Here is a 144,179-nt window from a genome sequence, read left to right on the forward strand (position 1 = left end):
GAGTAGGAAGTCTTAGGAAGGGCTTTCTAGGATAAGAGCAGCTAAAGCTGGATTCACGGGCTGAATAAAGTACTGCAGGAGGAAGGGGCCGGCAGAGAATGAAGCCTAAAGCAGCAGGCCAGTTGGTGATGTGGTAAAAGTCCACCCCAGGTACCAGGAAATGGCAGGAAATGAAGCAAGCAGGCAGATGTTGGCATCTAGCATTGGATCAGAATGGCAGGGAGGCAGGCAGGCATCAGGAACCTAACTGGAAAGTAGGTCTACACTAACAACAAAACCAGAAGACACAGACCCACTCCTTGATGCTAGACTAAGAAAGCAAGGTGGCCTAGTGACAAAAATGTGGGTTCTGGGGTGCCTGGGTGGCTTAGCCAGTTAAGTCTGTCTTGGGCTCAGATCATGATCCCAGAATCCTGGAATTTAGCCCCATATCCAGCTCCCTGCTCAGCAGGGACTCTGCTTCTCCCTCTCCCTCTCCCCTCCTTCCCCTGCTCACCTTCTCTCTCACTCTCTCTCTCAAATACATACATAAAATAAAACAAAACAAAATAAAATGTGGGTTCTGAAGCCAGACTGTCTGGCTTTGAATCCCAGACCTACTCACTGGTGGTATGAGCTTGGATTAGTTAACTACTTCATGCCTATTTCCCCATCTGTATGCTAGGTTAGCTATGATGATGATGATGATGATGATGATGATGATGATGCAGCAGCACCACAATTCCAGAAACAAAAGAGAGGTAGAGGTTACCTCAAAGGTTCTAGATGTCAGAACTGCAACTCAGGGCTAAAGGACATGTGAACATGGCTGTTAAAGTCCAATGAAGTTAATTCCCTCAACACACAGGACCTAGAGCAAAGTATACACCTTCTGAGAGCATTAAACAGGATGCTGATGCTGAATCATATTACCTACTAATTATCAAGCCCCTGCTGATGCCAGAAACTGTGCTCACTGCCCAACATGCACAGCTTTCCTAGAGTCCCCACGGGGATCCCATGAGGAAAAGAATATCTAATCCCATTAAACAGGTGAAGAAACAGAGCCTCAGTTTAAGCTGTATGTTCAAGGTCACACAGCAGGCAAGGAGTGAAGCTAGATTAAACCCAGAGCTCAAATATTCCCACGACACCTCACCAATAAGATACAAGCAACTCTTTGGACTGGTGTTTGGTAGAATCATCTGATACCGGCCAGCAGGAGCAGGGAGCAGAGAGTGGAGCATTATGGCAAAAAGAGGTGAGAAGGGGCAAGAACTGGAGACCCTGCCTCGAGCCCAAATAATACATTCAAACTTCTTTCTCTGGCTAAGCTACGCCTTTCCCAACCCACTCCACATGACTCTCTCCACTCCGCAATTTCCACTAATTCTTGTAGTAACAACAGGGCCAGGTAAGGACACTGTCTTCCACCAGATCAGAGGACCCCAAAGAGCCCCTATCACCAGGGCAGGGATTTACACCCTGGATGTGCTGCTACACATCTTCATATTTCAGGTAGAGCTTATTTCCGCCAATTAGCGTTAATGCATTTGAGACTGCAAGACCACTCATACTACCCCTCTGCTTGGCCTTTGCGGCCTTTCTCTCATAATTTAAGCCCTGGCTCCAGGTGCAATGAAGACACATGGCTTGTAAAACACTGGATGGAAGAATCTGTTTCACTCTTTCATCCAGAATCCAGAATCTGTCCCAGAATCCAGAATCTGTTATGATACTATACTCTAGAAAGGGAAGGAGAGAGGGAAAGGAAGGGAAATGTTCTGTCCACAAATTGTCATTTAATAGATGGAAAAGGGATGACAGAGTTAGAAATAACCATTCATTCAGGCAAGAATCATCAAGTGGTACTAAAACCAGTGCCTACATGTTTGTTAGCAAAGAGGCTACCTGCATTGTCTCAAAGTATCTCCCCACAGGTAACATTACTTACTCAGGGGGAAAGGTAACTTTCTAGCGGAAAATTGGGGGAAACAACCTTAACCAAATGCTCAAGATTAACATCACCAGTAACAGGGACAATCAGCAATCCTCCCCCCTAAGACCGCACTGAGGACACAGCACCACTTACATAGTATTCCCGTCAACATGAACAACCTGAGTCCAACCCCGAGGCAATGATCAGACGATCCCTAACAGAGCAACATTCTGCAAAACAAAACACATGGCCAGTTTGCTTCAAAATGTGAATGTTATGGAAGATGAAGAAAGGCTAAGAAACTGCTTCACATTAAAGGAGATCAATGAGACATGATCACTCAATGTAATGTGTGCTTCAGGAATGGGTCCTGGGCCAGAAGGAAAGATTGCCATTAAAGACATTACGGGAACATTTGGTGAAACTAGAATATGGGCTGAATATAGTATTATGTAATAATTGTATTATATTAATGCTAAGCCGCCTTAGTTTGAGTATTCTACTGTGGCCATGCAAGAAAATGGTCTCATTCCACAGAAATCCAAGTTGAAGCTGACAGATCATGATGTCTCCAACTTCGGGCCAAGAAATTCAGGAAAAAAAGGTAGATTATGATATAAGATGAGATGACATGGGATAGATATTCGACAGCAAGTAAGCAAATGTGACTCTAGGTAGAGGTTAGACAGATCTTCATTTTACTAGTCTGCAACTTTTCTGGAGGTTTAAAAACTTTTGAAATAGGTTTTAAAAAATAAAAATGCAAAGTCATTTTTTAAATATCAGGACTTGTGGACTGGCTTAGAGCTAGACACGATAGTTTTTTGTTCATTGCTAACCTTGTAAACTTAACCACCATGGAAACCCAACCCTAATATGACTAGTCACAGTCAAGGACAGAATAATCAGCCAAGTATTAGAGAAACACATAATTTAATACATATAATTCAAACCCCCTTCATATACCCTTCTCTAATTCTAAATCTGGACCATTTTCAAAGAATGAAAATGATGAACACATCAAAGTTTGAGACCCATAATCCAAGACTGTTACTTGACTCACATCTTCCTGTTTTTGACTTTGCAGACAGTGTTCAAGTCACACTCTTGGGCAATTTGCAATGTGCCTGCCTCCAACTACTTGAGCTATATCACCGAAGCCAGAATTATCACCTCTTCCAAAGGAGGACAAGTATGTCTGCAGCTCTTGTTCAAATAACAATCCTTCCCCAACTAAGCTGACCCCCAGGGTCTCGAGGTAATTTATTGTAGTAAATTCACTTCTGGCTGCACTTCTGTTAAGTAATCAATAAGTGGGGAGCAGCTAGGTTATAGTTATGGGGCTGTCTAGTCAATAACCATTAGCTACCACTGCATTTAGAAGTAATAAAAAAAATGGTCTCAGTTCCAATCCATGTGGAAAAACATATTTTCACGGGTTTCTTCCCCAAATTGTCCATATACATCCTCCAGGCACCTTCAGTGTTTACAACCCATGCTCCTCTCTAGCTCCTTTTTTCCATCTCTGCTGAAGGTCAGAAACCTTTGTTTTGATGCTCTGTGTGTAGGGGACTGAGGCATGGAAATGTAATTCCTAGTTCTGTAACTTAATGGATAATGCAATCTTCTTTCTGTTTCCCTGAAGATTTTATAAGAGATCCAAAGATCTGTGCCTATGGAATAAAACTGAACCTTATACCCACGGTAAACCTACCATACTTGGTTCCTACTTTACCTTTCCAATACTGCCTCCCTCTTATATGCCTTACACACAAATCCAGTTCCTTCAGCCTATCTTCCTGCCTCCAAACCTTGGCTCACACTGCTCCTTTTGCTTCTCTTTCATGGACACCATGATCCAAGGTGGCCTGTTTCATGGTTACACCAAGTGCCATCATATTCATTAATCAATGTGAGGACCAGGGGGTGCCCCATGTGGCTCCATTGCACAGCACAGAATGTAAGTGTAGAGTGAGCACTTGAATGGGAAGATAGCATCTGGTATTAGAAAGTTTCTATTAAGAAGGAAACTCCTCCTTCCCTGCTACAAGGGCAGAACCCCTGCCCTAATGCTGTAAGTAGGGAAAAAAAATTTCTGTAGAGTAAAATGCAGGGTCATGTTATTATGATATAATAATATAACCAAGAGCTCCCACTGCAGAGGAGAGGGACCAACAACGAATCAAGTGATATCCTATTTGCATTATCACTGGACACAGTTTTAAAGGGCTTTGCTTTATTTTTATTCGGGTACTTTAATTTTACTGCAAAAAAAAATACAGTAAAGTCATTCATGACAGAAAGTTTATAAGAAATAACATATGGTGCTTTTGAGATATTTCCCAGTGTAGGGTCCCATATCAGTAGGCCAATCTGTCTCTTTACCTCATCTACCATTAAGCCTAAGCCTAAGACCTCGTATTGGGGAGGAGGAGGATATAAAGTAGGAGAAGTGGAAAGCCAGGGTCCAGCTTTTCTGACTCAGAGGATTACAGGGAGAAGGGAAACCAGAGCAGAAGAGAAGCACGGGTAAGAGCTGTATGTCTTCTTCTCTCTCTGGAAAGACATCCTCCCACAAACCAGAAGGTCCACATCCAAGTACACTCAGTGGCCAGTAACATTAGGTAGTAGGAGGTTAGGTTTTAGCTTTCCCAAGTTGTCTCTTGGGTTCTGTGAGGTTTGGCCAGGCCCCAGATGTTCCCATGAGCTCCTAAGGCTAAACCTCAGAAATAACCTGGGACTGAGACTGGAGAGTTGACCATAAGGCTGTCATGGAGACAAAGCAGCCAAGGGCAGGAATCTGGACCAACTGATCAGAAGTATATTAAAATCATAACCAGAAAGCAATGGGTCTCAAAGCACTGCCAGAGGAGAGTTGCGGGTGGGGAGGCCTTTCTTCATTTGAGACAGAACATCAAGGATTCCCTGCACACTTCAGGTCTCTGGGTGGCCTAAGGCAGAAGTTCCTGTTGCTAATCAGGAAGCACAGGAGGTTGGTCCACACATCACACTGGCAGGGAAATAGAGGTTCCAAGAGTGTCCCAACCCCGCCCCCCACCTGACAGTACTGAAGCTGCTTGATACTCCCTGTAGGGTTATTTAAGGATGAGTCACTTACACTTTGTACAATGTGCTTCTAGGAGTTATTCTGAGGGGTATACATTGTGGTGCTGAGGATGCCTCAGGTGAAGTCCCTTTCTGTGCTTGGAAGTCTGGATTCCCCAATAGTCCAGTGAGAATGTGTCTGGTCTGAAGAAGGATGTACTCTCTGGGGGAACTTAGCCCTGGAGACAAGTCCACTGGCTGGAACTGGAGTATGTCCATAAACAAATCGTCTACATGATGTTCAACATTTTTCAGCATTTCTCTTGGACAACAGAAACAGATGTATTTTGGGTATGGTTTAAAATTCTCCCCTCTCTTTATGTTATAGTTTCTCTAGTGAATCCAAATGTTTCACAAAGTCTTTTGTAGGCAATAAAAGTATAAGATACTAAAGAAATAAAGAAAATTGTGGCCTGCCCCATATTTACCCCAGGACTAGAGCCCATGAGGAAGGCACAGCATCAACTACAAAATGTTAAATTAAATAGAGGGACTGACCCAGGATCTTGAGGCCAGTAGCCTTGGATCTGAGCCTGCAGCACAGAGCTGGCAGTGGTAAGCCAGCAGAGGATCACAGTGAGACAGGGGACCGTGTTAACCCAGGTCTTCTGAGAAGTAGATACCAAGACAGGATTAGACCTGCAAGAAATATATCGGGGAACATCTGTAAGAGAACAGGGGGAAGAAGCCAGGGAGGCTGGCAGACTTGGGATGCAGGTCTGACTCCCAGTGAAGGAGAAAAGAAAGGAAGGTTGAATGGAAATATCTTAGACTACAGGACAGTTCCAAAGAAAGTTCAGCAAGGCCAGCATGGAGTCTTCAAACCAATGTCACCATTAGAGAATTCCCATGTCTCCCAGGAATGGCCAGTCTTAGCATCTCTGATGCTCTCAGTCACTGGCTGAGAGTACCCTTGGGAAACACAGGCTCAGCCATCACCAAAACAAATTTTCTCACAGAGAAGCTTGGGCCTTGGGCTAAGTACACTCCTTGTGCTTGGAGATGTGAAAGGTGCATTCACATGGCTGCCACAAAGATAGATCCCCTCTTTCCCAAAATACCATGAAAGGACCAGGAAGAATACAAGAGGAATAGTGTCTGCATGCTCCATGCTTTGTTAATTTCCAACACTAAAAAAATCTGTCCATAAAAACTTATTTACCAAAAAGAAGCCTAAATATTTCCCTAATGGGAAGCCATCTTTGCAATAGAAATTCCTCTGAATTTAAAAAAAAAAAAAAAAAAAAAGCCTTCTAAATTCATTCTTTCCTTTTTTCCCCTTAACGAACTCAAGGAAGACTCTACAATTAGGATTAGCAAAGACCAGAAGGGGAAAATGTCAACTCCAGGGAGGCAGCACGAAGTCAGGGAAGTAGGTGTCCCCAAAAGTCCCAGTGGGTGACCAACATACCGTGATAGAGAAAGATGTGTGACCAGACTTCCCATGAGCTAATTGGGAATTTTAACCCATGACTCATCCTGGGGTGGGGTCCGAAGCTGCAGGGGCCGCCGCCCCACGCCACGCCGTATCATCAGCCAGATTGCACATTTCCTGAAAGTAATCAAGTCAGAAACTGGCTTCTTGGCAGTAGCCCCTAGTGGAAAAATGACTGCCAAAAACCAAAATGAGGATGAGTTCAACGATTTAATTCTGCATGGAAAACACAATCCGTTAAATGGGATCTGACAAGGCCTTAATCTCATCCATAGCTGAGGGCGTTGGCTCAATGCAGTTCTACTCTCTGGAACATATTCTTAGTAAGCTATGTATAGAATCGGGAACTCTTTTGCCAAAGCCCAAATAAGTCCATTCTCAGTGGGAAGAGAAGCTCATCAAAACCCCAGTGATTCTCTGGGGACCAAGCATGCTATTCTTCCAAATGCAAAATTATCAAAACTTGGTAACTCAACCCATGTTGAGAGTCACGTGGCTCAAGGGAAGTAACCGAGATGGCCCATGCCCTGGATGGCTTCAGAATCTCTGCCAGCATCTAAAGAGGTCAGGCTGGGACAGCCTTGCACAGAAAGCACCCACAGGGCTCCTGTTCCCAGCCTGCGGTTCATTGCACAACCCATGCACGTAAAGAGGGGTCAAGGTGTGGAGGGTTTTGAAAACTGGGAAAGAAGGAATTCATGGCTATCACATTCATTAGCCCTCTTAATCCCAGCAACAGTCCCCAAGGCCTGTGTTGTTATTTCGGTCTCCATTTGTAAAATGAGGAAACTGAGACTCAAATCACATGGGTTAGAAGAGCATTTGCGGGGCGCCTGGGTGGCTCAGTTGGTTAAGCGACTGCCTTCAGCTCAGGTCATGACCCTGAAGTCCCGGGATTGAGTCCCACATCGGGCTCCCAGCTCCATGGGGAGTCTGCTCCTCCCTCTGACCCTCTCCCTTCTCACGCTCTCTCTCACTCTCTCTCAAATAAGTAAATAAAATTTAAAAAAAAAAAAAAAAGGGCATTTGCAAACTGGTATCTGTGACAGTCCAAAGCCCAGTCCCTTCCACTCAGAGGGTGGTCCTCAGAGCCTCCCATCATTTGAGAGTTTGTTTGAAGTACACATTCCCAGGCTGCAACCCAGACCTACTGAATCCAGATCTGCATTTAACAGAATCCCTGAAGGAATTCATTCATAAAGTTTGAGAAGCGCTGCCTTTAAAGGGGCCCTATCCAAAAGCAGGGGCGGCTTAAAAACATAAATCTGAACTAGAGAAAGGATTTAGCACAAAATAACAGGGTAGGTCTCACAGGAGAAGCATCAAACTATATATCCCAATCACCACATCCAAATTAGTAGAACCGATCACACTGTCTTACTCACCAATGACAGACCCAGAAGCAGGTGATGCAGTAGAGAAGTCATAGCTCTGGAGCCAGGTGGACCAGGCTGAAATTCCTAGCTCTACTACCTGCTGACTGACTCTGGGTAGACTGTTTGATCTCTCTGAACCTCAGTTTCCTGACCTGTACAACTGGGATTACGATACTCACCTTGCCCTGGTTTGGAGAGATTAAAGGAGCAAATGAATGTCCAGTCCCTGGCCATAGCAGATGTTCAATAAACATTGGTTTCTTTGCCTCCCAGTGCAACTTGGACTGGGTCTCATCTTTGCAACTGTGCGCACTAGAGGCTGTGGAAAGAAAGGGATGCTGGCAGCCAGCTCTTTCCCGTTCTCTGGGCCCTCGGAGTCCTGTCACTAATCAGACTGGTGGGGCTTGTCTCTCTTCCTCAAGCTCCAGGTTCAGTTTTCTCTCTCATCTCTTTTAAGAAAAACTTGAGCAGAACAACAAGCTCAAAGAGACAGGTCATGAGGAAGAAGGAAACAGGCATCGGAGTGTATAATTCCCAGGAGTGTCTACTTTCTGGACAATGATGCTTTCTTTTTTTTCTTTTTTTTAGTTACAGTTCCTACCTTCTTCTTTTCCAAAGTCTCAGGTCTTAAAAGCAGATTCTTCATGCCGGAAGCTTAGCAAACTCTCAGAGCCCATAATGTCTGCCTCTGGAGCCACAAAACCCAAGTCTGATCCTATTTACTCCATGTGTATAACGCTCAAAGGCATAGAAGTTTTCCAGTGAGAGCTGAATAGAAAGAGATTAGTATCCAGATGCCACATACTGTGCATATGCTTGTCTTTCATTTATATTACCTCCTTTAAAGCCTCCCACCAATCCTGGGAAGTGGGCACCTTTATCCCTATTTCAAAGATGAAGAAACTGAGGCCAGATGAGATCACTGACCTGCTCCAACTAATACAGCAAAATATTTCAGAGTTCCAAGGAATATTCAGTATCATCTGGTTCAATGATTCTCTAAACATGTTCCCTGGACCAGCAGCATCAGCACTACCTTGTTAGAAAGGCACATTCTAGGACCCCACCCAGACGTGGGGGGACTTCAACGATCTGTTTTCACAACCCGGCAAGTGACTGTGATGCACGCCCATGTTTGAGACCCACTGCCCTTGTCTGCCCTCGGATATGACAGTTAAGACAATGGAGGTTCAAAGAGATGAAGCAATTTGTCTTGGTAACCGAATCAAGACTAAAGCCCAGTACAGGGCGCCGGGCTGGCTCAGTGGGTTAAGCCTCTGCCTTCAGCTCAGGTCATGATCTCAGGGTCCTGGGATCAAGTCCCGAACCGGATTCTCTGCTCAGCTGGGAGCCTGCCTCCCCCTCTCTCTCTGCCTGCTGCTCTGCCTACTTGTGATCTCTCTTTCTCTCTGTCAAACAAATAAATAAAGTCTTTTTTTAAAGATTTTATTTATTTAGTTGACAGACAGCAATTACAAGTACGCAGAGAGGCAGGCAGAGAGAGAGAGAGGAGGAAGCAGACTTCCCGCTGAGCAGAGAGCTCGATGCGGGGCTCAATCCCAGGACCCTAGGATCATGACCCGAGCTGAAGGCAGAGGCTTTAACCCACTGAGCCACCCAGGTGCCCCAAACAAATAAAATCTTAAAAAAAGGAAAAAATAAAGCCCAGTACAGCCACTTTCAGGAGCTGAATTTTCCTGGGTAGCTTAGAATACCCCTTTCATGAGGACTAAAGACTAAAGTCCATAGTACAACCACACAAAACTGTTAGCTGCCAGGGTTACTGGGTGGGATTTGAACCTGGACTGTAATGAGGAGCCCCTTCCCTTCATGCACTGGTCTTCCTCTCAAGACTCTGCTGAACTGTCTGCCCTGAGACATGGGACCTTTGCCTCCTCACCGCTGCCCAGCAAAGAGGAGGACTGGCAGGGAGCGTGCCAGGGAACGCATTCAGAATTGAGATGGCATTTGCACACACCTCAACTGTTGACTTACAAGCCTTGGGGGATTGAGGCGGTGCCTCTCATTTTCTAAAATCGTTATTTCTAAATCTGTGTGTCAAGTTCTCAGTTTCTGCTACACCCCCTTGCATTATTGCTAACTGACATAAACAGAGTGTTGGCCGCCAGTGGCTGTTTGGTTAGGAGTGTCCTGAAGCCACATTTGCATCACAATCATTTTTTTAAGAAGTTTATATACTTATTTTTTAAGTAACCTGTACGACCAACATGGAGCTCCAACTGATAACCCCAAGGTCAAGAGCTGCATGCTCTTCTGACTGAGCCAGCCAGGTACCCCCACAGGCCTGCCTTTTATGTGAGTTTATAGATGATACGTTTATTTGGGGTGGGATTCCAGGGGCTGCTAAAGCCTAAGTAAGACCTAAAGCCTACCCAAGCTACGCCTTGCTTCTGCTTCATTGATGACTGGCAATTAGCAAGCAACTGTCCTTATTAGCTTGTGCTTGAACTCAATCAGAACTATGGGCTCTACTTTTCTGGGCCAATTTCTCCATTTCTAAAATGGGCATCATCTCTGGGTTGTTAGGGTCATGCCTGGCAATATAAGAAGCCTACCATTATTGTTGTTGCAATATGGAGCCTGGGGGGGGACACTGAAACATACAAACTCTTGAAGCTTTTTTGAAAGACACCTACCATTTTTAAATTTATAAACACTTCCTATCTTTGGAAATAGTGAATAGAATCTATCTTTAGGGCAGGCTGTCTCTTTGATCGAGAAGGAATTACTTGAATGGAAATATTATACAAACATAAATACAAGTATGCATTCCTTTGTCCTGGGAGTGGCTTGTATGTAATTTTCTCCACATACTTGCAGAGAGCTAGAAAAGATTTCTAGGGAAAGTGATATGAAACAACTGACCCCTTCCTTCTAAGGATCAACATCATTAGCATACGTCTGAGAAACTGTGATGGTGCTGAGATCATGTGTCAGGAAAAGATAACAAAAGCCAGCTGGAGGAGACATCACAAGAAAGAAGAGATCTGGACTGGACACAGACTTAGAACTTCACTGAGATCCAAAAGTCCACCCTCAATGTGAGACCCCATTGCCCTGGCTGGTGGCAGGAGGCAGAGCAAGCTAAGGGCTGAGTCTGTAACCAATGTTAGTAAGCCTGAAGTCCCTGGATACAGTTAGGGAGACAAACCCCCAAGAAAAGACTAGACTTCCTGATAATCTGGCACATTGGGCTTACTGCAGTGTAGATCTTATTTGATAATAAAAGCTGATGACCCTATTTCATGACCCAGGATTCCTAATGGCTCCCCAAGTGGAAACAAGGAGAAAGAGAAGGGAGTATGCCATGTTGCCACTGTGTTGCTCAGTGGTAACAATCTTACAGAGTAGCTATGAGGACAGACAATGCGAATTGATGAGAACCATGGGCTCCTCTTCAGCAAAGAAGACCCTCCATAATTGAGAAAGACAGGATATTAAAAATCACATACCCAGATGCCTTAACTGTGTATACAGGTGTGCATAAATGTGTTTATATGCACCCACGCACACACACACGCGTGCACACATACACACACTTACAGGGGTTGAGCAGCTCTGACTTTTCAGAGTCAGAAAGAAGAGCCCAACATTTCAACCTCGGTAGAGGTAAGACTGTACTGCTTAGTAAAAGGAGTTATCTCAGGGACCAAGAGCACTGATCACTGATGCACTCTTGAAATTTAAAAATGTGCAGGTATAACAAACCATTCGTCCTAGATTTCCCAGAGTCACTGGCATTAAGAAGTCAGCAAGTCTCACGTTTTTTTTCACTCGAGTGAAATGTGAAATGGGGGAGTGGGGAGGCAAGAGAGAACACATAAGTGATACATTCCTATCAGCCTTATTTAAAATCCAGTGACCACTCATTTCTTTGCAATCCAAAAAGCACACAGAAAACAAGCAGCACTATTACATGGGTAACCTTGATTCTGATCTAATATATTTCTTGATAAATAAACTGTTCCCACATGTCAGTACTTTGCTTATGATAATTTATGTACAACAAATCCCACAACTGATGTGACCAACACAGTTAAGGAAAATGACATTAGAGGATATTTACCCTCTAACATTGCCATGGAAAACACTTATCTTCTTCAGAAGAAAGAATGGTGCCAGAAAAACACACAGCTGTATTAAGGAGACAAATAAATGAATAATAAATGCCAATGGATTTCTAGCTTCAATTGCTGAAGGGTTGGTATATTTACACCTGCCACATTTTTCTTACTGCACCAAGTCTTACAAGGCACCGAAAGTAAGTCCCAACCTTAACAAACATAACTGAATCTTTTTTCTGGAACCCAGACATTGATACATAACGCAACCAGCAGATCAAATGAAGTTCTTGGCCATCACTACATTTTCTCTATTAAAGAGCACTGAAGGCCATGAGGAGAGATGCTGGTAATAAATACTGGCAAGCAAATGAGATGTTCTTTTCATGAGAATGTCTCTTTAGCTGTTCATTGAAGAGGACAATGGGCTGGAAGGAGTAGCTATAGAAGACCCCAGGTGAAGGGCTGAACTCCACCAGAGACACTCCAAAAGGAGAACACATGGCCCAAGAAAGCCTTTCGCCCTTCGCTCTCCCACCACAGTCACGTGCCGAGAGTCACAGGTTCATGGAAGTTACTTCTCTCTACCTGAGTCGGTTTTATTTTACGTAAAACCTCACAATGCAGTAACCAAACCTTTAGTAAGAAAAAGAAGAGCATTTGCTTTGCGATTCTTGCCCCATCACTGCATCAGTCACATTACATAAGGAAATCCGAATACCTTTTCATCCCTGCTTTTCAGAGCTCATCTATAATTCAGTCTACACTAAGAAGCTTCACACAATGAAATGGCTTTTACTGAGCTATTACACACATCACCTGGATGCCAGAGAGAGCACATTTTTCACGGATGCCAAGAGTTGTCTGAGTTGTTTATGGGAGGAGAAAAAGCGAGCTTTCTATGTTCTGCTAGCCGTGTGAAGAGTATGAAAGCCTTCTATAATGGAAATAAAAGTGAAAGACATAAAACTAGGGTAACAAGGAGGAAAGAGGGGAGGAAGGCAGGCTGCCAAAAAAAAAAAAAAATCAGCCTTAATTTCCGATACCAGCCCGGCTGTGTATTTCAAAAGTGAACTTGAAAGACCCATTCAGTGGAAGAAATTACTTTTATCCACCACATCCCATACTCAGATTGATTTTTCTTTGACATGGTGGAAAGGTAAATGCCAGAGTCATGAGGAAGTAGAGTCCAGTATAGGAAGAAAACGCAAGAGGTCCCTACGTTAGACGGAAAAGGAAAAGATGAACAAGAACAGAGTCAGCAGTCTCTGCAGATCATTTCAGGAAGCAGCAGCTCTGACGTGTCTTACGACGAGAAACCCTCCCCCAGCCAGAGAATGTAAAAGCATGGCGCTGAATTCATTCCCACACATGCTTCTCTGTGCACTTATCTCCATCCGTCATCCTCCTTTGAAGCAAAAGACTCATTAATCCAATTCAAATTGCCAGCATCAGTAAATCCTTTGCCTCAGCATTTAAATGCTAATACCAATTAAATACCGACAGCAACTTAACTACTGATAGCATCTTCACTACATTCAGGAAATCCAGCCAGAAGTCCAGCTAGCATTAATTCCAACACTCCTTCATCAATTCTAATTTACTCAGTGCAGAGAAATGAGGTAATTTGCTGGCCACGCTAACGACGCACCCAGCTGGATTGAAATAACTCTGCAGCAAATAAGAAGGAACAAATTGACTGCAAGCCACCAAACCTGAAGGATGTCTTCACCAAGGCTTCTGGGCTATCGAGCTGAGGCAATTCATCAGCTAGGATCTCTTCTGGTGGTCGGGGGTCATGGACAATCGTTGGCCGTGGCTTTTCCTTGGCATTCCCTGTGAGCCCGTCGATGAGGGAGTTCCACAGACAGTTCTGCGACTTAGACCCTGAGGTGTGAGGGGAGAGAGGTGTGCCGTCAATTACCAACCAACAACATGTCCTGCCTTGCCCAACTCGGGATTTTCAAAAGCAAAGCAGGGAAACGTATATTTCTCCTGATCTCCAGCATCATCTGAGGGTTCCAAAAGATACTGGTCAGGCAACTTATGGAGCTACCAGGAAGTTTTAAATTTAAATGCTAACATCCTGAATATTTTGACCCATAGCTAAGTATTAAGGAAATCAATCTTGTCTCGTTTCAGGGACGATCAATTCCAACTCCTGGTAGAGCTGTAGACATTTACATACATATTTATTGAACAACTGGAGGTATACAAAGATTACCATTTTAGAGAAGAGTAAGGCTGTACAGACACAAGTGTCCCTTATGAAATCAGCATGTGCAAGGACCAAGCTTCAAGACTCCATTCTGTAGAGACACCCACTTCAAACAGGGCCCCACCTCTAAAACCCAGAGCTCACTCTAGGCAGTTTAGAAGATCAAGACCCAAGGAAATTACACTGCATGTTTACTGATGTTCTACCCAACAAACACTTCAAATATATGAGACGAACATTAAAGGCAAACATGAAGTGGTAATAGTGTCACAAAATAGGGCCTGATCAGCCAGGCAATCAAGGGCAACATCGACAGGGACAAGTTACACTGAAATCATGTACCCTTGATAGGAGGTGATGAGACTGGCACATCACCTCTATGGTCTTTCTTCCCAAAACATATAGGCCCAGGGTATTAAGCATATTCCTAGCTTCTGTCAACCTGATGTTTTAACATCAGTCCTATGTGCATATCCCAGACATGCCTTGCTCTGGACAACCCAATAATGCATCTGAGTCACCTTGCTTTTCAAATACAAACCAACCAAACCAGAGTCCACCACCACAATACCTCCCTTACTAGCTTTTGCACTCTGGTCCACCATTTACTTGTCCCGCTCACCCCAGAGCAACTAGGGACAGCTCCTATGCTCTACAGTCCACTGAAATTATTCAAATTAGCCAGTCCTAAGCCTGCTTACCCTGCCTTGCCCATTACTCCCTACAGAAGCCACAATAAAGTCACTTGCCCACAGTTTCCTCCACCCCAGCTCTGACTTATAACTTATCTCAGTGCCCCTCTGCACGGCCTCCGTGGTGAGACATGTACCCCCTCTTTGGGGATCTCCAAGTATCACAAAACTATCTTTTCAATGACAGTCATCTCCAAATCTGTTGGCCCTACCATACCTAAATAATAATAAAAATCTATCCAAATACCCAGTCTAGTCATGGGGAAAACATCAGACAAACCCCAAATGAAGGACATTCTCTGTGAACACCTGACCAATACCCCTCAAAACTGCTGAGGTTATCAAAGAACAATGAAAGTTTGAGAAACTATCACAGTCCAGAGGAGTCTAAGAAGACATGATGACTAAATGGAATGTGGTGTCCTAATGGGATCATGAAATGTAAAAGGACATTAGGTAAAAACTAAGGAAATCTGAATGAAGTAGGTGCTTTAGTTAATAATAATTCATCACTATTAGTTCATTAATTATGACAAATACCTATTAATATGAGATAAGTAATAGGGGACATGGGAATGGGGTATCTGGGAACTCTCAATCCTACCTTTGCAAAATTTCCGCAAACCTAAAGCTGTTCTAAAATAAAAAGTTATTTGGGGCATCTGGGTGGTTCAGTCATTAAGAGTCTGCCTTCAGTTCAGGTCATGATCCCAAGGGCATGGAATTGAGCCCCACATCGGACTCCCTGCTCAGTGGGGAGTCTGCTTCTCTCTCTCCCTCTGCCTGTTGCTCTGCCTGTTTGTGCTCTCTCTCTCTCTGATAAATAAATAAAATCTATAAAAAAATAAAAATAAATTTTATTTATTTAATATAAATTAAATATTAAAAATATGTAAATATAAAAAATATATAAAAATATAAAAATAAAATTATTATAAAAATACAAATAAATACTATAAAAATAGCTATTATAAAGAAGTCTCTGAGCAAAAAAAAAATTTGTAAGTGGAGCCTGAGAGTATTACTATTGCTATTATCCGATTACCATTGGCTTGTGCTTGTTATCCTCTTCCCAAAGGAAAGAAAGCTTTTATCCTTGCACAAAGATACCAATGGGTTGTCGAGACATGCACCCATGGAGCTGTGTCCATCCAGAAGGGGTTCTTTTTCTACCTCACTGGTGCAAAGGGAGAACCTTTTTCTAATTCACGTAAAGGCTCTTTATGGGGTTTGAGGGGGTGTGCACAGAGGCGTAACAACCACTCCCAGTTAATGCATATGTATGTGATAGGTGGGCAGAGAATAAACCCATATGCACTTGGGGATGCCTCCCCAGGACCCTAACCAGCTACCTGCAGCCTACAACAGAAGAAATCACCCGAAGGACAGCTTTGTCACTAAGGTCAAAAGAACTTCATACACAAAGGGGAGTATCTCATAAAGATCTCTGAACCTTCACTAAGGACACATATGGGTCAGCAAACAACTCTGTCAAGGACCATGGCTATGACTGCTCCCCTTGGGATATCCCATATCCAAACTGCCTTTGTATTAATCAAGAGAAAATTAAACCACACTAGTGCCAGGCAACAGATGCCTCCGAGTCCTGAAATGCAGTACAGCATTTCTAAAGTCCCAAACAGATATCCTAATAAGATCTGGTCCTATTAATGAAGGTCTGGTTCTATGTCAATAAAGGTCTGTTCTATGTTAACTGAGGTCTGGTTCTAGTAGGAAGAACAACAGAGGCAGCCTGTTTTCTTAAATTTGATATAAATGAAGACCTTACAATAAACTCCCTGCCCATTTCCCTTCATTCTTTTATTTATTCATTCGATATAGACATATTTAATTCCTTCAATATGCCAGGTCCCATTCTGGCCCACAGAAATAGAAAGATGAACCCATAAGCAATCACAATGCGCCATAACTAAGGGCAAATGAAGTGCTCTAGGAGACAGAGGAGTGCTCACCCACTCTGCTTCAGGGCTCGGGGGAAAGCTACACAGAGAACATCACATCTGATATGGATCTAAAGCAGAAACAGATCTTCAGTAGGTGAAAAAACAGAGAACAGAACACTCCCAGTGCAAATAGTATGTGCAAAGGCTCAGAGGATAACAAAGTAACTTGTAAAGGCTGGAGCAAAGTGAGAGAGGACAGTGACCAGTGACCAGTGACCTTTGACCAGAGAAAAGGTCAAAGGCTGGTTGGACAAGTTGTAAAGTACCTTGAATAAAATGCTAGTCATTTATAAAGTCTTCTTTAGACAAAAAAGAACTAAGGCTCTATCCGTGTTTGAGAAAGGAGGCTGGCATGCTACAAAGCAGTGAATTTGTGAGGAATAGCGTGGTAATATGAAAGGGTCCATGAATCCGTCTTATTTACAGATGAAGTAAAGTCTTACACATATTTATGACTAATTTTTAAGTATATATAGATGTGATTAATAAATTACAAATTCATGTAAAAGCACTAACAAATTCATAATAACTTTTTCACCATTTTCTCAGTGAGTGAATCAGAAGGGTCATGGGACCTAAGCTCTCTCTCCATTAGGAGTCTCAAATGGATACTGTTCTTGGTCTCTGGTTTAATTCCACTGTGGTCTGAGAATAGACACTGCATGATTTCTATTCCTTTTAATTTTTGTTAAGATGTGTTTTATGACCTAGAATGTGGTGTATCCCACTGTTGTTGGAGGAAACAGACTACAGATATTGATTATATCCAGTTGATTGATGGTGCAGGCTTCTTTCTCTTTTTAAATAAATTTTATTTCATTCATTAAAACAGCATCTATATACATAAAGAGTGCTATATATATACAAGAGTTAGTATATATTCAGTATACAGATCACTCTTGATGCACATAAGGAATCCCATACCCCTTGCTATATATAACTTTATGGTATATTCCCTCTCACTATCCAATCCCAGAGATAGGGAAGTCCTTCTAAAGATTTATGATGATAACGTCAGAAAAAATATTTCCACCTTTTTTTCCTAATTAGCATCTGAAGAACTATCCATTAATAACTCTTCCTATTAAAATTGATTTGTGATGAAAACTTTAGACTGTAAAAAGACCTGATTTTTATTTATAGTAACTTTTTGATAAATAAATCTTTGTGTTTGTTTCTGAGGGGAGGTTTCAGATTTTTTATTAGATTTTCAAAGGGGTCCATAACTCAATACAAAAAGATAAATGTCCCTGATTTAGAGACAGATTTTCAGTTCCACCAAATTGATGGTGTGGTGAGTCCAACTACATTTTTGGTGATTTTCTGTCTGCTGACTCTGTCCATTTCTGAGAGAAGGGTGTTGAAGTCTTCATCTATGATAGTGAATTCACCTCCTATTTCTTTATGCAATTCTATGAGTTTTTGCCTCACATAGTTTGACACTCTGTTGTTAGGCACATACACATTAAGGATTGTTAGGTCTTCTTGGAGAATTAACCCCTCTATCATTAGCAATTCCCTTTTATCCCTGATAGTTTTCCTTGTCTGAAGTCTGCTCTGTTTGAAATTAATATAGTTATTACTACTGCATATTCTTCTCCACCAATTTACTTTTAATCTATATGAGTTTTTATATTTTTAAATTTTATTTTATTTTTTCAGTGTTCCAAGGTTCATTGTTTAGGCACCACACTCAGTGCTCCATGCAATACATGCCCTCCTTAACACCAACTACCAGGCTCACCCTCCTCCCCTCCAAAACCCTCAGTTTTTTTGTCAGAGTCCACAGTCTTTCACGCTTCATCTCCCCCTCCAATTTACCCCAATTCACTTTCCCTTTCTTTCTCTTAATGTCCTCCATGTTATTCCTTATGCTCCACAAGTAAGTGAAACCATATGATAATTGACTTTCTCTGCTTTACTTATTTCACTTAGCATAATCTCCTCCAGTCCCATCCATGTCGATGCAAAGTTGGGTATTCATCCTTTCTGATGGCTACGTAATATTCCACTGTATATATGAACCATACCTTCTTTATCCATTCATCTGTTGAAGGGCATCTTGGCTCTTTCCACAGTTTGGTGATTGTGGCCATTGCTGCTATGAACATTAGGGTACATATGGCCCTTCTTTTCACTACATCTGTATCTTTGGGGTAAATACCCAGTCGTGCAATTCCAGGGTCATAGCGCAGCTCTGCTTTTAATTTCTTAAGGAATTTCCACACTGTTTTCCAAAGTGGCTGTACCAACTTGCATTCCCACCAACAGTGTAAGAGGGTTCCCCTTTCTCCACATCCTTTCCAAAACTTTTTGTTTCCTGTTCTATTAATTTTGGCCATTCTAACTGGTATAAGGTGGTATCTCAATCTGGTTTTGATTTGAATTTCCCTGGTGGCTAATGACGATGAACATTTTTTCAGTATCTGTTAGCCATTTGTATGTCTTCTTTGGAGTAGCGTCTGTTCATGTCTTCTGCCCATTTTTTGACATGATTCTCTGTTTTTTAGGTGTTGAGTTTGAGGACTTCTTTATAGATCTTGGATATCAACCCTTTGTTTGTAGTGTCATTTGCAAATATCTTCTTCCATTCTGTGGGCTGCCTCTTTGTTTTGTTGACTTGTCTTCTCTGCTGTGCAGAAGTTTTTTATCTTGATGAAGTCCTAAAAGTTCATTTTCCCTTTTGTTTCCTTTGACTTTGGAGATATTTTTATATTTAAAGTGGGTTTCTTATAGGCAATTATAGTTGGTTCTTATTTTCTGATCTACTCTGACAATCTCTGTCTTTTAACTCGTGCATTCAGACCCTTGACATTCAAATGATTATTGACACAATTGGATTAATATCTGCCATCTTCATTACTGCTTTTTATTTGTTGCTCTTTTTTGTTGTTGTTCCTATTTTTGTCTTTCATGATTTTTCTGCCTTGTGTCATTTTAACTGAGCATCTTACGTGATTCCATTTTCTCCTTCTTAGCATAATGGTTATAGTTCTTTTCTTATTTTTATTTTTATTTTTTGGTGGTCTCCCTAGATTCACAACATACATTTACAGTTAATCCAAGTCCACTTCCAAATACCACCATACCATTTCATGTATAGTGTTAGTACCTTATAATAATAAAATAATCCTAACTCCTCCCTCCTACTCCTTGTACCCTAGCTGTCAAATCTTCAGAAGAGCTGTGAGTGATGCTCAGAATTATCCTCCTGAGGAAAGGAAGAAGGAACATTTATATGCAAGCTCTATTCCCAGGGACAAGCAAAACACCACAGGATATTAATTCCCTAGGCTTTCTGGGTCGACTATGCATGACTGTGGGACAATTCCCACATCATCAGAGAATCCCCAGGACATAAATAAAGAGAAAACAGTACAGCTAGAGCTTAAAAAGTGGGCCAAGAGGATGTGAAGCTGGGTTCAAGAGGTACCCAAAGCATAGAATTCCCACACAGTTTTTGTATCCTAGAAAATACAATCAGAAACCCAGCTGCTACTTTTTCCTGCCTTAGAAGGATCACAACAGCCCCTTGCCATGGTTCTTCCCAAGGCAATATGATGTGGGCCTTTTGGAATTGAACTCTGAGAGCAGGAAAGAACTCTTCCTCTGAGTCTCCACAAATACGGGCAGAGCATCCTTGAGGGGCACTGGAATGGTCTGCTCTGACAAAATGAAAAATAAAAATTCCCCTGCTCTGATTTATTTTAAGCTGATTTTGAAGGCATGAAATGTTCCTGACTAAATAGAAGAAAAATATGGAAACAGATAAAAGTCACACAGGTCTCTCTCAATAATATCAAAAACCCCATGAGGGAAATCTTAGATAAACTAAGCCTTTGGGGTACCAAAAATAATGTGGCTCAGGTGCAGGAGATGAGCAACTCCATTCAGCCCACTCCATGTCATCCGCTTTTGCCTTCTCCCCTCCCTTCCCCACCCCGGCTTTCCTGTCTCCCTTGACTTGTTCCTGACTCTCATTTGAAGCTTATTACATTCTCCTTTTCTGTTATTTCCCCTCTGTCTCTGCGATAAATCCTCTCCCTTCTCCTTACAGAGACAACTTTTTGTGTACCCCAGGAAACGTCTAGATTGATTATAAATCTTCCAGACTCATAAACTCTGGTGGCAGCATCTGTACCATGGAGATTATCAAGAGAACAAGATGTAACAAACACTGTTCAGCAGTTGCTATGTGCTAGACATTGTAAAGAGGGATTCACCTGTGTTACCTTATTCAATCGTCAAATCAACCCTTGGAAGTAAATATTACTGAAATATTATTGAACACTAGGACATTAAGACTCCAAGAGACCAAATAGCCTAGACCACAGAGTTAGAAAACCCAGATTGCTTCTTCGACCCAAAATTCTCCTTCTCCTAATCCAGGGCTCCAGGTGATCTATCACCCTGTTTCTAATTTATTTATGAGCAAATAAACAGATGCATAATGTAGATCAAGCAGAAGAGTCCACATTTGCTATTATGAAACAAACATTCTTTTACAAAAGAAATAAGATACACTCTATCTGCAGCTAGGAAGAAACTTGAGGTTGCTTAGTCTCTTCATGAAGCCATGTGCAGCTTCCTTTAAAGAAGGAAGTTTGGGCTGCAGGGGGAGATGAATAATGCAAGGTGAGTTTAATGGGTTGAGAAAAGACTTCTTAAGAAAGCAAGAAAATGAGATGAGAAGGATCTAAATCAGAAATAGCTACAGATTCATTCTGAAGTGTGTCTAATGGCAACAGTCTGATGAAGTGCTAGCAGGAGGAGCCCAAGGTGATGTGGTTGGTAATCCTATTTAAATCTGACAAGTGACTTATCAACTCAGTTCCTGATTTAAAAAAAAAAAAATACACAAAGATTATGCTGGCAAAAAGCTGAGACATTAGAGTCCTGCAAAAGCACAGAGGAAAGAGTGTTAAGTCTCCAAAAAGGTGAAAAAAATTTCTTAGAAACCATCAATGATTCTCAAAATATCTGTGACGTGGTTTCATAGGTATCCTTTCCCTCTGAGAGGATAAGGGTCCTGAAATTCCCACTGGGTAGGAAAACGGGCTGGAGCACAGAGGTCAGGAATGAACTTAATGAAACCCAGATGAGAAGTTTTATGCTCACTAAAAACAATGACAGTGCAAAAAATAAGGCATCGATAAAGACTTGAATATCTTTAAATCAGTCACAGAGGCACTGTTCTGTTACTTTTAACATACTAATTCTTGATTTTGAAAATATTTCAGAGATTTTTTTTCTCCTGCAGTTTTAAAAAGTTTTTAAATTTAACTCTATTTCTAATATCATACACACCAGGGTGAGAAATTCTCCTCTATCAAAATGTAAGAATACAACTTCACTTGTAATGACATATTCTAAATTCTCAAATATGTTAGGGTTTATTTCTGAGTTATACCATTAGATTAACCTGTTTTCTTAATGAGTGGATCACATTACTTTACTTGGTATAACTTCACAGTATCTATTAATATCCGATAGTGCAAGACCTCCTCCTTTCTCTTTTTTGGCTATTCTTAATCGCTTATGTCTCTAAGAAAACTTCAGTTAAAATCACATTGTCGATTTCTAAAGAGAACTCTCCCTTTTGAGTGTATACTGAGGTGGTACTTAAGAATACTATAATTAATTACTCAAGGAAAAGAATAATCATCTTAATAATATAGCACGCTCTCATCCAGGTAGATGAGTAGTCTTTCCTGTACGGAATACCTGTTGTATTTATTTACCCAAGTACATTTTCCTCCCTTACTGTAACAGCCCCTCTCATTTTATTTTGAGAATATTCCCTCCCACATTACTCATTCCATATGACTCTTACCGGCTTTTGGCTATGTTACTCCACTGGCTTCAGTGATTAGTCAGGGAGTGGGTATACGACCCAAGCTTGGATAATCACAGCTCTTCCCTGGTATTTTCCACACTGAAACTAAAAGGAAGTACCTTTTCTTTCTTAGTAGGTTGCTAGTGCAAGCCACCACATCCCAATAACTAAATAAGCCTAAGAAAATGAAGCTACTACCCTAAGGAAATCCGGAAAAAAGAATCCTGAGAGGGGCATGTCCCTGGTTGTAATCCCTCCTATCTGCAGACTTCACAGCTCTTCACCGGTCTGTGAACTACTACAGTATCCTTCCAACACACCCTACTCTGAGCTTAAGATAGCTTGTATCAGGTTCCAGTCACCCGCCAACAAGGTTGGCATGTACTCAAGGTTTTTAGTTCCATCAGTAAAGTTTAGTTTTCCTTGATTCTGGAAATTCATAGTAGTTGTTTTGTTTTGGTTTGGTTTTCTTTGTTTTTCTGGACAGTGTATATGGTTGCCCACTCCTGTCCAGAGAGTACATTTTTAGATTACAGTTTCTAAATTGCTTTTGCTGGGATATAAGATAGCTATTTATTTATTGTATTTATTGTATTTACTTAACAATGTCTCTCCTCACTAAACTCGCACTCTTTCTAAGGATTTTTTTGGCTTCATTGTTTTTGTTTTCCTAAGCACATATACCATCTACAATAGTTTTCCCTTCTTTTTAATCGTTATGCCTCTTATTTCCATTTTGTCTTACCGCATCAGCTAAAACTTTCAGAAGAATTTTGAACCATCCTGGCAATAGCAAACAATCTTATGAGTCTGCTAGCTTCACTTAATTTTCCATTTATGAAATGTCTATAAAATTTTCTGTTGTAGTCTTATTATAAATTTCCCTTTTATTATTGAGTTTGTAAATGTCTATCCCAAAAAATAAAAAAATCAGTGATAATGGCTTTATCATCTATTGAGATGATCAAGTATTACTTCCCTCCCTCCGTCCCTCTCTCTCTCTCTCTCTTTCTCTTTCCCTCTCCTTTTGACCTATTGATGTGTTGTATTGATAGCGAAATACAAAAACAAACAAACTTATTTTCCAGATGGAATCAAATTTCCTCTGAGGAACTTTGTTGGAAAAATAATTTCATAAAACAAGGGGTTGGGGGGAGAGTAGGTGAAAAGCCCTAAAGGTATGAATTGAAAAGAGACAACAAAGAAAGAGTTACACTATTTTGCCTATAAAACGAAGAGAATTTTTTTTTTTAGATTTTTATTTATTCATGGACAGAGAGAGGTCACAAGTAGGCAGAGAAGCAGGCAGAGAGAGCGAAGTGGGGGGAAGCAGGGTCCCCGCTGAGCAGAGAGCCCGATGCGGGACTTGATCCCAGGACCCTGAGATCATGACCTGAGCCGAAGGCAGAGGCTTAACCCACTGAGCCACCCAGGCATCCCAAAACGAAGAGAATTTAGAGGTGAGAAGAAGAGAACAGATAAGAAGGAAAGAGAAGAAGAAAAAAGAACAGAAAAGAAGGGGAAAAAAGGAGGGGAGGAGGGGGAGGCAGGGGAAACAGTACACAATCATCTCAATGGATGATAAAGCCATCATCACTGATTTATTTGCATTTTGGGGGATAGACATTCACAAACTCAATTACAAACGGGAAATTTATAATAAGACTACAACAGAAACTTTCCAGCAGGATGGCTCCAAGCTGGAACCATAGCTGACAGCAATAACGGCAGAATCTTCAAAGAACATCTAAATCTGATGTCCACATTTAAGTTAAATGCTGGGTGGAAGTGCAACATAACCATCTCTCCAAAACAGTAAAAAAGTCTTACCCACTTGTTGCTGTATGAAAGTGATATTGGGGAGAGGATTTGAAAATCATGAAGACTAGGCTGTGTCTCATCTTTTGTTTGTTGTCTGGGGAAAAAAAGGTACATCAACATCTACAAAACACAAAGTGCACCAAAAAATTCAACAGACCCAGAAAATGATGCTGACAAGTAAGGAGAAGAAACCTGGAGAACCCCTGAAAAATTCACTGACTGAATTTTAGTAATTAAAACTGGATGTGGGATGGAGCTTAAATGTCTGAAAGACCATGTCTGTACGACATCTGGATTATACATTAAAACACTTGATAATAGTAAAGCCACCTTGCAGTACTCAAATAAATTCTATTTGGTCATGTTGTATATTTATACATTTGCATTGCTAGAATTCTATTTTAAGCTTTTTGCAATTATCTTCATAAAGATTAGCCTTTACTTTCTTCTGTGTAGCTGTCATCACAGGAATAACCTATTCCCTGATATTTGAATATAATTGCCTATAAAACTCTTGAGATCCAAAGTATTTTTAGCAAAGTAATTACTTCACAATTTTTTCAATGCCATCACATGCTATTGCTGAATTCCATATATCTATTTTTTTTGGAGTATTTTCCTTTAAAAACTGCCATTCTTTAGAGAAATTCAAATTCCTTAGCATAGATTTCTATGCATTTTCTATTTTATTCTTCATCTATACAGTAAGAGTTTGAGTATTTGTTTTCTTCTCTGATTACTTCCTAGGGCTATGCTATCCAATAGAGTAGTCATTAGTCTATGTAGCAATTTAAATTTAAATTAGTTAAAAAGAAGACTTGCAAATGGTCTACAGGTACATGCAAAGATGCTCAACATCACTAATCATCAATGAAATAGAAATGAAAACTGCAATGAGATATCACCTCACACATGTCACTGTCAAAAAGGTAAGAGATAACAAGTGTTGGCAAGGATGTGGAGAAAAGAGAACGCTTGTGCACTGTTGGTGGGAATGTACATTGGTGCAGCCACTGTGGAAAACAGTATGGAGGTTCCTCAAAATATTAAAAATACAGCTATCATATAATCCAGCAATTTCACTTCTAGGCATTTGTCTGAAGAAAATGATGACAATAATTTGAAAAGATATACACACCCCACATTTTCTTTAAGTCAATAAATCCAAAATATTTTCATTTTAACATGTAATCAATATAAAAATATTAATGAAGTTTTGTATTATTCTTTTTTTCCCCAAAGTCCAGTGGATATTTTATACTTACATCCTATCTCAGTAAACACTAGCCACATTTCGGGGTACCTGGGTGGCTCAGTGGGTTGAGGCCTCTGCCTTCAGCTCGGGTCATGTTCCCAAGGTCCTGGGATCGAACCCCACATTGGGCTCTCTGCTCAGCAGGGAGCCTGCTTCCCTCTCTCTCTGCCTGCCTCTCTGCCTACTTGTGATCTCTCTCTCTGTCAAATAAATAAGTAAAATCTTAGGGGGAAAAAAAACAACAACAACATTAGCCACATTTCAAGTGCTCCAGAATTACATTGCATGGGACAGTCAGTTCTATTTTGTTCATGTTTCAATTGCTTGAAGTATACCCTCAAATAATTCTTTCCCAGAATGAATGGTTAATGAAGTAGATACACATGAGCAACAACTTAAGTACAGATTCACTGAATTTAGATTAAACTCAACATATTTCTTAATTATCTTCTGCTGTTTATGCACTATAGAAGAGAATTAGGAGCCAAGTCTGATAGTTTTTCTTTCTTTTGTATGCAAACATTTTTTTTCATCTTCGTATTCCAAATATTTTGCCAGCATATTTAGAATTGTGAGTTGTTTTTACTGATTTTTAAATTTATTTTTCTGGAATACAATGAGCCCTTTCAACATAGAAACTTGAGCCCTTTCTTCCACTCAGGGAAGTTGCCTTCAACTTTAACTTTGATTACTACTTCTGTTCCAATTATTTTGTTTAGCTTTAGTCTCAGAATATCAATGATTCATCTACATGTGTTGGTTCTTCTCTGACTTCCTATTATCTTTGTCTCATTTTCAATTGCTTATCATTTTCATCTACAGTGTAAGACACTGTTTCTCAAGTTTGTCTTCCAATCCTTAATTAAATTTTTCAGTGTCATTTCTATATTTCAACGTGAATTTTAATTCCTAGCTTGCATATTTACTTTCTTTTCATCTTTACTCAAAATCAACCTGCTTCTTTTCTTATGGCTTTCTGCTCCTATCTTAGAAGGGCTATGTCTTCCTGCTTCTTATGGAGAATGCGAAGTAGCACTTACATGTTTCCTTTTGACTTCTACATTAAATCATTTTTCAGAAGGTTACTTCTTCCCAACGTCTTTACGATGATGTTTCACTTCCCTAGTTCTTCATATTTGGTTTAGAGTTTTATTTTGGACTTAACCCTACTTTGGTCATTCAGGAATGCAAAAAGACTCATACAGAGATTATTGTTTTCCAAAAGGCAATGAATGTAGGTCACTCTGGGTTTCACTCGCTGTCTCCTTGGGCTTCCAAATAAATTCAGCAGAAAGAACCAAGAGTAAGACTGACATTTCTATCCAAACAGTTATCATAATAAGCAATGCATAACCCAAGCCAAAAGAGTGAGCACAAAAAATTGTGTCCAACCTGCTTCAGAGTAAAGCCTGGCATCTGTCTTTACCCAATTGATGGGCAAAGCTCCCACATAATTTTCAAAGTCTACTTAGAGATTCATATGGTGCAGTAGATCACTATATAGTGAGACCATCAATTCCAAGAGGAAAAGTCTCAATTACTCTTTGTCATACGTCAGAAGAATGAGTCTGTTCAGCAGAGTAATGATGTAGACAAGATTAAAGGGAGGCTGTTTTCAAGAACCCTGACAGTACTCATTTAGTACACTAATTAAAAGAGAAGTTTATCTATTGAGAGTGAAATCTACTTGACAGAGACTTTGTTAATGGTCAGTGTAAGTTAGGTACTTGAGAGTTAAAAGACAGCACTTTTTAAAGTTTGCGATAATTTAGACATTCACTAATTCAGACACCACCACCCTCATAATTAAGTGAAAATTTTTCAATGCATAACTACCTTGAAATATGCTAATGTCTGCAAAGCATGCAAAAATCCAAGTTTTACCATCTGCTGGATGATTCATTTGTAAATCTGCCTAGTATTCCTCTGGGAGGTTCCAGCACGGATTTTTAACCTCATTATAAAAACTTGGTAGTAGGAATGAATTCAGTGATATAGTATGTATGAAAGTGCTCTAAGCACTTGGAAGAATGTGCCACATTCATTCTAGACATGTTGAAATGGTATGTGTACTGTGATCAAAAATAAAGTGTTTGAAAGTAATTGCTTGGAGATTTGGTGTTTTAACAAGAGTTCCAGAAAAACAGAGACTTTGGGGTAATGTATTAGTCACAGAGAAGAGCTCTTTCACATTCTGGCCCAAACTAGCCATTCCTGGTAACAAAATAAAGACAATAGATCATTTGTTGGTGATAAGCTCCTTTAGGGAAAGAACTGTGACTTACTCATTTTTATACTCGTGTACCCAAAATGTTCTTTCAAAATTAATTTTTTCATATGTTTCTAAGATAACTGCTTCTGAGGCTTTAGAAACCACATTAAGAAACTTCAATAAACTTCTCAGTGTTTTCTTCCTTCCATGGGCATCAATTGTATTGTGCATGAGTTTTCTTCAGTTTCTCACACAAGTAGCTTCATGCCTTGACCTCTCTTCCAATGTTGCCCAACGGGACTGGGAACCTGGCTTCACAAAATTTACTGGCCTGGAAACTAGGCAATTCTTTTATAAGTTCCAAGAACTGCAGCTCTAAACAGGAGAATTTCCCCAGGACTTCATAACTGCAGGAGAGATGTTCATAGCTTCATCGGCAGGATGATGACCTCTATAGTTGTACATTTTACAGCCTACAAAACGAGATGTGTCCACCCTGGGCTTCAACCCAAGGCTTAGCCAAGGCCAGGAACCATTCATCTCCTTAGTCTACCTGCCTATGGGAAGTTGGGGGAGACGGACAGGACATAGTGGTTGGCCACAGTAGGCCTCCATAGTTGTTGAAAAGAAAGTATCACGAGGGGCGCCTGGGTGGCTCAGTGGGTTAAAGCCTCTGCCTTCGGCTCAGGTCGTGATCCCGGAGTCCTGGGATCGAGCCCCGTGTCGGGCTCTCTGCTCGGCGGGGAGCCTGCTTCCCTTCCTCCTTCTCTTTGCCTGCCTCTCTGCCTACTTGTGATCTCTGTCCGTCAGGTAAATAAATAAAATCTTTAAAAAAAAAAAAAAAAAGAAAGAAAGTATCACGGGAAGTTGAGACTGGAAGCTCATGGAAGTCCCATTAGTTAAAATGCATCTGACTTCTTTTCTAGTAAGGTAATTGAGTATGAATCTCTAAGAACTGTCCCAGTGATAAGTGGTTTTATCCCCTTGTTTGAAATTGCTACAGATCTGGAACAGTTCTAGTCACTCTGCTTTCAACCCAATTGAACAACCATCTATTGAACACTTACTGTGTACTGACTGGCAAGACACAGTTTCTGTTTTCAAGGTACTCAAAAATCTAGTAGGGAGACAGTCATTAAAGAGCTTATTTATAATACAGCTAAACAAAGCAGGGAATGATAATTTTGTTCCAGGGGTCAGGCTAGACTTTACAGAAAAGGTGGTCTATTACAGAGTTTTAAGAGATGAATGGGTTGGCTTGGGGATCAACAGAGAGAGAGAACATTTTAGGCAGAGGGAACCACAGGTACAAAGGCATGGAGGAGTGAAACTTCATGAGAGGACAACTAATTTCATTTTTCTGAGGCTGAAATGATGAGTTAGGGCTTAACAGGAGAAGTCGTCTCGGACCATCTCTCAAAGGGCCTGGTGTGACATGTCAAAGATTTTGATTGAATTCTGTAGGCTATGAAAAGTCATCTTAAAAGCGCTTTTTTATTTTAATTAAACTTTTGACTCCCAGAAATTATAAATTCAAATGCACTTGCAAGAGATAATACAAAGATCCCATGTACCCTTTACCCAGTTCCCCCCAGTGGTGACATTTTGTAACATTATAGTACAGCATCACAGCCAGGGTGGTGACGCTGAGTCAGAACACAGCAGCCAGGAGAGCCTTCCTGTTATCTGCCTATAGCCACGCCCACTTTCCTCTCAGCCCCGTCCCTCCTTAACTGGTCACAACCACTAGCCTGCTCTCCATTTCTGTAATTCTGTCATCTCAGTAACACTGTGTACGTGGAATCATACAGTATATGTATGACCTTTTGGGATTGGCTTTTCCACTCAGCATAATTCTCTGGAGATTCATCCAGGCTGTTGCATGTACCGGTAGCTTGTTCTCTTCATTGCTGAGCAGTATACCATGAATAGAACCATACACTGGATAAATAAATCTGGATTGTTTCCAGTTTGTGGCTATTATGAATAAAACTTCTGTAATGATTCACATGTGGGGCTTTCTAAACTGTAGTAAAAGATGTGTGAGGGGACGCCTGGATGGCTCAGTGGGTTAAAGCCTCTGCCTTCAGCTCAGGTCATGATCCCAGGGTTCTGGGATCGAGCCCTGCATCAGGCTCTCTGCTCAGCGGGGAGCCTGCTTCCCTCTGTCTCTCTGCCTGCCTCTCTGCCTACTTGTGATCTCTGTCAAATAAATAAATAAAATCTTTAAAAAAAAAAAAAAAAGATGCGTGAGATGAAATTTACCATCTTGGGGCACTTGGGTGGCTCAGTGGGTTAAAGCCTCTGCCTTCTGCTCAGGTCATGATCCCAGGGTTCTGGGATCGAGCCCCGCATCGGGCTCTTTGCTCAGCAGGGAGCCTGCTTCCTCCTCTCTCTCTGCCTGCTTCTCTGCCTACTTGTGATCTCTGTCTGTCATATAAATAAATAAAAAATCTTTAAAAAAAAAATAAAGAAAGAAAGAAAGAAAAGAAATTTACCATCTTCACCATTTTTCTGTGTAACCAAGTTCCGTGGCATTAAATACATTCACATTGTATCCACCTCCAGAACTCTCTGCATCTTGCCAAACTGAGCTGTGTACCCATGAAAGTCATTGCCTCCTCCTCTCAGTCCCTGCCATTGTTGTGATTCTACTTTCTGATTCCATGAATTTGGCTACACTAAGAACCTCATGAAAGTAGAATCATACAGTATCCTTCTGTGGCTGGCGTATTTCACTTAGCACAATGTCCTTAAGACGCACCCATGTTGTAGCTTGCATCAGAATTTCCTTCCTTTTTGAGGTGGAATAACATTCTATTGTACGGACATTTTAATCTGGAGGCATTTTGTTTATATGTTCATCTACTGATGGACACTTGGATCGCTTCCACCTACACTGTAACTAATGCTGCTAGGAGCAAGACTGTACAAATATCTGTTCAAACTCCTATTTTCAACTCTTTGGGGTATATACCCAGAAGCAGAATTGTTGGCTCATATGGTAATTCTATTTTTAATTTTTTGAGGAACCGCCATACTGTTTTCCATAGCGGCTGCACCACTTTGCGCTCCCGACAGTAGTGTACAAGGGTTCCAATTTCTCCACATTCTTGCCAACACTTTTGGGTTTCTTTCTTTTATACTAACTGTCCTAATAGGTGTGAGATCACATGTACAGGTTTTTGTGTGAATGTAAGTCTTCATTTCTCTGGAATAAATGCCCAGAAGTGCTATTCCAGGACCATATGGTACTTGGGTGTTTACTTTTTTTTAAAAAACAGCCAAACTTTTTTAAAGTGGCCTAGGCAGCAATCCATAAATAATGCAGTTCTCAAGATTTGGTGTTGTCACTATTTTTTAATTTTAGCCATTCTGGTAGATGGGTAGTGGTATCTCATTGTGGTTTTAATTTGCATTTCCCTATTGACCAATAAAGTTGAACAACTTTTCAAGTACTTGTCATCTGTTGTACCTTCCTTGGTAAAATGTCTCTTCCTGCCTTTTCGCATACTCTGAATGGGTTGTCTTCTTTTTTTTACTTTTGAGTTTTGAGAATTCTTTATATATTATAATGCTAGGGCACCTGGGTGGCCCAGTCGGTTAAGTGTCTGCCTTAGCTCAGGTCATGATCCCAGGGTCATGGGATTGAGTCCTGCATCAGGCTCCCTGCTCAGGGAGGAGTCTGCTTCTCCCGCTGCTCCCCCGCCATTTGCGCCCCTCCCTCTCTCTCTGTCTCAAAAAAATAAATATATATATATGTATATATAGTAATGATAGAACTTTGTTGGATAGCAACATTGTTTGCAAATAATTTTCTCCCATTTTGTAGCCTGTCTTTTCAACATCTTGAAAGGGCCTTTTGCAGAACAAAGGTTTCTAATATTGGTGAATCCAATTTATCAATTTTTTTCCTTTTATGGATCATGCCCTTGGTGACAGGTCTTTCTCTCCTAGTGCTATAATCCCTATAATCCCATGATTTTTTTTTTCTGCTTCTTTTTCTAAATGTTTCACAGCATCATGTTTTATGTTTAAGCCCATAATCCATTTCAAGTGAATTTTTATATATAGTTTGAGACTTAGGTGAAGGTTTGTATTTTTGCCTGTGGATGTCCAAATACACCAGCACCATTTGTTGAAAGGCTATATTAGCTCTATTAAACTGCTTTTGTGCCTTTGTCAAAAATCAGTTGGGCATATTTGTATGAATCTATTTCTGACTTCTCTACTGTATCCCATTGACCTATGAAATCTATCTTTTGACCAGTACTACCTGGTCTTTATTTCTGTAGTTGTACATTAAGCTCTGAAATCAAATAGATTGATCCTTGTACCTCATTCTTCTTTTCTAAAATTGTTTTAGCTATTCTAGTTCCTTTGAATTTCCATATAAATTTTAAAATAATCTTGTCTATGTCTATGGAACCCTCATCAGGATTTTCATAGGAATTTGTTAAATCTGTTTATCTATTTAGGGGTAATTGACACTTCACTACATTGAGTTTTCCAACCCATGAATGTATTTCTTTCCATTTATTTAGATTTTCTTTGACTTCTTTCATCACCATTGTGTAGTTTTCCTCATATAAGTCTTACACATGCTTTGTTAGATTTACATCTACACATTTCACATTTTTTTTCCATTTTAGAGAGAGAGAGAAGGGGAAGAAGCAAAGCCAGAGGGAGAGAAATCTTAAGCAAGCTCCGTGCCCACTGTGAAGCCTGAAAAGGGGCTCAGTCTCACATCCCTGAGAGCATGACCTGACATGACATCAAGAGTCAGCTGCTTAACCAGCTGAGCCACCCAGGCACCCCTACACATTTCTTTTTTTTTTTTTTTTTTTTTTGAGCAATTGAAAACACTACTGTATTTTTAATTTTGATTTTCTTTATATTTATCTTATATCCTATAACCTTGCTGAACTCACTTTTCTAGGTTTTGATTTGGTTTGGTTTTTTAAAGATTTTATCTATTTATTTGACAGAGAGAGAGCACAAGCAGGAGGAGCAGCAGAGGAGAGGGAGAAGCAGGCTCCTCGCTGAGCAGGGCTCTATCCCAGGATCCTGGGATCATGACCTCAGCTGAAGGCAGATGCTTAATTGACTGAGCCACCCAGGCACCCCAGTTCTAGAAGGTTTTTTATAAATTCCTGACAGTTTTCTACATAGATAATCATGTCTTCTGCAATAGAGACAATTTGATTTCTTCGTTTCTGATCTGTATGCATTTTATTTCATTCTCTTCCCTTATTGCACTGCTAGAACTTTCAACACAATGTTGAATAAAAGAATGTGAGCAGATATCCTCATCTTGTTCCCAGTTTTAGGGGAAAAGCATCAGTCTACCATTAGCTGTGGGTTTCTTATAGATCCTCTTTAAAAAATTGAGGACATTCCCCTATATTCCTATTTCCCTGAGAGTTTTTATCATGAATGCCAAATGTTGTCAAATGTTTTTTCTGCATCAATTGATATGATCATATTATTTTTCTTCTTTAGCTCGCTATGGTGAATTATATTAATTTCCATTACAGAAATTTTCATACCCACTTGGTATGGTATGTAATTCTTTTTACATATTGTGGAATTGTTTTGCTAATATTATGTTAAAAACTTTACATCTACATTCATGAGGATATTGGTCTGCCGTCTTTCTCTGGTTTTGCTATGCGGGTACTACTAACTTCGTAAAATGAATTGGGAAATGTTTCCTCTTCCTTGTTTTCTGGAAGAGATTATATAGAATTGGTGTTAAGTTTTCTTTAAAAATTTGGTAGAACTTTCTAGCTAAACTTACTGGGTCTGGGATTTCTATTGGGGCATTTTTAATTATTAAGTCAATTTTCTTAATAGTTATAAAGCTATTAGCTACTTCATAATTGGTGAGTTGTAGTAGTCTCTGTTTTTCAAGAAAGTAGTCCATTCCATCCAAGTTTTAAGAGTCCAAGTTCAGGCAGAAGTCTCAGATCCAACTCCTCACCCTGCACAGCCCAAGGCCTGAAATCTTTACCCCATGTACCAGATCCCGTGGCCTTGGCAACAACACTCTCACACCGCATACCTACAGAATCAGCAGGCATGTTTACAGCTTGCTGTACTAATATTAAATTCCTCATTCATTTCCACCTGCAGAGTTCCCTTTCTTTATTGCAAGCTTAACTATGCATTTAAAAATATTTTTAAAAATATTTCACTCAGCGTTTCTACATGCTCATGAAAAATAGAGGATTTCAGGCTATCCTAGTCTACCTTTTGCTGGAACCAGAAACTTCATCCTAACTTTATTCAAAAGAGCATACACTGAAAAAGGAAAAGAGGAGGTGCTTGGCACGCAGGAGTCAACCTATGTCTTCCTTGCCCTCCCTGAGGGTACATTATACACAAAAAATTTCTATTCAGATTTTCAAATTGTGTAAGCTTGTACACATGTAGGAAGGAGTGAATATTTGTTACTATCTCAACAAGCTGAACTATAATTCCCACGAAGGAAAAAGAAATTAGTCTGCATGTAGGAAAAAAAAATAAGTCAAGACTCCTGGGGGCTCAGATGGTTAAGCCTCTGCCTTCAGCTCAGGTCCTGATCTCAGGGTCCTGGGATCGAGCCCTGCATCAGGCTCTCTGCTCAGTGGAGAGCCTGCTTCTCCCTCTCCCTCTGCCTGCCACTCTGCCTACTTGTGCTCTCTATCTCCCTGTCAGATAAGTAAATAAAATCTTAAAAAATAATAATAATAAGTCAAAAGGAGTAGAGGTGAGGTGCTGAGGGCAGAGGTGTCAGCAGATACCAACACAACTAATGTGATGATCAAGCTGCTGTGTGTGAGAGACTGGGAGGAGTATCTCTCAGTTCCCAGGAGGGAAATGGAAATACAGGGCAAAAAGTGGAGGAGGGTAGCCACAGAAGGACTGAGGGGCAGCAGACCAGCAGCTACATGGGCAAAGTGGTCTTTAACGAAATTACTGGTGGTGAGATGGATGAAAGGGCTGTGAGAACAGAACTATGAATTGAAGTTGTCTTCACACAATTGGATATTGTAATCTCTCTTGTGGATTTCTCATCTTCACTCAAGTTCTGCTTTGACCAACAGCCGTTGGTTACTCCAAAAGAAGAAAAGGGGCTTTGTTTCCCATCTGAGCCTATCTCAGAGCAGGTAAGAAGACAGCCAGAGGCATGTGGAAGGAAACAAAAGAGGTAGGAAATCAGGGCAAGGAGAATATTAGGCCATCCCCAGTATTCACAGAAAACACCGAGGAGTGCTCTGAACTTCCAAAGGGCACACAGTAGCAGTCTGAGCCTATTTCCCTGGATCTCAATGGACCAGGAGCTTCCAGCTGACACCTGGGTTACAAATCACCCACAAGCTCCTAGAGGTTACTTATAGTATCACCATATAGTCCACCAGTGAACCAATGGCTAACATAGTGGGGACGAAGTAACATAGCGGATATATTCAAAGACCCAATCCCATACGTTCAAAAAGAGAAAATCAAAGTGAGTCTCAGTTCCCTAAACACACATACATATTCCAGGCCTTCACTACGACCATGACCTTCAATCCTTTCCAGGCCAAGCTGAGTTTTCCCCACTAGATGGGTTCTTGTGGAGAGCTCATGACCCCCTGACAAGGATGCCATAAAGAGGATTTGAATTTTACATGGATGGTGAGCTTTGGACTGGATCAGCTGTAAGTTCTAGTCTAACTTGAAAATGTTCAAATGTAAGATAATGGGTTGGTATGTCTATTGTCATAAACACAAACAGGTTTGTTTGGCTGATAACAACTGGATTTGATGAAAGGGAAAGAGACAAGGAGTACAATAGAATGTGGAACCCACTGTGGTCAGGCAGACATATCTTGGGTGAACAAAAGTTGGGGAGTTAACTGTCTGCAGTTCTGAAACACAAACATGTCATGACAAAAATGGGAGTTTGAGGATGATGGCTCAGGTGATTGGAGGTGTAAGCAGGAGGCAAGTGGGCCAGCCAACAAGCTCTTACAATGATGTTGCTGTGAAGGGGGAAAGGCCAAGAGTAGGCAGGAGATGACCTCAGAAAGAGAAAAGAGAATTAGATTCAAGAGAGGACGCGGAGAGTGCCAGGTCTAAGGGTTGAGTAGGGGTATCTTTAGACTCTCTTCCCGTAATCACCTTCAGGCCTCCCCCACAATCCCTCCCCATAAAAATAAAATAATAAAACACTATTCTTGGGGTGCCTGGGTGGCTCAGTGGGTTAAAGCCTCTGCCTTCAGCTCAGGTCATGATCCCAGGGTCCTGGGATTGAGCCCTGCATCAGGCTCTCTGCTCAGCAGGGAGCCTGCATCCCCCCCACTCTCTCTGCCTGCCTCTCTGCCTACTTGTGATCTCTGTCTGTCAAATAAATAAATAAAATCTTTTTTAAAAATTGAAAAAATAAAAATAAAACTATTCTTTGATGAGAGTAATTAACATTTGCTCTGTCGTGTGTTTATGTAACTACAAGCGGCTATAGAAAAATGCTAATTCTATTACTCCATGATCTATAAACAAAAACACTGTGCTGCTCTGCACCCTGGCTTCTGCCTCTACCCCCCTCATCACCATCACAGCTGAAGTGGTGGTTTGGAAACTGGCGTACATTAGAATCACCAATAGCTTTTGCTGGGACCCACCCCGAGTTTCTGCTTCAGCAGACCTGGTAAGGGGTCCAAGTACTTGTCTTTCTCACAAGGACCCCACTTTGAGGACAACTGACCTAGATTGCTACCCCTATATCCCTCGTGCATAGACATTCTAGAGCTTCCACTGTTGAAGATAAAGTTCCAGTTTCTGCTGGAACAAGTGGGAAATGAAGATGTTCAGTCATTAAATGCTGCTGGGGTAAGACCTAGAGCTTCCATACAGGGTCTGAACTTTTTAGAAATAGTTAGGGCTGTTGAAGACAAATGAGACAATCTCCAGATCTAGTTCCTGCCCTATTCTGGTTCCTTTAAATGGCTCTGATTCATCCACAGTCCCTGCCCCCAAACCACTGAGCACCCAGCCACCAGCCACAGCCCATTGCCTATGGCATCTCTCAGCCCTTCCTCCCACCCACTTTCTCTTCTCCTTGTTCTCATCACCATGTTTCCATACCCCATCCAACTCCAACTCAAGCTCCTAATGCTTACAACAGAAAGTTCTCTGGCCAGACTCCAGCACTCTGTGGGATATGATTTTGAGTTTGCCCTGGGGATCCACAATGGGTATCATCCTGTACGAGGTGCTGGCTCCTCTCCATCCCAACCCCAGAGCTCGCCCTCAGTGTACACCCTGATCTGCCCCAGCCCATTCTCTATGCAGGGAAAGGGATCATTCACCCTGATTACACATCCAGTACAAAAACAGCAAGTGATCTTCCTTTTGCTTTAACATCCATCCCCTCAGACTACTCAGCTCTTCAATATGATGATCTGTTTTCAACACTATCTGGCTTTTTACCTCCAGAAGCAGAAGTCAAATGAGGCTCCACTGCCTTACTGCTTTTGATCCCACTATTTTCTCTTCAACCACAGCTCAACTCAGGGGAGAAAGCGAAGCAGGAAAAACTCCACAGTGCAGCTGCCCAGCTACACAAGCTTTGGGGCCAGACCTCCCACTGCACAGGCTCTTTCAAACCCCTGGCTGCCTCCCTGAAAGTCCGGGGCACTGGATGCCTGCCTCCTTCAAGACTCCTTGCACACCAAATTCTGGGCTTCTGCTGCCACACTGTGGCCATATCTGAGCACTGCATGCAGCCTTTAGTCCCTGAAAAGTTGTATTGCCCTTTTTATTTATTTATTTTTTTTAAGAAGTTATCTTCTCTCCCTATTAACTTCCACTCCCTCCCTAAATCTCAGGTAATACTTGTCTCCCCCAGGAGGACTCCCTTGAATCCACTCCCGCTCCAGGTTGGATGAGGTCTCCCCATCTGGTTCACATAGCTCCTGGTACCAATCTCTAGGGTTTCCCTCCACATGCTGCATTGGAACCATTTACTCCTGCATCGTCTGATCAGACTATGGGCTCTCTGAAGACAAACTCACTCCTGTGTGTATCTCTAGGGCTTGCCATAGACAAGTCCTCAATAAATATATGTGAAAAGAAGGAGGGAGGAAGGGAGGGAGGGAATGAACGAGAGGAGGGAGGAGAGAAGGGGACAGAAAGGATGGTAATATACACAGTGACAATCTCCCATACTTACCGGGCACTGAGTGTGCAGATGTTGTGCTTCGTATTATTTATCCCAGGCTATCAGGGCAACATCCGCCTCAGCAGCCCCAGTGTCAGCCAGTAACCAGTCCACCAGGGGCCTCCTGGTAGCCGTGTCAGCCACTTAGAGACACGGATTCCAAGAAGAAACCCCAGCGTGGGCTGTGTTGCAGAAGCGACCAAATGAGGCATACAAGGCTGGTAGACCAGCTGGCCAGAGCAGGATCAGAAACCTGGGCTCAGAAAAGCTAGATGTTTTCATGATTCCTACCCTCTACTTCCCCCGGTTCTCCTTTAGGATTTCTTAATAGAATCAACACAGCTCATCTCTTGCAATGTAGGAAAGCTAAGAAGAGTATATTGATTCAAGCACAGGCAAAATCTATACAGAAATGAGCCGCATATTCCAGGGGCATCAGGAATCAGGATGTGAGGCCTCCAACCCCCAGGGGAATGAAAACCTTGGGACGACTTGGGAGGGCCCAGGGCCAGCTCCTTCCTTCCAGCCCAGAGCTCTCTTCTGCAGACCACCACTCCCCCACCTCAGCGGGTCCAGCTTTCAAAGCATTTCCAGCCTGTGTTCTGTGTTCTGTGTTCTGTGTTCAGACAATACTACGTTAAGAATTATTTTTTCCTGCACGGGGTTCTAGGTTCAATCCCCAGTTCCTCCACCAAAAAAAAGAAAAGTACATATTTTTTTCTTCCTAAAGGCCACCTGATTTTCTTCCTCTATTATCTGCTATGAAAAGATTTAGGAACTAATGATACCATCTGATCCCCCCCAACCCCCAGAACATGGCATAGTCCGGAAGTTTTTTTTTGGTTTTTTTTTTTTTTTTGGTTCCAGAAACAGCCCAACTTGACTGGTTTGCCACTAATTACTTTTTGCCTATATATTTTGCTTCTCTCATGTCCTCACTTATCTTCTATGAATAAGCTTTCAAGTGACATATCATCCTTCCAACCCAGACACACAATTCAGAAGTGGTGGAAGCTATTTACAAGCAAAGTCACTGTCTTCTGTCTGGGAAGGGACCAGCTGCTCCAGCTGTCATTCTGGCTTCACGGTGATAGGACCCTGGTCCATCCCCTTCCTAGTCATAGTGAGCATCAAAGCGCTAGGCAGGAGCACCTGGGCAGCTCGTTGGTTAAGTCTCTGCCTTCCGCTAAGGTCATGATCTCGGAGTCCTGGGATCAAGTTCCCTGCTCTGCTGGAAGTCTGCTTCTCCCTCTGCCCTTCCCGACTCCCCACTTGTGCTCTATGCTCTCTCTTGCACTCTCTCTATCAAATAAATAAATAAATAAAATCTTTTTTAAAAAATCATTTAAAAAAAAAAAAAGCTCCAGGCACCACAAGGCACGCAGAGTGGCTGGATTACAATTTCGGCTTATTAATTTGCCTGACTACTGCTCGGGAGATAAGGAAAGGGACTAAAAGCATATTCATCATTCTCGTTGAGTTGTGGGATGAGGTACTTATTTTGGGAAGTAAGGTTCCAGGTAGGAGGGCAGTGAGAAACGAGTGTTTTATTTCACAGCTTCTAAAATGTGAGCACTTAATGCTCTAGCATTATCGTGTATTATTACAGTTCTATAAAAACCATTTCTAGGAATCAGTCTCAAAAGTTTTGAAGCCTCCCCAGCAGAGCTGGAAGGCAGAATTTAGAAGAAGGCCCTGTAGATAGAGAAATAATACTTTCATTTCTAGGCATTGAGGCTTACTCTGGTGGTATCCACACTCACGACTTGATCTGCTTTATGCAAACTATGCAGTGACGGGGAATTTGTGTGCCATGACTTCAAAAGTAGGTAACCTTTTTATAAAGGAGAGAAGATGGGTATGAGTTTTCTGGTTTCCAGATGGGAAAACTGAGGCCCAGAAAGTAGCCGTGAAATTACTTTAAGCAAAAGCCAGCAAGTAGTGATGGTGCTGAAAAGAAAAATCCATCCATTTCGATGGACAGCCCCACCATTTCTCTGCTCCGGGCCTTGGGGAGCACCTCCACCCAGCCCTGCTCAACCTCTGGTATTTCTGCTCCCTTGTTGGGATCTGGGTTTTCATTCCAGAGACAGCATTAATTGGCTGTGTGATTTGCTGATCACACTAGCACAGAAAATACTGAGAAGCGTTTGACTCCTGTTCTCCCACTATGATCAAGACCTGGAGACAGAAGAGTCGAAAGAAATTGACGGGGAGCTCCAAGATCCTTATGGGATCCCAAGGAAAACCATTCAATCTATCTGAGCTTCAAAAATGTCACCTAAAGGAGGGAAACCCCGTGGAGGCAGCCCCTAAATCACTTTGGGTGGTGATGACGGTTTCACACATGTGTGGGCCTTGGCAATTAAGTGCATTTCACATACTCTTCCTCACTCTATCCTCATAAAAAGCCCACCTCCACTGCAGGGACTCCCAATGGGCAGTTCTCAAACTCAAACCTGCACAGAAATCACCTAGGGGTTTGTTACATTCAAATTCTGATTCCTTGGGCCTGGAGCTCTGCATTTCTAAAAATCCCCAGGCATACTAGTTCCTTTTTTTTTTTTTTTAATTTATTTATTTATTTGACAGACAAAGATCACAAGTAGGCAGATAGGTAGGCAGAGAGAGAGAGAGGAGGGAGCAGGCTCCCCACTGAGCAGAGAGCCCAAAGCGGAACTTGGTCCCAGGACCCTGCTATCCTGACCAGCCGAAGGCAGAGGCTTAACCCACTGAGCCACCCAGGCGCCCTCCAGGCATGTTAGTTCTGTGGCTCCCAGGACCCCACTTGGTATAGCAAAACACTAGAGCACAGTTTGATAAACCACACACAGTTCTAAGGATTGAAAAGGCAAGAGCAATGAATAGCTCACCCGAGGTGGGGCTCAAATGAAATATTAACCCGCTGAAGATATTTTTTATATGACTCTTATATTGACAGTGTTTTACTGACACCTGGCAGGATTAGAGCGGTGGAGCGTGCAGGTAAAAAAGGCCTCTGAAGGAGGCCAGGAAAGGAGTGAAACAAGATCTACTCACGGGAGAAGCGGGCGAGGGGTCTGGCGGTCTTGTCTCCAGCTTCATTTGCAACTGGAGAAAAAAAAAAGGCAGATAATGCAATAAGAATAAGGCACATAGTCCACAGAATACGCCCAACTTACAGCTAACTCTCTGGATGATTTGACATTAAACTATGTTTGAGGATCTTTGTAATACAGACAATAAAAGCAACTTCACTTCTCTTTCTCTCATTTCCGGGGCTGCTCTCAATGTCTAAATGAGGATAAATGTCTTAATCATTTTGATGAGTGCATTTGAATAAAGCTGGAGAGGACCTAAACAGTATCTCGTGTATCATAGTTTACTGTGCCTCGAGGAGGTAAGCGACTTGCCCCCATGTGGTAAGAGGCGAGAATGCCTGAGTTCCAAGCTGGTTCGAGCTTCCTCTTATCAGACTGTCTTGAAACACATAAATGCAAGCACCCCATAAATCCAATCTGCTCAGCATACAGGGGCAAAGCCAAGACAGGATTTCAGAAGGTAACAACAAGATTAGTTTTTATTAGGAAGGCTATTTAAATTTAGATGCTTACAAACAGAGACGTTTAAAAGGGGCGATGGGAGTGGAATTGTTCAGAGAACTGCTCTAGAAAAACCTTATGCTTAAAGCTCCTCAGCAAGGCATTTCGCCCTCCTCTGAAAAGTCTCTTTATAATTTATCATGTGGATAGAGTCATAATGAAAATCCCCTATTTATGAACACCACCTTTGTGATTAAAAACAGAGATCGATCATCAAGTAGAAACACAAGTATCACTCACATTAAATATCACTTTAATGCCCATAAGGATTACAGCTTGGTTGTTTTATATACTCATAGTAAACAGGCACAGATACTTGTGGTCAACTTGAACAGAGCACCCAAAGCAATTAACTGGAAAAACCTGTTCATTTTAGCTTACAAAAAAAAAAAAAAAACCACTCAGTAAGTGGCAGAATAGAAGGGACTGCTGTAATCATGAATGCATGCAAAGCTGCAGTAGCCACACAAAAGAAATAACCGCTTCGTAAACATTACACCAATGTGCAAAGAATGGAAGGAGTGAAAAAAAAAAAATCCTTTCACCCTCTCACAAAGGTAAAGATTTCACAATGTACTACGTGTGGACAAATTTTAAAAGTTAATGGATCCAATCTGGGTCTACTTTTCTGTCATTTGCACGGCCCATTGTCTGCACTGGCTTTGTAGATTACCAACAAGACATTACACAAAACGACCAGCAGGGGGCGATGACATTGCAGCCTGCTCCCACTACCTCCCAGCATTTCAAAAAGAAAGAGGGCCGAGTGAAATAAGTCAAACAGAGAAAGTCAAGTATCATATGGTTTCACTTATTGGTGGAGCATAACAAATAATATAGAGGACAAGGGTAGATGGAGAGGAGAAGGGAGTTGAGGGAAATTGGAAGGGGAGGTGAACCATGAGAGACTATGGACTCTGAAAAACAACCTGAGGGTTTTGAAGGGGCGGGGTGGGAGGGTGGGGGAACCAGGTGGTGGGTATTAGGGAGGGCACAGATTGCATGGAGCACTGGGTGTGGTGAAAAAACAATGAATACTGTTACGCTGAAAATAAATAAAAAATTGGAAGGAAAAAAAAAAAAAAAGAAAGAGGGCCGAGAGAGGGAGGGAGAAGCGAGCCCTAGTAAGGTATAGACATGAGTTTCCCTGGCCTTGAGTTCAAATGGTTTCCTCTTTAAACACCATAGAACGCTAAGGAAAGAAAACAGAGCAAGGGTTTTTTTCCCAAAAATATTTGCTGCAGAAATTGATGAGCTGCTTTTAAAGTAAGAAAACAAAGACCACTGCCATTGCTGAAAACACTAGCACCCACTAAAATGTTCAGCTTGGAGAATGAGCATTTTCCCTGTGGGAAGCAAGGGGACACAGTGACATATGACAATTGCAGTCACAATTTCACATGCAGCAATGACTGTTTCCTCATGCAAGAGCTTTTCCCTCCTCTCCCCACTACCCCATCCAGGATGGGAATTGCTGACCCAGATCCAAATCACACCAGGAGAGGCAGGAATCCAGATCTAGGCCGGCGAAGTATCAAGAGGGTTGTCTCTACTCAGAAAGAAACATGCCAGTGGTATTACTTTCCTAAATGCAGACCCAGTGCCACATTCCCTTACTCCAAGGTCTCCAATGATTGTCCCAATACTTACAGGACACAATCCAGCTATTCTTCTCAGCTCATTCTATTTGCCAGAGAATCCTTCAGTCACATGCTCTAAACTGACAATTCCCAAACACACCCTACACACACTCTCTCCTCCTCACTCTTGTTCCTTTTGCTCCCTCCTCTCCCCAGTGCCTCACCTGCCAACTTCTACTCATCCTTTAAGATTCAGGTGGAGTCATTTATTTCTGAAAAGCTTCCCTGACTCTCATCACAACTTCTCCAACCCACAGATCTCTGTCCATACACTTAACCCCTTCCCAGACCAGTGGTTCTCAAACGTCAGCAAGGAGTCAGAACCATCAGGAAGGTATGTTTAAAAAAAAAAAAAAAAAGATTGCAGCATTTGCTAAAATGCAAATTCTGATTCTGTGAATCTGGGGTGGGGCCTGAGAATGTGCATTTCTGACAAGTTCCCAGGTGATACTGAGGAACTGGCCTGGCGACCATATTTTGAGAATAGCTCCTCTCAACTAGCTACTCCACCCAAGACGAGGAGCATAATTTTCATCTTTGTATTTCTAGTCTTTTGAACACTGAGCAAGTGCCACACAGAATAACACATAGGTCAGTATTTTTAGAACTAAATCAAGTAGACTAAATCTATACCACTGCCACAGATGGCTTAGTAGCCCAAGAACCTAAGACTGGCTCCCAGAGGACTATAAAAAGTCCCAGGTGTATTGTTTGGTCCCACAGTGTTTTTAAACAATTAGTAGTCTACATTTAAAAAGCAAGAGATTTCAGGGGCACCGGGGTGGCTCAGTTGGTTAAGCATCCAAATCTATATTTTGGCTCAGGTCATGATCTCGGGGCATGAGATTGAGCCCCACTTCGGGCTCTGTGCTGGGCATGGACCCTACTTAAGTTTCTCTCTCCCTCTGCCCCTACACCCTCCTCCCCCCAAAAAAGGCAAGCCAACAGATTTCAAATAAAAATTTAGCTTGTTGTCTTTTCTCAATAACTGAATAGCTATCCAGTCCAAGGGCCAGCAATGGATCACCGCTGAGATGCCCCCTCCAGGGGGTTCTGCCTCCTGCATGTTCAGGAGGCAACTCTTTGTCGACTGGCACTTGTCAACGTTCTCTATTCTCGGCATGGTCCACAAAGCAAATGAAAACAAAAACTGTTTAAAAGCCTGAATAATGAAACTAAAACTCAATAGAGACTAACACTACAAGAAGTGGTTGTGGCCAAACTTACTGAGCCCTCTGTGCCCAGCCCACAGACTGCTCAGACATATCCGGGCTTCTCGACCAACACAGGAGCCCTCTACCTCTGCTGTTTGCCCTTTATTTTAAATATATATATACAGCAAGTCTTTTTTTTTTTTAACAGAGAGAGATCACAAGTAGGCAGAGAGGCGGGCAGAGAGAAGGGGAAGCAGTCTCCCTGCTGAGCAGAGAGCCTGATGCAGGCCTCGATCCCAGAACCCTGAGATCATGACCCGAGCCAAAGGCAGAGGCTTAACCCACTGAGCCCCAGGCGCCCCTATACAGCAAGTCTTAACAGCAAAGTAGATGTTCCATTCATCAGACCCAATGAGAGCTTGCATTTGGCAAAAATCTCATAAAAGTGATTATGAGGATTTAAGGAAAGTTATCCATATCATACTATTGGGCAAAACACCCAGACCTGTATATATCATTGATTCCATTGACATTGAATTGTAGGTCTAGGCTGCATGTCTCTACAGGCAAAGAGAAACAAGTGGAAAGATGTGTACGAGATATATTAATAGTTATTTCTTCTGTATGCTGACATTTGGGGAGATTTTTAACCTATTTTATACTTTTCTGCATAAACCTAATAGTTTATGATAGTCGTGTACCATGTTTATAATCAGGAAAAATGTTTTATTAAAGGGATAGAAAACCAGGGCGCCTGGGTGGCTCAGTGGGTTAAGCCACTGCCTTCAGCTCAGGTCATGATCTCAGGGTCCTGGGATCAAATCCCGCATCAGGCTTTCTGCTCAGCAGGGAGCCTGCTTCCCTCTCTCTCTCTGCCTGACTCTCTGCCTACTTGTGATCTCTCTCTGTCAAATAAATAAATTTAAAAAAAATTTTTTTTTAATCTAAAAAAAAGGGATAGAAAATAACTATTGTTTGATATACATTAACATTTAAGATATTGTATGTGTATGTCTATTTATTCATACTAATTATGTTTTAGATTCAGTTTCCAGAGTAGTCTTGGATCACAAAATCCAGGGGCCTTTCCATCTCTAGTCCAAGAGGACTCCCTCTAAGATTCAAGAGACAAGTCTCCCACTCTCCTCTACAAGAAGTTCCACACTTTCTAGGTCAGGGATTTGCAGCCCTGGCCACACATGAGAATTTCCTAGGGAACTTCTTAAAATCCTGATGCCTAGGCCACACCCTGGCCCAATGAAACAGAGCCTTGGGGATGGGACCCAAGCTTCATACCTGTTAAAGGGCCCCCTGATCCCCCTGAGCAGCTGAGAGGCACTGATAGTGTAACTTCACACATCGTTACCAAAGCAACATTCGGGAAGGAAGGTGTGGCTCAAATTCCTTCAAAAATAATCACCCCTACTCAGTTCTTCTTTTCAGGATATTTTTGTTTTGTCATCAAAAGCCTGAACAGAGATAAGCCTCTGCATTAAGAAAAAAATCAACTGTTCAGACTGCAAACATAATTGTGGGGACCCATTTGTGAGCAACTCTTCACATTGAGAAGGGTTTCTTATAAAACGATTTAGGGACGCCTGAGTGGCTCAGTGGGTTAAGCCTCTGCTTTTGGCTCAGGTCATGATCTCAGGGTCCTGGGATTGAGCCCCACATCGGGCTCTCTGCTCAGCAGGGAGTCTGTTTCTCTCTCTCTCTCTCTCTCTCTCTGCTGCTCTGCCTACTTGTGATCTCTCTCTCTCTCTGTGTCAAATAAATAAATAAAATCTTAAAAAAAAAAAAAAAGATTGCCTCCAACTTCCACCCGTGTCCTGAGCATCAACTATAAGCCCAGCACTAGGCAAAGCTCTGGGGGGACTACCATAGTGGATTTCACTCCATCCTGAAATACAAATAAGTTAGGGGGAAAGGGATGCCTTTCAGTCTGGGCCGATTCCAGCCTGATGAGCTTGGGAACTGACTTAAAAATGATAATGATGATGCTGATGATGCAGATTCCTTGGTCCCAACCCAGAAACCCTGAATCAGAATCCCTCCAAGGGGACAGGAGTCTGGGTTTTAATCAATTTCCTCAGAAGCTACACTCCTATGAGAAAAGCAGCACTGTAAATGAAGTACGCCCTTGGTATGTCTGTTATGGCGCACAGTCCCCGTCCCCTCAAAAAAAAACAAAATGGCCAGAAGCAAATCTGAAAGGAAAGGCTTGCCATGGAGACCGTTGAGAGAGAGGCAGGAGAGACAGGAAGTTAACTCAGAACAATGAGCACCCCAGCCCCTGGCCATGAGGGTGCACTGATGTCCCAGCTCAGCTGCAAACAATCCAGGCCATCAGAACAGGAGGGAGGGTGGTCCAAACAGTTGTGGTGTTGGCCTGGGCAGGTGCACACTGCTTTGTAACCAAAAGTAGCCCCCAAAACACCACCACCCTTGTTTTGGAAGCTCCGGCACCTGGGCGAGTATAAACGCAGCTGGGGTACTGGGTGCGACGGCCAAAGCACGGTTAGCAAGCAAGCCGGGAACAGAGTCTGGCTTCCTGAAAGGAAATCTGCCCAGTGCATTGCTTGTCTGCTGCTTTGCCACAGTCTCTGAGGCCAGCCAGGGAACCTCTCGAGGGGAGGTGCTTTGGGAGGCCTGGTGGGCCAGAAAGCCAGGCACAAGGGACTCCAGAGAAGAGAGCCTAAGAATGAGGTTCTAGACATCTTCCTAAGTTACTATAAAAGACGAAGCTCAGAACTGCTCACATTGCCTTCAGCTTGCAAAAACCCAAGCAACGGCAAGGAAAAGTGGCTTGATGCTGGGGAGAAAGAGACTTGGCCCAAGATCATCACATCTGCTTAGTTGTCCCCTTCTAAGTAAGGCCTGCCATGATCACATTACTAAGATCACAACTCCCAACTGCCCCTCTTCCCCTGCGTCCACTCCCCTTCCCTGCTCTACTCCTCCCCGCAGCACTGTTGCCTTTTCATACGCTCTGTACTACCTTCATGGGGCGTTTATGCCTTCTTCCTGCCACTACAATGGATTCTCCGGACCAGCACCAGGGAAGAATGCCATGATCATGATCCCATGGTCATGGTGATGGGAGCCAAACTCAGAGCATGGATTCTCTACCCCCCCCCCAATGCCTAAACGCCTGGCACGTAATATTTATCATACAAGCTGATGACCAACCTTCTACCAACCTACCGCCCGGAGTACAATGGGTGCCAAGAATTGGAAGAAGTGGGGGAGGAAGGGGGAAGGACGCTAGCACGCGGTGAGCACTTCCATGAGCTGCAGGTCTCAATTCAGCCCTCAGAAATATTGGGCAATATTTATCAAGCCCTGACTCAACTGTAGGTCCCAGGTAAGGCTGTGAACAACCAGTCCCGGCCCCTGCCTTCACACTGAGACTGCGATTCCCATGTGAAACGTACTCAGGCCACTGGAATTCAGAAAGGTCAGGTAACTTTTCTAAGAACCTGCAGTTGTGTGGCAGAACTCCAATCCAAAGCCGGGTGTACCTGGCTCCAAAGTCCATGTTCTTTCCATTTAGCTTCTCTGCTTTCCAAGAGGGGCAGGCACACTGGAGCCATGCTCCGGAGAGGGCTACACCTGGAGAAACGTCTTACTGAGGCCTGCCCCTCTCCCTCAAGCCCCTAGCCCCCCCCCCCCCCGAGAGCCACCTACGGGCCTCCAGAGAGTGGAGGAGGTCACATTCCCGGAACCTCCTACCTGGCACAAGCCCAGAGACCATCAGGAGAGAGGGGTCCTTCTGCGAGGTGGGTGTGGGTGCCAGGACTCACAGCAGTGGCATCCAGAAGAGGGAGATGCCAGACACAAAGGAAGGACCTTCACTGCCTTGTTCGTGTAAGAGCCCCAGCTACCAGCTGACTCCCCAACCCTCTTCTATCCTCCCTAGGGAGAAAATAGGGACAAGGGAATAGGAACAAGAATCAAATTCATGTTGGCATGAGAAGCACTACAGCTCACAAATATGGCCCCTGGAGGCCTGTTCTCTTTAACGGGGGAAGCAACTGACATTCCAAGGGATCAAGTGACTTGTCCAAGATCAGACCAGAGCCAAGGAGCGGAGTCGGAAACATATCCGTGTCTCCGGTGCCGAGCCCAGCATTCTCAGGGAAAGGGATGTAGTCAGTCTCTTTAACTCCCACATGGTGGTGTGTTCGAGAGGGAAGTAAAGGGTCGGGCTTCCTTTTCCCGCCTGCTGGGTTTGGTAAATATCAATGCCTGACAACCCCATGATCCATCTTAAGCACAGAAATGTAAAAGTGCTGTGTCAAGGAGGCTTCTGAAGCCCAGTCTGATGTATCACCAAAGCCTGCGATGGGTGGGACGGGGGAGGCTGGAGGGGAAGGGCAGACGGGTACATGGGAAAGTCCGTCAGCTTACATGGCACATCAAAGAATAGGACCACAACATGCCTAATTCACAAAGATAACGGAGTTAAACACTTATATAAAATACGTTATTGGGGTTGCTTAAAATGAGAAATGCTAGCTGTGTAATAACTAAGGACCAGACGAAGTTCTGCTCATTCATTACCTAATTTCATCTTCACAGCAACTCTCTGAGGTTATTGCTACTATTTTCCCATTTTCCAGATGCGGAAACTGAGTCTTTGAGAACTTGAGTAAATTGCCTGAGATGAAACTAGTGAGTGGCAGATCTGGAAACTGAATCCAGCGCTCTGTTACTCCAGACCCTGTGCTCCTGATCCCTGTGCTGCTTGCCACATCTCAGCACCTGAGTGTTACCACTGTTTGCTGAGCCCGACTACCACCCAGACCTGGTAGCAGAGGCCTTTGTCTCCTCCCCACTTAGCCTCAAGTTAGGAGCTCACAGAGGAATGCTCCCTGCTCTCCTGTTCCTTACACAGAACAGAGCTCTGCAATCCAGCTGGAATTGGTGCCCAAATGACATAAAAGACATCACCACCCCTCAGCCTGTTCCTTCCCCCCTTCTATATTCAGAGATGCTCGGCATCGCCTCATTATACCTTCCGGGCCAATTTGGCTGTCAAATCGACTTTGAATCAAGCTCTTGCACAAAAGAAAATAAAACCAATTTGTAGTGATGACTCATCAGGGCTGATAATTTGAGAGTGGCAGGGATGGTGCACCTTCCAGGCCTTTCTCTCCTAGGGTAATGGGCAAATCCTTACAGAGGGCAAGGCTTGCTTGCCAGAGGGCAGAACGGCTCACTGGTTCACTCAGCCTGGCGTGCAGTGAAACACAGACAGAAGGAAAATTATACAAGCTTTTGCCAACCTGAGAAGACTGCTTGGGAAACATTTTTCCTTTACTTTCTTTTTTTTAATTTGGAGGAATTGGGGTCATATAGGAAGACTCGTGAAATATATTTCTTTCTTCCCTGGCCCTGATACAAATAAACATTTGTTTATTTACCTATATCCTATCTCGTTATATTTTATTTCTATTTTGCTGTATGCACCAATCCTTTATGGAACAAAACAGATATTGAGAAAAAGTGAAATTGATTTATTTCAATCACTTCCTTGCTTCCTTTTCCTGATCCCTCTTTCCAAGTTGTTGGGTTTCAAACTGACTTTTCAGGGTTTCCTGTGACTTAGATCAAACAACTGATTAACCTCTGTTGAGTCCCCCACGAGCCCTCCCTTCCCTTTTGCTATGCAAAAGGATGGACATCCTTTTCCATGCAAGGATGGACATTACTGGCCCATGGATGGCCAGGAGTCCAGCCGAGACCCAAAGGTCGGGCATGGAGTTTCCTGACATGGATTACTGGAGTTGTTACAAAATAAATGTATCACGGTGCTGGTATTTCTGTGGAAACCACCTGGTCAAGGTACTAGACCCTAACCTCACAGAGCCTGAGGCCAAGTTGGGGAAACATAATATTAATACATGACCTGATCCAAATTCTGCCAAATGCTAAATGAAAGGTCCTTGTTAACAGAAGAACAAGAATCAGAACTGTATGAGATTAAAACCCAATATCAGGCTGGCTGTCCAAACTGCTCACTAACTATAGCTCACTCCAGACAAAGCAAAGTATAGAGAAGAAGAGCAGGGATGCGAAATGTTTCACACCCCCACGCCATGCCAGGCGCTGGAAGGAACTTTATGTCCATAATTTTCATTAATGTTCACACGAGCCCATGAGGTGAGTATTATTATCCCTATGTTCAGATGGGGGGACTGAGGCTTAGGAAAGGTAAGTAACTTGTCCAAATCAGGGCTAGTAAATGGGAAAGGTGGGCTTGAAACTGAGTTCTGTGAGCCATTCTTCTCCTTCCTCTGTAGTTACCACAGCTGGAATGAGTGTTAAAAGGCGTCCGATTCAACTCCACATGTCCTGCTTGGATCCTCTAAAATATCCCAGACAAGAGGATGGCAAGCTCATGCCTGAATCACCCCTAGGGATGGGAGTACACCCCCTCTGGAGATAGGCTCCTTCACCTTTAACCCGCTATACAATATTAGAGGGCTCTTCGTTATGATGAAACATTCGATGACAACTGTCTTGACCTCAGCCACTTAAGTCCTCTCATCCCCAGACTGACACACCCAGTCCCCCCTCATTTGACAAAAATAACGGGAGGCCTTCACCCACAAAAGTCAAGTCACTTAAATCATTGCCAAAAGAAGTGAATATATGTGTGTCTTTTTTTTGAAGATTTTATTTATTTGAGAAAGGGGGAGCACAAGCAGGGCAGAAGGGCAGAGGGAGAGCAACAAGCATTCTCTCCGCTGAACAGGGAGCCCAATGCGGGCCTCCATTTCAGGACCCTGGGATCATGACCTGAGCCGAAGGCAGAGGCTTAACCGACTGAGCCACCCAGGTGCCCCTATACGTGTTATTTTAAGTAAGCCTCAGCCACCCATTGCTGGAACAACATTCGCCTTCAGGTGAACAACATTCACCTTCCCAGTGATCTTCAGGCTAAACCAGATCCCCATCTTCTCAGGAGACAAAGGGCATCTGGAAACCATCTCCTGGATTATATAATCAGGAGCTGTCCAAGACTGAGTATTTTCCAGAAGGCCGCTGTCTGAAGCACCTCACCTCAGACTCTACTGTGCATAAAAATCACTCGAGGATCTTATCAAAATGCAGATTAAAAAGAAGTGGGGCCTGAGACTCTGCATTTCAAACAAGCTCCCAGGTGATGCCGATGGTGTGGGTCCCGGAACCGCACCCTGAATAGGGAGGTGTTAAAGGACATAACCCGCTTGGAAAAGGAACAGCCAAGCACACTTTCTAAGAGAAAGCGCCAGTACGGTTTTGAAAACGTACACTACGGAATCTAACATCCAATTCCCTGGGTTTCTTTCAGCAGTTTTGCGAGAAAGAACTGTTCACAGCATGACTTTGAAACCTACTGAAGGACAGATGCTGGGTGTATGCGTGTGAGAAGCGGGTCCAAGCAGAGAGGGAGATGGAAGCTCAGACCCCTCCATGGGCCTGACAAAGAACAGAGCTGAACCAGAAAACCACTCCCCATCCCGAGCATGCCGCCAGCAGGGTGCAAAGCCCAAAATGAGCCAAGAGCTCCCCAGTTCCCAGGTAAGAAGTCCACGTCCAGGCGGCACTCGCTGGAGCTGCTCCGTCTTCATGCATGCTCCTTGCAGGACCTTGAGCCTGGAAGGGCTGGCGTGCACACTCAGCTCCCGGAGCTTGGCTCAGGCATGTGCTGCCGGCACTCTTCTGTCCAGCAGCATAGATCATCACATCGTTACTGACCAGCTGCAGGCTGAGCCGATCAAAGGCATCGAACAAATAAAACTAGTCACAGGTCACTGTACCCTTGGACAGGAACTCAGATGCCCACTGGGCTGAGCTCCCCACAGTGGAGGCCATATCTACCCAGGCAATTTCTCTCCAGCCTCGTACAGGGCCTGCTGCACACATGGCGGCTGAGTGAAGGGCTGGAGAAGGAGCGCAGGAAGCCAGGTCCAGCCATGAAGCCACAAAAGCCCTGGGACAGAGACCGGCAGGCTGCCAGGACCTCTCCTCCTCTGCAGACGCCAAAGAGCCCCACTTCCAACCCGTAAAAGGCTCCTGGCTTGGCAATTTATCTTCTTGACCGGATGGAAGTTTGGGAACCCTTTGGGGTAGGGAGAGTCACAAATTGGAGGCAGGTGTATTGAGTTTGGCAAGCAAGTGTTCAAAAGTAAAAGCTCTAAATTCCCTTGGGAACAGTCGGCCACCGCAGCATGAATCCCAGCCGCTCACACCAGCTGGGCTGCGTCCCAGCTGCCTACCTGAGACACGTGCATTAGGACTCTCAGACGGCACATGGCCAAAGAGGACTGCGTTTCTCCCAGAAATCTTGCTCTTCCTAGTTTTTCCCAGGCTTTCTCAGTTCAGTAAATGCCACCACCACCCCCCGACCCTCTTTTCCCCACCATAGTTGATCAGGACAAAAATGTGTGAAGTTACATAATTTCCATTCCTTCCATCATACCCATAGCCCTTCTGCCAATAAGGCCTATAGCTCTTACCTCTAAAATATCTCCTAACTCCTACCACTCCTTCCAGCCCCTCTCCTAAAACTGGGGCCCAAGCACCCAAGGTCCTTTGTTTAGATGACCCCAGCATCATGCCGGGCTCTCCCGCTCTACTCTCGCCCCTTCTCCGTCTGCCACCAGTCCATCAGACTGCATGGCTTCCCTGCTTACATCCCTCCAGCACTTCTCACTGTGTTCAAATCACTGCCTACACATCCTTCCCTGATCTAACCCCATCTCCTCTCATCTGCTACTTGACCACGTTGCTGTAGCCTCCTTTCTCCCTCCCAAAGCCACCAAACCTACTCCCACGTCAGTGCCTTCTCACCTGCTCCTCCTGCTTGGAATGCTGTGCTACAGGTAACAAGGATTCCAATAGCGTTGGCGCCCCTTCTAGGACCTTCCATGCCCAGGGGCCAGTCTAAACATTTTACAGGTGCTAACTCATGTGGTTCTCTTCAAGACCCTAAGGGGTAGTGCTGTTGTTATCTCTACTTAACAGAAGAGGTACCTGAGGCACAGGGAGGTTAGGTGACCTCCCTAAGGCCATACAGCTTGTAAGTGGCAGAACCAGATTCATTACTGTGCAGTCTAGTTCCAGGGCCTTGCTCTGGGCTACCTCATACCCTGCCTCTTACAGATCTCATCCTTTGCACAGCAGCCCCTCACCTTTCAGGTCTCCACCCCAATGGCAGGGCCCCAGAGCCTTCTCAGACCCTCACCCTCTCTCAAGCACCTGTCGGTATCTAGAGTTAAAACACTTCTCCGTCACGTACACAGACACAAGAGGGTATAAGCTCCTGGAAGGAAGCCTCCAGCACCTTTATGTTCTGTACCCCCAGAACTCAGAATTGTGCCTGGCCCAAAGCCCCCTCAGGAATAATGAACCAGCCCACTGCCTGGCTTGTTACCGCCTGGCCTCTGAAGGCCTCTGAGTTTTCAATCCTCCATCCTGTCGTATCTTATGTATTATCTCTAGTCTCCCCATGGCCTGCTCCACAGGACAGAGTCCAACCCCGGGTGCCAAGGTCCCGCACACTGTGGCCCCAGCCCCCTGCTCTGGCCTCAGACCCCACCATTTCCCACATCCTGAGTTCTCTACCTGGGGTCCCACTCTGGACATTTTTCTACCCCAGGCCTTTATTCATGCCCTCCCTCGACTTTCATGTCCTTCTCCCCTTTCTCCAACTAACGGATGCCCATTCACGCATCACGAGCCAAATGCAACTGCCCCGAAAGAACAAATCGCTCTGTGATCCAGCTCCTGTCCTCCTGACACCAACTTCCTGTCATGACAGGTGGAGAGACTGCAAGCTTTTCAGTCAGACGGACCTCCTCTGGAATGCTGGCCCCTCTGCTGTGTTACCAAACCTCTCCAAGTCATTTTCCTCACGTGCACTTTTAAGTCACAACACTTACCTCTCAAGGTTGTCCAGGTGAAAGCTGAAATGTGGGAAACACTCAGCACCACCTTAGCCCACGTCATGGTGAGACGCCCAATGAAAGGCAGATGATGGGGTCAGTGTTATTTCTTTAAGGCCTACCTTTTAAACAATATGTGTGCTCTATGAAAGTAGGGACATACTCTTAATCCTCTTCCTATCTTCACAGCTAAGTGCACACATGACACATGAATCTCAGTAACCATCTTCTGCAGAAATGCAGGAATGGTATCTTGGGATTCTGGTTCCAGATAACTCTGGGATCACAGGAGGTCAAAACCTTGCTCTGGTCCTTTTGTTTTAGTACTGATAAGGAAAAAACTGAGAGGTGTACAAAAACTGTGCATATAGGATCTTATGTTAGAACTGACTTAGAAAAGGAGGCGAGGAGGACCCAGTTGTGGTCTCTGGGGGCAGGTAGAAGAGGACAAGCTGGAGATGAAGAGCATTCCCAGGGAGCTGGCCGGTGGTGGCCAGCTTTATTAATTAAGAAAAAAAAAACTATTAAACCATACTACAGTCTACTGGTGAATGAACAAGAAATGAGGCATTAAGGGCAAACCGATCATTACTCGTTTTCAGAGAAGGTGGTTGCTCAGCATGTCACAGCCGCCTGGCTGGATGAAACTTCCATAGCATCCCCACTAAGAGGACATACTGCAGTAAGGGGAGGAAAGGCAGCCGCTGTGCTTCTAGAACGCACATTACAAACCTTCAAGGGACAAGCCTGATGTGTTTTCCTCTGTGTCTCCCTTTGTAGTTTCTACAGAATTCCTTTTTTTTTTTTAAATTTAAATTCCATTTAGTTAACATATACTGGATTATTAGTTTCAGGGGTAGAACTGAGTGATTCATCAGTTACATACAACACCCAGTGCTCATAACATCAAGTGCCCTCCTTAATGCCCATCACCCCATCCCCCACCCACCGCTCTTCCAGCAGCCCTCAATTTGTTCCCTGTACAATTCCCTCTTACTCTTCCCAGCACACACACTGAGCTCACATCCCCCGACTGCCTGCTGGACTGTGGCAGTTTTCACCTTCTTCCTCTCAAGGTTTTTCTGCTAATGAGCTTGGAGTCTAGTTAAGGATTGGAATGAGTGCTGTGACAGAAAAGTCCAGGGTACTCTCAAGAGAGAGGAAGGTTGTAGGGGTGCATATTTTAGATTGGGGGAGCAGAGTAGAGCTCTCTGATGAAATTAAATATAAGCTCGTGGTGAGATTTGAAAAAATACACTGCATTAGTCTCTCCCCATTCCTCAGCTAGCCTCTGCACAGCCCTGCAAAAGGGAACCTAGAAAGAAAGGACAAAGGGAATGGGAACAGCCAATGGCAACAGTTGTGTCATTGGCAACTTCTTTTGGGAAGGGTGTTAGCAAAGCTGTGTCATGAGAGTCATTTTCATAGGACTGCAGACCCTGATGGCCACTGTAGTTTATCACTGATAACACGGTACAGAGACAAAGCTCCGGATTCAGGATTCCAGGGCTCGATGTGAATGCCAGCCTCTCTCTGCCTTGTCCTGACTCCCTCATTCAGCCTCTAAGGGCCAGAGCTGCTTCTAGAAAACAGCTTTTTTTTTTTTTAATTTTATTTATTTATTTGAGAGAGAATGAGTGAGAGAGAGCATGAGAGAGGAGAAGATCAGAGGGAGAAGCAGACTCCCAAAGAGCTGGGAGCTCAATGCGGGACTCGATCCTGGAAGTCCGGGATCATGACCTGAGCCGAAGGCAGTCGCCCAACCAACCGAGCCACCCAGGCACCCTAGAAAACAGCTTTAAAGGCAGGATACATGTCCCACGTTCCTCATGTTGTTTTAAGAAAGGGCTAAATGAGCTACCTCATAAGAAAACACTCTGTAGGTGCAACCACTCTGGAAAACAGCATGGAGGTTCCTCAAAAAGTTGAAAACAGAGCTACCCTACAACCCAGCAATTGCACTACTGGGTATTTACCCTAAAGATACAAATGTAGTGATCCGAAGGGGCACGTGCACCCAAATGTTTATAGCAGCAATGTCCACAATAGCCAAACTATGGAAAGAACCTAGATGTCCATCAACAGATGAATGGATAAAGAAGATGTGGTGTATATATATACGTACGATGGAATACTATGCAGCCATCAAAAGAAATGAAATCTTGCCATTTGCAATGACATGGATGGAACTAGAGGGTATTATGCTTAGCGAAGTAAGTCAATCAGAGAAAGACAACTATCATATGATCTCCCTGATATGAGGAAGTGGAAATGCAACATGGAGGGCTTGGGGGGTAGGAAAACAATAAATGAAACAAGATGGGATCTGGAGGGAGAGAAACCATAAGATACTCTTAATCTCACAAAACATACTGAGGGTTGTGGAGGGGGGAGGGAGAGGGTGGTGGGGTTATGGACATTGGGGAAGGTATGTGCTATGAAGTGTGTAAACCTGGCGATTCACAGACCTGTACCCCTGGGGCTAATAATACATTATACGTTAATTAAAAAATTAAAAATTAAAAAAAAAAGAAAAAGAAAACACTCTGTAAATTATAAAGGGATGAGGCTTTCAACACAATTTCTGTTCCCACTATGAAATTTTATATTTCAACTAATACAGAGAATTCTAATGTTTTACTCCCCTGGACAAACATTGTGACCCCTTTATTTATCTCTCTATGTGCCATTAACTGAATGTTTGTGTCTCCCAAAAATTCATACACTGAAGCCCTAACATAGAGGTGGGGTCTTTGGGAGGTGAATGGGTCATGAGGGTAGAGCCCCCATGATGGGATTAGTGACCTTATAAGAAAAGGAAGAGAGATCACCCCCTCTCTTTCTTGGCTGTGTGAGGATACAACAAGTAGGCAGCTGTCTACTAATCAGGAACTGGGTCCCTCCCAAGAACTGAACCCATTGGTGCCTTGATCTTGGACTCCCAGAAAAGCGCAGTTCTCCAGAACTGTGAGAAATAAATGCTTGTTGTTTAAACCCCGCCAGGCTATGGTGTTTTTGTTATAGAAACCCAAGCAGACTAAGACTAAGAGTTTGTATTTTTTTAAGATTTATTTATTTATTTTTAGAAAGAGAGAGCATGAGTGGGGGAAGGAATCAAGGGGGAGAGAATTTCAAGCAGACTCCCTGCTAGGCCTAGAGCCCTAATGTGGGGTTTGATGCCAGGACCCTGAGATCATGATCTGAGGTGAAACCAAGAGTCGGATTCCTAACCCACTGAGCCACCCAGGTTCCCCCCAGTCCATATTTAAAATAAGTAGATAAGATTAGTACAATAAAGGTTAGAAATGCAGCCAGGTGAGAAGATGAAGGGGGCCTGATGATGAAGGGGGCTGAGAAAATGAAAGGTGCACCTTGAGACATGATGGTCAGGTAGGGCCTCTGATGAGGAGGAAATCTGAGCAGGCACCCACAGGAGGTGGGGATGTCCAGAGAGAAACACAGCAGGCAGCAGATGCAAAGGCCCTGAGGTGCAACGTGATGGCGAGAATGCACATTGCCATGCCCAGCACATAATAAGCACGCAACAAGCAGGAGCTCTGTGATAATGACTATGCTTCTCACTGCTGCCAAAACAGCCAGTTTCCATTGATGGATGAGCTGAAGAAGCCAAGGAAACCCAATGCACCACAGCAGATGCTAGTTAGGCCCCATCGGATCATAGCCTCCAAGTCAGAATTCAACACTGGGGGCTCTTTCCAGGCTGCTCCTGAAAACAGCCACAAGGGGGCAGAGGCCATTAAAGGGTAGTACCTGCACAGGAGGGCAGCAGATTCGCTCTATTTCATCCTCAGTTGGATCCTACCTCTTCCACACTTGCCCTCTTCCACACTTGCCCTTTCCCTGGCCCCAAACACAGCCTCTGAGGAGAAGAGGTCTCTGCAGGCATCAGATCGTGCAGTCACTCAGTTCACACGTGCTGAACCCCTAGTGTGTGTTGAGCTCTGGGTCAGGCACCGGGGACACGGAGCTGCATCAAGGTGACATCTTTGCTCCTGAGGAGCTCACTATTTGCTGGGGAACAAGGGGTGGAGAAAAAAACTGAAGCAGCACCAGGGTGGACCTCAGTGCAAAGTGCCCCAGAAACACAGAGGGGGGGACATTCTCAGAGACAACCACCTTCCATCCCTGCCCCAGGCTACATGAGCCCCGTGTCAGATGTTCTCATTAAACTCCGTTCCTTTCCTTCTTTTCTTTTACAGCGTTTATGAAAACTGTAATGGAATCATGATTTGGGGGATTAATATCTATCTTCCTTGTTAGACTGTGGGTCCCATGAGGCAGGGACCTTGTCTGTCCTGTTCACAGCCACATTCCCAGCACCTAACACAGGGCTGGCATGTGGCTGGAGCACAGAAAGACACCATAAATAAATGAATGCTGCTGAACACCAAAACACTTCATTCTGTTGTGGAAACACTCTATCAGCCTCCAAGATGGTTCCCCTGAGCCTTGTCTCCTTGTGCTCACACCCTTGTGTGTTCTCATCCCACAGAGCATCAGGACAGACCACACGATGAACAGATTACTGTAAATGGGTGCTGTGTGACTTCCAAGTATTGGCCATAAAACATCGCTACTCACACCTTGCTTTGTCATGGATCCCTTGCTCTGGGGGAGCCAGATAGTCAAGCGGTGAGGATCCTCAGGCGGCCCTGTGGAGAGCACCCCACGGTGGAGAACTAAAGCCTCTCACCAAAAGCCAACATGAACTGGCCAGTCATGTGAGTGAGCCACAAGGAAACAGGTCCTCCAGCCCAGCGAAGGCTTCAGAGAACTATAATCCCAGCTGACGTCTTGAATGTGGCCTCATAAGAGACTGTGGACCAAAACCCACCAAGCCAAGCTGCTCTCTTCGTCTTCTTAGGACACTAATCCAATCATGGGGTCTACACTCTCATGACCTGATTACCTCCCAAAGACACACTTCCAAATACCATCACTTCGGGCTTCAGCATATGAATTGTGGGAGGACAAAAGTGGCAGTTCTCAAATTCAAAGCAGGAGGAATTAACACCAGAGCTGGCACTCTTCCCAACACCTCTGTTAGGAGAAATCCATGACTTCTCAACCAGGCACCACAGCGGCCACCATCCCAGCTCCCGACTCAGTGGGTGGCCCAGTGCTTCTGCCCTGCCTGCCAGGAGGAACAGGAGGAGGCATGAACAGCCTCTGTCTCTCCATCTCCAGGGCTACCCTCAGCCAGGGGAAATTCCTCAAGGTCTGTGCCATTCTTCCTTTCTGGCCTCGGCTCTCTTGAGCCTCCCCACTGCCTCGCAACAGTGACGCTACTCTGTGCCTAGGTGATCACCCTGCCACTGGGGGCCCCCCTTCCCTCCTGCAGGGCAAACAGAGGCGGCATCCCAAGGCATCCTGGAAAGAACACCCAAGACAGCACAGAATCTGAGGCAAACTGAAAGATGTGATTCCAAGCTCCAAACCCACCTTGGAAACACTAGGCTGCTCTTTTGGAAGGGGGTGGTGCCTTGGGCCCTAAAGCTCACATCTCAGGAAGACTGTTCCTGGAAAAATAAAAAGGAAATTTATACTTCCGGGGCAACTACTCTGTATGAGCTGTGGGCATTTTACACATATGTCTACCCGCACCATCATCCTATAAGATAGGCATCACTATCCTCTTTTTTCAGATGAGTAAACAGAGGTCCAAAGAGGTTAAATAAATTGCCCCAGGACACAGACAACAGCAGTGTATAGCTGGACAGGATGTGCACTGCATAATTCTAGGGAGTGGAAAAAAGTGACTTCAGAAGTGGTATAGTTTTCTAACTCATACAAAGGCATATATGGTTCTACTAGATAACCACCAACCTCCTGGTCAGTAGTGGTTTGATCCTACATCTATCTGACTCCAAAACCCTTGCTCTTTCCACCAGACTTCTACACCTTCCTTGGGATAGCTTCAAGCACTTCCATATCAAGTTCTTCACAGTTCAACCGGCAAAGATGGCACACAGACCTCTAGACCATCCCTGCTGGAAAAGATGTTGGTAATCAATAACCTACCTCAAGAACTTCCCTCTGTATTGGAAGAATACAAGGCCCAGAGAGGAGAAGCGAACTCCCCAAGATTATAGAGCTGGGTGTAGCATAGCTGGGACTTGCATCCATGCAGCTGAAGGTAGGTCTGGCCCCACTGGAAAGCTGTTCTAAGAACAACCATAGAGAATCAGAGATATATTATCTAAGCTAGTCATCTCAACTCTTTTTTCAATCAGTATCACTTTTTTGGCTGTAGGTAGAGGCAGAGAGTGAAGGATCTCAAGGAAGCGTCCCTCACCAGACAATTTTCTGAACCCCAAGCTTAAAAGAGGGTTGGAAGGAAGTAGGAACTGAAAGGGCCAGAGCTCAGAAGTTTCTCCAGAATAAGCATGAAGTGCATTCCTCTGCAGGCCTTTCAGGTCCTGGGAGGGAAAGTGTTGCTAAGTGGAAGCTTCTAGGTGCTCCCCAGTGGCCCTCCAGGCAGTTGGCAACCACCTTGAAGGGAGAGCTCAGATTCTGCACAGGCCTCACTGGGAGCCCATGAACACCACGGCGATGGCCCCCAGGCAGCAACCCAGTTCTGCCCGGGCTCCAGCCAGGGTGACAGGAGGAGTCAAGGGAGAAAGAATACAGGGAGGAAATCCGAGCACTCAATTTGCTGTTCTGTGGAAGATGCCAATTAAAGTGTTTCACCCTTTGGGGCTGCTGTTCGGCCCTGCTCCTGTTGGGCTGCCTCATGAATGGTCCTTTCTTACCACCTCCCACCCTGACAAGGCCTCCCAGTTTCCTTTCCAGACAATGGAGCCCAAGTTGGGCTCAAAGGCATGATGGCCTTGAAGACCTCTAGAGTCACAGAGATCCCCACTTTGATACCAGAGTTCAGGGAGACAGGATGACTGCCTAAAATCACTTTGCTGGTCTGTCCTGGCTCAACCACATTCATGAGATGACATTTTAAATATCCCTGAAAATGGTCCTTCCCACCTTATGTGAACCTGGTCCACATACTTTGCTATACGAGTCCCTGAGACTTCTCCCGTACACAGCTGGTTCGGAACCATGCAGGAGGAGGACCCAAGACTCCAGGCTCCCAGGTTCCATACCCTGTGCAGCCCAGGAAAGAACAGACTATTGAATTACCTGCAAACTGATACTGGGAGCTGTCACACAACATCTGTACAAGGGCTCTAGTGACCGCTAACAGATGTCTCTGCACAGCTATCTTCTAGTTTGACCTCTTCCTTCACACTTAGAGTCCAATTTTTGTAAAGTAAAAACCAACCTACCATTTCACAGGAGCTAAGCAAATCTTAAAGCTGGCAGGGGGAAATATTTATTTAAAAGAGGAAGAGAATGGGAAAAAAGAATATTTCCATGATGTTACTAACACGAACATGGACATGGGTGAAATAATAGTAAATAAACACCAGACCCAAACCAGTTAGAAAACTGAAAGCAAAAATGTCCTTTTTATATAAAGCTTAAATAAATTATGCTTATCAAAGAACTGTAAGAATAATACCAGAGAATCTACTCATCTCATAATCTCTCTCTTTTAGAATATTAGGAGATTATATAAGAAAACAAAAATATCAAAAAAAAAAAAGAAAAGAAAAGAAAACAAAAATATCATCTCAACAGATGAAGGGAAAGACTTTGAAAAAAATTCAAGGCTTACTTATGATTAAAAGAAAACATATAAAAATAAAACAAAAAGGATGAGTATGTAAGTAAGATGGAAGAAGCCCACCCTCCAGCCCACCTTTCCCACTGGAGGCAGCTACGAAACCTGGGTAACATGCATGGAGCCCCTAACTGAGAATGCTGAAAGTAAACCATAGCAGGCAAATTAAAAGAAACAATTCAAAGCACCACCAAACCAGTGGTAAGTTTTCTTGGTTTTCTTCTATTTTTCTTCCATTGTCCTCTGGCCGTTCCTCAAGGCAGTTAAGTGGATATCAAAATGAATACAGAGTAGACATCACCATGAAAAAAGAGAACTCCAGGTGACTACTTCCAGGACTAGAACAGGATTGGAAAATGAGTCTTCTAATAGTCTGAGTAGGGGAAAATCCACATATCTTTTTTCTTATTTTGTGTATGCTATTGTATGTCAGACCCTAGACACCCATAAGCCCTTACAACTCTAAAAGGGGAGTATCTACCTCTCTGATCAAAGGATCTGTGGTCCCAAGAGAGTCATAAAATCCCCAGTGCATTATTTTTCTCCCTCCACCTTCCTGCCCACCCCTTGGCCTGGGATTCAGGTACAATCATGGGATGTGAGAACTAGAGAAACTTAAATAAAGTTCCAGCTTTCTCGCCAGAGACCTAAAAGGGGAGCCTAAAGAAGCCATAAAGTATGAGAGGAGCTGTGGAGAAGTTCAGGAAAACAAACCAGTGAAAGCTGTACAAGCTTCCAGGCTCACTTCTGAGCAGTACATGTATGAATCTGACTGTTTTTTTTTCTAAGATTTTATTTATTTTTTTGACAGAGAGAGATCATGAGTAGGCAGAGAGGCAGACAGAGAAAGAGAGAGAGTCGGAAGCAGGCTCCCTGCTGAGCAGAGAGCCGGATACAGGACTCGATCCCAGGACCTTGAGATCATGACCTGAGCCAAAGGCAGAGGCTTAACCCACTGAGCCACCCAGGTGCCCATGAATCTGACTCTTAACAGAGTCAGATATAGACCTTAAAAGCTAAACCAATAGACCAGTACCTACCCAGACTGACTCCTGAGTGGTACACATAGGACAGATCCGAGTAACACTGTCAAGGCTTGGAAACAGAGCTGATACTCTAATCACAACCCACAGAAGACAAGTCAGAACTTTAAGTCTGAGCACACCTTGGCTCCATCTGCCAAAACAAAAATATCTAAAGTATCCCTATGATTTAAATAAGACCCAAAGTCTCATCACAGAATATTCTAATGTTTGGGATAAAATCCAAAAATTTTTCTGGATATGATGATAAACATGAGTAAAAACAGTTAACAGATATCAATGTTGCAATGATAAGTTGTTGGAATTATCTGGCAAAAATTTTAAAGCAGCTATTATGAAAATTCTCCAACAAGGAAGGGCAACTACTCTTGAAATAATGGAAAGATAGACAGTCTCAGTAAAACAGTGTAGAGGAAACAAAATGAGAGACTAAAAAATGTTCAAATAACCCAAAAGTAAGCAAAAAACAGAAAGCAAAAAAGAAAAACAAACCAAAGAAATAATAAAATAGATTTAAACTCAAACATATCAATAATATATTAAATGCAAAATATCTAAATACACTAATTTAAAAAGATCATTAGAATGGACTTTTTAAAATATTTTTTTTACTTATTTTAGAGAAAGAGAGTGAGAGAGCACCAGTGAAGAGAGGGACAGAGGAAGAGGGAGAATCCCAAGCAGACTCCAACGCCCTGCACAGAGCCCAACATGGGCCTCAATCTCAGGACCCCGAGATCATGACCAGAGACAAAACCAAGAATTGGGTACTTGACCAACTGAACCACCCAGGTGCCCCAGAATGGATTTTTAAAAGAGTTCAACTACATGAGGTCTACAAGAAACTTATTTTAAATGTAATACTACAGAAAGGCTAAAATCAAAAGAGTGAGAAAAGATATACCATGAAAAAACTCATTAAATTTTAAAAGGAGTGGTTGTATTAGTCAGACAAAACAGACTTCATAAAAAGAAAATGACCAGAGATAAAGAAGAACATTAGCATAAAGACAAACAAGAAGAATGCACAAATGGAACAGAATGGTAAACCCAGAAATAAACCCATGAATATACAATCAACTGATCTTTGACAAGAGTGCCAAGCATATGCAATAGAAAAATGATAGCCTTTTCAATAAATGGGGAGGGGAAAACTAGAAATCTATAGGCAAAGAATGAAATTAGATCCTTATCTTATACCATGCACAAAAATCAACACATAAGGAATTAAAGATTCATAAGTAAAACCTGAAACCATGAAACACCTAGCAGAAATCATAGGGGAAAATCTTCTTAAAATTGGTCTTGGCAATGATTTCTTGATATGACACCAAAAGTACAGGGGCACCTGGGTGTCTCAGTCAGTGAAGTGTCCAACTCTTGATTTTGGCTCAGGTCATGATCTCAGGGTCCTGGGATCCAGCCTTGCATTGGGCTCCTCACTCAAAAGGGAGTCTGCTTGACATTCTCTCCCTCCCCCTCTATCCTTTCCCCTACTCACACATTCTCTTCTCTCTCTCAAATAAATCAACAAACCTTTAAAAATTTTTTAACTTTTTTTTTAAAAGGAAATATTTGCAAATGACACATCCCCCAAAAAAACTTGTATTCAGAATATATTAAAAAACTCTCAAAACTGAGTAGTAAGTTGTTGATGGGAATGCAAAATGGTACAGTCACTAAGGAAAAGTTTGGAGGTTCCTCATAGAGTTGAACATGGAATTACCATATGACCCAGTAATTCCACTCCAAGATATATACCTAAAAGAACTTAAAGCAGGGACTCAAGATACTTGTACACCAGTGTTCATAGTAACATTATTCCCAATAGCCAAAAGATGGAAACAACACAATTATTCATCTGTTGATGATCAACAGAATGTGGACAATGCATACAATGGAAAATTACTCATTCATAAAAAGCAGTGACATTCTGATCCAGGGTTGAACATGTATATACCTTAAAAACTATATACCTTGAAAATTATGCTAGGTAATAAACCCAGAAACAAAAGTGTATAATTCCACAAATATGAGGAACCTAGAATAGGTAAATTCATAAAGATAGGAAGGAGAATAAAGGTTACTCAGTGCTGGGGGGAGCAGGGAATGGGGAGTTGTTATTTAAAGATTTTATTTATTTATGTGTCAGAGAGAGAGAGTGAGCACAAACAGGGGCAGCGGCGGGCAGAGGGAGAAACGGGCTCCCTATGGAGCAAAGAGCCTGATGGGGACTCGAACCCAGGACCCTGGGATTATGGCCTGAGCCAAAGGCAGACACTTAAATGACTAAGCGTTCCAGAGAGTTATTATTTAATGAATAAAATTCCTGTTGGGGATGATGTAAAAGTTCTGAAAATGATAAAATGGAAAATTTTACCACAATTTAAAAAATTCAATAGTAAGAAAAGAAACAACACAAAAATTTGGGCAAGAGTTAGACATTTCACTGAAAACAATATATAGCAAGCTTACAAAGCACACAGAAAAGATGGTCAGCCTCATTAGCCACCAGGGAAATGCAATTAAAACCATTATGAGATACCACTACACACCTCTTAGGATGAGTAAAATGGCTAAAATTTTTTTTAAAATTCACATACCACATGCTAGTGAGGATGCAGAACACTGAAACTCTCAAACATTGCTGGTGAGAACACAAAATGGTTCTGGAGAACATTCTGGCAGTTTCTTACAAAGCTATATATACACTTACTAGAATAGGTATTTAGCCTAAAGGAACAACAATTTACATCACACAAAAACCTGTATACAAATGTTTATAGCAGCTCCATTCATAATCATCAAACACCAGAAACAACCCAAATGCCCCTCAGTGAGTAAATGGGCAGAGTGTTAGGACCATACAACAGAAATACTGCTCAACCACACAAAGCAGCAAGCAACTGATACACGCAACTTTGATACAATTCACATGCCTTCCGCTGAGTGAAAAAAGCTAGGCTCAACAGGATACATACTACATGATTCTATTTGTGTAGCATCCTTGAAAAGAATTAAATTACAAGACAGAGAAGAGATCAGTGGTTGCCAGAGGTGAGGGTTAGAAAGAAGGTTTAACTATAAAAGGATAGCTGAAGGATTTGGGGGGTAATAGAACTGTTTGATACCTTTACTGTAGCAGTGTTTACACAAATCTAAGCATGTGTTAAAATACCTAGAACTATACACTAGGAAATATTCTGTGCTAATTTCAAAAATAAAATTCAAAACAAAAAACAAAAATTTCTCCGCAAACTAAAATTGAAGGAAACTTACATAACTGGTAAAGCAAATCTACCAGACACCGACAGCAAACATTCTTCTCAATGGTGAAGAGTAAGGAGTCTCTTGAAAGTCAGGAATGAGGGGGCACCTGGGTGGCTCAGAGGGTTAAGCCTCTGCCTTCAGCTCAGGTCATGATCTCAGGGTCCTGGAATCAAGCCTGGCATCGGGATCGGGCTCTCTGCTCAGCAGGGAGCCTGCTTCGCCCTCTCTTCTGCCTGCCTCTCTGCCTACTTGATCTCTGTCAAATAAATAAATAAAATCTTTAAAAAAAAAAAAGAAAAGAAAAGAAAGAAAGAAAGTCAGGAATGAGATAAGCATACCCACTATCGCCACGTCTGCTCAATTAGAATTCCTACCAGCACAGGTTATAATTTTCACGTAGGAAATCCTAGAAAATTCACAGACAAATAATTAGAACTAGTAAGAGAGTTGAGTAAACTTGCTGGATTTAAGGTTAACAATAAGAATCTATATTGAATTCCTTTACACCAGCCATGGACAATTAGGAAGTGTAACTTTTCAAATGGTATATTCTATCACAGCACTAAAAATTTACAAGGTGCCAAGGACTAAATCTAGTTGAAACATCAAGACCATTATGGAGAAAATTACAAAATTTTATTAAAAGAGATTTAAGAAAGCCAGATCTTTGCCATGTTCATGAATGGGAAAACTCAGCACCATAAAGATATCTGTTCTCTCCAAATAAAAGTATACATTTTAACTGAATAAGTATTTGCAAAGCATTTAGAACAGTGCCTGGCATAGAGTAAGTGATACATAATTGTTGTTGAACAAATAAATCAAAATTCCAAAAAGGTTTTTCATAGACCTTGACAAGCATGTTCGAAAATTTTTTAAACAGAACGGCCCAAAAACAGCCAAAGCAATCTTGAAGAACAGAGGTGGGAGGAAAGATAATTCTCATTCTACCAGATATTAGAACTTAATTATGAAACCATTAAGAATGTTTTATAAGCCCAAGAGGAGACACAAAGAATAGAATAGAATAAAGAGTCCTGAAATATTTGCTATATGGAAAATTGACATATGACAGACAGAAAAGGCATTGCAAATTAGTAGGTGCTGAAACTGTTTATTATCTATACTGGAGAAAAGTAAGTCTTATTCATACCATCTACAACTCTCATCTCCAGGTAAATAAAGCCCTATACATGAAAAGCAAAACTTTCAAAAGAAAATGTTTTTTCTTCAGAGTAGGAAAGGATTTCTTTTTTTTTTTTAAGATTTTATTTATTTATTTGACAGAGATCACAAGTAGGCAGAGAGGCAGGCAGAGAGAGAGAGGGGAAGGGAAGCAGGCTCCCTGCTGAGCAGAGAGCCTGATGCGGGGCTCGATCCCAGGACCCTGGGATCATGACCTGAGCCGAAGGCAGAGGCTTTAACCCACTGAGCCACCCAGGCGCCCCTAGGAAAGGATTTCTTAAGTGAGATGCAAAAAGCACAAACCATAAAAGAAAAGAGTTTTTAAAATAATAAAGCATTTTGAAACTACAGTGTTTCAAAGATTCTATAAATAAAGTGCAATATAAGCCATCAAGCAAAGTGCTAGTCTCCAAACTACACAAAGAACTCTAGTAAAACAATACAAAAGCAACAAATAACATAATAATTCTTTAAATTAGTAAAGTCAAATAAACAGGCAACTCACAAAAGAGGAAACCAAAATGGTTAATAAACACAAAAAGATGCTCAATCTCACTAATAATCAGGGAAACGAAAATTAACACCACAATGAAATACCACCAAACTAAGTATTGTGATGTTTTCTAGAGATAGGGAAAAAATGGGGCCAGGAAGTGGTTCACAGAGAGCTTTAACAAAATGTGTAACTGACAGTCACTAGGCCTACTCACAAATATTTCAGTTCCCCTCCCTTAAGTGCATGGCCCCACTCTGTTAAGCTAGGCAGGTATGTGTGATTTGCTTCTGCCAAGCAAATGTATACAGAAGTGCCACTTGTAGGTGGCAGCCTTTGAGTAAAATTGTGCTTGGTCCTCTTTCTCTCCCTTTGCATGACTGACAACAATACCCACAGTCTGGATCCTGGACGGGGCCTCTGTCCCCCATGTATGGACGTGAAGCATGAATGAGAGGTAAAACCTGTTGTTTGTTTCTTTGTCTTAAGCCACTTAGATCTGAGAACCGTTTGGTATAGCAACCTAAACTCGCCCATCCCAACAGAGTAGCATTTTATTCCTTCAATTTGACGGTGGGCATACAGATGCTCATTATATTATTCACCATACATTGTAGGCCTAAAATATTCCATAATTTTTAAAGAATGTGTGATGGTAATGAGTCATTATCTAAGTTAAGGATAGAAGATGCCTGCCCTCATTCTACAAATATCAACTGAGGGCTGACTATGTACCAGGCACTGCTCCAGGGGCTCAGGATTCAACAGCAAACAAACAAAAAAAAAAGTCAAAGCTCTTGTGGAGCTTCAGCGAGGGAAAGCAGAAAACAAACTAATACATATTTAATAAATCAGATGGCATTATTTGCTATAATGAAAAACAAAACAGTTAAAGGGATAGAAATAGAAACAGTGCTATTTGAAATAGCATGGTCAGGAGAGTCTCGGATAAAGGAGCATCTGAGCAGAGATCCATAACACGGAGACTTGCAGTGGGTCGGGGCAGAGGTGGAAGAGAAGGGAAAGTGAGGGGAGAAAAAGAGCAAGGAAACCCCTTTGTCTGGAACTGAATGAGAGATCTGGGAGCAAGACCTTCCAGACCATGGAAGGCCATCAGGTAGCCTTGAGCAAGAGAAGGATGTGCTCTGACACATGTCTCAAAAGGATCAAAAGTCTGCTTTTCCCTCTCTCTCTCTGCCCCTGCTCCTGTGCTCGCTCTCTCTCAAATAAAATCTTTAAAACACACACACACACACACACACACACACACACATACACACACACATTCATGCACACAAAGCCAGGTGGAGGAGATTTTTAAGAAGGAGGGAGTGGGCAACTATGTCAAATGCTGCTGAGGATCAAATATGATGGTGGCCGGATTTGGCCAATGTGGAGGTCAATGTGGAAGTGATGACCTTAACAAAAGCAGTGTCACTGTAGTTGTGGTGGAGTGCGGGTTTGGCACAGACTGAGAAGCAAAAACTAAGTCCTCATGTGTAAAAATTATATTGAGAAATCTTCCTATCAAGGAGATCCAAGAAATGGGGTGATTACTGGAGGAGAACATTATGTCCATACAGGATTTTTTTTTTTTTTTAAGATAGAAGCTACTAAAGCATGTTGGCATGCGAGTGAAAATGATCCGGAAGAAAAAGAAAAATTGGTGATGCTGTGGAGGGGGGATAATTGCAAGCAAAGTTCTTGAGAAGGTAGAGAGAATATAGGATCCATTGCACTGTAGAGATAGTGGCCTTAGACACAGTCCATCCACTGTATCAGAACAGTGCGTTCAGGGAGAAACAGCAAGTGTAAAGTATGAATGCAGGGTATGCAAGTACCGATGCAAGAAAGGTTGAAGATGTGGCAATGGGACCATGTGGAAGTTCTCTTCTGACTGTTTCTGTTTTCTCAGAGAAATAAGAAGCAAGGTCATCAGCAGAGAATGAGGAGGTGGTAAGATTTGCAAAAATTTTGAGAAGTCGTGAGAGGATATACAACAGTTGTCTCTCAAAGGGAAGATAAGCACTAAGATTTGCCAGGTAGGATAAGGGTCCAATATGAGATTCACATGGTCATGAATTTTTATTTTTATATAGTTGTTTAAAGATTTTATTTATTTGAGAGAAAGAGAGCATGAGCAGGGGGGAGGGTTAGAGGGAAAGGGAAAAGCAGGCTCCCCACTGAGCAGGGAGCCCCATGCGGGGCTCAATCCCAGGACTCTGGGATCATGACCTGAGCCAAAGGCAGATGCTTAACTGACTGAGCCACCCAGGTGCCCCAGTCATGAATTTTTAAATAAGATAGTCAGCATGGTTATGTTTTCTCAGCCACATTCCACAGCCAGGGAGTAGGCGGACTTAGTGGATTATGTGGCTACGTGGTGTTGCCAAACAAGTGAAATAGAGGCTGAGTACAAAGGGGTGATTACAATGGTGGCCCACGGAAACAAGATGAGTAAGAAGGGGACAGAGGACCTGACAAGGTGCTGGTCAGTGAAAAGGAAGGGTCAATAGTTTGGAGTTCCCAAAGGCTTGAATAATGTTGAAGATGGGCTTGCTCCTAGAAATGGTCTGGAAAGAAAAAAGAATTAGTCAGCAAGTAGGATGTTGTTAATGGGGTATGGAGGGAGGGGTGATATACAGTGATCAGTAATGACAAAGCCTAGGGTATGCCTATGAGAGTGAGTATATAAAAGTCTTCAAGAAAATAAAAAATAATAATTTTTTTAAAAAGAAGAATAACAGAATTTGTAGATCCAATATTCACAGAAAAATATTCCTCTATTATATTTGCCAAAAAATAATGAAGAATTAGGGGATCATCCTGGACTTGGGGTTACAAATAGTTTGTCAGATTATCAGAAATAACATGATGCTATTCAATAAATAGTAACTCAAGTAATGGCATGGCAACTAAGACAGATCTAAACCTGTGATTTTCAAAAATCTCTTCCTTAAGAAGATTTTCTCAGTGCATACACCTCTCCCACCCACCCCCTATCGCAGCTTTTATCCACAATGAACAGAAAAAATGCAGAAGGAAGACAAGTATTTATTTCAAGGACTCTGGGTTTCACTTATGTTTAGTAGTGAGGGAACATGGATGAATAAAACATGAGGCATTCACCTTACTGGAAGAGCCCGTGGGTCTCATAAGGCACACTGGCTCTTCAAACAGAAGGCTTGAATTTGAAGTACCACTATTTGACTATTTCTGTAATCTGCTGTGAACCATTTTCTCTCAGTATCTTTGCTTTTAAATAGTAAACTAGGAGTCCCCACCTAGAGGGCTCTGATAAGGACTGAGACACAACATGAAGGTTTTATAAGCTGTGAAATGCAAAGTGAAATGAATATCCAACTGTTCTCTAAAAAAACATCTTCAAGGAATGACTGGAGATGGTTTACCCAAGATTATAACAAGGAGTCGTGGGTAGTACAGACTGAGGCAGGAGCTCCCCAAGACCTGGTGGCTTTTCAGGGGGAGGCAAGAACAGTGGCCTGAAGCAGCGATGAGGAGGAAGAAGTTCACGTACACACCTCTGGGCCTGGTGGGGCATGGGAGAATAAAACACCCCATGGAAGCTGTGTCCTCTGAAAACAGCTCAGTTCTAGAAGGAGCAAAGAGGCAAAGCAGCCAGCCATTCAGAGAAAAGTGAGGACACGGGGGATTTTTACAAATAGGAGAATGGGGGTTCCACTGGGCCCTGTGGAAGGTTGAAGGGAACAGGGAGAAGAGAGACACTGGTTCAGTTAAAGGATACAAGAGCCATATGGAGATGAGTGTCTGGAAGATGGTGATGGATGACTTGGGATCTTGGCTTTCCAAAGTGCCTGTCACCAATGAGTTACTCCTGGTGGACAAGTGTGGAGAGACCATCTATCTCTTGGGCAACTGAGGTGGAAAGGAAGAATGTTAGGAGGAGGAAGAATGAGGCCTACCTGGATCACACAGGTATTACACACTTGCACAAAGAACATATGCATGATGTATTTCTTAGAGAAATGACTCTGAGATAAAGAGCTTCCTACAGTGAACATGGGAAGGGGTGGCCCCACACGCTGGCAGTGCTGGTCTTCCTCTGCTGATATACACACATGGCCCACAAGGCAGGGAGCATGGGGAACACTCGGATTAGTCCTTTGAGCCCTCATAGTTCACCTGTTTGGGGTGACATTTTTGAGCAGGAGGAAGCTGGTGACACTAGTTTAAAATGGGATATAGAAATTATCTATGGGTGTTCAAGATCCACACCTTCCTTGACCCACATGTCATGGGAAATGGTGCTGGTGGACTTAAAATGGTTTAAAGTGCACACTAGAAATACCAAAATAGAGTCCCCCATCCATCACACAGATCTGAAGGAAACTGGGGTCTTCAAGAACATCGCAGTTGAGGTGGGAGGTGGTGATAGTGGGGCCTGGAAGAGTCTTTCTAAGGATCAAACAGCTGGAGATAAGAGTCAGCAGGTTCAAATCCTGCCTCTATCCTGGGGGATGTCATCTATCTAATTTTAGTTCCTCTTCATGGACACATGGGGGACGATGATACCAGCTTTTGAGAGTAATTGTGAAGAGCAAAGTCTATGGAGCTTTTAGGACTAAATCCGCGGTAGTCTTCTTGATCATCTTCTTTCCCAAAGAGAAACCATGAAATCTGGGGCCTACGACCTGACAAAGAGGACAAGAAAGTCTCAGTATTCCTGATCAGGAAGGACAGACATAAGAGTTTCGGAAATGGTGAAAGAATGAAGCATGTCTCAAAAGCCTTTCAAGAGGAGGATTTATGTGTCAGTGGGTTTCCAAGGAAACAGATTTTACAAAAGTTACTATGAGACACACTTCCTTTACAAAAACAAGATAACATCACGCTCCCACTCTCAGCAAGCTCCTTCTGCCTTCTGACAAATGATGGAAATGTAGGAGGAAGAGGCCTAAAGCAGGGTACGAAGGCAGAACCCCCACAATTTGTGGAATGAATGAGTGCTGTGTTTTTCCTTTGTGCAGAGATGGGGGAAGAGAAAGGACAATGACATGGAAAAGTGGCCATGTAAGGCCCAAGGAGGGAGCACAGAGGCAGCCGGGGACCCAGTCCCTGGACCTGGGACAAGCCGTAGTGCTAGATTACAAGAAACAGGGCAAGAGCCCAGGCTGGTCTTAACGCTTTCAGTACACCTGAAGGCCATGAAGCCCCACTCACACATGAAACCTGCCCTCCAGAGCTCTCTCATTATTCCAGAACCATCTGCCCTGGTCTGGCTGGTCCTGAACTGAAGCAGCATTCTGAGAGCAGGTGCCTGTGAACCCTGATACTGAACGTGGAAAATGGAATCCACTTTAGTTCCTTTTTCGTTTGTGGGTATTTAGTATTTTCACCTATCATCAGCTCCCTCAGTCTGAAGCACTGTTTTCTCTCTCTTTTTTTTTTATCAACATATAATGTATTATTAGCCCCAGGGGTACAAGTCTGTGAATCGCCAGGTTTACACACTTCACAGCACTCACCATAGCACATACCTTCCCCAATGTCCATAACCCAACCACCCTCTCCCTCCCACCCCCAGCAACCCTCAGCTTGTTTTGTGAGATTAAGAGTCTCTTATGGTTTCTCTCCCTCCCGATCCCATCTTGTTTCCTTTATTCCTTTCCTACCCCTCAAGCCCCCCACGTTGCCTCTCTACTTCCTCATATCAGGGAGATCATATGATAGTTGTCTTTCTCTGATTGACTTATTTCTCTCAACATAATACCCTCTAGTTCCATCCACATCACCGCAAATGACAAGATTTCATTTTTTGATGGCTGCATAATATTCCATTGTATATATATACCACATCTTCTTTATCCATTCATCTGTTGATGGACATCTAGGTTCTTTCCATAGTCTGGCTGTTGTGGACATTGCTGCTATAAACATTTGGGTGCACATGCCCCTTCGGACCACTACATTTGTATCTTTAGGGTAAATACCCAGTAGTGCGATTGCTGGGTTGTAGGGTAGCTCCATTTTCAACTTTTTGAGGAACCTCCATGCTGTTTTCCAGAGTGGCTGCACCAGCTTGCATTCCCACCAACAGTGTAGGAGGATTCCCCTTTCTCTGCATCCTTGCCAGCATCTGTCGTTTCCTGACTTGTTAATTTTAGCCATTCTGACTGGTGTGAGGTGGTATCTCATTGTGGTTTTATTTGTGTTTCCCCGATGCCAAGTGATGTGGAGCACGTTTTCATGTGTCTGTTGGCCATCTGGATGTCTTTCTTGAAGCACTGTTTTCTAATAGACATTCTATGGAGTAGCAGCAAGGTAGTCCATATAGGAAAGTGCTTTGCCAGATAATGCTGGCTAACCCTGCAAACAGCCTTCCCGTCCCAGAGACATGCAGGGCACATCGGCATACGAAAGCCTCAAGATGTTCTGCTGTACAGAAACCCGTTAACTATGGTGTTTCTAAAATGTACATGACTAGAAAACTCTTTTCGCATCCATACATGAAACACAGCCCCTAGAAGTGGTGTTTTCCTGGGGATCCTCGAAGACGGGACTCTCACAGTTTCATTGCCCAGTCACCCACTAAACAGACCTAAGCTAAAGACTTGGACTCCTCAAAAGGGAAGAGATGTGGCATTCTTTCATCCTACAAATACACATGGAGAATGTAATGATTTTTTTTTTAAAAGATGTTGGCATCATGAAAGAGGTACAAACAAGATGATATAGGACTTCGGAAGAGAGGAAGCTTGATAATAGTGCTAAACCAAAAACTGTTCTTTTTAAAGATGTTTTTATTTACTTTAGAGAGAGGGAGAGAGAGCTTGCACAGTGGGGAAGGACAGTGGGGAGAGAGTCTGAAACAGACTCCACGCTGAGCTTGGAGCCCGAGGAAGAGCTCGATCACCACCCTGAAATCATGACCTGAGCCGAAACCAAGAGCCGGACGCTTAACCAACTGCACCACCCAGGCAGTCCACTAAACCTTTTAGAAAGAGGCGTCATGAAGATCATGTCAATTTTAAGTTCCTCTCTGACTGTCACATGAATATCTAAAACCATTAACCACCATCTGAGACTATCTTAGACCTTACTGTGAGTATAGGTATTTTATACCTAGTTCTCCAAAGCAAACATTTGTTTCCATAAATCTGCGGATTAAGAAATGTCACATGAATTAGAAGACTCTGTGGATAAAAATATTGTAAATGGGAGCAGGCAAATATTTCTCAGTGTATCATCATTCCACTTCCTGCATTGAAATCACCCAAGAAGCTTGCATATTCCCAGATCGACCCAGACATTCTGGATTGGGATTTTCGGGGAATGGGGGTCCCAAGAATCTGTATTTTTTTTTAAGATTTTATTTATTTATTTGAGAGAGAGACAGAGACAGAGAAAGCACAAGCAGGGTGGGGCAGAAGGAGAAGGAGATTCCCAGCTGTTCAGGAAGCTGGATGCAGGACTCGTTCCAGGACCCCAAGATCATGACCCAAGCTGAAGGCAGCTGCTCAACCAACCGAGCGACCCCAACCCCAACAAGATTCTGATCCATGCTTATGTCTGAAAAACACTGAACCCAGGATTTCCAAAATTATTAAGAGTTCACAGATGGCTTTTGGGAAAGACATGACTTGAAGAAACCAAGAGTGGAGATTGATAGCACTGAGCTCATGGCAAATAGCCAAAAAGAAAACCCAAGAAAAGGAATGTGTGAATTACGTGGTAGTAGTGCAGGCCTCCAGGGAGGCATGACAGCAGGGACAGAGAAGAGGGAATGGATTTCACGGACATTTCCAAAGTTGAACTGAGTCAGTTCAAAAACTGAATATATGATGTGGGCACGGGCAAGCACTGGCTATTGAAGTAAGACAGGCTGCCATTCGGAGCAGGCTTGGGTGGCCCAGGTGAGGGAGTAAAAGGTAATTAGTTAGGACTGTACATGTTGTATCTGAGATTCAATTGGCAATGGGACATAGGAGTCTGGAGTTTGCTATAGATAATAAAGAACTCCACACAGAAACCACTGCTCAGAACAAATGACTGAGGTCCCCGAGGGAGAGAATTTAGTATTAAAGGAAAGACCAAATCGTTCTCAAATCCATATCATATCAATGAACACCAAAAACGTGAAAAATCACTGGACTAGAAATACTTACACGCACAAGCCCGAGTCCTGGCCTTAACTGAGCTTACAGTGTAGTGGGGGAGTTGAGAAATAAATGTATGGAGAATGAAAACATGTAAAACCAAAACAACAGCTTGGTTCAGCCCCAGAAGGGATTTTTTAGAACCTGGAGAAAAGCCTACCTAGTGAATTACAAACATAAAAAGCCAGAGGACACAACAGACTGACAGAAGACCTCTGGAGAAGGTAAGCTCTACCAAGACCTGAAGGACAGATAAGACGTACAAGGGGAAAAATGCAACCCTTGCAAACAACCTGTACTACCTCTCATCAAACAGACACGCCAGGACCCTCTGCTGCAGCCAGTACTCTGACCCAGGGGTTCCACCATCATTAACTTTGAACCACACCAATGGGCCGAATGTCACCAGCCCTTGGAAAATACAATACCTGGAGAAAAAAGACTTTATGAAAAGCTTCCTTTTGTACCTAACTGCTACTGCGTCATGTGAAGAACAGACATGAGACATGTTAGGTGGGAGTCTCCGCAGAGTGGTTTATGGTAAAGAAGGGAAGCATCCATAGTCTTTCAATATATGCGGCTGTCATACAGAAGAGGGGTTGAGTATATGTTCTGAGTGCTAATGCATGAGAGCCCGTTGGGAGTCAAATGTTTTATAAAACATTATTAAAAAAAAAAAAAAAGATGTCCAATCATCAAAGATATCTGGAAGGAGGTGGCTGCCATGGGGGACAGCTAAGTTCCCCTTCATCACTGGAAGTATCTAACCTGGGTCTGAATAGACTCGTACCAGGGAGGTTATGGCACAGAATTGACTATGGTACAGAAAATCCCAGTTTCTTGGAGTTGCTCTTAAAGAGCCATCCCACCACTCTGGTGATTATTTCTGTCAATTCTACTTCGGAGTAATTTAAAACTTTTTCTTTTTAAGAACTAAGTACCTTTCACAACCGCTCTCTCATGTATCCACCCAACAATCCATGAGATTATTTCCATTTTGCAGATAAAAAAAAAAGAAGTCAAAGACACAAAAATAAGTCAATCATTGCATCTTAAGATAGTAGTGGAGTCACACCTTCTGTGGGGGTGAGGCTCTAAAGTTAGCTCAGAAAGCAAAGATCACATGTGCTCAAGGATTGCCTTTGAAAATCCCTTAAGTCAACTGTAAAGTACAGTCTCTTTGGTCTTCTCTAGACCGTCCTAAACAATGTGCAAGGTAAATGCACGCAGTAAGGCAGTGTTTAATAAAGAATGCACTTGCAAAATATAAGCTTGGAGAATTTTAAATTACATAAGAGAGAGGGGGAAATTAAGGTATACATAAGTCAAATGCGCCTTTGCTACCACTCCACCACACGCCCAGCATCTTCAACTCTGCAACATTGTCGTAAGACACACGAGCCTCCCTAGGTCAGCTGGCCTAGCAGAAGCTGAATAATGGCCCAATAGCTCCCATTTACTGGCACTCACCTGCCAATGTCCGCGTTCAGTACTTCACTGAATCCTCTCAACTATTGATTTTTGGGGTAAGTCACTGCTACTGTTCCCATTCTACGGATGAAGGCTGAGAGTGAGTGGTAACCCTGGGTCACACACACAGCCAAGAAGGAGCAGGGCTGGAGCCGGGGTCTGTCTGACTCAAACACATGGGCTTTTTGGAGTGATTCTCCAGTTCTCTGTGTGTCAGAAACAACTGTTAAAAGTAAAGTTTCCGTGGTCCATCTCAGACCAGCCAACTCAGAATCCCACCCCCCCTTCCCAGTTGATGCTGGTATGGATGGTCCACAGACCACACTTTGAGAAACCCTGCCAGAGTCTTATCACCTCTGCTTGATGCACTTCCTGCTAAACCATGTCCATGCTCCCTGCCCAGTGCGGCGAGGGCTATTAACAAAATGCTGGAGGATGATGACTACGCCTGATAATGCTGTAGCCACATCCTCTTACGACTCATCTCCAAAGCGGCATGACCCACGTCCCTCCCTAAGCACACCCAGCTGCCTGGGGTTTGTCGTGACGATTCGGGGCAGAGTACAGCCCCTAAAACTGCTGAGACCTTTTCCCGCATGAAATCTGTTTCAAAGTTAATCCAAATAAGCTTTTTACTTAAAAAATACCTCAAAGGCTGATTACAAGTTCTTGGCTGTAACGCACCACGAAGGCGTCTGGTCATGGACTTGCATTTCTGAATGGCATCCTTCCGCCCCTTTTGATTGAAAAGGCACATGATCTAGTGCCAGATGGTGACATTTGTATAAGTCAAGCCGGATTAAGTCAAGTGCTTTAGTGAAGCATGATGCAGATAAAGAAAATGACGGATTATCAGCGCACACACACACACATGCACACACACAAACACACACACAGCTAATGCTAAATTCTTTAAATTGTAGTAGCAGATTCCCCAGCAGCCTATTTCTGCTCCGTGGCTTCTGTCGTTCCTAGCCTCTCACAGCTGGAGAGAGCTGGCATTCACCCACCTGCAGCTGGCACATCCACAGTCCAGGCAGACCCAGGCCTCAGTCAGGGCAGCCCGGGACTACGCCCCGTAGGCCCTCTTTCAACCCACCCACCTCTGGCTGCACCTCTGAAGCTGGGTTGGCCCAATCTAAACATAGCAAAAGCAGCCTGAAACTTCAGCTCAGGAGAAAGCTGACTCATCTACCTGGTTTTCCAGGCCGGGCACCTGGTCACCATCATCCTTCCTTCCTTTTCCCTCACCTTCTACAACAAATCCATCGCCAAATGCTGTCGGTTCTACCTGTCATCTGCCTGCCTCTTCCCAGCCCACCACTGCCAGCATGCTCCTGGTTTCCTATTCCAATGCCATGCTCCTTCTTGGGACCACTGAAGCAGGCTCCTAACTGCTCTCCAGCCTCAAGATTCTTCCTTGTCAGTGAATTGCTCTCTCCCCAGTACCTGCACAGAGGAGCTGCCTGGCTCAGAGGAGGATAATATACACACTAAACCATCCACCCATGAATAAGAAAGGCATAATTAAAATATTTATAACCTCTTGCCCTTTCTCCATTCTCTGTTCCCTACCCCACGCCCCTTAAAATTTTGCAGCTCCCCTTGCTATTACAATAGAGTCCAGAGTCCTTGGGATTGCTCTCGAAGGTTGGTCCTGGTCATCTCTCCAGGTGTGTCACCTGCTGCTTCCCTCATCCCTCCCTCTCTGCACTCCAGCCAAGGTGAAGTTTTTTGTTGTTGTTTTTTTAAGATTTTATTTATTTATTTGACAGACAGAGATCACAAGTAGGCACAGAGGCAGGCAGAGAGAGAGAGAGAGGAGGAAGCAGGCTCCCCGCTGAGCAGAGAGCCCAATGCAGGGCTCGATCCCAGGACCCTGGGATCATGACCTGAACCAAAGGCAAAGGCTTTAACCCACTGAGCCACCCAGGTGCCCCAAGGTGAAGTTCTTTTAGTTGAGACTGCATCTGATTGATGTAATCAGCCCCAGGGTTGGAAAGACAACGCAGCTGATGGCTAATGTCTCCAGAGAGGATTCCATTTTGTATTTCCCCATATAGCGGACACTTAGGGATTATGAATCTTTTAGGTAACTGCCAATTATTCGGGGGTGACCATCTAATTCTATGTTAAACAAATCATCACCTGTGTCCCCTCCTGTCCAACTTACCTACTTAGGCAACTCCTCTCTTGTTTTAAAATCATGCTAATACAATCATATAAATCGTGTAGCAAGGACATTTCCCCATTGATTCTTCATCTGTGCGGGGCACTGTGCAATATCTCACAATTACAGGGCACAAACCATGAAACAGGCACAGCTCCTTCCCTCATGGAACATATTCTCCTGGAAAAACGGGCTTTAAGCAACAAAGTGTATGATTATTTGATGATGGTTTTGTAAAGTACTAAGAAGAATCAGGGGCAATGAGAGCATATGACTAGTTAGTCTGGGAGGAAAAAGAAAAAAGACTTCTTTGGAAAATTGTGAGTGGAGGACAAGCAGAAATTAAATCCATTGCGAGGACAGGCAGAGAAGAGGCATTCTAAGCAGGGGGAACAGTGCTTGCAAAGCTCCACATGGAGGGAAAATGCATATGGGGAGGATGCGAGCGGACGGAAAACCAAATCTAGAGAGGCAGGCAGGGCCTGAGGCTTCAGGCCTAGCAGGCCAGTGCTGTTCAAATTATTTCCAGTATGTCATGTGCTGATACTTTTGTTAAAACCAATAAAAGTTTACTACCAGAAAATTAACAATTGAAAGACATACAAAATGCAAGCCCCATTTTTTTCACGACCAAACAGACACAAAATAATTCTGCCAGTTACTATAAAAGATTTTAAATGCCTGCTCTCAATTTGTGTCACTTGTCATGACTTACTGATAACAAACAGGCTCCCGTCCAGGGACCACACTTTGAATAGCAATGCTGGATGGGAAGCCATCAGAGGACTTTAAGAATGGGTAAGGCACATTCAGAATTGAGTTCTTCAAACATCATCCTGGTGGCTGAAAGGGGAATAGGTTTGGGTGGAAGGGGCAACCGGGGCTACTGCAGGCATCTTGGTATGAGATGATACACCTTAGAGAAAATGATACTTAATGTTTGCAACAATCTATAAACAGGTTGTTCAGTGAGATCTAAGGTCATCTTTGGAAGTAGGATTCACACTTCCAAAAACCTAGTAAGTCCAGACTCTCCAAAATCTTATTTAAATACAATCCTTGGGGCCATCTTATTGGTGACCTTATAACAAGACCCTTTTTTACTATTTCTGTAAATAGCCTTTCTATGCCATCCACAGCCAAAGTGGCCTTTATTGAAACCCCATGATGACTGATCAGTGTTACCCAGACTGCCAGAGAACACAGCTGCCATTCTTCATGCAAATGCTCTGTAATGAATGAAACCCCAGACTTGGAATGAGAATCTGCTTATAATGGGCTGTTGTTTTAGTATTTTCTCATCTCTCTTAAAATGACGGATTTCCAAGGGGTCCTGATGACTTCTAAAAGACAACTGAGTTTATGCAGCTGAGGAAGGAAAGGGCTCAAGGAAGGCCAGGAGGCAGCTCAGCTCAGGAGTGAGAATGGAGGCCTTTGCCATCAGGCAGGAAATACCTGTGACCCACCTGCATCACGTATCAGCTAGAAGACCCAGGGTTTATCAAGCCATCTCTCTAAACCTGAGTTTCCACATTTACAAAATGGAGCCAATAATTTCTCCTCTGGCTCACTTGCAGGACTGAGGGAAAGTTGGTTTCGATGTCATTCAGACAAACATTTCTGGCACAAGCAATGGGCCAGGTGTTGAGCTGCACACTGAGGTCACAGACATGGGAGATGAAGTGTAAGTGACTAAAGGCAATGCTGCATGGTAAACACAATGCTGCACAGACACACACACACACACACACACACACACACACAACACACACATACACAGAGACACACACACATATACACAGGAGCACCCAGAAGAGGCATTGTCAGCTCTGGGAGCAGGGGGTCAGTGAGTCAGAGAAGGATTCTTGGATGAGGTGGTAGCTGGTCTTTGAAAACAGATGAAAAAAATTCCCAAGCATACAAGTCTAAGAATACCATCATACTGACAGGAATTATCATGATGCCTTTGGAAACCACAGGTAGCTTAGAAAAAAAGAAAAAGAAGGGCAAGGGTATAAGGCAGGACAGGAATAGGGGAACCCCAGAGGGCCTTGTGCACCAGTGAAACAAGGAAATGAGACCATATCTGAGGATCTGAGCTGGACTCAACTCCAAGAACACATGTGAATGTGAGCCACAGTTGTCATGACTATACGAAAACAAAAAAATTATTGCATACACCTGACACTCTTTCATGGATATCTCCAGAAGCAACAGTGAGAGTCTCAGGAGGCTGGAAGTCCTATGTTACGTAGGTGGGGACAAAAGTCGGTGACATTTGCGACTGCAATCTCACTTGTACTGACAAGTCCGGGAAACAGGGCTTCTGCATATATTCACGAGAAGACACTTTAAAATGAAACCAGGATGTCCAATGGCTTCCTTCACTGGTATCACCATAGGCCAAAAGCAATAAATAAATGCTATTTTCTAGGCAGATGACGAAGAGAAAGATCCTGACTTTGCTCTACTATTCATCGGAGACAGCACCAACTTGGGCAAATCCATCCAGACTGGGCAAATGTGGTGTGTGAGTGTGTTGTGCACGTGTGTGTATGCACATGTGAACAGGTACCTATGCACATGTGTATGTATGCAAATGCACACATGAGCAAGAGGAAGACAGAAGAGACCTCAGAAACCCCCGCTAAAAGGAGTTACCTACTTCTAAGAAGGTCTTGTCCTAGAGAGGGCTCTGGGGCCCTGCAATCAATTCTATGCTTCCAAGAAGGACTTTCCTGCCAAGGAAATTCTCTCAGGAGATCATGGCTGCCCCACAAAGTCAAAGGCACATCCTAAAATCTGACCAGGAAAAAAAATCAAAGAAACAACTCCCCTTTCTCCTCAGGACTCTACTGAAAGCAGCCAGTCTAAAGTGGCCGAAACACTGAATCTTTTCCCATTGCCAAACTATTCCCAGAAGAGCTATGAAACCCAAGGCTCTCTGCTTTGGAAATCATCCACCTTGATAACAAGAGGTACCAGAGGTTGGCAAGGGCCCAGAGCATGACCCCATGGTGGCTGACGTCACCTCACAAAGCTGTTAAGAGCACGAATGAGTTCATGGGTTCAAGGCCAATCAGATGGAAGACACCAGAATAAACTGCCCAGATTTATTTCTGTGTCTGGGTGTCTGGCACCACACCCTTCCCCCTTCTCACTAAGGAAGCAGGAGAATGAGAACAGGCCTTGGAGAGGCCTGGAGTAAAGCTTAGTTTGAATACAGCTAGACCATACTCAAAGTTCTTAAACTTGAGTGTGCATCAGAACTACCTGGAGAACTTATTGCAAGGTAATTCCTAGGCCTCCTGTGCAGTTTCTGATTCATTGAGTCTGGTGCATACCTACGAATCTGCATTTTGCCCAAGCTTCCAGGTGAGGCCAATGCATCCAGACTATGAACCCTGGGCCACCATATACTAGCTCTGTGACCTCTGCCAAATTATCTAACCTCCCTGGGCCTCAGTTTCTTCATCTTTCCAATGAGAATAATACCTGTCCCCTAAAGTCACCATGGGCAGTGTTCGAGAGAACCTGTTTTTCAGTGACTGGCACATAAGGAATAAAAACGAAATCTGGAGCTTTGCACTAAGAGAGCCATGAGCTCCCAAGACAGTAAAACAAGTAGAATCCCAGGGTCCTGAAACCCAAATCTCAGAAAGTATCACATGCACACATGCAGGCACATGCACACACCACACACACACACATACACACAGAGGCATGCACACCTTCCTCTACTGAAATATTCTCAGTTCTCTGGGTTCCTTGACGTTTCACTGCCCTTGAGAAGAAGGAAAGAGAACGCAGCTGTAGGGGGCTGCCCTACTGGCCTCCAGCTTCACGGTCATCAGTTATGAAACATCATCAGACGGAGCTGTGGTTTGTGCTGGCTGGGGACTGAGCTGAACAGGACCTCTCTCCTGCCCCTGAGAAAATCCAGGGAGCCAGACACAAGCAAATGACTAAAATGTATTATTTTAAATATAACACTGGAAATATTATGAATGCTATGGAAATGGAGGAGGGAAGGATGTTTGTCCTGCCTGCCAGGAGGTAAAAGGTATGAAAAGCTTCACTGAGGATGGTACATTTGCAGTGAGCCCTGAAGGATACAGAGAAAGAGGACAGGGGACATCCCCACAGAAACAAGAACATGGACGCAGGACAATGGATGGCAAGTTTGGGAGAGACGTGGCTCATAGTGCTGTGGGCCCAGAGTTAGGTACACATGGACGGGAGAGGAGAGGCCAAAGGGGCCTGGTAGGCTATGGTGAGCAATCTTTCATGAGGGACATAAGGCAACAGAAAACGCTGAAACAGAGACGGGACACAGTCATCTCTCTGCTTTGGACAGAGCACTGTGGCAGTTGTGGAAGGATGGGAGGACTAGGCTTAGAAGAAAGAAAACCATTCAGGAGGCAAAAGCTGGTAAAAGTCTGACCCAGAGTGATTCGCAAGGAAGAAGATGAGGGAAAGACATCAAAAGGCATTTCACAAGAATTGCCCAGCCTAGTTCCAACGTGTTTTGCCACTTGACATGAGGTAGGGTTCCCAGCAAGAATCCAGCTCAGAGACCTGAGCATCTGAACTTGAATAACCAGACATCTCCCGGCTTTCACTCAAGTGGAAATAAGGTATAAGCACTTGTTTAATGGAGTTTTCCCAAAGCTCAGTATAGACATCCTGTTTGGAGTTATAGAGAAGGGGCTCCCACCATGGCCAGACAGTCTGACTGTCCTGCCAGGTGTTGGAGCGGAAGGCCCAGGAGAGGGACAGCAGAGCACACCGTCTGGAGGAAAAGCCCTGGACATCCACATCCCAGCTTCCCTTTCTCCAGAGCATGAGCCCTGGGGCTAACGGCAGCCAGCTCACCAGGGGCTATATTTCTCCCACAAGTAGTCAGTTCTCTCTGCCAACATCTCTACCAGCCTTGCCAAGGAATTCCTGTTCCCCACTCGGGCTCAGCTGGCTTCAGGCACTGCTCAGAGGCTCAGCTGGCTCCCCTGCCCTACTTTGGGTCAGTCCCATGGAGCAGTGAAAGAACCACTGAATACACAGTAATGTGACCTTGGGCAAGTCACTGTTCCCCCTGGTCTCAGTTTCCTCATCTGTACAATGGAACTAACAGCATCTGCTCTACCTCTAGTATGTGCTATTGTGAGAATTAAATATGACAATGTATATAAGCTGCAAATGTATTTTTTAAAGATTTTATTTATTTATTTGACAGAGAGAGACATAGCGAGAGAGGGAACACAAGCAAGGAGACTAGGAGAGGGAAAGCAGGCTTCCCATTGAGTAGGGAGTCCCAGGACGCTGGGATCATGACCTGAGCCGAAGGCAGACGTCCAATGACTGAGCCACCCAGGTGCCCCTAAACTGAAAATTTATGAACTGCAAATCAGTAAGTGCTGCCATTCTTGCCAATTTCAGCCCAGTCTCTGACTTCAGTGTCTTGCTTTGTCTCTACCTTCTTTTAGCCAGTCCCCATCCCCTCCCTCACCCAGGAAAGGTCATTTTGAAGTTGCTCACTGAATAGCAGGGCTGAAATTCATCAGTCCATCTGTCCATCCATCCACCTCTCCGCTCCACAAGCATATTTTATGCATTGGGCTTCATGCTGCTGCTGGGATTATCAGGCATACTGTTCCTGACTTCCAAGAACTCACACACAAGCCACCCCAACCCAAGTTTGATGGCGGGCTACCCTGTGCCAATGCAGAACTGAGGCAAGAACGAGGACCCAGAAACAGTAAAGATAAGAATTTAGGGAAGTTAGAGAAAAGGCAGGTCACGGAGGAAAACAAACAAATTAGAAAGAGGAACAGCACTACCACCACCTGCTGTGTCTGTCTGTGTCTGCTTTGCCTCTATTCTGGGCCTGGTCAGGTGCCTGAAAGACAGTGGCTCAATGAAGACTTAGAGCCACCTCAATGATATGCCAAAAACCAACTCCCTAAACTCAAATCCCAGCTCCCTCATCTACTGTGTGATCGTGGACAAATGATGTGACATCTCTGTGCCTCAGTACTCTCATCTACAAAAGAGATCAAAATTGTACCCACTTTAAAGTGTTGTTGTGAGAATTAATATGAGTTAATATTTCTAAGATGCTTAGAACAGTGCTTGGCACCTTGTCATCATTCTATGAGTGGTTTTTATTATTGTTACCACCATTACTACTATCATTACTATTATTACCAATTCATAACATTATGAATTGGTAATCATGACATCATGACATAGAAGAGGTCATGGCTCTCTGCTGGGCAGCAGGACAGACAATCTCACTCAAGTTCACATGTCATTCCATTGCCCAAGCCCAGCATAGGCTCCTGATGAGGCTGGAGCCCCAGCATGGCAGCTGCTCCTGGCCTTCAACTCACCAGCAAAGCTCTGTCTGGTGCCCTCTGACTTTGCTTGGCCACCTCCTATGTCTGAGAGTGGAACCAAATAGCCTCACTGCATCCTGACATCACCTCTGTGAGGGACAGGCAGAGACCAGCTCTCACCGGGGCTGTTGCACAGTCATGGGGATGGATACATGCTGCCCATTCCATCTACCTGCTCGGGCAAGTTGGATGATCTCCAAGGAGCCAGATGGGCAAATTCAAAGACACCAGGCCCCTGAGCAGAGTTTCCAGAGGCAGCAGATGAACTAATGAATGCCTCAAAGATACAGGACAAATGCCTCTGAATTCAAATTTGCTATCTGTCTCCTACCAGCTGGCGGACCTCAGTAAAGTTCCCTAACCACTTAAAATCTGTGTTCCTCTTCTATATAATGGGATAATAAAACCTAATTCTCAGAATTGCTAGCACAAGCGCCGACCCATCACAGTCATTCCAAACTGGATGCAACGGAGTCTACATTGAATCTGGGATCAATATCAGCCCTTGTCTTGTCTGGTAACCTGCCTCTTCAAGACACAAAGCCTGACAATCAGTTTCTCAACAACACATTTTCCACGTGCTTCCCTTCTCACCCATGAGAGCTGGGCTCCCACATGTGGCATGACCTGGGGATGGCTGGTGTGCAGAGGGATGAGGGCAAGGGCATGCCCCTAGCGAATTCTCAATTAACAAGTTGTGTGCCCAGCACGCCCTGTGCCAGCAAGGGAATTTAAGACTCTGGGGTCCCTGAGGAACCATGATGTTTGAAAAAAAAAAAAAAGGTAGCCAGGTCAGTGCCTCAATTTGGGGACTGGCTCACACATAGAAGCTCCAGGAAGCCCAGTGGACAAGGCAGCCAACTTTCTGAAACTTTATTTTGGACAAGCTTGCAGCCTTCTGTGGTTTTTTTTTCAGTCAAGCCAAAGAACATCTGTCCTCAAGCTCTTAAGAATCCTTCAAAAGGCTCAGCTCCTTCCAGAAACAGCTTTTGCTCTTGCTTTTTGAAAAGCCTAGTAGGCCCAAGTCAGTTACCCCCTTGGAGCCTCAGTCTACACATCGGTGAATTGGAAACAATAGGATCTACTGCTTGGAGCCACTCTGAGGGCTGAGAAGGTGACATCATCCATGCCCCCAGCAAGTGGCGGGCTCTGCAGGTTTCATCCATCTCACTCCACAGTTTGGACCTTGATGGATCACTGCACATGGTAGGCAGTCAGTAAAATTTATCAAGAGGAAAAAGATATTTTTGAAGTCCTAAAATTTTTTTTATTAACATGTAATGTATCATTTGTCCCACGGGTACAGGTCTGTGAATCGTCAAGCCTACACACTTCACAGCACTCACCATAGCACATACCCTCCCCAGTGTCTATCACCCAACCACCCTCTCCATACGAAGTCCTGAATTTGTAACATTTCATATGGTATGTGTTTCCTAACTCCCTGGGCCCAGAGATGCTATCAGCAATTTTCTCCTCCAAAGAGAAGTTTTGATAAACTGTTTTCCCACATTCTAAGAGGGGAGGAAGAGAGGGCTAAGGCTGGTGCGGGGCAGCACTGAGACCCCAAGTCACTGCCTTCATCAGTGTTTCATTAAATTCTACCTGCATCCTAGCACAGGTGAGCATAGCTGGACAATGCCCCAAAGGTACAGGACAAATGCTTCATGTGCTCGGGGCCTGGCCAAGTCTCCACTCTAGACAGGACACTACCTTGGAGTCAGAACAAGTGGATTCAACTTGAACTCTACCTCTCAACAGTTGGGGAACCTTGGACAAGCTCCCAAAATTCTACGTGTCCTCATAGGGGTGCTGAGGCTTTCCTGGACTTGAATCTGGATCTGACTTTAAATGGTTTTCTCACTACTCTTGGGCTGAAACTTTTAAAAGCAAAGCAAACAAACAAAAACACTGCTCTTAAAGAACTTTATTTGTTCTCTCATCCACCCCAAGGGAAATTCCTGTAGCAAATATCACCACATTTCCACCCTGTGATCTTGCTACAGTAGCCTAGGTAGATCCAATTAATCTAGAGAAAGAGAACACTGTCAACAGAGGCTACTTGTCACCATAACAAGCTCCTCCAGCCTGCATGAAGAGGGTGAGTCCATTTATCCCACATGCTTTCTTCTCAACAACCTTCATTACACACGTCTGTCAATGTCACTGCATAAACACACAACACAAACCACAGCATGGCCCAGCTTCCACCCAGCCAGAAATTCTTTGTTCCACCTAAATACTGGGCTAGTCCCCCAAAAAAGTGTCATCAGACCCTGAGGACTAGACCTAACCCATCTTCCTGTTTCCAGGCCCACTGATAATGGTCATCTCACCAGAGAAGACTTCAGTGGTTAGGACTTTGGCTTTGAGTCTGGCCCAAAGCAGGAAGCCTGTGACAATCAGAGTCAGGGTCGGGGAGGGAGGCAGTGAAGGGAAGGAGAGTAACTGAACAAAGCAAACAGCAGTGGAAAAGTTGGTGTTTCTTTCTTACGGCCTCACATTTGGAGGCACACAATGTCCATCTGTCTCTCAGAGGTCATTTTAACTTTGGTCACTTGGTCAAAGGTAATGTCCTATTTTTCTCAATATCGCTACTGTTTTATTTCCTTCCTTGCAAGAAGTTTGAGGACCAGGCAAATATCCTGCTCTTCCTCAAAATTCTACCCACCCTCTAGATTTAGTATCCACCAATCATTTTTGACTGATCCAAACTTTACTGTGATGTTTGCAAAGTGATGATTGTAAATGGCCCCAAGATCGCTAGGATACCTTTACACTCCAAACAATTGAGAACCACTGAATAGAGAATCCCCAAAACACTGACAGGTATTGAAGATTTAGTGTGCAAATGACAGGGGTTATTTAAGATGTTCATGTTTATCAAATAAGGAAAAGAAGCCAACATTCATCAAGCCCCTACTATCTTCAAGCCCTTTATATACAGTACCTCAATGACCCTTCATGACCAACTTCTTTCACAGATTAACACACTGAGCCTCAAAGGGATTAGCTAACACACCCAAAGTCAAATAGTTACTAAATGACTGCACTGAGAATGTAGGTCCATCTGACTCAAAAACTCTTGCATTTTATACACAGCTACTTTCAAACCTTGTTTCTGATTTCCTCAAAAATGGATCCAAGCTGTCAGGTCTCTCATCACATGGTGCCCGCTGGGGAGGGAGATCTCATTCAGTGCCTACGTTGATCCTATCCTCCTTCTAGCTGTCCTAAAGTTGATGAAGCAGAGTGGGCCTAACATGGAGCTAGAAAAAAAACAACCATACAGTTCTAACTAACATTCTGCCTAGAAGCCTTTCTCACTTCTCCCTTCCTTTTCAAGTAGGCTTTTCCAAAATGCCCAAACAGATGCTTTTTTGTTCTGCCAGCTCACACTACAATATCCCCTATTGTTCTTTAATCCAAATTACATTTCCCTTTGGAATCTGGGATGGCTTTGCCAAGAAGCAAGGGCAATAGTCCAGTTTATGAAGAACTCATTCAGATACACAAAATTAAGAGTGGTAATGGATGTTGTATACCCAAAGCTAATATAATGTTATGTCGAGTATATCTCAATAAAAAATTAATTTTAAAAAAATTCTAACAGTAATAATGGAATTAAGCAGTTAACAAAACAGAAAAGATGGACCACTCCAGGGAGGCCAAGATTAGCAAGGAAGAAATAAGAAAGAAGGGAACTCATTTCATCAGTACCTTGTTCTGTCTCACTGCCCTTTTGCCCAGATAATTACATTGCTGCTAATAGTTAATGAGCAAGTCACTGAACTCCTCTCAGTTGCTGAGGCCTGAATGAATCTGGTCCCATCCTTCAGCTCTAGGGGTGGTAACCTGATTTAAGCCTGGCCAACCAGTGTATCCAAATGTTTCCCAGACAGAGGACATTGAGATATGGGCACATGATCCAATTCAAGCCAAGAAAATTCTATCATAGAGAAACAATATCATAGGGTATAGGCCTGAAATAAGAGGGAAAGAGAAGAATGTTCTTTCTCTTTTGTTTTAATGATAATGTAACTGAAAGCCACCACCAAGACAGAGTTAGCCTAAGAGTAAAGCCAATGCACAGGAAAGTAGAGCCAAGAGATGGAAAGAGACAGAGGCAGAGACCAAGCACAAGGACGTAATTTGAGCCATGGACTCCAGCTGTGCCTAAATCTAGGTTACTCTTTGGTGTTTTCTTTTTTGTGAGGCCCTATGTAAAGTTTTTCACTGACGTCAGTTAAATTGAGTCACTTACCACTAAAGGAATCCTGACTAGCAGAGATAGATACATACCCAAATAACTGAAAAATGGGTCAGAATGATACTGTCAGAAATTAAGAACATACAGTGTTATGTGTGTTCCCAGAAAAAAGATATCATGTCTAATGGAACAATCGGGGAAGGCTGCATGAAAGAGGTGGTATTTGAGCAAGCTCCTAAAAGATATGTAGGAATATCTGGAGAACCTCCTCTCCAAGGGGAGGAGGGAAACGGCAAGAGAGAAAGGAGATATTACCAAGCCAGAAGAACAAAAGAAACAAAAGCATACATTATGTTGAAGCCAACTGCAGACATCATTTCATGAATGAAATCTTCAATACCTATCTATAATAGATAAAAACTTTTTTAAACATAACTATACCAGCATTGTTATACACAAGAAAATTAATAATTCCTTAATAATATCTAATACCCAGTATGTGCTCAATTGTCAGTTATATCCGAAGTGCTTTTTTTTTTTAAACTGGAAAGAATCATTACTTATTGTATATAAAACTAAATAAACATATTAAGAAATATAAACTTCAGCTGTAAAATAAATAAATCACAGGGAAGAAAAGCACAATCTCAAGAATATAGCTGTCAACACTGTAATAAGTTTGTACAATAACAGGGGGCAAACACATCTATTACAGCAAGCATTGTGCAATGTGCAGAATTGTCAAATCGTTATGTTATATAACTAAAACCAATACAATACTGTGTATCAACTATACCCAAACAACAAATACCTAAGTAAACATAAAATTAAGGGTTGTAAATGAAAAGAGCTCAACCATTGAATATATTACTATGTTTTTATTTTCAAGTTTTGTGTGTAGGTAAAAATTTTATGTATTTTTATACATGTGGCCTCAAATATTAAGCCAATATGTTGCACATTATGGCAATTAAAACATTGCTATCCTTGATAATTGAGTTTCATGAATTTGACATTAAATAATTTATTAAGAGAGTAATCTTAGGAGAATATACTATATTTTTCAACAAAATTTAGAAAGAATCCCAAAGTGTCTTCTTATATTTGTTTTGTTCAAATCAGGATCTAAGCCAGGCAACAAAGGGCTTGACCAGTGGTATTTACATTTTTAAAGGATCAATCTCAAAAATGCACAAGAGACAGATCTGTCAAAGCAGACAAGTTAGGTGGTTACAGTCATGATCCTGGTGAGAAACAAAGACAGGAAAGAGGTTGTAGAAATAGAGAGGGATGGTTTGAAAAACATGTAAGAGAGAAAATCTCCGGGAGAGGAATTAAGGAGGAATACCAACTTTCTGATAAGGTGAAAACTAGGGTAAGCAGGTGGCACCATCAGCAGAAGCAGAAGAGATACAGAGAACAACAAATCAAGAAATCATTTTTGAGAACCTAGCATATGCCAGGCACTGTTCCCAATACTGGAACCCAGTTGCAAACAGGACAGACAATAGCCCTGTCCTTTTAAGAGCTTACTTTTTTTTCTTTTTCTTTTCTTTTTTTTTTTTTTTAAGTAGACTTCATGCCCAACATGGAGCCCAGTACGAGGTCTGAGTTCAGTACGAGACCAAGAATTGGAGGCTTAACCAACTCAGCCACCCAGCCAAACCTGGAGCTTACTTTCTCATTGATAGCTGAGGGAAAGCAGTCAGCAATAAAATACAAAGAATTCAGAAGGCTATGAAGAAATCAAAATCTGTTAAGTGACAAAGTCTGGGGCCACAAGTGAGGGGGTTACTTCTTTAGGTAGAATGGTCAGGACAGGCCTGTCTGGCGATATGGCATTTAAGCAGAGACCTGAATGATGAGATGGGGCTGGACTTGAGGATGAACATCCAAGGCAGAGGGTACTACAAGGGCAAAGACCCTGAGAGGAGAATGAGCTCGAATAATAGTGTGCTAGCCTCGGTCCTCCGTGCAAAAATGGGATTATATGGGCAAGAATGTCACGAGTTGAGATCCCTGTGAGTAAATGGGGGAGGGAGCTGGAGAAGGTGACCACAACTCGTGGGGAGCAGGCAGGAAGAGAAGGAGGGGTGAAAGCACCCTGAGCTACACCATAATCTGAAAGAAGTGTGGCAGGCCAGTACCCAGCCCCAACCAGCAGTAAGAGCCCCACAGCTCTCTCCCTGCGACCCAGTCATTGGCTGCCAGAGGCCTTATGGGCGGAGCCTGCGCTCTCCTGCCAAGCCAAGCTGGGCAGAGAGGTCCTGGTCAATTACACTCTGAAGTTAGAGACCCAAAGGGCTTTCCCAGATAGAAGATGTGGTCGGAAAGGGGTGCCCAGGCGAGATCACACACTGTGGTTCTTTCAACTAAGGGCAGAGGAAGGAGTTAGTCAGTTTGGGGCATGGATGCCTCTAGAGACAGTAGGGTTAAGATGTCAAGTGAACAGTGGAGAGCATGGCTTCTGAGTTTTAGAGTGATCTCAGGGCTCAGGAGAAAACTCTGGGAATGTTTGGCACATGGGTAGCAGCAAATACCTTGGAATGGCTGGGACACTCAGAGCAAGTACAGTGAAAAGGAGGGTTGGTTGATAACCCAAACCCGAGGGCATCTCCATGCAAAGAATAGGTGGAGAAAAGTGGGGAGGGGCGGAACCCATCAAGCATTGGAGGCAGGGATGGCTTGGAAGAGAAGGGGAAAACAAAAGGCGCTTTTCCCCTCAGACTACAGAAAAAATAGCCCCCCTCCCTATCTCTATCTCTCTCTCATAATCTACCATTCCAGCAAATGAGCCCCATCCACCTGAAGTGGGATCTCTTCTCATACCCCTGTCAGTGACTAGAAAGGGATATAATGTCACAGTGGGAGAAAATCCCTTCTGAAATTGCTTCTTTTTCTCCTGATCAAGGCTTCATTTCTCTGCCCAGCAGGGGCCGACCACAAACACCAATTATGATGCCTCCAGTTTATGGAGCTCTCAGGCCCTTTATATGCATCCATGAAATTAGGGATTATTCTCCTTGTTTTATGGAAGTGGAAACAGAGGCTCAGAAAGGCTTAGGGAGGACAACTGTCCTAAAGGTAATGAGTGTGCCTGTCAGTAAAAGAAGTCAGGCTAGCATGCTATCAGGAGAAGCACACTGGATGTGGCAGGTCCAATGAGATCAGAAAAGGAGCAGGCTCCTGGGGCTGTCATCTTGGCCCTGTAGGCCTCGCCAGGTCAGGAGCCCAAACTGTGCAGACCCCTTCTTAGACCCCGCACTGAGGAAGTTAGGGTAAGACCAGATGTAGGAAATTTTAAGTTCAGTTCAGTCTTGATGTGTCCAAATGTTTCCTCCCTACATTTTTCCAAAAGGCTTAGGAAGGTGCCTGGCTCAGTATGGCCTGGTGATGGGATGAGGAAAAGAGTTTGGAGACAGACCTGGGTCTAAACCCTGGCCCCACCAAATGCCCCACCCATGGCAATAGGCAAGTCACCAACTTCTCCAGTCTCAGTTCCTCTACTAGAAAATAAGACTAAATAAAAAATAAGACTAAATAAAATCTTTTTTAAAAGGGTGGGGGGGGGGTACCTGGGTGGCTCAGTGGGTTAAACCTCTGTCTTCAGCTCAAGTCAGGATCCCAGGGTCCTGGTATCAAGTCCTGAGTCATGCTCTCTGCTCAGCGGGGAGCCTGCTTCCTCCTCTCTCTCTGCCTGCCTCTCTGCCTACTTGTGATCTCTGTCTGTCAAATAAATAAATAAAATCTTTAAAAAAAAAGAAAGAAAGAAAGAAAATGAGACTAATGACACCTGTCTTTCTGGAATGATAAAAGGATTGAATAATATATATAAAGTACAGAATATAAAGGATACAGAAAAATACTACTGAGTAATTTTTTTTTTTTAATGTGGGGGCTTTACGTTTATTTATTTCTACCTTGCCTTGTTCCAAAAGAGAGTTAAGGCATCTGGGACACAGTAAATATTTGTTGACTAGGTTCATGGAAAATAAAGACTAATGAGCTTGATGTCCCAAAGAGAGCCTGGAGAAAAAATATAAGGAAAAAATTGCCTACAATACAATTTATTAGCTTGTTTTTAATATCAATTATTTGAATTCCAGCCTTTCACTGGAATGGGGAAAATAAGTCTAGTATTAAATGCACTTAGGATAATGGGTAATATTTCAAATAATATTTATTTATAATTGATAGCATTGAACTACACCTTCCTCCCCCTCTCCATCCTCAAACACATGCCAGGTGAAAGGATTCCTGAGTGATGGTCAAGGAGGGGCCAAGAGAGGGAGCAGTATCAGATAGCACCCCCGATAACCATTTGTAATTCTCACTTGAAGAGACCCTCTCATATCTTGTGAATTCTTCCCCATGAGATCTGAAAGAGGCCAAGAGTTATAAAACACTAGTAACCGGACCTTGCCAAAGTCAGGTTGTCATGACAGCTGGGACAGTAGCGGTATATAGGTATATATAAAAATGCCTGCTAGTGCACCCGAATGTTTATAGCAGCAATGTCTACAATAGCTAAACTATGGAAAGAACCTGGATGTCCATCAACAGATGAATGGATAAAGAAGATGTGGTATATATACACAATGGAATACTATGCAGCCATCAAAAGAAATGAAATCTTGCCATTTGCGATGACATGGATGGAACTAGAGGGTATCATGCTTAGTGAAATAAGTCAGTCGGAGAAAGACAACTATCATATGATCTCCCTGATATGAGGAAGTGGAGATGCAACATGGGGGGTTTGGGGGGTAGGAAAAGAATAAATGAAACAAGATGGGATCGAGAGGGAGACAAACCATAAGTGACTCTTAATCTCACAAAACAAACTGAGGGTTGCTGGGGGGAGGGGGGTTGGGAGAGGGGGGTGTGGTTATGGACATTGGGGAGGGTATGTGCTATGGTGAGTGCTGTGAAGTGTGTAAACCTGGCAATTCACAGACCTGTACCCCTGGGGATAAAAATACATTATATGTTTATAAAAAAAAATAAAAATAGGGACGCCTGGGTGGCTCAGTTGGTTAAGCCGCTGCCTTCGGCTCAGGTCATGATCCCAGGGTCCTGGGATCAAGTCCCGCATCGGGTTCCTTGCTCAGCAGGGAGCCTGCTTCTCTCGCTGCCTCTGCCTGCCTCTCTGCCTGCTTGTGTGTACTCTCTCTCTCTCTCTCTGACAAATAAATAAAATCTTTAAATAAATAAATAAATAAAAATAAATTAAATTAAAAATAAATAAATAAAGTAAAATAAAATTTTAAAAAAATAGGCTTTGAAACAAAAAGAAAGAAATAACAAGGCAGGGAAATATTGCACCAAATAAGGATTGACAGAGATGTATAAAATTTCTTTCTAGGACTAGAAATGTATATACGTTTTCAAGTGTTAGTCATGGTAACTTGCAGTTTCAGAAGAACACTGCTTGTATAAACAGGAGTTTATTAAACTTACCAGAAGCTGGTTTTTAATCACTAAAAAAAAAAAAAAAAAAAAGCCTGCTAAATGTTTATCATGTTGTTGTTTATAGTCAAAATGCTAGAAGCAACCTAAATGTTCAACAATGGTGACTTTATTAAACCCATGCTTCACCCGTTTCAATGTGACTCAAAGCCCTTGGGGGTTGTGTTAAACTGCAGATTTTGAGCCAGAAGGTCTCTGGCTAGGGGCAAAATTCTGCATTACTATGAAGTTTCCGATCTGGCCCACAAACCACACTTTGAGTAGCAAGGCCTTGTTTAGACTATAATAAATGTATATTAGAATAATGTGTATTTGTTAAAAATGATGATGTCGATCTATATACATTCATATGGAAGGGAGTTTAGGACATATTGTTAAACAATAAAAGCAGGCTATCCAATTAAAAAGTTTAGAAAGCAGAGCACAAAACAGTATATATATATAACAATTCTATTTTATATGCAGATTTTGCATGTAAAAAAATCTAAAATAAGACACTACAAAATCTAACAGTACTTATTTCCAGGTGGTAAGATTTAGAGTGATTTTAATTAATTTTTCTTTTTGCACAACTGTATTTTCTAATTTTTTTCTTTTTACAATAATCAAAAACCATTTGAGTAATTAAAAAAAAAAAAAAGGAAAATCTGCAAGAGGTTATGAGGCCCAGGAAAATGCTCCCGGGATTATTAGGTAAGAATATATGCATGGCACAGTCAAGAAGGAAAGAGTTGAAACACCTCTCAGGAAGTCAAGTTAATTTCAAATGTGACCATGCCACCCATCACCATGCCCCAAAGACCTTTAGAAAAGGAGACTGGTTTCCAGTGGCTTGACCTAAGAAAAACATCTTATGCAATGGCAAGTTGAAAGTCCACACAGAAGGAGCTGATCAGGAATAGTGACCAAGATGCCACCTGGCTTCAAGACCTGAGGTGCCCCCAGGCTGGATGCCATGAACCTAGAAATCCTATTCAACAATCTTATGGTACTTGGGGATGCACAGTGCAGAGGGCACAGGCTTTGGAGTGGGTGGGATCCAGATTCAAATTCCAGCTCTGCCATTTAGCAGAAGGCCTATAACCTCTCTATATCAGTTTCCTCCAATTCAAAATAGAGGTGCAAACAGAGCCTGGATGAATTTGTAAAAAGAGATGGACCCTTAAGAAGTCCCTTCCACAATGCCAGCCTGCCAAGTGGTGAGGCTGCTGGACAATCTAATCCACCTGTCAGGCAGGGATGGTGCCTATAGAAGGAATTTTTTTTTAACCTCAGTACGTACGGTTGTGCTAAACTAGGCACATGTTCCTTCCTTTGAAGGAGTTGATATGAGGATAGAATGCTATGATAGTCTAGAGTAGATAAACCACAAGAGGTACCAATTTTTAAAGAAAAAGCTTAAAAACATTTTATCCAGGAACAGAAGCATTTCTGAAATACGAATGATGCTGTGAAATGGGTAGCTTTCATCAGAAGGAAATCCATTGCATTGGAGGAAGTTATGGCATCAGATTAACTGAACTTAAAGAAATTACCTGTGGTGATTTAGAAAATTAACAGCCTCCAAAAAAAAAAAAGAAAGAAAGAAAGAAAAGAAAAAAGAAAAGTAACGGCCTCACACCTTATTGACAAATAGGCAGGACAGGAAGGGGCTGGCACACCTGTCAGAGGTTGTGCACCATGTCTCCCTGACTTGGCAACAAGACCTCCACCATAGGATAATGGTAAATGGAAAAATGCTTGCAAGTGAAACAAACAGCAGTCAGGGGAACAGCCTCTTGTGGTCTATTAGCTCCACCTTCAAGAATGACTGAGGAGGCTTCTCAGGTGCCTTTCTGTTGCAAATAAAAGGACAGAGCCGTAATGGAAGAATCTGACAAGATAAACAAGGCCCTCTTCTGGAAAATGCCTGGGTGCTGCAGACCTCTCATTTCTCCCACCAGTCTACCTGCAACAAGTGCCACTAAGTTACCTCTACTGTGTCTTAACCCATTCATCCCTGCAGCATCTCAGCCTGGGAGGGACCTTGCCTGAGGTACGAAGATGCTTGTTAGCTTGAGTTAATAAACTGGGGAGCGTAGTAATGCACAATGAAACTTGGAGAGCTCTCTATGCCCAGAGAGAATGGAAACTCGCCTTACAGGTTAGAAAGAACAGCAGGACCAGCAAGGAATAAGATGTACATCCAAGCACGATGAGGCCCAGACTCAGTAGAAGGCCTCATAACCCAGCTTGACTGACCTGTGCTTGGAGATGCAGCTGGACCAGGAAATGATTACATTCTCACACATCCAAGACAAACATTCTGAACATCCCACAGGACCAGACCATATACATATACAGCTACCTGTTTCACGAGGAGATTGCAAAAGATAAGTTACTTTTCATTGAATGAATGAAGATAGAACTCTCCCATTCAAGTATATTCTGAAAACTCAACACACTTATTTGCACAAATCAATAGAGTCTCAAAGCCTGCAGTAAGATTCATGGCCAAAGTTCATGGCCTGCAGTAAGATTTACTACATAGGAAAAATCTTGACTTTCAACCAGCAAAACAGTCAGTTAGGTTGCCTGTGTCAGACACTTTTGACTAATCAACAGCCATTCTCCCTGCAAAGCCTACCAGACAGAATCCTGATTATGTTTGGGTGCACTGGACCCAGTCCAAGAACTGATTCATGAATGGTCTAAGTCAATAACAATGCCTTTCAAAGAAGCCAGTGATTGGTCTATGCATGTGACCTGCTTCTAGCCAATGAGATTTAAGGAAGTAACTGCTGATGCAGCCATATGGCCACATTAAGCTATGAGCTGGAGAACAAAAACAGAAATGCAAAGCTATTTTTTTATGAGATAAAGAGAGTGAGCATGGTGGGGAGGGACAAAGGGAGAGGGAGGCAGAGAATCTCAAGCAGACTGTACCACGTGGGGACCCCCATGCAGGGTCCCATCTCAGGACCCTGAGATCATGACCTGAGCTGAAATCAAGAGTGGGAAGCTTAATCTACTTAGCCATTCAGGCATCCTGGACTCTTGATTTCAGCTTAGGTCATGATCTCAGGGTTGTGGGATGGGGCTCTATGCTCAGCCCCAAGTCTGCTTGAGATTCCCGCTAGCCCTCTCATTCTGCCCCTCCCCCAGCTGATGCTCGTTTTCTCTCTCTCTCTCTCTCTCTCTCTCCCTCCCTCCCTCAATAAAACTTAAAAAAGAGTCAGACACTTAACTGACTAAGCCACCCAGGTGCTTGTAAAAGCTATTTTCATTGAGCATACAGTTCAAACATGACAGTGTAAAAAAATACATTGGGCAAAAGAGGGCGGGTCCATCCTATAATTTCAACAAGTATTAATTAAGCATCCGCCATATGCTTAGATAACCCCATGTTATTAGGTATGGCATAATTCATCAGTAACTTCTGTAGCATCTGCTTCAAGATGGAGGTATGGTTGGTGGCCTTTTGGTTATTAAGCAGAAGAACATGTCTCAACACCTGGCAATGAAGAAACCTACTTCAGCTTGGATCACATCCAGGAAGTGACTCTTCCAGCACAGCTCTCAAATAACATTAGCTGCAAAAAAAGAAAAGCAGTTGCAGCAGCAGCAATGACAGACACGGAGAAGGGTGCCTACTCAGAGGCTGATGGTACATGGCCTATCCCATAAACCGGGGGGTAAGCAGCCAGCATTCTGCAAAACATATTAGAGGAAAACAAAGCTGTCCATAAAAATTAATTGGTAAAGTCTTGGTCCTGTGCTTTGAGCCAGTGCATAAACATAAACCAAGAACTTCCTGTAATTACAGTACTTCTGAAAGTATGTTGGGGTAACACCAGAGAACACATGTCATCCCACAACTATTTCCTTAGCCACAGTGGACAAAGAGTTGTCAGAGTGGGAACTGGTACTCGACTTCAGAACACACTGGAGTTCTTCTTTTGCTTCTTGCATTTGTTTGTTAGTTAGGTGGAATTCAGTTCAGGGCTCAGTCGCCAGAACAGATGGGCATGGTGATAGAGGAGGACATCCTTGAAAACCAGGGGATTCAAATTTTGCCTTTGAAGACAAGTTTAACCAATCTGTGAGGGCATCATGGCTATTGCTGTGTCTCTAGTAAGCATGAAGCCAACTGACTCTTAACAAAATCAGTTGCATCTATACTATAATTGTGGTAGAATCCTAGATCACAGAAGTCGTATATGCCAGTGTCCCAAATCTAAAGACACTGATTCCTAGTATCAGCACTTTCTTGGGTTCTTAAGGAGAATAATACACTTAGAATATCAACTCATGCTTCTCTCTCTTTTCTAGAGATCTCAAGACATGATCCGAGGCTTGTCTCCTGTCATTACAGAAGAGTTATGGAGGACTGTGTACTTAATGAACATATTCCAAAGGACAACAGCAAGGTTTACAGTAAAGTTAAATCTGAAGAGGGTTTTGGAATAGAAGGACACTGTGAAACATCAGTACAATGTTTCAAACATTTTTAGCAGTGAACCTTTTATTCAAATGGAATTGTATCCAGAACTCCAATAAGGATATAATGGTATTTAATTATCATAATTTTTTTAAGATTTTATTTATTTATTTGACAGATAGAGATCGCAAGTAGGCAGAGAGGCAGGAAGAGAGAGGAGGAAGCAGGCTCCCCGCCGAGCAGAGAGCCCGATGTGGGGCTCGATCCCAGGACCCTGGGATCATGACCTGAGCCGAAGGCAGAGGCTTTAACCCACTGAGCCACCCAGGTGCCCCTATCATAATTTTATTTAAAAGGTAAAACTCACATATTTATTATAAAGTGGGTCAATGAGGTGAATTAGATGCTGTTTTTTCAGGTGTGAAAATTTCAGATTGGGATTTAAGGATGATTCCTGTGGATTATATGAGCTTTAATATCCAGTGCATTTCTCTGTCATGTACTACATTGGTTACACGGGATAAAAAAAAAAATCAGATTTGTACTCTTAAACAAGGACAAACTAGATAAGCTTTTCTCTTCACCCTGTAATCTCAGGATAATTTTCAAATGAATTGAAATAACAGAAGACGCTTTATTCCAAGTTCTACTAGAAAAGTAGCTAATCTTAAAACATAAATTAACATGTTTACAATTGTTGACGTGTTCAAGAAAATTAGTATCTTTGGCAGAACAAGTGAATGTATTTAACAGTTTTTTCAAAAGTAAAAAATGTATTTTACAATTGATGTTTTAATCAAACATTTGCTTGATTCCTACAGCATCTCTCCTAGGCCCCAGGATTCTACTAATTGTTGAAAAACCACTGATCAACCTAAATTCCTCAATTTCATAGATGACGAATTCAAGCTCAGGTTGGGGAGATTACTGCTCAAAAAGTTGTTCCTTGGGTGGGTCAGTTGGCTAAGTGACCGATTCTTGGTTGTGGCTCAGGTTTGGTCCTGAGATCAACCCCTGTGAGGAGCTCCTCACTCAGCGCGGAGCCTGCTTGAGATTTTCTCCCTCTCCTTCTGCCCCTCCCCCTACTCACACTTTTTCTCTCTCTCTCTAAATACCTACATAAAATCTTTAAAAAAAAAAAAAAAAAGCTGTTTCTCTCCACATAAGCACACTTTTTATTTCTAGCAAGGAAAGTAAGTTCATATATTTCATCAGACAGGAGCTTTTATTCCTTGATGTGTATTTCAGAGTTCAAAATGAGAAAAAAAAATTTTTCTAAATTAAAACTTCTCTGCAACATGCCCATGCCCTACTCCCACAAGAGGGCTCACACAAGCTCCTCTTGTGGGTACGCGATCTGCACAGCCACTCATACAAGTGGCCCCTTCCTCCATGAATCCTACTGAACCAAAAGTGAGAAAGCAAGTCAACCTGGAAACATATTTCACAGTAAGAGTTTGGCATCAAACAAAGAAATACCACAGCAGGCAAACAGTTCAATTTGACTGTAGCCATTTCTCATATGAGAATCCTCCAAAACCCCAATCTGTATCCTGGCCTCCAGCCTAGGACTTCCCTACTGCAAGTTGGCGGGAACGTCAGGAAAAATAAAACAAAAGCCACAAGTCTTCCTGGATTGCCCCTGCAAACAGCTCCTGGAATGGGCAATGAAATAAAGTGTAGAACTTCCCGAGTGGTTCACTTATACACCCGCTCTCAAACCTCATGACCACAGAGAGCTGATAAATCACTTGTACATTAGTGTAACTAAAAGTCCAAGACAAGGGGCGCCTGGGTGGCTCAGTGGTTTAAAGCCTCTGCCTTTGGCTCGGGTCATGATCTCAGGGTCCTGGGATCGAGCCCCGCATCGGGCTCTCTGCTCGGCGGGGAGCCCGCTTCCTCCTCTCTCCCTCTCTGCCTACTTGTGATCTCTGTCTGTCAAATAAACAAATAAAATCTTTAAAAAAAAAAAAAAAGTCCAAGACAAGAAGTCGTTTGCATAGGTGAAAACATCTAGCAAATTTATTGACATAACGACATGATACCTAACCACGCTCACTTAGGGAGACCCTCTAATTGTCGATGACAGCTCGCTGAGTTAGCAAACCTTATCTACAAATGGCAAGATATCCAATTTGTGAAAATGCAAACATATTTGCATTTACTTGGAATATAAATGGCCATAATGAGAGCAGAAAATTTTATTGCAATAATACTATCAACAGTAGCTAAGTTTGTTGATCATTTACCTTGCACCAAGCACTGTTATAAGTACTCTAGACTCATGAGCACTTTCATTTTCACTGTAACTTCTATTCTCAGCCCCACTTTACAGAAAGTAAACAAAGACAAAGACAAGAAAGAAAGTATCAGAACTGGCAAAACAAGCACAAACAAGACTTAAATGAGCATTTGTCTTTTCCTATCTAGGTATTAATGGGTATCTAAACACGACTCAAAAAACAAGTGAGAGAAAAAGTTTAAACCTCCCAAACATCATCTTCAGGTCTTCTGTTAACACAGACGAGAGGCATTTTAACGCAAGAGCAAGCAGACATTAAGCCCTACAGTTAGGGGTTAAAAGGAACCTCAGGATCTAGAAGGGGTTGGCTAACTACAGGAAACACAGCTATTTTGAGAGGCGGTGCTGTGTGACAGATAGGATTTGGGGATCCTGAGCAAGACAGGCTGGATTCCAACTCTGGTTCTCCCCCTCATAAGCTCTGGGATCTTAGGCGAATCATTTAACCTTTCTGCGGGAAGAATGCCCTCTCAGAGTGTTGTTGTGAAGATTAAGGGATCTACTACCTGTGAAGCCTTCACACAGTACCTGGTCCACAAGAACCAAGTAACAAACATCAGTTACTTCTTATTATGACCCCTAAGACCACCACTGGAGAAAGAAAGCACTAGGAAATGAAGCTTTGATTAGCACAGAGAGAACAAAATCCTGGCTTTTATCAAAAATGGTTGTTCACTATTCTGCTCCTGGATTCATTCTTTAAAAAAATTAAAAATCCTGGGGCGCCTGGGTGGCTCAGTCAGTTAAGTGGCTGCCTTCGGCTCGGGTCATGCTCCCAGGGTCCTGGGATCGAGCCCCACATCGGGCTCCCTGCTCAGCGGGGAGCCTGCTTCTCCCTGCCTACTTGTACTCTCTATCTCTCTGTCAAATTAATTAATTAATTAATTAATTAAAAATCCCTACACCACGCATCACTTAAAAACTGCATACACACCACGTTTTCCTGCAATAAGCAACATATGGCACCACTCAGATATGAAGAGATATTTTTTAATCCTCTCTAGACCTCACTTTTGCAGTCTTCGACAATTACCAATAGGCATTTAAAATTTTTTGCACAAGTTTTAGGAAACCGGCTATGATGTTTCTGGCCCAAAATGGCATAGAGCCACAATGCAGATGCCTCTGAATTCTCACTAATAGCAAATAAGAAAAAGATAAAAAGTCACAACAAAACGAAAACTGACCACAGCCCAATATCAGAACCTGGGAGCAAGTGATGAGGATTATAAAGTAGATGGCACTGGATTGAAGCCACAGCTGCTGACGACCTTGACACAGCCTGCCTCTGATGAATGAAACAGACCACAAGACCAGAGAGAGAGAGAGAGAGAGAGAGAGAGAGAGATGGACAGAAATAAAGATGCTTCAAACTTCCCCTTCCATCTCTCAGGTTCTGTTCCCTCATCGCCATCCCCAACTCCACCCCCTACCGCTTCCAAATCTAATCAGAAAACACAAATTCTAGAAAGTACAACACTGAGAGGGTGAGAAGAGACCTGGTGACAGCACAGTAAATTCCTTGTAGATAAAGGCCGTACACCATCCGGATGAGCCTTGATGACAATGTACACTGATGGCTGTGGCTGTTCACATTCAGAGTGCCAAGGAATCAAGCAATAGAGGAGACGAAAGATGCCACTGCAGTGAGGCAGGACTCATCAGACAACAGCCTAATAGAATTAGGAAACTGGGCTGGGAGTAATGATACCAACATGCCCCATGCATGATAAGGGGATCGGACTATGTGGCAAAAAAAAAAAAAAAAGCATAAACATGAGCAGATGGAAATTAAAATGCAATTAAAGTTGCAAAGAAAACAAGTGCAGAAGAGAAAAGAAGGACCCTGAGAAAATAAAAATTCAATAGCAGAAGCAATACACACTGGAAACAGTTAAAAAAAAACAAAACAGATGCTGTACAAAATCCAGTTGGTGGTCAAATCAAAGGGAAGTCAGGGAAAGAACATGGAAATCAAAGTGATTCTCGCTATGGAAAACAGAGAATGGAAGCCAATCCAGGGATAATGGGTGTTCCTGAAGGAAACTTCAGAACAGATGGAAGACAAGTAATAACCAAAGATACAATAGAAGAAATCGTTCCTAACCTGAAGAAGAACTGCATAGGCAGATCAAACAGAACTTTGACTTTCTCTAAAAGTCCATTAAAAGAGACCCATAATGATGGACTGTATGGTGACCAATATAACATAATTTTTAAAAGAGACAGAGAAAGAGAGAGAGACACACATCTACCTCTACACTTAAAAACCATTTAACTACATGGATAAATTTTTTTTAATTAAAAAAAAGAAAAACTATAAGCACTCAAGAAGATAAGCCAGATTGCCTATAAAGTATGAAAAATCAGTCAGGCTTCAGATTTCTCCAATGCTAGGCTAAATCCAAAGATGCTGAATCAATGCCTATAGAATTCTGAAGAAGAAAAAAGTTACCACCCAGCAATTTTATGCCACCCATTTATCTGCTCTGTTAGAAAGGTATTTTGAGGGGCAGCTGGGTGGCTCAGTCAGTTAAGCATCTGCCTTGGACTCAGGTCATGATCCCAGAGTCCTGGGACAGAGCCCCCACATCAGGATCTCTGCTCAGCAGGGACTCTGCTTCTCCCTCTCCCTCTGTCTGCCACTCCCCCTGATTGTGTGCTCTCGCTCACTCTCTCTCTGACAAATAAATAAATAAATTCTTAAAAAAAAAAAGAAAGAAAGAAAGTATATTGACATGTATGAGCTCTTAAGAGACACAGGAGCTTCTAGAAGTTTCTTGAATTTGCAATCCAACAATTTGAAGATTAAGACAAGAGTTCCAGAAAAGCACAAAAGTAACCAGCAGTGAGAAATAAAACTAGTTAAAAGAGATAAACAATTGGCAGAAAGCTGGCCATGAAACTGGGTTCAGGGACTGTCAGTGGGTATACGGGTTCTTTTTGGGATGATGGAAATGTTCAAAAATTGGATGGTGAAGACAGTGGCACAATTCTGTACTTTTACTAAAAAATAATTTGATGTATAATTAAGCAGGTTATTGTATGGTATAATATACCTCAAGAAAGCGGTTTGTGTTAGAGTTCTCCAGACATACAGAACCAACTAGATACATACAGATATATGTAAGAGATTTATTATAAGAATTGGCTCACACAATAATGAACATAAGAAGTTTCTTATCTGGAACAAATTAAATGATGCCCACCAGCACTGAGGAGGGTGATCTATACCCAGCCTATGAATTCAAATGCTTATCTCTTCTGTAAACACCCTCACAGACAACACCCCCAGAGCTATCTGAGCATCATTTAGCCTACTCTAGTTGACATATAAAATTAACCATCACCTTATTTTTTAAAAATCAAATATAAAACTTACCTAAAGAGAAAAATCTACAATGCTAAAAAGAATCATATAAAAAACCATTTGAATTTCTAAGCCCCAGGTTGTATCAACATAGTCTAAGAAGTGGGGACCTTATCACCAAAGGTGCCAGGTCACATCTGACCCTATCTGAAAAAGCTGATTAAAGGAGCTTCTGAAAAATGAAAGGTAACTAATACTACAACACGTCTTCCAAACACTAGAGAAAAGGTAAAGAAAATATAGTCCAGGGCACCTGGGTGGCTCAGTGGTTTAAAGCCTCTGCCTTCGGCTCAGGTCATGATCCCAGGGTCCTGGGATTGAGCCCCACATCAGGCTCTCTGCTCAGCGGGGAGCCTGCTTCCCCCTCTCTCTCTGTCTGCCTCTCTGCCTACTGTGATCTCTGTCAAACAAATAAATAAAATCTTAAAAAAAAAAGAAAATATAGTCCATATACCAAAAAAGAAAAAAAGAAACACGTCATTTTCTTTCAGTAGAAAGATTGTTCATGTCAGAAAGGGCAAATATAACTATTATAACGATAATTATATTAAATTTCCCCAATTTAAAGTATTAAAACTATCAAAGTGGAGCAAGAAAAACAAAACATTATATAGAGTAAAACAAAAAGGATAAGGGAAAAAATGAGAAAGAAGCTTAATTTCTTGATCTGATGAAAAACAGAAACATTTCAAACCAAGACCTTCATTTAAAACAGGTTTTCTGGGGGCGCCTGGGTGGCTCAGTGGGTTAAAGCCTCTGCCTTCGACTCAGGTCATGATCTCAGCGTCCTGGGATCAAGCCCCTCAGCAGGGAGCCTGCTTCCTCCTCTCTCTCTGCCTGCCTCTCTGCCTACTTGTGTTCTCTGTCTGTCAAATAAATAAATAAAATCTTAAAAAAAAAAAAAACAGGTTTTCTGGGGGCACCTCGGGGCGCCTGGGTGGCTCAGTGGGTTAAAGCCTCTGCCTTGGGCTCAGGTCATGGTCCCAGAGTTCTGGGATCGAGCCCCACATCGGGCTCTCTGCTCAGCAGGGACCCTGCTTTCCCCTCTCTCTCTGCCTGCCTCTCTGCCTACTTGTAATCTCTGTCTGTCAAATAAATAAATAAAATCTTTTTTTAAAAAAATCAAAAACGGGTTTTTTTCTTTACGGCAACCAAAAGATGACATAGTTTTAAGTGGAAAAAAATGTAGATTACACACCAACATGTACAGAATGGCCCCAGAGCACACTGTGAATGTGTATGTTCATGTACGCACACACCCAATAAAATAAAGGGTATTCACCAAGATGTCAGATATAAATTTAGGGAGTTTCATGTTTTTGGAAAGCAAATGGGAGAGGACTGATTAACTTGAATTTTTGATAATGAGAATATTATATAGTCACACATATACAAACACATACACACAAAGGATAGTGTAAAATTGAAGAAAGACAATGGTAAAACCACTTAGTGGTACATATCCAGAGAATCATCTATATTGAAAAAGAGTAAAACTGAAGTGAATATATAATTCTCATTAATTCTACAAAACAAATTACAGTGTACCAAAATACATATAAATCTAAAAGCAAAGAGAAACTTACAAGAACAAGATACAATAATCAGAAGGCTTTGATAAACAAGTAGTCTTCATCAGCTCAAGCAGTCAAAAAATAGATAAGGTTCTGAATAATTGCAGTAATATGATTACTAATCTGGGTAATTAGTCAGGATTATATAATTACAATATAATTAAATTAATTTAATAAATATATTTCGTGATATACATGAAAACAGAAAATAGGCTCTATTTCTCAGTAGCCATGTAACATTTTTTAAAGTTTATTTAGAATCAGACCACCTAGGAAGTTGCTAAGTCATGCTCTTAACTACAACCCTATTAAAAATCCTAAGGACTTTTTGCTTGTTTGTTTAAGTAGGCTCCACACCCAGCCTGAAGCACAACACAGGGCTAGAACTCACGACCCTAAGATCAAGACCTGAGCTGAGATCAAGAGTCAAATGCTTAATCGACTGAGCCACCAAGGCACTCCCCTAAAGACTCTTAAATGGAATTTTAAACTAGAAATTTAAAATCCATCAAGAAAAAAAAAAAATGAGCAAGTATAGCCAAGAACATTTTGAAAAAGATGAATGAGTGTAGCCTTGCCATATTGGATCTTAAAATGTATCACAAAGTTACAATAGCTAAAAAGCATCACACTAGTATGAGAAAAGACTGGAAGAAGGAAATAGAAATTCCAAAAGGAGACTCAAATGTGTATATGTAGATGTGTGTTGATATTATCATATTATGAAATTAATGTTTTACATTACTGCAGAGAAAAAATGGATAATCTGGAGGGGAAAAAGTTAAATCTCGACCTTATTACAAAAAAAATTTAGATGGATTCAGAGATTTCAATTAAAGATTTTATGAAAATAAAGCAATAAATACAGTCCTAAAAGAAAAGAGAGATGCAGATTTTCTTAATCCCTTCAGTGTAAAAGGTTTTTCTAAACATGAACCATAAGTGAAAAAATTGTTTGATTTTTTTTTTTTTAAGATTTCATTTATTTATTTGACACAGAGAGAGAGAGAGAGATCACAAGTAGGCAGAGAGGCAGGCAGAAAGAGAGGGGGAAGCAGGAGAGCAGAGAGCCCGATGCAGGGCTCAGTCCCAGGACCATGAGATCATGACTTGAGCCGAAGGCAGAGGCTTAACCCACTGAGACACCCAGGCGCCGCTGTTTGGTTTATTTTAAAATATAATGTCTGGGAGCGCCTGAATGGCTCAGTGGGTTAAAGCCTCTGCCTTCAGCTCAGGTCATGATCCCAGGGTCCTGGGATCGAGCCCCACATCGGGCTCTCTGCTTCCCTGTTTCCCCCTCTCTCTCTGCCTGCCTCTCTGCCTACTTGTGATCTCTGTCAAATAAATAAATAACATTTTAAAAATTAATTAATTAATTAATTAAAATATAATGTCTGAACATCAAAGTTAAAAGGGATATTTACAAGTGCTGAAAATTACTTACAGCAAATATTACCAAAGTTTAATAGCCTTAATATATAAAAGCTTTATATTAGAGAAACCCAAATAGAAAAATGAATATGCTATTTATAAAAGAAATACAGACGCTGCTTATAAAAGAACACGAGAAAAAAGGGTTCGAACCCAAAAATAAATAAATTAACAGAAGAGTTACATGCCATTGTTTGACATATCAGAGTACAAGTTTAAAGGTTAAGATCCAATGTAACTAAAGGTCAACAGGCAAACTTACACATTATGTGTGGAATTGTAAACTAGATCAACATTGTGGGAGGTTAGATTATACATTTCAAAACCTTCAAAAATATTTCTACTCAACAGCTTCACTTCAAAGAATTAATCCTAAGGCAAAATGATTTACAAAGATGTAGAAGTTATGAGAATCACTGAATGGTATTCATGATGGCAAGAAAAGAGAAAGAACATAGACATCCAACAGCAGAGATCAGCTAAATAACCACAATACCTTAGAAACTCTGTTGAAGAAGAAGACTTTGCTATGAAATGATATTAATTATACATTGTTAGGTAGGAGGGAAAGGTAAACAACCATACAGCAATGGTCTCATATTTAAATAATAATAAGTATACATACGTGTTAAAACTCAAGCAGAAAAAAAAATTTACTAAAATGTTCACAGTGATTGTCTGTACATATTGATATTACAAGTAGGATTTTGTGTTCTCCTTGCCATTCTTTATTTTGTAAATGTCTCTATAATCAACATGTATGACATGCATAGTAATTGTTAAAATAGTAGCAATAATAGTAGTAAAATCATGCTGAAAATTGTTAAGCTTTTTCTCCTTTCAAAGAGCAGGAACATGCTAGTTTTTTTCTCCTTAGCACGGAAGAAAGCACCATGGATTCCCATTAATGGAAAAAGATGTGTCTTGCCCTCACCCTGAGGGACACTTTCAGGGGGATGATTACAGCTGCTATGACAACAAGGGGAGGATGTGATGTCACATAATGATCCAGTGACTGCGATGTTCCCATCCCAATGCAGGGCTCTCACTGCCAGCTGGAAACCCAGCAGAGACCTCATTAAGGGCATCTGTTCGGTAATTACTACAAGTTTCCCCTCGTCATGCATCCAACTCTGCAAACAGCCCTATCACAGACTCCAACTCTTTATTCACAGAGGGCCTTAATCTCCCACTTCTGTAGAGCTCAGACTGACAGCCACCAGAGACCCGGGGTCAAGTGTCGGCACAGACAGTAAATGCAATTTCCACTAACAGGGACCAGGAGGGAAGAAGGAGCCAGGCGACTTGCACGGAAGCAGACATAAACTGAAGCCTCAAGGTGTTTAACTATGGGATCTATATTGGGTCTCCCTAGAATGTTTGAATATTGTCATTTCCATTAGAGAAAACCTAATACACCTCCAACCTACAGAAAAGAAGAGTAAATAGCAGTGATTGCCCAGCAAGCCAGAGAGAATCAACTGCAATATCAGAATGCAAAATAAATTCTCCTACAATGAATATGAAATCCCAAGACTCCTGCTGCTAATCATTAAATGACATATTATGCTGGTTTTTTGCATGCCATTTTCTCTGCCTAGAATGTCCCAAAATTCTCCCATGCCCATCCCATTCTTAACCTCATCCAATTCAGTGATTCCCAAACAAAGCTGCACATCAGAGTTACTTAGAAAGCTTTCTAAAATGTGCATGCCTGGGCTCCATTGCATAACTAGAAATCAGGATCTCCAATTCCTGGTACCAGAAATCTTTAACAAAGTCCTTCTTCGGTTCTTCTGCAGTCAGGCCTGCCCTTGCAGTATTTGAAAAACACAGATCTAGCTAATTCCTACTTCTTTAAAACTCTGCTCAAGGACTCATATATTGCTGGTAGGATCGTCAAATGGTACAGTCACTTTGGAAAGCACTCTGGCAGTTTCTTGAAAGTTAAACATTAATTTACCATACAATCTAGCAATTCCACTCCTAGGAACACACACAAGAGAATGAAAACCTATATCCACACAAACACCTGTATAAGAATGTTTAGAGCAACATTATTCGTAATAGACAAAAAAAAAAAAAAACAGAAATAACCTGTGTCCATCAACTGGCGATTGGATACACAAACATATATATCAATATAATGAACACTATTCAAAATTAAACAGTAGAGTGGTTATACATAGTGATTATTGCACAACTCCATACATTTACTAAAAATCATGAATTGTACTTTCAACATGGGTGAATTTTATGGTATATAAATTGCACCTCAATAAAACTGAATGAAGGGAAAGGGGAAAAAGATAAGACAAGACTGAAAAAAACCGAGTCCAAGCCTTTGCAGGCAGTGAGACCTTCCTACCCGTGTTAGCCTCATTCTTTATAAATCCCTCAGATAACACCTGGCCCAGGGATGTCATTTTTTAATATCAGTCCACCAGCCTCCAAGGTCATAAACCCTCTCATTGGGAGAAGAGGAAATGGTAGATGTTCCAAACTGCTTTGAATTTTTACCTAAGGTATGTACCACAGGAACAGGAAGAGCCCTTCCTCCGACATCGCCCCTGTATAGTCAGGTTCACACATAACCACCGCAGCTTCAGAAACCCCAGACTGGTCCTGGTTTCTCCACTTCCCAAGAAAGGGCCTTTGTTTCCCTGCCTCATCAGAAAATAGGGAATTAAATGAGCAGGTACTCGTAAAGCCCTTAGAATAGTGCCTAGCAAACCACAAATGCTCAATTAGAGAGAGAAAGAGAGAGAATCAGTGTATGTGGAGTACGTGTGTGTGTGTGTGTGTGAGAGAGAGAGAGAGAGAGAGAACTGGTCAGACATCACTGTCCAAACAGGCCATGCTGTGAAATGCTCAGGTAAGTTTCACCTGGCTTGTGGGGTATCACAAAGTGGGGGGATTAGGAAAACTGAGATAAACATGAAAGAAGACCTAGGTACTAAGTTAGGGAATAAACAGAGTGGTTTTAAATGTCCATATACACAATTAGGTTTGGGGGTGTTTTTTTTTTAAAGATTTTATTTATTTTTGAGAGAGAGAGAGCACAAGTGTGAGGGTTGAGGGGAGGAGCAGAAGGAGAAGCAGACTCCCCGCTGAGCAGGGACCCCCCCCCTCCCCCCCACACACACCCAATGTGGGACTTGATCCCAGGACCCCAGGATCATGACCTGAGCCAAAGGCAGAGGCTTAACCAACTAAGCCACCCAGGTGCCCAATAACTATGTTTTAAAAAGCAAGTAATAGAAAACATGTATGATCCCATTTAAATATAAAACTCCAAAAAATATGTACCTTACTCACGGCTCATCATGATAATTGTACTCTTAATCCCCTTCACCTATTTCACCCATCCCTCCCCCACTTCCTGCCTGGTAACCATCAGTTTGCCCTCTATAGTTAAGCATCTGGTTTTTTTGTTTGTTTGTTTGCCTCCTTTTTTCCTTGCTTATTTGTTTTGTATCTTAAATTTCACATAAAAGTGAAATCATACGGTATTTGTCTTTCTCTGACTGGACTATTTCACTTAGCATTATACTCTCTAGATCCATCCATGCTGTTGAAATTGCAAGATTCCATTCCTTTTTATGGCTGAGTAATATTCCATTATATATATCTCCCATCTTTTTTATCCATTCATCTACCAGTGAACACTTAGGCTGCTTCCATAATTTGGCTATTGCAAATAATGCTGAAAAAAAACCACAGAGGTGTATGTATCTTTTTGCATTAGTGTCTTAGTATCCTTTGGGTAAATAGCCAGCAGTGGAATTACTGGATCATATGGCAATTCTATTTTTAATATTCTGAAGAACCTCTGTTCACTGTTTTCCACAGTGGCTACACCAGTTTGCATTCCCACCAACAAGGTACAACGGTTTCTTTCTCTCTGCATCCTCACCAACACTTGTTGTTTCTTGTGGGTTTTGATTTTAGCTGTTCTGATAGGTGTAAGGTGATAGATCATTATGGTTTTAATTTGCATTTCCCTGATGATTAGTGACACTGAACATCTTTTCATGTGTCTGTTGGCCATCTATATGTCTTCTTTGGAGAAATGTCTAACATGTCTTCTGCCCATTTTTAATTGGGTTATTTGGGTTTGGGTTTTTTGGTGTTGAGTTGTATACATTCTTTTATAATTTTGGTTATTAACCCTTTTTTTGATATGTCATTTGCAAATATCTTCTCCCATCAGTAGATTGTCTTTTTCTTTTGTTAACGTTTCTTCTGTAGTGGAGAAGCTTTTTTATTTTGATGTAGTCACAGTAGTTTCTTTTTGCTATTGTTTCCCCTGCCTCAGAAGACCTGTCTAGAAAAATGCTGCTACAGCTATGTCGGAGAAAGTATTGTCTGTGCTCTCTTCTAGGATTTTTATGGTCTCAGGTCTCACATTTAGGTCCTTAGCCCATTTTGAGTCAATTTTTGTGTATGGTTAAGAAAGTAGTCCAGTATTCTTCTGCATGTAGCTGTCCAGTTTTCCCAACACCATTTGTTAAAGAGACCATCTTTTTCCCATAGTATATTCTCGCCTCCTTTGTCAAAGACTAATTGACTATACATGCATGGGTTTATTTCTGGGCTCTTTATTCTATTCTATTTATCTATGTGTCTATTTTTGTGCCAGTACCATACTATTTTGATTACTACAGCTTTGTAGTATATTTTGAAATCTGAGATAGTGATGCCTCCAGTTTTGTTCTTCTTTTTCAAGACTGCTTTGGCTATCCAGGGTCTTTGGTGATTTCATATAAATTTTAGAATTATTTGTTCTGGATTTGTGAATAATGCTGTTAGTATTTTGACAGGAATTGCATTAAATCTGTAGATTGTTTTAGTATGGGCATGTTAACAATATTTGTTCTTCCCATCCATGAGCATGGAATATCTTTCCATTTGTTGGTGTTGTCTTCAGTTTCTTTCATCATTGTTTTATAGTTTTCAGAGTATAGGTCTTTTACCTCCTTGGTTACATTTATTCCTAGGCATTTTATTATTTTTGGTGCAATTGTAAATGGGATTATTTTCTTAATTTCTCTTTTGGCTTCTTCATTATTAGTGCATAAAAATGCAATGGATTTCTACATATTGATTGGGTATCCTGCTACCTTACTGAATCTATTTGTCAGTTCTATCAGTTTTTTCATGGGGTCTTTAGGATTTTCTATATACAATGTCATGTCATCTGCAAATAGTTTTACTTCTTCCTTACCAGTCTGGATGCCTTTTATTTCTTTCTCTTGTCTGACTGCTGTGGTTAGGACTTCTAGTACTAAGTTGAATGAAAGTGGTGAGAATGGGCACCCTTGCCTTGTCCTGATCTTAGTGGAAAAGCTCTCCGTTTTTCCACTTTGAGTATGCTGTTAGCTGTGGGTTTTTCACATATGGCCTTTATAATGTTGAGGTATATTCCCTCCAGACTTACTTTGTTGAGGGTTTTTTATCATGAATGAATGTTGTACCTAATCAAATGTTTTTTCTGCATCTATTGAAATGATCATATGTCTTTATACTTTCTCTTGTTGATGTGGATGTATCATGTTGATTGATTTGCAAATATTGAACCACTCTTGCATCTTGGGAATAAATCTCACTTGATCACGGTGAATTATTTTTTTTAATATATTGTTGGATACAGTTTGCCAGTATTTTGTTGAAAGTTTCTACATTTTTATTGAAAGTTTCTACATCTATGTTCATCAGAGATGTCGGCCTATAATTCCCCTTTTCTGTAGTGTCTTTTTCTCATTTTTTTTAAGATTTTATTTATTTATTTGATAGAGATCACAAGTAGGCAGAGAGGCAGGCAGAGAGAGAGAGAGGGAAGCAGGCTCCCTGATGAGCAGAGAGCCTGATGCGGGGCTCGATCCCAGGACCCTGAGATCATAACCAGAGCCGAAGGCAGAGGCTTTAACCCACTGAGCCACCCAGGTACCCCTTTTTCTCGTTTTGATATCAGGATAATGCTGTCCTCATAGTATGCATTCGGAAGCTTTGCTCCTCTTCTATTTTTTAGAATAGTTTGAAAAGAATAGGTATTAACTCTTCTTTAAATGTTGGTAGAATTCACCTCTGAAGTCATCTCATCCTGGACTTTTGTTTGTTGGGAGCTTTTTTGATTACTGACTCCATTTCATCACTGGTAATCAGTCTGCTTAAATTTCTATTTCTTCCTGATCCAGTTTTGAGAAAATATATATTTCTAGGAATTTATCCATTTCTTCTAAGTTGTCCAGTTTGTTGGCATATAATTTTTCATAATATTGTCTTATAATCTTTTGTATTTCTGTGGTGTCGGTTGTTATTTCTCTTTTAGTTCTGACTTTGTTTATTTGAGTTCTCTCTCTCTCTCTCTTTTTTATGAGTTGAGTTAAAGACTTATCAATTTTATTGATCTTTTCAAAGAAACAGCTCTTGGTTTCATTGATCTGTTCTGCTGGTTTTTTTAGTTTCTATTTCATTCATTTCTGCTCTGATCTTTATCATTTCCTTCCTTTTAATGGTTTGGGGGTTTGTTTGTTCTTCTTTCTCTAGCTCATTTAGGTGTACGGTCAGATAGTTTATTTGAGATTTTTCATGCTTCTTGAGGTAGGTCTGTATCACTATGAAGTTCCCCCTTAAACAGCTTTTGTTGCATCTCAAAGGTTTTGGACTATTATATTTTCATTTTCATTTGTCTCCATGTATTTCTTTATTTTTTTATTTCCTCATTGATTTCCTGGTTGACCCATTCATTGTTTAGGAGCGTGTTATCTAACCTTCATGTATTTGTGTTCTTTCCAGATTTTTTCTTATGGTTAATTACTAATTTCATAGTGTCGTGGTCAGAAAAGATGCAAGGAATGACTTTGATCTTTTTAAATGTGCTCCCATGTTGAGTGCATAAATATTTACAATTGTTTTATCTCCTCATTGGATTGCTCCCTTTATGCTTATATAGTTATCCTTCTTTATCTCATTACAGTCTATATTAAAGTCAATTTTGTCGGGATGCCTGGGTGGCTCAGTTGGTTAAACATTTGCCTTTGGCTCAGGTCATGATCCCAGGGTCCTAGGATTGAGTCTCACATTGAGCTCCTTGCTCAGCAGGGAGCCTGCTTCTCCCTCTGCCTGCCTTTCCCCCTGCTTGTGCTCTCTCTTTCTGACAAATAAATACATAATCTTTTTAAAAAATAAATAAATAAAGTCTATTTTGTCTAAGTATTGATATCCCGGTTTTCTGTCACTTCCATTTGCATGATAAATGTTTTTCTATCCCTTCACTTTCAAACTACATGTTTAGGACTGAAAAGAGTCTCTTGTAGGCAGCATATAATTGGGTCTCGCTATTTTATCCATTCTCTCACTTTATGTCTTTTGGTTGGAGCATTTAATCCATTTACATTCAAAGTAATTACTAACAGGTACATATTTACTGCCATTTTGTTACCGGTTTTATGGTTGTTTTGTAGTTCTCTGTTCCTTTCTTCTCTTGTTCTTTCCTGCTGTGGTTTGCTGACTTTCTTTTGTGATACATTCGGATTCCCCTCCCTTTATTTTTTGCCTATATATTACTGGTTTTTGATTCATGGTTACCATTCAATTTATACACAACATCTTATGCATATAGCAATCTATATTAAGTTGGTGGTCACCTAAGTTTGAATCCATTCTTTACTCTTGTTCTTCCTCTCCCCAGTTTTAGATATGTGGTATTATATTTTACATCTTTTTTTTAAGATTTTACTTATTTATTTGACAGAGAGACACAGCGAGGGAACACAAGCAGGGGAGTGGGAGAGGGAGAAGCAGGCTTCCCACTCAGCAGGGAGCCTGATGTGGGGCTTGATCCCAGGAATCTGGGATCATCACCTGAGCTGAAGATAGATGCTTAATGACTGAGCCAGCCAGGTGCCCCTACTTTACTTCCTTTTATTTTGTGAATCCCTTGACTGATATTTATAGATATACTTAATTTTACTGCTTTCGTGCTTCCTATTTTCTTATTCCTTTTCATTCCTTCCACTCAAAAAGTCCCCTTTGACATTTCTTTTAGGATTGGTTTGGTAGTCATGAATTCCTTTAATTTTTCTTTGTCTGGGAAACTCTTTATCTCTCCTACTATTCTGAATGATAATCTTGCTGGATAGAGTATTCTTGGCTGCAAGATTTTTCTTTCAGCATTTTGGATATATCATGCCACTCCCTTCTGGTGTGCAGTGTTATGGCTGAAAAATCCACTGATCGCCTTATCGGGTTTCCCTTGTATGTAACTGTTTTCTTTTCTCTTGCTGCTTTTAAAATTCTCTCTTTATCACTACTTTTTGCCATTTTAATTACTATGTGTATGATATGGACCTCTTCGGGTTGATGTTTTTGGAGTTTCTCTGTGCCTCCTGAATCTAGATTTCTGTTTCTTTCCCCAGATTCAGATGATTTTCAGCTATTATTTATTCAAATACATTTTCTGCATCTCTCTCTCTCTTTCCTTCTATGATCCCTATAATCCAAATCTTATTATGTTTGATAGTGTCACTGAGCTCTCTATTTTCAATTTTTATAATTATTTTTTTCTCACTCCTTTTTTTTCTATTACTCCATCCTCCAGGTTACTAATCTATTCTTTTGCTTCCTCTACTCTATTTATTCCATCTAGTATATTTTTAATTTCAGTTATTGAGTTCTTCATCTCCAATTGGTTCCTTTTTACGTTTTCAGTCTCTTTGTTGAAGGTCTCATTGAGGTCCTCCACATTTCTCAAGTCCAGTGAATATATTTAAGACCATTGCTTTAAATTCCCTATCAGGTATGTTACTGATCTCTGTTCCATTTACTCTCTTACTGTGATTTTGTCCTGTTCTTTCATTTGGGACCTATTCCTCTGTCTTTCATTTTGTCTAAATCTCTGTGTCTTTTTCTGTGTTAGAAAAGTCAACTACCTCTTCTGCTTTTACTGTGGTGGCCTTATGAAGAAGAGGTCCTGTAGTGCCCTGCAAAGCAATGTCCCCTGTTCACCCAAACCTGGTGCTTCAGGGATGTCTCCTATGTGTGTTGTGTGCACCCTGCTGTTCTGGCTGAGTTGCATTTGCCTTCAGTCCAGTTGACTGCAATGTCTCTCTTTGCCTGATCTAGGCAGGGTTTGGTCTCTGTGCTGTTACTGGGCCAGCGTGGGGCCACTTGGGCTTGACCTGAGTCAGACCAGGCCGGAGATGCGGTAGCACTGAACTACAAGGCATTTTCCCTGTGTTGTCTCTTGAGAAGCCTTCATTTTTGGGGCAGTTCTTGTAGTCAGACCAAATGTCTGCCCCCAGCCCATGGATGGGGCTGCAGTTGGACTTGTGTGTGTAGTTATCTCCCCACAGCAGGAGTCACTTTAGAGCAGTGCTGGCCCCCATCAGAGCTGCTTGCACACTACCAGGTTTAGGGTACCACTTTGGATAGGTTCTAGCCAAGAGCGTATTAGAGGGGGAATTTGGAAGGACTACAGGAGAACATGGGGGCAGAATGTGCAGTGTTAGCAAGGTTTGCACAGGTCTGTTGTGGGAGAACTGGAGCTACTTTAGTATATGTACTGCCGAAGCGAGCACTGAACTGGAGCTACTTTAAAAAAACTTCTGCCACAAGGCTGGAGGGAGCGAGTTCTCAGGAGAGCATGGGGGCAAGGTGCATGGTGCTAGAAAGGTCCAGAGGGGTGGTCCAAAAAAAGCACACAGGGGCAGAGCAAGCAGTGTTAGTAAGTTAGGTAGTGAGTACTGGCATCACACTGGTTCCTGCAGGTGTCTGTGTGTGTCTAGGCTGAGGGCAGGGTAGTAAAATGGTGCCGACCAGCTCTTCAGTTCCTGGAGGAGTCTCTGAATGATTCCTGTCCCTCCAACACATGCTCTGAGTAAGTAAACAAATCTCCCTCCTGTATACACCAGATGTTTTCCAAACTGCTCCTTCTATGGTGTATCTCCAGGACTGTTGTGCTGTCTCTTTAAAGGCAGGAACCCAGTTTCCTAACCACCATCCAGCTCTCCCAAAATCAAGTCCACTGATTTTTTAAAGTTCCAAATGTTAAGCCCTGCTGATTGTAAGAATTCATGAAATTTGGCCCCTCTGGTTTTCAAACCCAAATATTATGGAGATTCCTCTTCCCCATGCAAGTTCCCCATATCTGGGGTGCCTGATGTGAGGCTTTGTTTCCCACCTCTCTTTGAGTCTGCAAGTATCTCTCCCTCTTGTAGACAGTCCCTGTGGGTCCATTTAGCTCCCAAATACATCTCTGCCTTTCCTACCCACTTTGATGAGGTGGCTTTTCTTCATTACGCTGTGGAATCTGTTCTGCCCATCTTTGGGTCTTTTTCTGGGTTATTTACACTGATGTGGGTGTTTTCTAGTTGTATCCATGGGACAGGTATTCACTCTGCCATCTTCCCCAGAAATTTGCTACTGGACAGTTTTAAACTGGAGGACAAAGAGATCACTTGTATGTTCCCAAAGAAGATTTAGCTGCTGTGTTGAGAAGAGTGTGAAGGGGAGGTCAGTTGGAAATATCCCAATAGACTCAGTGAGTGAAGTGAAGGGTCTGAACTAAGGCGGGGAGATGACTAGGGAAAGTATGCATAGGAAAGAGTTTAGAGGGGTGCCTGGCTGGCTCAGTCAGTAGAGCATGTGACTCTTGATCTCAGGGTCCTGAGTTTAAGCCCCACATTTGGCATGGAGACTACTTAAAAAAAAAAAAAAAAAAAGGAAAGAGTTTAGAGAAGAAACTCTTAAGTCCATAAGTAAAAACGAACTTCCAGGGGCACCTGGGTGGCTCAGTGGTTTGGGCCTCTGCCTTCGGCTCAGGTCATGGTCTCAGGGTCCTGGGATCGAGCCCCGCATCAGGCTCTCTGCTCGGCGGGGAGCCAGCTTTCCCCTCTCTCTCTGCCTGCCTCAGTGCCTGCTTGTGATATCTGTCTGTCAAGTAAATAAATAAAATCTTAAAAAAAAAAAAAAAGAAAAAAACCAACTTCCAACAACTTTGCTTCCAAGACCCACTTCCCCAGGGCTCCTTGGGGGAGGCCTGGTTCTCAGGCCAAGCTCCCACCACACTCCAGAGCCTGCCTGCCAAACAGCACAGGAAGTGCCAACCAGCTCTCCCCAGAGCAGCTGGCATCAATTACCCAGCACTCGGCTGGGGTAAGTCAGGAGTTCCAGATACCAGCCTGGTCAGAAATCCTATACTAAAACAAAGACAGACTTGCAGCCCTGCCAGCACTCAACATAAGTGGCTGGTGGGGGTCTGTGGGAGGCAGCCAGGGAGCAGGCTGGTGAGCACCATCCAGGGAAGCAGCTGTGGGCCTGGGAGCCTTGCCGGCTCCCTAATTGCAGGGCCTCTCCATCATCATAACCAATAGCTACCAATTATTGGGCACCTAGAGTGAGCTAGGTTCTTACATTCTTCATCCTATTGAATTCTCCCAATGCGACAAAGAAGGAACTGCCAACCCCATTTACAAATGAAGAACCCGAAGTTCAAAGAGATTCATGATCTTTCCCACAGTCACAGGGACAGAACAGGCCAGCACTGGCCCTAGAGCCCAAGTCTCCTGCATCACGTTCCTTTCCACCTACCATCCTGGCCTGGGAGAGTTAACCTTCTAAAAAGGGCCTAGAAATTAGGGACACGTGCAAAGCCATCACAAGCGACACACTAAATCCTAAAATATGATACTGGTTGAGAAGTGGAAGCATTTGTAGGTCCACCATGGATTCACTGAAAATAACTGTACAGCATCAGGACACCAATGTCCAAGGACACAAAAGTGAATGAATGCCTTTTGGCAGGAAATGCCAAATTTGAATATCAGAAAGCAGAAGCTCGAGATCATAATTACAGCTTTTCAAAGAACACTATATACAAGTGTTTGATGAAACCAGACTTAGAGTTGGTTATTAGTATTATCTTCATGATAATGTTATTGTAGAACTATATCATCATTATGGATATGTATCATGAATATAATAATAACACAAAAATAATATTATAACAAACATTTATACAGAACTTACTAGGTACCAGGTACTGTTCGAAGTTCTTGATGCACATTAACTCATTTAATCCTCTAACACCCCAGGAGACAGGTAATGTAATTATCTCCATTTAACAGATGAGTACATTAAGAAAGGGTAAGTAACTTGTCCAAGATCACACAGCTAATAAACTATGAAGCCAAAATTCAAACCAAGGTAGTCAAGTTCCAGAATCCATGCTCTTAACCTCTGTTAAGAGCTTCTCAAATCCAGCAAGCATTTATTAAGCAGAACCCATGATAGATGCTCCCATAACTACAAATCTATTATCACATTTATAGTTCATAATAAACAAATCTAGGAACATGAATTGAAGCCATGAAGGCTTCCTATACCATCAGAATAAACCCAACCCTGCTGACAAACATACACTTGGAAATCTCCACTCATTTGTACCATTTCCCATGAGGATTTGATATCATAAAAGTGGAATGGCTGGAAGACCCAGGCATAGACACAGTCTCTTGCCTTTGATTCCTTCCTTGAGTCTAGTTCAGTGGTCATCAAATTCACTGTGAATCAGAACCACACAAAATTATATACACACAATCTAGGCTACTTAACTCCAAGAATAATTTTAACTCTCTACTAGTCTTTTTTTTTTTTTAAGATTTTTCCTGTTTATTTATTTGACAGAGAGAGAGAGAGAGATCACAAGTAGGCAGAGAGGCAGGCAAAGAGAGAGGGGGAAGCAGGCTCCCTACTGAGCAGAGAGCCCGATGTGGGCCTCGATACCAGGCCCCTGGCATCATGACCTGAGCCAAAGGCAGAGACTTAACCCACTGAGCCACCCAGGCTCCCAACTCTCTACTAGTCTTACATCCAATTTACCTCTGCTTTGTTCTGAACTCTGCAAAGCATCTTTCACCAGAAATCCAGTGAACCTCATTTAGTCATTCCCCTGCACCTTCCCACTCTGGGAAAGTTATGGTGGACCTTAGGACTCAAGGCTCACCTCCTTCTCGAGTGGCAGGAACCACAGAGATTGCCTTACTCAACCAGTTCATTTACAGATGGAGAAACTGATGCCCGCGTTAAGTGACTCACACAGGATGAAAGAGCAAGTTGGTAAGAAACTCACCCAAACTCTGAGTTCAGAATTGGGCATTTTCCCCGCATGGTTCTCCCACTCTTCCATAGTGTCTAGTTCATGCTATATTTGGCAAATATTTATTAACTTTCAATAATAATAGTGCTATAGACTGTGTCCCCCCAAAATTCATATGTTGAACACTAATCCCCGATGTGATGGTGTTAGAAAGTGGGGCCTTTGGGAGATAATTAGGTCATGAGGGTGGAGTCCTCAGAAATAGGATTAGCACCCTTTTAAAGAGACCCAGAGTGGTCCCTTGACCCTTCTGTCATGTGAGGACACAGCAAGAAAATGGCCATCTATGAACCAGGAAGTAGGCCCTCAACAGACACCAAATCCGCTGGTGCCTTCCCAGCCTCCAGAACTGTGCGAAGTCATGTTGTGGAAGCCACCAGGTCTGCAGTTTTCTGTTACAGCAACCCAAATGGACTAAGACAACACCTAGGAACTCTACTTGCATTTTATCTCATTTAATATCCCAACCCAGCAAGGTAGATACTATTTATTGTGTCCACTTATAGCTTATGACACCGAACTTTAGCCATGTGTTGTCGCCTAAGATCACAACAAAAGGAAGATGGGGTTCAGAATATGAAACCCAGTGTCTAATTCCAGAACTTGTCATATTCTGCACTCAATTTAACCATCCTGCTCCCCTTTTCCTTCTATGTCCCAGGACAGATCCACAGGCCTGGCTCAGAAGGTCATTCCTACAATTCTGGAACTACTCCAATTTCCCCATGGCCCCAGGTGGATTCTGCCAGATCCGTGGACGCTGGGTAGACATTCCAGGTACACTGTATGGCCCAGGGAGGGACATCCGTCCATTATATGGCAGAGGAGTGCCCAGTGCACACTTTGCTCTTATTCCTGTGCTGGGGACCAGCACAGTTGTTCTTCCTAGTGTTCACTCCCACACCAGCACAGACAGACTCACCACTGAGCCTGCCACAAGGTACCTGCCAGCCCTCAGGATCATACACCACTGACCTGCAATCACTCCCGGCCAGAGCCAGCTCTAGGCATGGCCTGATTTCAGATAAAGGGAAAGGACACTGAGCAAAGACACGCAATGTGACAGGCAGGCACTGTGCATGGCACCTCACTCTCCATGCTGCGGTTTACCCACAAGGAAGGTGGTACTACCTCATTTGTTCTAAGAAGGAAACTGAGGCTCAGAGAAGCTAACTGACTTGCCTGGCCAGCACAGTAGTCTTTGCGTGACTCCCAAAGCCCAGAGTTTCTCACTACAGATGCAACCTCCCCACTGACACCCATCCCTAAAACTGTGTACTCCTGTTGTTAGTGGACAATCAGAACCCCATCGTGAGAGCCTCATTCCTCAAGCCACAGATACAGCTGCCCTTTGTTGAAGTATAAATGCTGGGAAGAGGGGTGCACAAATCTTAACCAGTATGAAGTCTTCCTTAATAATAAGAAGCATTTGAATGGCATTTTAGAGTTAAAGCAATTTTTTCTCGCATAACTTCACCTGATCCTCACTACAGCTCCATATCTAAGACTCACACTCCACACATCACATATGAGGAAGCGGAGGCTCAGAGAACGATTTGCCCTAGAGGCACAGTGGGTCGGGGAGATGGGTGCCAGAGCAGAGATGGCAAGGCCCAGGCAGCACAACCCCTCGTTCCACATACCCCTTCCCCGCACTCTGCTCCAGCCTTCTCAGAGATGGGAAGAGGAGGGAATTAGGGCCATGGGTACTGGGAGGCAGCTGTAGAGTATTTTGCCTTGGATCCTTATTCAATTCACTGCTCCCTACCGTCACCCCCAGCCAAGCAGGCAATACCCAAAGGTCTTGCCTCTACCCAGACAGACAGCAGGCAGATGGAAAGAGACCAAACACTCAGCCAAGAGACCACAGAGACCACACCGGACTGAGAAAATCCTGAGCCATATGCACCAAGGGAGGACAGGGGCCTCTCTGGGCTAGAGAGTGGGCCCCATCCCCAGGGCACACAGCCAAGTCACTCTGGCCTCGTTTACCACAGACCCCTGACTACCCCAGAAGCCCTGTAATAGGAGCATCCACCAACAGACCTTCTCCACTTGGCATGGGCTCCCAGCTCCAACAATCCAAGGGCAGAACAGGAACCCTCTCTCCCAGCCCCCTGGGCCTCTGCTGTCTAGGGGCCCCTTGTGTTTCCTCCTCTGGGACAACCCTACAGAGAGAAACATAGGGGCAAGGGAGCCAGTGGCAGTTGCTACAGGAAACACATCCCTCTGTTAGCAACACCGCTTCAGTACAGGCCTAGAATTTTCCACACCACCAGATTCATTTTTGAAGGAAGCAGCTTCTTTGCCATATACCCCACCAACTTCACATCCTCCCAGCCCATGGCTTCACCCATTTTCTTACAATGCCCTAGAGGTTAGCACTGAGGGGAGAAAGGAAGTGAGGGCCCTCCTGGAGCCCCATTTTCTCATCTGTAGAGTACGTGGTAAGGAGTACCAAAAGAGACTAAGTGAGGACCACTCAGGTAGCTTTAAAAAAAAAAAAAAAAGTGCTTTTGTTTTTTGCAGACATACCTCACTTTGTGGGGAAAACTGTGTGCTTATATTTCAGGCAGCCTCATGGGAAATGTAAAAATCTGTGCATGTCCTTAATAAAACCCAGATAGATATCCAAGCCCCAAAAGACCAGGAGAGTTCCCCTGGAAAACAAGAATACTGCACTCCCCCCACGCCCATTTGTTCCATACTCAAATGCTAGTTCACAAGTACCTCACCAGAGTCAAATTACGCTTGAACTTCAACATACGGCTTGAATTAATACTAATCACTATAATCATTTGCTACAGTTGAAAATTCAATGGTTGGGCACCTGGGTGGCTCAGAGGGTTAAAGCCTCTGCCTTCGGCTCAGGTCATGATCCCAGGGTCCTAGGATCGAGTCCCACATCGGGATCTCTGTTCGGCAGGGAGCCTACTTCCTCCTCTCTCTCTGCCTGCCTCTCTGCCTACTTGTGATCTCTGTCTGTCAAATAAATAAATAAAATTTTAAAAAAAAAGAAAAGAAAAAAGAAAATTCAATGGTTTCCTAGGGATGGAACTCTCAAAGCACGAATGCTGGATGACAGTTGGGGCTTTCTGGTATGGCACATGTTCAACTTTATAGTCTTATTTCCAAGACCTCTTGATCGCACACCTGATTTCATGACCTGAGAAAATTATACAAAGAGGACATAGAATATTTGCGTCAGGACATGGGGAATGATGAGGCTGAAGAGGAACCCTGGTGGGAAGCAGATTAGCAAGCCCTGGTTCTTCAACCTGATATTCCTCCCAGGAGCAGCCCTGCCCCATCTGTGACAACGCTCCAACACTTGCTGGTTTTGCCCCAGCCTGCGCTGGCCCAGCAGACATGGCAAACTCCCTGGTCTCTCTTCATCAGGATGACAGGCTGGTTCCAAGGTGTAGGCAGAAATTAAGTCCACTATGGGAGGCAGCATGGTGTGGGGAAAACCCTGGGCTGAGGGGTCACAGCAGATATGGTTTGAACCCAATTCCACTACTTCCTAGCTTGTGACTTCCAGCAAATTAGTCCCTCTCAGAGTCTCTTAGGGGCTTCTTCTCCTAAAATGGGGTCATAACAGATAACTTCCAGAATTACAAAAAGTAATCAAATGAGCTGACTAAAGCACCTAGATCAGAGCCTGGTCCAAACCACACAGCTACGCTTGATATATGGCAGCACCTGTTCTCACTGCAGCCTTAACCATCAATGTCCCAGAGGTCCCAAAGCCAGGGTACAGGCTTGTTTAAGAGCCCCAGGCTTCCATGTCAGAGGGAATTCTCACAGTTTTTCTCCATGGGGGTGTTGTTGGTGTTTAGGGAAATTCCCCATTGTGAAGAGCTGTACCTCACTCTGTAAAACATTGAACTCCTCTGCACTCTGCTCACTGTCTCTAGAGCTTGTCCACAGCCCCCCTCCATGCAACTACCAAAAGCGCACCATATACATCCAAACACCCCCTAGGGTATACCACCCCCATGGAGAACAACAGCTGAAGCCTTATACCTGCCAGTCTGAACCAGAAGTCAATGCCTCCGCTTAGAACAGAAATGTCCATTCAACAGAGAGTTTTGTCAGAAGCCCTCAAATTTTATTTCTTTTTTTTTAAAGATTTTATTCATTTACTTGACACACAGAGAGAGAAATCACAAGTAGGCAGAGAGGCAGGCAGAGAGCCGGGGCGGGGGAGCAGGCTCTCCACCAAGCAGAGAGCCTGATGCGGGACTCGACCCCAGGACACCGAGACCATGACCCGAGCTGAAGGCAGAGGCCCAACCCACTGAGCTACCCAGGTGCCCCAAATTTTATTCTTGACCTTATCACAGGGTGGGTCACATTTCCCCTCCTACAGAACTCCTAACACCTCCACTGTCCTCATCCGCTTCCCCTAGTAAGAATCTTTTGAATTGCCAGTACCATAACATGAATTCTTTTAGTAAAGTCCCTTGACCTAGAAATTCTGCATTTATTAATTTAGACTAGAACAGAAGGTGGTTCCCAATGACAATGTCAGACACTTTTGAAAAGAAACAATCTGGGAGCCACCAGGATCTCATCAGGAATCTTCTCTCATATCGTGAGAGAGGGGCTGTCTACTTACTGCACCCTGAAGAAACCATGTGACTAGTTGGTGTAGGGGCCAAGGCAGATCACCCCCCAAATGAGCAACTTTTGCATGCAGATTATTTTGAGCTGAAAACAATCAAGGCCCAAAAGACTTAGAAAGAAATTTTGACCTTCCCCCTACATAAAAGAATTTAGAGGACCTGCTCCAGGAAGAGAGCCAGAGATAACTACAGTATTATATGAACTAGGGATGATAGACAGGGAGGAACTTAGCAAAGTCTGTTTGTTAAAATTCCTCTCTATGCCCCATTGTTTCTGAATGGCCCAGCAAACATCTGTTTGGAAAATATTTACTCTTTCCCATCTTCTTGTGAATTGCTTTCCTTTCCTTTGAAGTTTCTGACCCTACCTCCTTCTCCTCAGTTCAGGATGACATATATACCTCATTTTGTCTGACTGTCTTTGGAATCTCATGTCTGTGTGGATTCCCAGTATGTACATAATTAAATTTTATTTTCTTCTGTTCATCTGTCTCATGTCGGTTTGATTCTTAGTTCAGCTAGAAGAATCTTAAATGGTAGAGAAAAATTTTTTCTCCCTAACACTGGCAACCATGAGTATGGACTACAAGATATCTGTATGTTTCAAAGCAAGTCTTAACTGCCACATACTGATGTGGCAGGAATATGAGTCCTCCTACCTGAAAAAAATATCTGTAATATACATGATACGGCACTCACAAGTTATGTGTGTGTATATATATACATACACACACACACACACACACACACACATAGAGAGAGGAAGTGGGGAGAAAGGCCCTCGAATATGTGGAGGTTAGAGGTATCAATGCACCACACAACTGAAAATCCACATATAACTTAGATTCCCTAAAAACGTAACTAGTAATAGCCTACTGTTGACTGAAAGCTTTACTGATAGGATAAACAGTTGATTAACTTACATTTTGTATGTTATATGTACAACATAATATAGTCTTACAATAAAGTTAGCTAGAGAAAAGAAAATGTTATCAGAATAATCATAAGGAAGAGAAAATATATTTTACAGTACTGAACTATATTTACTGGGGAAAAATCTATGTATAAGTGGACCAGTGCAGTTCAAAACTATGTCATTCAAGGATCACCTGGATATGTATATAGGTGTATATATATACACACAGAGAGACATATATGTAGGCATTGGGGCACCTGGATGGCTAGTCAGTTAAGTGTCTGACTCTTGATCTCAGCTCAGGTCTTGATCTCAGGGTCATGAGTTCAAGCTCCATCTTGGGCTCCAGGCCCAGCCAACTTAAAAGAAAAAATGACATGTGTGTGTATAACGTATATTATTGATATATATTAATTATATAATTATGTGGTTGATATACAGTAATTGTATGTTATATCATTAATATACAGCATTATACTTACATATTATCTATCATTAATATATTAATTATATGTATAATTAATATGTATTATACACTATAAATTAAAAGTACCTGCAAATTAAAATGAATGATAAATAACCCAGAGGAAAAACATATAGACAAAGGAAATAAAAATACAATTTTACAAAAGAAGTGAAATAACATGGAATTGAGATACTTCTGTCCAACTCTCAAACCAGCAACTTCTTTGGAAATTATAAGTGTCTGGTATTCATGAGAGTCTATGAGCAGCTTGATAAACTGCTGGTAGGAGTGTAAGTAGGTATTTCCAGAGGTTAGTTGAGCAATAAATGTATTTTTTTACATCCCTAAAAATATACATAGTCTTGGACCAAACAATTATACTTCTAGAAATGTATTCTCAAAAGTATTTACGGATGTTCTCTAAGATTTAGTCCTTTTTCATTATTATGAAAAATGAAAAAAAATCAAAAGACACTAAATAACCAACAATAGGAGATTGATTAAACAAATGCTTTACATATAACATGAAGCAAAGCTAATAAGATGTTAAATAGATTACCAAATATCATCGCATTTTGTTTTAAAAAGTATATACACCAAAAAGTACTGAGAGTATATAAAGATACATTAATAATTTTTATCATTGGCTGATAAAATCACAAGTGATTTTCTTCTTCCTTTTTGATTATCTGTGTTTTCTCAAATGTCTATACTGGCCTAAAAGTTCTAAAATATCTCTAAAGTCACATACAAGTTTCTACTTAGTAAAAAGTCATATGTGGACAGATCACATCACCTCAAGAGTACGAATTCCTTGAATACCAGGTTCTAAGTTTGATTTATCTTCATCAACTACGCCCATGATATTAACTTAGGGCTTTGAATAATGACAATTGCCATTTATTGAAGGAGCACCATGTGCCAGGTGTTGCGCTAAATTGTATCTTTTAATATAGTAAAATTCAGTAAGCACTTTTCGAAAGAAGGAGGGAAGAAGGACAGATGGAAAGGAATAACTGAATAAATGTCCAGAGATCTGAAATAAGTTGGCAGCTCTCTCACCAGGAAGTGACCAGCTCACTTTTGAGGTCCCTTATAACTTGCAGACCATACCAATGTGCCAAATCATTTCTCCTAGTGAAGACCAGAGCAAAAGGACGGAAGGGGTTAGGAGGAGGAGGACGACACTAGAAACCTGGGTTTTAGAAGCCACACGTTTTAGAAGACCTCAGAGGGAACTACCAAGTAAAGCTTTAAAAATCACTTTTAGAAGGTTTCTTACCAGATTCAAGAAAAACTAATATTAACATGACAATGGCCTGTTAATAAATCCCTTTGACCTTGGCAAGGTTAAATTCATTTTCACAAAAACTCCCAAGCAGTCACCATCACCATTAGAGGGTGAAAGATAAATTAGACATAGTTTCATAGGCACCTAAATAAGTAATTCAGGACAGTGTGTGAGCTCTCACAGAGAACAATGAGGCCAAGGGAGTGCAGAGGGGCAACTTCTTTCTGATGGGGAAGGACAGCACAGGAGGTGGCCAGTGAGAGACAGGATAGATGAGATTTCTCAAAGCAGAGTTAGGGAAATGGCATTCCTGGCTGAACAGAGCAAAGGCTCTGAGGGCTGGGATCTGGGTAAAGGCAAGTAATGATGAGTGTGGGGAAGATACACGTTTGAAGTGACAGTTGAGGCAGGAAACCCTAGCTCAAGCCAGAATGGGGAGCCTTGGGAAGCAGGCTAAGGAGTTCAGAGTTAATTCCGAAAGGAACATGTTCAATCCATGGCCCGGAAATCTTGGGCCACTTCATTAAAAGGAACAAAGTGTTCCAAAAATGAGTTCCTCTCCATTGGTACCTTCTTACCCCTGGCAATTTCCTGCGGCAGTGGCAAGCAGAGGCAGCCCACCAAAAAGCAAATTAACATACCACCTCATTTTCAAAGGTTTCGGGTTACGTTCAAATTTAAAGCCATAGTGACCAGAGCATACCCACAAGTAGAAATGCGGGAGCTCCTTGGCACCTGGCTTTGCCCTGTTTCTCCAAACTCTGACATTCCAGAAAGGAAGCCTCCCTGGTTTTGTCCACCTCCTGGGAAGATGAGGGGCCAATCTCTGGCCAGTTCTTCCAAAACAGTGCACAGCGTGGGACCAGTAGTGAAAGCATCCAGAACTGTTCTCTTGAAATTCAGCCTCCAGAGGGTCAGCCCCCTAGTCCTGCTACCTCTAATAGCCCCTCTAGTACTCCTCTTGGTAACAGGTTTGAGAAGCGAAGAAAACAGAGAGCCACAGCGAGTCCAGAGGACAGGGGACCCCTTTTGTTCAAACATTTCAGTAACATGATCCATCCCTCCCTGCCTGGATTCGTGCCTGTCTGACCGGTTTTCTCTTCCCCTCTTCCTCTCCCTCTCCCTACCTTCTTACATACATCCCTACTTCCCTCACCTGCCTTTCTCTGTGCCCCTTTCTCCTCCTTTAAACTTTTGTAAAAACCGTCCTTCAGTCTGTCTCGGACTCTGTCTCTGTGTGTCTGTCTCTTCCAGCTTCTGCGTCTCTTGTTTCTGTCACTATCCCCACCTCTCTGTCATTCTATTAGTCTCTGTCTCTGTTTCTGACCCGATATCTAGGTGTTTCCATAACGTCTCTGTGTCTCTGTCTCAGTTTCTATGGTGTCCACATCTTTCTGTCGCTCTGACTTCCCTCTTTTAGTATTTCTAGATTCATCTCTCCGTTTCTCTGCCTCCATCCCTGTCTCTATCTCTCCTCTCTGATTTACATTGCTAAAGTCGCAGCAAGGAAATGGAGCTGTTCAGAAAGGGGTAACCCTGAAAACCAGCTCCAGCAGGCTGCCGGGGCAGAGCGGTGGGAGCGGTACCGCGGGGACAGCCCCGGGCGCGGGGACAGCCCCGGGAGCGGCGATCCCACACTCACGAGGCTCCCTGGCTCTGTCACCGCTCCCCGGGGCTCCCCTCGCGAGAACCCCGGGGCCCCGCCGGACCCCTGACCACCTCCCGCCCCCACTTAGGAAGGACCCTCGCAGCCACGGGAAAGGAGCCAGGAGTCGGACGGAGGGTACAAAGTTCTCACCGATGGTGAAGCTGTAGCCATCGATGCTGAAAGTAGCGCTCCGGCATTTTTTGAAGCCCTCTTTCCTGTTGCTGGCGTCCGTCATGGCTCGGCCGGCCGCGTCCCGGGGTTCCCCGCGGCGCAGCGCGCAACCCCGCGCCCGCGCCCCACGCTCGGCGATGTCCCCTCCCCCTGCCGCGCACGGTCCCCGCAGCCCCGCCGCCTGCCCCCTGCGAGCCCGAAGCGTCGGCTGCGGGCGCTGTAGCTGCAAGTCCGCCGAGGCTTTAGACGCACCGCGCGATCAGCGCGCGGCGCCACTGCCCCATCCCCGGTGCCAAGTTCCAGATAGGGCGCGTGGAGCGCTAGGAAAGGGAGGCGACGCGCGCCCCAGCGTGGGGACGGGGGCTGAGCGGGTGCCGAAATCCCTGTCTTTCCCACCCTACTCTCTGTGAGCGCCGAAGCCAGCGCGCTCGCCTGTTTTCTCTCTCAACTTCGCCTTCCCCTCTCTGGGGGCTGGTGGGGTTTGGGGACTCAAGGGAATGGCTCAGATCTGGCGTCGTGCTTCTTCTAGATGTTTTCTCTGGCAGGCAGCAGAGCTCCCAAAAAGCACATCAACAGATGGAAAAGCAAACATCTAAGCCGGTCAGATGCTGCCAAAGTTTACTCCAAACAAGGAAGTCAGGAAAATCGCCACGCCCACTTCCTCCCAGCAGTTGTCCCCTCAACTAGCCTGGAGCCCCAGAAGATTACTTCTCAGCAGTCCCTCACTACAGATGATTATCAAAGCAACCCATATTTGTGGCCACGTGCTTTCACACAGAGGCTCGAACGTATTCGATTTACAACCGTGTTCTAGCCCATTCCTCAGGGCACGTCCCAGCTCTCTCCAGTATGGCTTTGCCAAATAATTGACTCCTGGTATTTAGGGAGCTAAGAGATTTTACCAGTCCTACAGCTAACCCTCTTGTTACAGATGAGGAAACTGAGCCCCAGAGAGGCTTGATTAATGTCCTACAGATAGAAAGTGGCAGTAGTTAGACATAGTATCACTTTCTGACACCGATCACTGGCCCTTCCAGTACCTGAAATGACCAGCTAACAGTTACTAAGGATTTAGAGTTGCACTGTTCTATGTCAGGGACTAGGGAGCTCATGTGAAAAGACCAGAGCCCAGTCCCTTGGTGGAGTCCACCAGTGTCACATGTAGAATGACAGTTGCTATGCTCAAGCTACTGGGAGACTACAATTAATTTAACTTCATTTGCTGTGATGGGATTTGACACAATTAATAAACACTTATCAGTCAGAGAGTCAATCAAGTATATTTAGAGAGTCAATCAGGTTTATTCCTAATTGGTTCCAGTTGAGTTGAGGGAGCGGTGGGTCTACATGTCTTCAGAACCTAATTAAAATTAGAAACCCTCTCCAAAAAAAAGGCATGTAAACACACATGTGCAGTGTTCTACACACAATTTCAAGGGACTCAAAATACCCTCAAGCCCCCAGGTTAATGAATGTCTCAGGGAACTGAATCTCTTTCAATTAACCATATACTTTCAGAGACATAGGTGTTTCTTTTTTTATGTCAGATGTCTTGGAACTTCAGTTATAAATTATCTCAGGAAAGACCTAGACACCTAGACCCACACTCATATTGATAGTGTCCTTAGATCAATAGAAAGATTAATTGATCCACAAGGCAATGGGTGACAAGGACCTCATGTCACACATAATGACACATCTCAATGTGGAAGCCAGGGGTTGCTTCAACACTAAGATACTCCTTGAGACTGGATGTGGTTACAACATGAAAGCATCAAAAGGGCTCTACAGACAGACAGACTTGGGTCTGAAATCTGATTCCACCATTTACCAGCTATGCAACCATGAGAAAGATGCTAGACCTTCATGAGTCTTGCTTTCCTCATCTTTTCTTGAGGATTAAGTGAGAGGATGAAACCCAGACATACAGTGGGCATTCAGTTACTACAGTTACCAGGTGGCTCCCGACTTTCATTATGTAGACACTGGAAAATTCTTCTCCATGACAACAATATATTTTAGTTATTGTTATCACCATTAATTTTGTAAATAAGGAAAATTTTACACATAACATTTTTATGTATACTACCTAAAATATTAGATATATTTTTAAATTTAGTAATGAAAAGGAGTTTCCAATAGTTCCCATTCCCCTGTATTTCTCCCACTTTCCCAAACCTTTAGCAGAAACACCTGACTTCTTTTGTGTCACTGTAAATCCTGGAGTGAGGAGCCTGAAAGCCCTGTGTGATAGTCTCCTATAGTAAATTATCAAGAAAAAAGAAAACCCTAATGCAATGGAAATTTTTCCTTGAGTGAGAGAAATTAAAACTTGGTATTTAATCACTCTTAGCAGAAAAGCTTTTTGAAATACAATCTATAAAAATAATAACAACGTGATCATTTATCTGTCCCCTAAAGACTGGTAAAAATAACTTGCCTGAACAATTAGAACTGTTTTTAAACTGCTTCTCCCCAGAATCATTACCTCTCTCCCTGGTTTTAGAGATTGCACACCTACAGAACCACTAAATGCATTGCTTCAAGTGCAAAGTCTCAAAGCAGCCTTCTCAGTGTGGAGCTCTCACACCAAACCAAGTGAAGTCGAGTGCTAACATTACATAAGCCAAGAAAGAATAAGCTTGAGACTAAGATCAAAAGAAGCATTGCTTTCACTTGCTTGCTCAGAAATGCTCAGTCAAGAATGCTTATGAAGGGGGCGCCGGGGTGGCTTAGTGCGTTAGGCCGCTGCCTTCGGCTCAGGTCATGATCTCAGGATCCTGGAATCAAGTCCCACATCGGGCTCTCTGCTCAGCAGGGAGCCTGCTTCCTCCTCTCTCTCTGCCTGCATCTCTGCCTACTTGTGATCTCTGTCAAATAAATAAATAAAATCTTAAAAAAAAAAAAAAGAATGCTTATGAAGTAAGAAAACTAAACCAAACAGCTAAGCAGATGTATGGATGCTGCAACCTTTGTCAGAGCAGGGGTTGACCGACTAAGGCCACCAGGCCAAATCCAACCTGTCACCTGTTTGTGTAGTCTTCATGCTAGGAATGGCTTTCACATTTTTAAGTGAGTGAAAAAAATTCAAAAGAAGACCATGTCTTCCAACATGTTAAAACTACATGAAGTTCAAATTTCAGTGCTAGAACATTGACACACTCCTTTACTTACATATTGTTTATGGCTTTCTTTTAAAACAAAAGGCAGAGTTGAGTAGTTGTGCCCAAGACTGTATGGCCTGCAAAACCAAAAATATTTACTATCTGACCCTTTACAGAAAATGTTTGCTCTTAGATTACAGTAAATATCTTACACCTGTCTGGACTTGGATAACTTCTAGTTTTATTACATTTATTTTAAAATAAGTTGAGGGGAGACACCTGGGTGGCTCAATCGGTTAAGTGTCTGCCTTAGGCTCAGGTCATGATCTCAGGATGCTGGGATCGAGCCCCACATGGGGCTCCCTGCTCAGCAGCAAGTCTGCTTGTCTCTCTCCCTCTACCTCTCTCCCTACTTGTGCACATGCACACTCTTTCTCAAATAAAATAAAATTTAAATCTAAAATAAAATAAAATAAGTTTGGAAAGGAAGTATCTCTTTTTTTAACTACTAGAGTGGATTCTAACAAGGAAGGTACAGCAACAAATGTGTCATGAGGGAAGGAAGGAAAAAACAATATACACATTCATAGCTTGATCCAGTATTTGGCCAATATTAATTAGATTAAGATGAATCTCTCCCAAGAGGTAATGCATGACCCTACTTCATCTTAATAACTCAGTACCTAAATCAGCTCATGGCTCATGGATGAAATCATGTCCTTCAAAATGTAACAACTACATACGAAATAGTAAAAATCTGGCAGGATACCCCTTTGACACAGGTACTACTCTCATGTCCTTTGAAACTCGCTGTGCAGGGATTTTTTTTTTTTTTAAAGAGAGAGAGAGAGTGACAGAGAGCGAGCATGAGAAGGGGAAGGGTCAGAGGGAGAAGCAGGTTCCCTGCCAAGCAGGGATCCTGATATGGGGCTCGATCCCAGGACTCCAGGATCATGACCTGAGCCGAAGGCAGTTGCTTAACCAACTGAGCCACCCAGGTGCCCCAGTGCAGGGATTTTTATGAGAAAGAGTGCCAATAACATGTATTTATTCTTCGTTGGTCAAAATGTCTAGAAAAAGACGAGACACTATATGTAGCATTTGTTATCAAAAAGTCAGCTTTCCAAGAAAATAACTTTTTATCTGTCATACCAAAGAAAAGACAGCTCTGCGACATTTTGTTAATACATTTCAACCATTCTCAGGTAAGAAGCTGTCTACCCTTTGGAATTCTCCCAACAGTCAATGGTGGAATAATTGTAAACCCAAGTTACCCCAATAAGAGCATTGTTCATACCCTTCATGAACACCCACTGAGCTGTCTGACAGCTATTCCAAATTCTGGGAAAGGCCCCCTCGCATTCACATAATCACAGAAACGGCTGCAGGCAATGAAGTTTCTGAACTACAACCCTGCTCCTCCGGCTGTAATTGGTAAGATCTAGATGGAGCTAATGAGTATATTTGCTGGGAACAGGAATTAGGAGAGGTGAAAAGAAAGTTCCAGCACATTCCAAGGGTGCCTGTGTGGCTCAGCCTGTTAAGTATCTGACTCTTCATTTTGGGTCAGGTCATGATCTCAGGATTGTGGGAATGACACGGGGCCCTTATCCCTCTCTTTCCCTTCTGCCCCTCCCCACACAGACATGCCCACGAGAACTAACTCTCTCCCTCTCTCTCTCTCTCTCTCTCTCTCAAATAAATAAATAAAATCTTTAAAGAAGGAAAGGAGGAAAGGAAGGAAAGAAGGGAGGGAGAGAGGAAGGAAGGAAGAAAGATGGTTAGTTTCAGGACATTCAAGACCCATTCCAGCCAGTATCTGAAAATCAGCCCCTCCCAAGCTCCATAAAATGCCCTAATACCTCATAATAGGAATACCTATATTCCCTTTTTGTGAATGACCCAACATAAGGGAGTTTTTCTTGCTTGCAACCAGGAGTGCTCACTAGTCCACCAAACATACTTCCTTCAAATCAGAACACAGAGGAAGAAGAAATGAACTGAGAAAAGGAGGAATCAATCAATCATTATTGAATGCCAACTACGTGTTAGGCATTATGCTAACCAAGAAGTGGTCCCTGGCTTTGAGGACTTTACGTGAAAAATAAGTCCCAGGCAGTCTCTGGAACAGAGCATCCGAATGAGAGAGCAGCCTCACAAAGTCTGCATGTAGGGAGGCAAGTCCTCTTCAGCAGTCACTAACACCCCTCTCAGTTTCATTTTGCTTCTACCCTATTGCTTCCCTAGGGCCCATTCTTTATTTCTCATATGAATTAGGCCCAGGGATGGCAGAGACCATCTATGTAAACAGGGAGAAAAAAAGGAAAGTGCCTACACCTTTGAGGGTCCACGAAAGGTGCTGGAAAGATACCTGGAAGACCCTGATGGAGATTACAGAATTCTATTTGCACAACAAGGCAATTTTGCTTTGTGATAGGGACAACCTCCTGTCTACTCTTTTTACTACGTTAATATGTTATTAGTGCAGTTGTAAAAGTGACTATTTTTCAGTACCTGCCTTCGGCGTCTCAAAAATTTCTTCAGTAGTGAAAAGTATTAAGTAGCAAATTAGAGTAAATTCAATTTCTTTTTTGCACTGAGAATTTCGGAAGATCTTTCCAATAGCCTTTGTAGTCTGGAGATTTTGAGAATGGGAGTGACAAAAAAGACTGTCTTGAATTTATTTTATATAATCCAGAATATGAGTCTGGAATATTCTTTTCCCTCAGACCACTTGGTTTGCCTAGAGACCACCTCCTCAAACTTCAAGTCTCCACTGATGTCCTAGGTCCTCCAAAAAGTATTTCCTGCCTGTCCTTCCTGGAGGGAGGTGGCCACTCCAGGAGTGGCTGGCCCCAGGAGCCTCCCCAGGACCCCATTCTGCATGTCCATCCTAGAACTATCACGCTACACTCATACTGCTTTTTTGCACGCTGGGCATCCCGTGAGGATATGAGCTGCTGGTAGCAGGGATGGATCTTCCATCCCAGGCCCAGCACAGTGCTTGGCCCAGAGTAGGTCCTCACTAGATTTAATGAATTGAAGAGTGAAAACAGATGTAATATGCAATGCTGCATGCCAAGAGGTGACATGATGGGGTAAGAGACTCATTCTCAGGCATTCCCTCCCTCTGTCATTCCTCCATCTTCCTCTATGATGAGATTCGGAGCCAGTTCAAAACACAGCTCCATGAGGAACAGGTTAGCAACATTTAAAATTAATAAACTAAAGCAAAAAGCTCCTCTACTTGCTAGCTGTGTGACCTTGAACAAGTTGCTTAGCCACTCTGAGTCTGTAAAATGGAGACATAATACTTATCTCATAGGGAATAGGTGATTTATAATATGATAATTTATGGTAAAGACTTACTCTGAGGATCACCTGGGTGGCTCAGTCCGTTAAGTATGCAACTCTTGATTTTGGCTCAGGTCATGAACTCGGAGCCCTGAGACTGAGTCACGCCGAGGGCTTTACACTAAGCAAGGGAGTCTGCTTGAGATTCTCCCTCTCTCCCTCTCTCTCTGCCCCTCCTTCTGCACTCTTTCTCTCTCTCTCCAAAATAAATAAATAAATCTTTAAAAAAAAAAAAACACTTACCCTGAACCTGAGTCATGGTAAACTTACAGTAAATTTTTTTTTTAATTACCATCATCACTAGGACACTAGGTCCCTTCTGTGCTTGTTTTCTACATAGAGTGTTTGAGATAATCCATACTTGGAGGCAAGAGAAACAAGGCTTAGGGTCCTCTCACCCCTGGGTCCAAGCTCCAGAGAATCAGTCACCCCAGGAGCAATGGAGCCACAGGTTCCAGGCCTCTATCACTCGGCTGAGCTGCGGACACTCACAGGACTCCTCAAAGCTGGAGTCTGGAGCTTAGACAGGGCATGGCTCAGACAGCACCTGAGGAGATGCTCGGTTACTCTCCACCCATGCACACGCGCCAGCATCCAGTGGCCTCCCCATTCCACAACACTTCCATCATTCGCACATTAGCACACCTGGGCATTTAGTAGACGTGCTGTGGTCCCTATCTTCTAGGTCTCCTGGCGGCGTTAACTCAGTGGACCACAGCTGCCTCCTTAAGATTCCTTCTTGTTCCCGGGCATCCAGGACACAGCCTCCTCCTGATTTGCTTCCCATCTTTCTGGCTAATTCCTTTATTGTCATGGAACCAGGAAACCCCTCATCCTGGAAGCTCTTGTCTCCTCACACTGTTCCTTCTCTGGCCAAACAATCCTCTTCACTCTGGAGAGCCCATTAATGGCTCTCCAGTATCTTTTTCCAGCTTCTGGAAAGAGATGCCTTGTGGCTCAGGAAAGTGATTGCCCACACCCTTAAAGGCATAATATTTTACTAGCAGTCACTATGCCCCACGGTCCACAGTGGCCACTGACTCCATGCTGTTTTGTCTCTACACAAAGTCAGGCTCATAGACATGAAGCTCCATCACTCCCCCAGGACAGCATGAACATGGCTCATGACTACCATGGAATGGGGACAAAGTCTGGTCCCCTGAGCAGAGCACCCAGACCCAGTGGAACTCAAAGGCACCATGGCAAACCCATGGGCTGACCTTCTATATCTCTTCAGGAAAAATAGTTGTAGATATCTTGGGCAATGGTGTGTTTGAGCCATAGTTTTCTCTGGCTGCAACTACCTCTGACCTTTATTCAGTGTGCTATAAGATTAGTCGGTGCCCACTGCCACTGCTCAATAAAGGCAAAACACAGACACTTCCATGCCACTTAAAACAGTGGTTCTTCGTGCCAATAGCATGCTGAAATCACCTTGGAACTAGAAATCATACAGACAACAAGATTCACCAAAACAGATTCTGATTCACTCATCTTGAATGGGAAGTCTAAGCACTGGTATTTTTTAAAAGCTCACTAGATGATTCTAGTGATAAGCCAGGATAAAAACCACTACTGATTTGCAATATTCATCCCAAACATTCCTGGTCTATTTCCAACCTATTTCCATCATGATGTTTCCATCTGGTGTCTGACTCTTTCCATCATGATGGTTCCATCTGGCTCCTGACTCAAGGCCATGTCTTCCATTGCAAACCCCACCTGTATTTGGGTTTCCTTCTTGATTCTTCACTTTCTCTCAAGGGCTTCACTTAGATACACCCTATCAACTCTTCTCATTTCAGACTTCCTTGAGAGGGTTCTGACATTCTGTTGCTTCCTGGAGGCCCATAGGAAAAATAATAATAATAATTATATATAGCCTACTATGTGCCACATTCTGAATTAGTGTGCATAGATAACCTCTGTAAAAAATATCCAAAGTCTCAGTGGCCCGGCACCATAATAAAGATTCGTTTCTTGCTCATTACAAAGCCCGACGGTGAGTAGGGAAGGTGTGTAACTGTGGACTGATTCAGGGGCCAGACTCCTTCCACCGGGTCACTCCACTGACCCCTAGGTCCCCAGGGTCCTCCAATGGTTGCCCCACATCTAGATGACAGATGAAGGGAGAGAAAAAAGATGGAAGACCATGAAGAAGAATTTTAGGGACTAGGCCTGAAAGAAACACATATCCCTTCCTCCCACGTTCCATTAGCCAAAAATCAGTCATATGGCCCCACCAACCTGTAAGAGGGTATCTGAGAAATGAAACTAAGAAAGAAAAGAGGGTTTGGTAAACATGAATGCTTTGAAACCCTATCCTTACCACTGCTTTGATCAAACTTGACATCCAAATCACCAGGTGCTAACACAGTTTATACCCCTGTGCTAGGGCTGAGGAAAAAAATCTGCCCCCAAATGAGAGTTATAACATTTCAATCTTAAGACCAGGCTCACTTGGGGTGCCTGGGTGGGTCAGTGGGTTAAAGCCTCTGCCTTCCGCTCAGGTCATGATCCCAGGGTCCTAGGATCGAGTCCCGAGTTGGCCTCTCTGCTCAGCGGGGAGCCTGCTTCCTCCTCTCTCTGCCTGCCACTCTGCCTCCTTGTGATCTCTGTCTGTCAAATAAATAAATAAAATCTTTAAAAATAAATAAATAAATAAAGACCAGGCTCACTTGACCAAAGCACCTAAGCCCACCACCACAATATAAATTAAAGCTTTGCCCCAGAAAAAAACACCTCTTTTTCATGTGTTCTGTTGCTGGTATTATCATTTAGAGAAGGTTTAAGAGTACAAACTGTTCTAATAGTATGTTATAGCTCCGACTTTGGAAAGCAAGCCAAATTATAATTCATTTAGTAGTTAAAAATGACATGATTCTTGTGACATATGATTTTTTCTTTCTGTAACTAGAAAACCTAAATATATAAAAACAGAAAAATGCCAGCATGTTAAGAGGCAAGAGGAATGACAGAGAGAATTGCTGAATGTTCCTTAGTAGACCAGCAAAATTTGCCGCATCAAACATGCTTGATGAGGCTCCGGGGAATAGGGGATTAGAATAAATACAGAGCATCCAAGGTAACAACTTGCATAGCAATAGGTCCCAAATGGACAGCCTGTTATAGGTAGAATCTGCTCCCATATGCACTTGGACGTGGGTAAGGGAGCACAGTTTCTTAGGGGTCTAACATGGCTCAGGCCACCATGCGCCAGGCTCTGTTCTAAGGACTCTATGCATACATCTCATTTCAAGACCTCCAATAACAAGAATGTGTTATGGAGTTAAGAGTGTCTCACTGCAGTTCTGAAATCCCTGGAGAAAGTAACTCCTCTCGGTGGCAACCTTGGCAACAGAATTATCAAGAGCGCCAGGAATGCTGGAACCAAAGAAAACAGACAGGCAGCCCAAAAGAGGATTTCCGACACCAAAATGGGTTCACTCTGGATCCAACTATTTCGTACTACAAGTACAAAATGACTTATAATAGATTCTCCTCCATCTGTTGCTCACTGGCAGCTGAATTCATCTCATACTTTCTTCCAGCTTAGTAATTCGCCTCCAACAGGATAGCAAACATGTTCTTTGTCACTAGCAAACATGTACCCACACAGATATACACAGCTAGCCACACACACACACACACACAGACACACACTCCACTTTTGTGTCTGGATGTGGACTCTGCTGCTGTTAATGATAAGAATGCTGGTGTTTTGGAGAAAATGTGAGAGCCCAACACAGTTAGAGTAAAGATTAACTACATTAAGAAAAAAGAAAAAACTGCAAAGTAGGATGCAATATGGTTGCAATTAGGTAAAAATACACTTTGGAAAGACAGGACGAAAACACACCAAAATGGTACCGATGATTATATCCTGGTGCTGGGGTCATAGGTAACTTGGTTTCCCAGAGCTGGTGAGCTCAGGCTTGACCTAGTTCATATGTACACAGGCTGGCTGCACCTTTGGTGGCCTCCCACCCAGGAACATCAGTGAAATACAGTTTCTTCTTTGATGTGTCCTCTAAATGTTATACTTGTTAATTACAAAAGAAAGAAAAATATACATTTTAAAATCAGTTGTCAGTACAGACATGGATATCTAAATTAATTCCTGTATTCTCATGTTTAAAACATTTTATAATTTGAAATGTATATTAGGGGTGCCTGTGTGGGTCACTCGGTTAAGCATCCAGCTCTTGGTTTTGGCTCAGGTCATGATCTCGGGGTCCTGGGATCAGGCTGCATGTTGGGCTCTGCACTCAGCAGGGAGTCCACTTGTGGAGTCTCTCTCTCCCTCTTCCCGTTCTCTCTCTCTCTCTCTCTCTCTCAAATAAGTAAATCTTTAAAAATAATAATAAAATAAAATGTATATTAATCTAAATTATCCTGAGCCAAATCAATGACCCATCCCTAAGCTTTATGAGGTCAATGTCTATTTCATTGGCTGGTATATTCCAAACACCTAGAACAACGTCTAGCACCTAGCAGGCAGTTAATACTGGTTAAATGAATACATGAGTATTTTGGTTCTAACAGTAGCTTCAAGCAGAAATATGGAAATGAACATGTCAGCCTTCTAAGTCAAAGATATGCTCTCCCCATGCTCCATGGACCAGGATAAGATGGTCCATCTTTACCACAAGAATTGGTAAAAAAAGAATTCATGTTCCTTGCCCAAAAACTCCTGGCTCCTCTTTTTAGAAGGTATTTCATTCTTCCATCATACCAGGACCTAATGGAAAAATCCTGCTACCACATCGTCAGTAATGCAACATCTTCTACATTGGTACTTTATAAAATATCAAACATGTTCACCAAACAAGGCAAGCTGATGCCCAAAGACATAGATTACGCACCTGGATGGTTGAAATTCTAAACTATAATCATGAATTTTAAAAATTCTTCAGGGGTAGGGAAAGCACAAATCTCTACATTGACAAGACGACTGAAATCTTAGAATCACAAGCAGATTTTTCCAGATGTTGATTATGTTGCTGTTCCCGAAACTCCACAAGAGAATCAGTCTATATTATCATGAGAAAAGAAAGCAGCTACAGTTGGCAGCAGGTGGGAGTATTAATGATTTATGCTGAGATGCTTTTATCAGCTATTTAAGTTACCAAAAGGTATTTTTTTCCATTGTGATAAATTCTTGCACATCTATTTGGGAATCCAATTTTTTTTACAAAACACCTCTCTAGACAGCAAAGGGCATTTAGAAGAATGGAGGTGATTGGGTTTCTTCTTTTCCCACAAGTTGCCTCTTGGCTTCGTTAACTCTCTCTCTGATTTTGAAGGTGCCCTGCAAACCACAAAGCATTGTCATTGACACGTACCCTGCACTCAGCACACCATTATGGGATCAACTAAAAATGTGTGACAACCGAATTGCCTCTCAAGGAAAACTGAAGGGAACTGGAAATGCAAGAGTATGTGTTGGAAATAATAAGTGGAAAGGGGTGAAAATGAGGTGGTAATTCAGTGATTAAACTGAAAAGAGGAAGAGAAAAGCCAATAGGTCCTTCTAGTAGTTGTCTTCATTTTCAATTCCTGTTTGTTGAGGTCACTGTGCCTGACTCTCTCATGTACACATCGCCTTTAGCCCTCACAATGATTCCCAGTTCGCACATGCAGAAACGAGGCCAGCCACAGCAAGGTGGATGTGAGATGTAAATTGGGACCAGTCGGACTCCTCTCCAGGCCTCCTTCCATCATGCTAGGCTGCCTCTCTCCTTCTTCTGAAAGGTGTAAAGTTCCAGACACTCCCATCTGATTGAGGCCCCTTCCACTCATTCTTACTTTTTCAACTTCTTCCTTTTTAACAAAATCCAAAGAACTAACTAAGCAGGGAGGAGAACGGGGCTGCTTAGAGGCCTCTTCCAGCCCCACACCTAAAATACAGAACTGTGTCCCTGAGGTTAACTGCCCTTGAGCCGACCTTGAGGTTTCTGTCCCTGGGGGAGGGGGCCTTTACCCACTTCCCAAGCTTCTCCCCCACCCCCGATTCCAAGTATCATTGGTGGGCGTGGTTCCCTTCCACAGCACTGGCACAGACCCCTCGCACTGACCACCCACAGCTTCCTGCTGCACCAAAATAAAGGAGTAAATCCCAGATGCCATGAAGATGACGTGCCCTGAAATCAGCAGCTGCTTAAGAGGACTACAGACCACTATCCCTGATACCCATATGGACCCCTGAAACCTCTCAACAGGGCCTCTCCTGGGAACATGGGAGGGACATCCAGGTGTCTTGAAGAAATAGAAAGGGAAAGGAAAATTGGAAGAAATTTGTATGAGTGCCCAGATGTCCAACCTCTAAGCCCCACAGTCCACCTGCCCTGGTCCCTGCCTTCAGGCAGCTCACAGTTTACACCTGCTGAC

The sequence above is a fragment of the Martes martes genome (genome assembly GCF_963455335.1).
Source record: "Martes martes genome assembly, chromosome: 11".
Taxonomy (NCBI): Eukaryota; Metazoa; Chordata; class Mammalia; order Carnivora; family Mustelidae; genus Martes; species Martes martes.